Source organism: Camelus dromedarius, chromosome 24, assembly GCF_036321535.1.
Source record: "Camelus dromedarius isolate mCamDro1 chromosome 24, mCamDro1.pat, whole genome shotgun sequence".
In the NCBI taxonomy this organism is placed as follows: Eukaryota; Metazoa; Chordata; class Mammalia; order Artiodactyla; family Camelidae; genus Camelus; species Camelus dromedarius.
This window is the reverse complement of record NC_087459.1, coordinates 15,658,710-15,802,888: the sequence shown is the minus strand read 5'-3', so window position 1 is coordinate 15,802,888 and position 144,179 is coordinate 15,658,710. Positions and strand designations below refer to the sequence as shown.

Below are 144,179 nucleotides of genomic sequence, written 5' to 3'. Positions count from 1 at the left end.
AGATCCATTCCGGTGCCTTTTTTTTTTTTTTTTCTTTTTCACTTTTCATCCTCTCTGATTACATGAGGATCTTTCTTGCAGCTTTGGTTGTATGAGATCTCCTGCCAGCTTTTCAGTTGGTTTTCTATGAGAATTGTTCCACACATAGATGTATTTTTGATGTGTTTGTGGGAGGAGGTGATCTTCACATTTGTCTACTCTGCCATCTTGATCTCCGCCCCCTGCAATTAATTTTTTAAATTAAAATGTGCTTGTCTTTTCTCCCCTGTCCTAGAACCATAAGTTTCTGGAGAAGATTCATACCCCATACTGTCTAGCATATATTTATGCTCAATACATGTAGGTTAAATCAACGACTGCCTCGAATCCTAGAATTTTCAGACTGGGAGACGCTTAAGAAATCAGCTATTCCAACATCTCTCTTTACACTTCTGACTCCATCATATGTTGCCTTTACTCACAAGAATGGAGTAGCTATTTTATTGGGTTGTCACAGAGATTAAATGAGAAAATACCTATGAAGCATTAAGACCAGGGCTGGCACATAATAGCCATCAATAAATATTAGTATTGTTATAAGATAATTGAGACCAGCCCAAGGGCACATAAGGAGCTAGGATGAGCCTGAATCCGGAGCTGTGTGCACCTCCCAGTCTACCAGTTTCCCCAACACACCCCACTGCTTACCCTAGTCCCTGACTTCACACGTGGTGTGGAATTCACATGGTGTTCCCATGTCTCAACAGGGGACAGGTTGACCCCAAATTCCTGGAAAGGACTTCCCAGGCAATCTGGTCATCAGCCAACCCCAGGTCTTGGCCATGTTGGGGCCCTGTCATTTCTAAGTGCTTTCCCTGCTGGCAACATCCCAAACATGCTGAACTACTTCCTCTTCAATTTTATAGATCAGTTTGTCTCAAGCAGGGCAGATTTAGACCCCAGAGGACATTTGACAATATCTGGAGACACTTTCAGTTGTCAAAATTGGGGTGAAGGGTGCTACTAGCATCCAGTGGGCAGATGCCAGAGATGCTATTAAACATCCTACAGTGCACAAGACAGCCCCCCGCAACAAAGAATTATTCAGTCCAGAATGCCACTGAGCTGCTGTTGAAAGACCCTAATGTGATGCATGTGCATTCAGATGCAAATGTGGGTCTGTTTCACATCTGTTTTATAGCTACACAATCTGCAGGTTGGGGAGAAACCAGTAGCTTAGGCATTAAAGAGACCAGTGTCTAAATTTTAGCTTTGCCACTTACTAGCTATGTGGCCTTGGACATGATACTTAAATTCTCTGAGCCTCAGTTTCCTCATCTGAAAGCTGGAGATAGTTATGCTATAGTGAAGCCTTATGATGATTCACAGAAAGTGCCGAGTAGGTGCCTAAGAGATAACAGGTAAGTAGCAGGCAACATCCATTATTATTCATCTCCTCATTTTTGTAAAGTATGTGAATATGGATATTTGAAAATGTTGGTTGAGGTTGAGCCAGAAGTTGGCTGACAGAACAGATTAACGGATGGGGACAGATTGCTTAGGGCCAAGGAAGGTTTCAGGGCAAGAGATGAGAACCTGGCCAGGGTGAATAAGAGGGAGTGGAGGCAGAGGGGGTGGAGGAAAGAATCCATACAGGTATAGGACATTATCATTCATTCATTTATTTTAAAATGTTATAGGCCAGGCTCTATGCTAGACTTATAGATGTGATTCATTAATTCATTCAAGAAAAACTTAGTGAGCATCTACTTTGTACTAAGCTCTATGTACTTAGCACTGTACTAACACATCATCCGTTCATTCATATTTTTATTTATTCTGTACTCATTCACTGAGCAGCACTCTGTACCAGGCATTGTGTTACCATTTCACATGCATTGCTCCCTCCTTCACTCATTCATCCACTCCCTCATTAATTCATTATTTAATTAGCTCACTCAACAATTGTTTGTAAGAACCTATGCTGTACCAGACTCTAGGTTGACTCCTGATAAAATGTTAAAAGCTCAAAAAAGGAAAGAGACAGGTCATTGATGGAACTTCGTCTAAGATGGGGAACCATAAAGGAAGCAAAAAATTCTGGGCTTTCGGCAGTCATGCTGCAATCTGTTTAGTGGTCAAAACTTCATGGAGAGAAGACCCTGTAGCATAGATGTCATTTTCCTAAGGCCCCCAAGTTGTCAATGATACAGACGTGGAATAAAGTCTGAGATCTGAATTAGAATGTTTAGGTCATTTTCTAGAGTTTGGTTGCAGAGAACATAATCCAGCTATTAAAGCATAAATCTCTTGGGTTTGGAGCTTTTTAATTGCTTTGTGCAGTGATGGATTTTAAAGTCATCAGGAGAAGTAAAGAAACAGACACTAGACTGAGCTTCTTGGAGTGACTCCCAAAGCCACACCAAGAATTGAGCCCCTAAGGAACTTCCACTTCCACCATACTAATCCGCAGCTGTAGATTCAAGGTGCTTCTGCTGTGCACTGAACCAGCAAGAGTGCCTCGTACTTTGTCCCCACCTAACTCAGTTCTGAATCTGAGCTTCAAGCAAGAGTCTCTGATTTTCAGAAACCCTCCCTGGGAGATGTAGTTTCTATTTTTCCAGTAAGAAAAGCATCTTGGAGGGAAGCTGGAATGAGAGTGGATTGAATCAACTCATAGTCTTCTTCGCAGGAGATTAATTTAATTGTAAATCAGTGATAAAATAGATTTCCGTGACTGAGTCTAACCCTGTAAATTACCATCAGAATACACTGTTCTACGGGTGTTAAAAGGCTGGCTGAGTAAAAGTGTGCCAATGACCCATTCATTCTGGAGTCCAACTGAATCAGACTTTTTTGTGGATAGGACAGAGGAATCTATGTTTAAAACAAAACAAAACAAAACTCCTTTGATAACCCTTATAGTCAGCCTGCTTTGGGACCAACGAGAAAAACTAATTCAAACAAACGACTTGACAAATCCTCCCAGGAATGTTTACATCTCAACAGAAGACAAGTTCCTATAACTCAAAAGATGAAAAAATAAGACAGTTAAAAGAGAAATTTCTAAGTTTCATCAAACTAAACCAAGTGAGCACCATGCATTTCACATAAGTGTAGGCAAATCTTTCTTATGGGGTTTTTGGAACTTTGCTCTGCATTTAAATGAAAAACGCCAACACTGTCAATAACTGGTTAGTTGCAAAGTCGCATCTCAAAAACTGAAATCAGACACACGTCAAATACAAGAAATAGAGTTTGTGCCTAATGCTAACCACCTAACAGAGCAGGCTAACAGGAAACCAGGCAATCATGGTTACCATTTAGGGATGATAATAAGTAAATGCCGTGACTGGGGGTCTGGTGTGGACACAGAGTGATAAGGAAACAAGAGTGTGGCTCTCTGCTCAGCCTGCCAGCATCAGAAGGTCTTCCTGAGGGAAGTGCTGTCTTAGCTGAGACCTGGAGGGCGAGTTAGCCAGGACAGAGGTGGGGGAGAGGGAAGAGTGTTCCGGGGAGAGGGACCCACACGTGCAAGGACCTGGAGCCCAAGACAACCGGCACATTCGGAGGACCGAAATGTGTCCAGCGTGGCTGGAGCACAGAAAATGAAACCATTGATTCTGAAGTGGTGGTCCTGTACAAAAGGAAAATGAGGGGAGCAACATCAACCGAAATCTTGGAAGGGCAGAAGATCTGGCACAGACTGTCTGAAGGATGGAACAGAGACCATCCTGTGCCCAGAACTGGGCAAGCAGCTTCCATGTCAGCTAATTGGCTGTAACTGAGCTGAACAGGTGAGAGTAAACAGGAAATCCAACAGGGCTGGACTGAAATCACTATCCCAGCTTCACAGCAGCAGAGCAGCTAAAGAAGGAACAGCTTTCAGGGGGCTTGTGAGAGGAGCCCGAGCATAATCTTCCTTACCACAGGGGTCTCAATTTAGAAGCACAAGCACAGAGTGCGTCCTTAAACCAAGCACATTGGGAACACAGTTGATCATCCAGTCCATCAACACTGTATGATCCCTTCTAGTCTCCATTCCCATTCTTGCATCTGATCTAGGCAAAGGGGACACCAGAAAGGCAGGTGCGGGGATGCATGTGCACAGACAGACAGACACACAGACACACCACAGACACACACACACAGACACACAGACACACAGACACACACACACACGCTTGTTCTCACTCATTTCTTCCACTGAGCTCCACCTGCACTCAGCCCTCCAGGCTTCTAGGTCTCCTGTTTTCAGCTCACCTGACCATCCAAGCTCAGCACCACCTCCCCAGCTATGCCTTGACTGCCCCTCTTCAGTCATGATTTGACTTCTTCCTCCAACTAGGCTGCCTTAAAAGCTCCTCTGATAGACACTCTTCTCAGTTTAACCTGGGGAGTGTTTTCTTCCAAGCTATATGATGCTGAGCAAGTGATGTAAACTCTCTGAGCCTCAGTTCCCTCATCTGTGAAATGGGAACAGCAATACCTACCTCAGCACTGCAGGGATGATCAAATGGGAAATACATTTACTACAACATCTGGCATATAAAAAATGCTAGAGAAGTAAAATGTCCCTTCATTTTCTTTCCCCTCACCAAAAGGAGTGATTTTCTCATGGCCACTAGTCTGAAATTAGGTAATTATTATGATCACATTTTCGTTTTTCAGTTTCCCAGATTTTGCTGCACAAAAACCAGATGAGTAGCACCTATTTAGAATGTCTTACATTTTTAACGTTCTAAGAATAACCATTGCAGCCCTAATAATAATGCATATTTGATTTCTCCCCTGCTTGCTCTAGAGAGTTTGATGTTTTTATGCAATGAGTTGTTTTATGGATTGTTTCTTTGTTCTACATACTTTCTTGCTGACCAGAATTTATCTTTAAATGATCACAATGGCCATGATAAATGAAACGTTAGCCCAGAGAGTTTCAACACCACTCAGCAATGCCGTGGCTGCAGCCCATTTGCCTAGTGTTTCTCTACCAAAGGTAGCACCTCCCTGACAGGGGCCATTTGGAAATGTGGGGTTCATTTAGGGTTGACAAAGTGATCAAGCAGAAGCACCTGACTGCAAGACAATCTGTTATGTGCAGGATTTGTCCCACCCCGAATGCCTATAGTGGCCCATTGAGAAATACCAGGTACATAAAGCCAGCCTAGTGAAGCCACACAGAAATTCTGGGGGAAGTGGGGCTAGGCTCAAGGATTACTTCCATCCAAAGCAGCTTTTCCAGTTAAAAAAGAAAAAAAATTCTTTAACATACACAACAGACATGCAACGGTTATAAATTTAGCTCTTATTCTGTAAATTAAGTGGACAAAAGGTGTCACAGTATTTTATTTTCTCTAAATCAAATTTGAATCCCAGCCTCATTCAATTGGCCGGGTAGGAAATTTAGTTCCAGTCATGATCAGGGCTTCTTCTCACTTTTCAGGACTAGGGAAAGGGCCTCAAAGCTCTTAGAAAGAGTGGAATATTCTAGAAGCCATTTCACTCTTTGGAGTCAGGCAGCTCTACTCTGATGGGTGTTGCTTGGCCATGAGGCTGCGGAGGATGCTGGAAGCCCAGAGTCTAAGCACATCCCCCTGGGTGCACCTAAAGCCATCAAGGTGAGGAGATAAGTCACAGTTTTCAGCCTCTCACAGAACCTGCGCACCCTCCTAGACTTGGGGTTCATGCTTCTCTCTGCCCATCTCACTTCTGCCTCATCTCCTAAAAAACTTGCCTCCCCATCCTCACCTTTCCAGGGCCACCTAGTATTATCTCCCCCAATAAACTCCAAAATAAAGCTAAGAAGGGGATTCCCCTTCCCAGCAAAGACAAGCAAAGGAGTGGCTGCCTTCTTGGAAAACAATTCATTTCATCTATTCTAAGATGTACGTCTTTTCCTGTCTTTTAACACCTCTGGCATTCTGAGGCATCTCACGATTGATGGCATTTACCATAACCACTGGTCAGTGGCAGTCAAGACATGGGTACTATTCCCTGTGAATGCCCAGATCGGGTTGTTACTCCAGGCGGCACGGTTAGACACCTACAACCCCTTGATCTTTCAGTCAATGAACCATTGAGGACCATCTAAGAAAGGGACATGAGTCTTGCTTTTTATCTGAATACCTTTCATTGAAAGGACATGATAAGATCAAGAAAATGTCAACATCAAACCTTGCAGAATGAGTGTCAGAGGTTTTAAAAGAAAATCCCAGAGTCAACAATGGAGCATTCTTCCAGGAAATGCCACGTCACCAACACTGGAAGCAACACAGAGCCTGGTACTGTGTGGAAAAACACCGACACTGTTGACCATGGATGACCTAAGTTGAAAAGTGATTCACAAGAGTTGTGCATTGAATTTGAAGAGGTTTTAGAACCTCCTGAACCATTTTTGCTTAAATTTTCTTTTTTATATATCCATAAGAGTGATATCTGTTCAAATCTATGTCTCAAAAAGGCTCTAGCAGGCTCTTTTCATAGATATAAATTTAAATTCTTAATGATAAGCAAATGTCATAGCTTAATTAGTTGTGTGGTTTTTTTTCTTAGTGAAATATAAAATAGTGATGCATCTTAAAATCAACAATATCTTAAATTCCAAGAGATAAGCTACCAAGAAAAGAAGACCCACATAGACATAGAATAGAAACTTGTGGTTGCCAAGGGGTGGGGTGGGAAGGGATAGACTGGGAGTTCAAAATCTGTAGATACTGACAGGCATATGCAGAATAGATAAACAAGGTTATACTGTATAGCACAGGGAAATATATACAAGATCGTGTGGTAGCTCACAGTGAAAAAAATGTGACAATGAATATGTGTATGTTCATGTATAACTGAAAAATTGTGCTCTACACTAGAATTTGACACAACATTGTAAAATGACTATAACTCAATTAAAAAATGTTTAAAAAAATAAAAATTAATTTTAAAAAAAGAAAACCCAAATCAAGACTTTAAATCCAGCTGCACACTGCCCACCAGGACTCTAGCCAGCTGAGAGAGAGCAGCTAATGGCTGGGAAAATAAGATGTCAGGGAAGGAGGAATTCCAGGCTTTGCCTGTGGTCTGCAACTTTTAGATCTGGACCCTAAGCGCCAGAGCCCCTGCCTGAGCTTCTGAGGTACTGCCAAATGAAGAGCAAAGATGTGAGCTCCAGCAAAGCAAGTCCTTGGCAAGGAATGCCGTGGAGGAAGGACCTGTCCACCAAGTGGCCTCCGAGACCCTAGATGGATGTCAAGTGGACTAGCTCTCAAGTTGATGGATATCCTTTCTGAGCATCACTTAATGGCTCATGCCATCCTTGATGATTTGTCCATTTGGAACCTGGATGATTGGCTCTGCCTGACATCCTGAAACCCATCTCCTGTCCTTGCCTTTCTCCTAAGCCTTGTTGAGCAGAAGGGGCACAGCCTTTGCAGAGGACCCAGACAGACCTGCTTTCATGTCCCCACTTCTGCACATATTAGTCATGTGTTATGAACAAGTGACTTCATCTTGTTGGGGCTGGCTACCTCCTTTCCTTCCTTCCTTCCTTCCTTTCTTACTTCCTTCCTTCCTGCCTGCCTGCCTTCTTTCCTTCCTTCCTCCATTTTCTCTCTCTCTCCCTCCTTTCATTCTTTCTTAAACAAACACTTACCAGATAAACACTGTCTTAAGCACTTCATGAAATTAACTAATTTAATCCTCAGAAAAACCTATAAAGCAGATATTACTATTTTCTTCATTCTTCTTTATAGACTGGGAAACTGAGGCACAGGGCGTTTAAGTAACTCACCTGTGTTCGTATAACCAGTAAGTGGCTGAGCGAGGATTCAGACCCAGGCAACCTTGGCCTCATAATCTACGTACTTCACTCCTATACTCTGCTACACAGCCCCTCTTATCAGCAAAAAAAATAATAGTCATCTCTGGCTTATTGTGGTACTTAAATAATAGAAATAAAAGTCCCTGGCACATAATAAGGCTTTAATAAATGACAGTCATCAATTTCATTCTCTGGGCTGCCGATTTTTTAATTCACCCAGAGAATAATAATAAATTCTACTTGTATTGTTTTACAAGTTTAGAAAATGCTTTCACCTAAAAATCACTTTCATTTGGTCCCTAGGACAGTCCTACAATCCACTCTTTTGATTATAATAATGTTAACATTTAGTGCTTTATGTCCCAGGCATTGTTCTATGTGGTTTATGTATTTAATCCTAAACCCACTTAGTTCTACAGGTCTGTGAAGTAAGCACTATTATCCTCGTATCACTGGCCCAGAGACGTTAAGTAATGTGCCCAAGGTTGCACTGCTAGTAAGTAGTTCGTGGTGCTGGGATGAAACCCAAAGAGTCTGGTTTCAGACTCTGAGCTCTGAACCTCTACCGTGGGGTAGGGGTAAGGGGGTCCAGGTATACAGCAATTCAGGCTCATAGACCCCGTGATGAGTAACAGTCAGTAAGTGATAGAACCAGAACTCAAACCCAAGTCTCTTTGTCTCTAGTGTCCCCAACAGGTGATTTTTTTCTGACCCTGCCGTCTTGCACACACAAGTGGCCTAATGGAAATAGCCTTGAGTAATGGTCAGGAGACACAGGTCCTAGTCCTTCCAACACAATGACTGGTCAACACCTGCATCCCACTGTTCACAGCAGCACTCTTTACAGTAGCCAAGACAAGGAAACAACCCAATGTCCATCAACAGATGAGTGTATAAAGGAGATGTGGTATACATACACAATGGAATACTACTCTGCCATAAAAAGAATGAAATAATGCCATTTGCAGCAGCATGGATGGACCTAGAGATTATCATACTGAGTGAAGTAAGTCAGACAGAGAAAGACAAATATCATATTATATCATTCATATGTGGAATTTTTCTAAAAAGATACAAATTCTATTTACAAACCAAAAACAGACCCATGGACATAGAAAACAAACTATGGTTACCAAAGGGGAAAGGGCAGGCAGTGATGAATTAGGGATTTGAGATTAACAGACACACATTACTACATATAAAATAGATAAACTACAAGGACCTTTTGTATAGCACAGGGAACTATATTCAATTTCTTATAATGGCATATAATGGAACAGAATCTGAAAGAAAATATATATGTTGTATATATATAAATATATATATATGAATATATATAAATATATATATATGAATCACTTTGCTATACACCCAAGGAAACTAATATTGTAACTCAACTATACTTCAATAAAAAAAATTTTTTTAAAAAGAAGCCCACTGAAAAACCACTAGAATGAATAAATGAGCTTAGCAAGGTTGCAGGATATAAGATTGATACACAAAAATCTGTTGTACTTCTCTATACTAGCAACAAACAATCCAAAATGAAATTAAGAAAACAATTCCATTTATGATAGCACCTATAAAACATTTAGGAATAAATTTCACAAAAGAAGTACAACATTTTACAAAACACTGGTGAAAGAAATGAAAAACCTAAGTAAATGGAAAGACATCTCATGTTCCCGGATTAGAAGACCGAGTATTGTTAGGATGGGAACAGATCCCAAGTTGAACCACATAGTCAATGCAATCCCTATGAGACAACGTAGAATGCCAAAGGCAGACAAGCATAAGATGAAAAATAAGAGAAGGAAAGTCCTGGATGGACTGGATAGAAACCACTTTCTTAGTCACACATCACAAAAGATAAGGAACAATTTAGAAACTGGATTAACATTCATAATCCTACATATTTTATGCTACCTGAACAGTAAACTGTGTATAAGGCTCCCTTCAAAATCTAGACTCATTTTTCTCAACTAATCTTTTTGTCATATTCAAAAATTCAGAATTATCTTTTTGGAGATATGATTGGCATCACTATCAGGACTGAGTAGACCATCCCTGCCAATTATAGTCACTATTGTGTTGCCAAAGTGGGAAGATGGATCCAATGGTGCCTTAGCTCATTTCTATCCAGGAAGGCTATCTATTCAAGTAGGGGTGGTCACCTGAGTAATTAGTATCATTATTATCTACATGATTCTTTGGTGCTAAAGAAGTCATCTAGCTGGAAGGAACTATATATTTCTTCTCATTTGTTCAGTTTGTATTGAATGCTTGCTATGATGCCACACTGAGTGAGGTGCCAGGTATGGCAGAGAACCAGCCCCACCTCAATGCTTCAATCCTAGAACTTGTAATCTGCTTGGATATCATCTAATTCAGTGGTTCTCAACTGGGGGCAATTTTACATCCTGGGGGACATTTGGCTATGTCTGGGGACTTTGTCACAATTAGGGGAATCCTACTGGCATCTATTGAGTAGAGGCCAAGGATGCAGCTAAACACTCTTAAAATGTAGATGACCACCCCCACGACAAAGAATTATCCAGCCCATATAATGTCAATCATGCACGTATGAGAAACATGATCTAACTCAATCTCCCCCATTTTACAGAAGAAGAAACTGAGACCCATGTAATGATGCACTCAAGATCATCAGCTCTACAGAAGTAGAGCTGAGATGTTCTGGTTCTGTTCTTCATTCAATAGATTTTCAGTTTCCCTTCTTTGAACTGATAGAGGATTTGTTTTGATATGTCTTCCCTTTCTGAAAAGTAATGAGTTCTGCAGAGGCACCCTGATGGAGAGCTGTTTTAGTCCGTAATGGAAAGCACTCACCTTTGTTCTGCATGATTGCTGCAGGAGATGGCCTCTAGACTTGAACAACAGAGCTGCCTTGGCATGGTTGGATACGACCTCTGGACTTTGTTTGAAAGTGAGAATGCCGTGAAGAAAAGCATGGACTCAGAAGTTTCATTTATGCATCCTTTCCTTTTTCTGCTGTTCTTTCATGGGTTCAGCAAAGCATACTGAGCCCCTACTGTGTGTCAAGCACAGGCCAGAAACCGGGAGTATAACAATGAATAATAAAGAGCTCAAGAACTCATGGTATACAAGAGGCACATAGATGAACCAGGCTTTACAATATATTGAGATAGAAACACTGATGGAGGCAAGCACAGGGTGGAATGGGATGTGCCAGTCAGTCTGAGTTATTGATTGCAAGTAACAGAAACCAATTTTGGCTTATTTGAGCAGGAAGGAAATGTACTGGAAAGATACCAGGGAGCCCACAGAAGCACCAGAGAACCTAAAGAACAAGGCTCAGGAAACAGGCAGGAAAAAGGAGGTTCAACTGTAGCTAGTATCTCAGTCTCAAAATGACCACAATGAGGGCTCAAAATGACCTGCAGTCAGTGAACACTGGCCATGACAGTTTAACAGCGCTGCTCCAGCACTGGACACTATAAGTTGCACTGGACTCCACCTGCCCTGTGCCCCTGGAGCCAGCACAGTGCTGTCACAGCTGTGTCAGGATGGCTTCCCTGCTGGCCCGGAATTTTTAGGTTTCCAAATCCCAAGGCAAAGTCTTTGGCTGTCTCCAGCTGCAAGGCATGCTGGGAAAGTGAGCATCTCACCTGTTGAGTTTCGACGGATAGAGGCCAACTCTCTCCTGCTACCAAAACTCTTGGGTAAGAGGAAGCCTTCTGGACTTTGCTCATATGTCACCTTCTCAATGAGACCAAAGCTCATCAAATCAACCCACTGTACACCTTGAACTTACACAACGTTATATGTCAATTATATCTCAATACAGCTGTGGAAAAAAGGGGAAAAAAACCCTTGAGTACCCCCTTCCCTCAGCACTTGCTATTACCCTTCCATGCTCTATTTTCCCCCATGGCTCTTATCACTATCTCATATTTTTTATGTCTGTCTGTTTATTTATATACTTGTCTATATCTCCTTTCTCAAATGGAAGCTTTAGAAGGAAGGAATTTGTGTCCAGGTGATTCACTGCTGTGTCCCCAGTGCCAAGAACAGTGTCTGGAATATAGTAGAGTTTCAATAAATATTGTTAAACAAATGACTGAATGGATGAATGAATTCTTCAAGCACAAGGAGATCAAAGATCTCAAGGATCCAAATTCCAACAAATGCTCACTGTGAACACAGAGTCTATGGGAAATGCAGATAACATAACCTGGCCTGGGGATAAATCACAGAGGGCTTCCTGGAGGAAGTGCTACCTGAGCTAAGTCTTCGGAAGAGGCAAAGCAGACAAATCAGGATCAGGAAAGCAACATGGAAGCAGGTACGTGGGATTCCAAGAATGTGCTGTTTTATGGTTTGTCATAATTCTGGGATGTTCCTTAGCCAAACTCCCTGCATCTTTTCTGTATAAAGGAGACACTGGGTTGAGCCAGTGCAGCACCTGTCTTAACCACAAAAAGCCAAGATTCAAAGCCTGGAGGTGGAAACAATCTGACCAAAAGCATCCAAGAGTGAGTTCCTTATAGAATAGAATGGAGAATGGTAGATTCCAAGAACACCTGGAGCCTTAAACAAAACGGTATTATTCTGAACATGATTTTGGAGAAAGGCAATCAGAGCAGCGAGAACATAAGTAATGATCAAACCCAAAAGGCGAATGAGTTTTTCTCCAGTTTAAAGGTGCCTGTATTATTACCTGGATAGCTTTTTATTCAAGTGATTAGGTTGCCATAAGAACTTTTTGTAATTCATCAGAATTCATAGGACGTGGAAGGCCAGAAAAGAAAAAAAAAAATGAGTAGGTGGCAGGGTTATTACTTGAAGTTCAATTCAATAAATATAATTTATTTTTCTATAGAGTCCTTTATATGAAGTATTGCCAGTGGCTTTACAGTCCAACAAGACCGCGTTTGAATGACTTAAGTTATTTGCTTTCAGATCAAATGGATTTTTATGAACATTTTGACTTCCCTCTGTACTAAATGAAGTGATATACAGCTATTCTCAACATAATTTCTGTCACCACCATTATCTTTCCTCGCTTCAGCTCCCTCACAGAGCTGCAGGATGACATAAAGTGATCATGGCTGCGGCATCTCCCAGGGGCAGGGCAACCTGTCAGTTGATCACTTCTGAAGGGCCTTTCACAAGGTGCCACATGGTGTCGGGGGAGGAAGCCCGCTGATAAGGACACAATCCCAATGATGAAGCGCAGGACTCACCCCTGTGTCAGATCCATCCGACCCAGTCCCCACGGTAGCCAGTTTCCTAGGTCCTCAGGATGCAAATGTGACCCAGATGCAGCCTTGTCACCTTGGGCCTTATCGCCTCTCCCTATGACATTCAAATAAATAGTAATTGAAAGGCAATTTACATAGCTGCTGCAGTTTTTGCTAAAAATGCCAAGGGAAAAAGACCTTCACAGTGCACGGCAGAACTCAAAAATCCTTTCTCCTGCTGGTCGCGCTTCTCTCCTGCCATGCTCCCTAAAATGCCCTCATAAGTCAACTCCTGGCAGCCTTTCCGCCTTTCCTCCTCCCCTTTTCAGGCTGAGCTCTCTGGCTGCTTCCAGCTTCCTTTTCCACCCTCACGCAGATACTGTACGAGGAAAGAAAGCAAGCAAGGGGGGCCTGGGGCAGAAGCAGACTGCAAACATTTCTAACTTAATAGATTTTCTTCTATAACCTGTCACAGATTCTCCCTTCAAGGAGTGCCCATTCTGAGCACGGCTGTGTTTTAGCTAAAACTAGAGTGTGAAATATTACGTTATCACCAGGACTTCCTGTCTATTTATAAATAACACTTAGAATTGGGCCAAAAAAAGAAAAGAACTGTATATAATTTAATGTGAGCCAAAGAAGATTTAATTACCTCAAGTGTGATCCAGGAACAACTCCTTCTTTGTTATAGTGGAGAAAAACCCAAAGAAAATGGACCTGCTTTTTCCTAATTCCCTTTAGCCGATGACCAGTTTTTTTCAAATGAACCTAAGAGTCAAGGCAGTTTTTTAAATTGTGGTAAAATACCCATAACATAAAATTTACCATTTTCAAGTGCACAGTTAAATGGCTTTAAGTTCATTGATGTTGTTGTGTGACCATCACCACCATCTACCTCCAGAATTTTTTTATCCCCCCAAACTGGTCCTCTGTAGCCATTAAGCCACGCCCTATTTCTCCCTCCACCCCAAGCCCCTGGCAACCACCGTTATACCCCCTCTCCCTTTGATTGAATACTCTAGTAGAGATCTCATAAGTGGAATCATACAGTATTTGTCCTTTTGGCTGGCTTATCTCAAGGTTCACAAGGTTCATCCATGCTGTAGCACGTGGCAGAATTTCCTTCCTTTTTAAGACTGAATAATATTCCCTTGTATGCAGTTAGCACATTTGTTTATCGACTCATCCATCAGTAAGACATTTGGGTTGCTTCCACCTTTTGGCTATTGAGGATAAGGCTGCTATGAACATGAGTGTATTCAAGCTGCCATTTTTGTCCAACACAAAGGTCTGGGGTCTGTTTTATTCCTGCTTGATTTTTACCGGGTAGAAAGTGAGCAGCTTTGAACACTTAGGGCTCCAGTTCCTGACTCATCATCGAAGCAGATGCTTTGTGGGCATTCACCAACCTACATCCCTGTTCTCTAAGAACTGCCTCCTCACCCATTGGTTGGGATGCTGGAACTCTTTCCATCGTGAGTGACTCCGCCTCTCCCTGCACCAGCTGACTGGTTAAGGGGAGAACCCCGACCAGGGGAAGACAAGGCATTGGCTGAGATGAGCCAATCAAATTCGCCCTTTCACAAATTTGGAATTGGCACTCGTGAAGAGGCTGGGTCAGGTAGCGCAAGTCCACAAGTACTGCACTTGGGCAGTAGGTAAATTCAGAGCTGCCGGGGCATGCTTGGGCCAGTCAGCCTGCTCTCTGAGATGGAGAATGGAGAAAGCCAGTCCCTGGCAGAAAAGAGTAAGGTCTTAGCACAGAGAGAAAGACAAGAGACGTCCTGCAGCAGAGAAAGTTACACTCTAAGAGAAGGGAACAGAGACCAAAATGGAAAGAATCTGCCTTTGGTGCCACTGGCTTTTCTGTTCCTGAAATGCTGCATTTTCCATTCCTGGGTTCTGTGAGATGTGGTGTATCCTTCCAAAAGAGTTCCCATTTTGCTTAAGTTATTCTGAGTGACTTCTGTTCTCTGTAACCCAACGTGTCAAGATAATCTATTGAGATATTAATTTCTGTCTTGTTTCTCTGCTCTAGAAAAGAAAGATTGAAAAGATAATTTTCTCTTTCTCCCCACCTCCTGAAAGAACAACCACATTTCTGGTTTTGCTTGATTGTTCTAAGATTCCATGTATTGTTCTAAGTTAGCCACTAGCCACATGTGGCTGTTGTGTATTCACTGTGTGGTTAGTCCAAACTGAGACATGCTGTAAGCATAAAATACACTCTATGTTTCAATAGTGTAGTCTAAACACGGATGTCAAATAGCCCATTAATAATTTAATATTGGTTACATGTTCAAACAGATGTATTAGGTTAAATAAAAATATATGATTAAAATAAGTTTTATCCATTTTGTTTTATTATTTTAATGTGGCTACTAGAAAATTTTAAGTTACGTATGTGGCTCAAATTATATTTCTCTGGGACAGCATCAGTTGAAGGTCTAGGCCAGTCTTGGGGGGGAAAGGTAGTGGCCAGAGTTTCTTTGAATTCCAGGAGTCCTTCTGAAGAGAGCCCCACTCACGTCTTTAAGTGGGCAGGTCAGATTGACCATGGAATTAAGCTGGGGTTGCCACAGAGGAGTAAGAGAAGAAAGGTGGTATGAATGGAGGAAGGAAAAGTGTCAACCTGGGGAGAACTGGAGTTCCTCGGACGAAGAGAGGGGACAGAGACAGATGCTATGAGTGCTGGAGACCTGCAGTGCCCTAAATGAGGCAAACCTCCGATAGGGTGGCTCCTGCATCCTGGGGGTGACGACCAGGAACCATGACTTTGAAGGTACAGGGAGATCTCTGTATCTGAGACGCTAATCAACAGAGCCCTCTACGGGGACCGTCTTCCAAAACAGACCGCTGAGTACAAGCCCCTGCTGGCACCGAAGTAAGTCTCCAGGATTTGATCAAGTCCCGTGGGGTGGGGGAGGCAGCCCAGCAAGGAGATACGACACATCTCATCAGTCATGTGGGTGGGGGCTCAGAGTTAGCTTTTATTTGACTTAGAAAAGTGAAGAAATGTGACGTTTTCTGTACCCTAGCGCTGTGGAGCAAATTTATGCCTGTTTTGCAAATAATCTTCAGCTAAGGCAGCCATGCATCTGCAAGTCTTCCAACATTTATTCAGAGCATCTGAAGCCAAAGGTCCAAGGGCCTCTGGGCATATGGCTGGCTGCAGGGCTTCTCTCCCACAGCCTCCATCCTGATGCATTAAGACCCACATGCTTTCTTGTTGGGTACATCTTCTTAGAAATATACTGAGAACTACCAGGAACCAGAAGCCAAGAGAATTCCTAATAGTGTCAAAGCCACCAACATGAAACCGCTGAGCTGGGAAGGATCATTCTATGGATAACCTAGTCCAATTCCTTCTTTCTAGTGGGAAGAAACCATAACCTGGTTGGGAGGGAAGTAGGACTTGTTTGAGGTCATACAGGCAGTGGTCAGATCTCTAATTAGAAGGCTTCCCTTTTTTACTCTTCTGAACATCTCAAATGGCCCTACACTGAGTCCTCAACCTCACGGTTTCCCCTTTCCTAAAAAGCCAAACAATTTGCAAGATTCCAGGCAGAGACTTCTAAGCAGGTAACACGCAGCGATCTAATTTGAGACATTCAAACTCTACGGGGAAGAAATTACCTTCACTAGAACTGCGCACATATATGTACATTGTGTTAAGATATAACCTAGCACAGTGTCTGCAGCTGCTAGAACCGAGACCCAAAAGAAGGTGGCTTGAATAAGAAGTTCATCATCGTCTCCTGAAACAGTCTGGACATAAGCAGTTCAGGGCCAGAAGGAAGGCTCCAGAGTGCCTGAGGCCCAGGATCTCCCATCGTGTTGCTGTTGTTCCACACACTGGGGGCTGTGTGGTCTGAGAGAGCTCGTCTCCATACCTGCACCCCAACCAGTGAGAATGGGGACACGAGACGAATGGGGAGAGGCCTGATGAGAAGTTGCTCACATCACTTGTGCTCACACCCTATTGATCAGAACTTAGTCAATGGCCACAATGCAGGGGAGGCTGAAAAGCAACCTTTATTCAGAGAAGCCACATTTTTAGCAAAAAGTCTGTTACGATAGAGGAATAAAGTGATGGATGTGGAGAACAACTGGCAGTCTCTTTTTCGTACTCATGGATGCAGCTGCTCATTTACCCATACTCGCACATAAACATGCTAGCTCGGAGAGAAACACTTGTATAGCAATGCACGCACAGGATCATGATACATGCATGATATATATACACTCACACACACCCAAATGTGCATGGACTGCAGTCCTGTGCACGCTTGCCTATCCATTTGTACATACATCTGCACACAAAGCACACATACCGATGTGGCTATGTCCCTAACATACATATACACATGGAGAGAGAGACAACAGAGAGAGGAGAGCCTGCAAAACCTGTCATTCTGTCGTCCTACTGTGTGATGCAGTGGGCACCACATCCCAGTCTTCATACATCCCCACTCATCAGAGATGCCCCTTGTTCTGTGTTTAGGACAGATTCTTTTTTCCTATATTCAAAAGGACATTTAGAATGAGACCAGGGATTATGCAGTACAACAAAATGTAAAACAAAATAAAATACCATGGAAGTGCCTACGATGAGGTCCATACCATACTCCACATCCACTAGGGTAGCAGACCTCTCGCCCTCTCTATTGGCAGCCTGTCCACTGCATGTCTGGGGCTACCCAGCACACTCGGAGGGCGTATAAGGTGCTAACGCCAAGGCTGAGAAGACCAGTAAGGTCAGCTGGGATGGGAAAGGATGAAGACTTAAAAGCAAGCCCAAGATATGGTGAAAAACCCAAGCAGTTACCTGCATGTTGCCTGACACATGGTACTTAGTGACTAGCTGTTGGATGGATGGATGGATGGATGAATGGATGGATGGAAGGATAGATGGATGGATGGATGGATGTACAGACAAGTGGGCAGGTGGATAAATGGATGAACAGGTCTATGGGCCAACAGCATAGACCATTCTGCACCCTGCCCCCACTTCACTCTTATGACTCAACCCCTGGCAGAGTAGTAGGCACAGAGTAGGTGTTCAAACTATAGTTAAGCCAGGTGGATGGCCGATTGGATGGATGAATAAATGATTCAGAATCTTTTCCATCCTTTTTGGAAAATGAGTGTTTGCCCAAAGCAACATTTTGGATTAAGTAGAATGAGGCGTGGGGAGGAGAGAAACTAGCATTTATTGGTATTTACCATGTTCCAGGCTGAACAGTTCCACGTGCCATCACATTTAATTCTCAGAAGAAGCCTATAAAACGGGTTCTGTTATTATCTTCTCCATTTTATAGTTGATAAACCTGAGACACAGAGAGATTAAGTGCCCTGCCCAAGGTCACTTGCTCAGGCTAGTGCGTGGAGAGCAAGAACTTGGACCAGGGCTGTCTGACGCTTGCTTTCGACCGTGCTGTACTCTGGGACACCTTCCCCAACTGCAGTGGGGCGTTGACATGGCAGATGAGGGAGCAGCAGCTTTGGCTGTTTTGACTTAGGATCCCAGAGCTCTGCTACCCTTGTCCCCCTCTCCTTGCCACCTGGGACACCTCTCTGGACCCCTGGAGCCCCATGAAGCCTGGTGTGAAAGGTAGGTCCTCTGGGGCTCTTCCTGGCCCTGTGCTAAGAGGCCTCCGAGACAACCATGAGCAGAGATAAAATTACATCCCCCAAAGCTTCCAACCAACAGGGCATAAAGCAGTTCAGGGCGTGACATGATGAAAAGAACCCAGATGGACCCGGCTTTGTTGCCTCACCAACAGGAGCCTCATTTTCCTTCTATGTGAAGTGCGCGTAACGCTGCCAGCCTCCCAGGGCGAGGTGTGGATGGAATGAACTGATGGATGCTCTGCACACAGCACATGTAACAAGTGCCCACTAAAGGTCAGATGGCGGTCGTGGCCGTGGAGGAAGCCTCAGAACATCCTACTTACCGGGACTCATCAGGTGGCAACTCCTTTTCTTTGTCTCTCCTGGCAGCGTGAAATGGTAGAAAGAGAATTAGATGTGAATTAGAATGGCAGCCCTCCTCTTTACGAGCTGAGTGACCCTGGGCAGGTCACTTAACCTCTCTAGCTTCCATTTCTACTTACTTAAGTGTGGAAAATATGCCCTAACACATGTTGTGAGAATCAGATTAAGCGAAGGATGTCACACAGGAAGGGGTACATGAGCATCCTTCCTCTTTTCCTATTTCCCAGGGACTTGGGATGTCACGGTGGGAGCTGACAGCTGCCAACCCACCCCCAAAATCCACAGGTGCTTCCGTAAAACAGAGGTTTCCCAGTCACTTCTCACCCCGGGTTTAGCATTGTCTCCGTCCCACCAGGCTCCAAGACCTGCTGGCTTCGGCTCCTCTGCTGTGTGGCGACTTCCTCCTTGTCATTTATTTATCTCCAAACAGCCAAGGAGAAAGGGTAGGCTGGCTCCTGCTTTAGGAAGACTATCCTCAGGGATAGAAATTGCTTCTCTAGCCAGCACAGAGGAGGAAAGATCTGGGGCCCTGGATGAGTTATCTGGGCCCAGGAGAAGTGGGGATCACCCAGCTCTATCATCCAGCGGGCATCCCGGAGACATATGAGTCGCTGGGATTCCTGAAAAACGACACACAAGAGGAGGCTTTTCAGGGCCAGTAAGACAACTTACTCGTCCGCTGTGCCATCTAAATGATGCCCAGATGTCCTCATGATGCCTCGTCACCTTGTGAAAGGAGTTTTGAGGGAGGCAGCCGGGTAGAATCCACAACGGTGAAAGATAACTAACTGTCACATCTGCCTTTGCCATGGCCTCGGGGATTGAGTCTCTCTCGTCCTCCTTGGGCCCCCACTCCGGTGTGTGCATCTGTGCTGGGCCTGGCACCGAGCAGGGTGGCGTGTTGCTGGAGCAGGTCAGGATCCTGCTCAGGACGAGCATTCCGAGGGAGTAGACATGTACACAAACTGTCACGGGTGGTGATCACTGTGCTGGACTCGGTGCATTAACTCACTTAGTCTACACCACTGCCCTGTGGAGTAGGTGCAATTATTATCCCCACTTCACAAATGGGGAACGTGAGATACAAAATTTCAGTGACTTGCCCAGGATCACAGTCAGCAAGGGGCAGAGGCAGAAAGAGGAACCAGGCATTGTAGCTGCAGAGCACGACCCCCCTCACCAAGCCCTCCACCCCAAACCTGATAGGACAGAAGGCAGGAAGGCCACACAAGCTTTGAGATGAAGTGCTCAAGGCAGTCCACAGAGGGAACCTGGGAAGGCTTCCCAGATCCAGTGCTGTCGGGACAGTTAGGGATGCGGGACGGTGGGCATTCGGGCAGATGAAGCAGCAAGAGTGAACGGACAAAGGGAACCACGTGGGTTCGGAAAGTGGACAGGTGGCAGCCCCACCTCACTGGCCAGCGGGAGAGTCCTGGAGGGGGAGGTAGGTGGGACAGGGCGCAAACACCAGGGTAAGAGCAGGTCTGGGGTCACTGGGGTTTTTGAGCAGGAGAGAGCCCTGCTCTGACGTGTGATTTGAGGGCTGGGAGGTGGGTAATGTGTGCAGAGGAGGGGTGGAGAGGAAGTTGCAGGCACTTCTAGGTGATCCTGTGAAATTTGAGGAAGAAAGGGAAGAGGGAGGGGAAAGATGAAACCCAAGGAAAAGAAAAGAAGAGAGAGATAAAGAAAAGCAAGGAGAAGGAAGAAGGAGGGAAAGGAAAGAGGGAAGGAAAGTCAGGACTCTCGCCAGGGCACCAGGCAGACGTGTCCTCTCAAGTTTTCCCTCAGTGTAGGGCTCACCCGTCTGGTGACGGGCACACACGGAGGTGACAGGAAGGTGCTCCTGGCTATGGAATTAAGTAGCGCCCTCTGGAGCAGGCAGTGAGAAGGGTGTCCTCTTTTAAATTGTCTTGGTTCTCGATTACATCAAAGGAGAGCATAAGTTTGGTGCCCTCTGACATTTGCTCATCTCCCTCTCTAACCAAGTTAGCCCTGGACTCACAGACTTTGGAGAGCAATGGCAAATAGCTAAAATTTGGGAACAGCATTTTGTTTTTGCTTTTTTTGGGGATTCAGATGTGACAAAAACCACAAAAATGGTGCCTGAAGGACCAAAGTGCTGGTTTTCTGCACTGGCTACACTTTAGAATCGTCTGGAAGTTTAAAAATATGGATCCATGCTGCACCACCACAGATTCTGGTTTGATGGGCCTGAGATGGAGCTAAAGCATCCATATATATATATTACGTTCTTGAGGTGATTCTAAAAAGACCCACAGCTGAGAACCATTGGCTAAAGTCTTGGAAATATCCCATTATCTCATTTAAATCATCACCTGTACACCATTACTCTGAGGATGGAGACAAAAGTCCCTACCTCACACCATTGCTGAGGACCAGGGATCTGACCAATACTTGCAGTTCAGGTTAATTTCCTCTATAATCACGCCCCCTCCCCAGCCTTCATTCCAACACCCAGGAGGCTGGGCCCAGGCCCAGGGCATAGCAGTGGAAAGTCTTCCAGCATCCTCTGCTTCCACTGAGATGACCCCAGAGCTACCCCATGGGAAGGCATGTCCACTTTAAAGCATTCCTTTCTAAGATGTGCAGCTTTCCAAGTGCCCGTGTGTAGCCCCAGCCCTGGAAACATTCCAGTTCAACCAGCCTTGCAAAGGAGACTGGGGAATCCCATGTCCTCTTCCCAGCCCAGGCCAGCTCATCCATCCTCAGTGGAGGGAAGCCGGCATGCGGTGTTCTTTTAATTCAGCCCCACATCAGTGTCAAATGCTTCCAAGACAGCATGTGGGAGGAGTCTCCGAAGTATGAGGCAAGTTGACAAGGTGGGGGTCATGATAGATCTTTCCACACTAGACTCAATTTGCCTCTAACGACTTGTGATCCAGCCAGCATCCATCCAGACGAGCAGGGTCCCTTGATGCATGTGTTTTCTCTGCAAACCAGAACCAAGTTTTCACTCAGAGGAATTCCTAAGAATGCCATTGCCCTAGACACATTAATCTGCAAAACAGGAACTGCGTCTTTAAATGCCTTCAGGGGCCATACGAGAAACATACGTGAATGAAGCACACCAGGATGGGTGTAGCAGGGAGTAGCAGAGACTGGCAAACAGGAGGGAAAATGCTAAAGAAAAAGCTGATACTGACCTCCAGTTGCAGGGGCCCTGCAGGAACTGGGCCCAGTGTCGTGCAGACTTCTAATTTTTTTAGAAGAGCAGGCTTCCCATTTCACCCAGAGTAAAAGCTAAAGTCCAGATAAAAGCTTATAAGACCCTCATGATCTACCCCTCCTCCCTGACTCATTTCCGTGGTCTCATTTCCCACCACCCCTAACCCACTTACTCTGTTCCAGCCACTCTGGCATCTCTGCTGATCCTCAAGCACACCAACCACACTTGTATCTCAGGGCCTTTGCACATGCTGCCTGGCAAATCTTGCCCTAGACATCTCCATGGCTCATTCCCGTACCACCTTCAGATCTTGGCTCTAACCTACACTCTCTCGATGAGATCCGCTCTAACTAACTACCCTCTGGCCATCTGCCTTTCCCACAGCCCAGCCCTCCGGGGCCATCTTCCTTGCTTTACTTTCTGTTTTTAACTAAAGCATTTATTACCCATCACCTATATCACCCACAAGGGCAGGTTTTATTTTATTTACTACCATATTCTAAGTATCTGGAACCATGCCTGGTATGTAATAAGTGCTCAATAAACATTTGTTCAATGGATAACTGAAATCTGGCGTTATGAACTGAAATTAGGGTGAAATTCGTAGGTTGAAGCCCTAACTCTCAGCATGACTGTATTTGGAGCTAGAGCTGTTTAAGGAAGTAATTAAGGTTAAATGAAGTCATAAGGGCGAGCCCCTCATCCAGGAGAACTGGTGTCATGAGAAGAGGAAGAGACACCAGGAAAGATCTATGCACAGAGAAAAGGCCATGCGAGGACACAGCAAGGAAGCAGCCTTCTGCAAGCAGCGGAGGAGAAACCTCACCAGAGACCAACCCTGCTGGCACCTTGATCTTGGACTTCCAGCCACTAGAACAGCCTGAAAATAAATTTCTGTTGTTTAAGCCACCTAGTCTGTGGCATTTTGTTATGGCAGCCCAGGCAAACTAAGATATCTGGACATCTGGATGTTTAGGTGAAATCTCCTAATTCATAAACGCTGTCGACTGTTTCAAAATTTAAAAATACACTTAAAAGATCTTTCAGTGGGTCGAACAGGACACGTCTGTGAACCAGATACTAGACACGTGCCTCTAGTTAGTGAGGTCAAGCTTACTAAAAGTGATGCATTCAAAGGAGGGCTTGTGTCCCACTTTAGATCTACACTCATCCAGCATTACTCAGCTAAGACAAGCGAAGGTGAGAGTCTTGTCAGCTTCCTACCACCCTGCGCCTGTGAAACTCACTGGAGCCGAAGGGTTCTTTCTGAATTGCAAATCTGAGCGTGCCACTGCATTCCTGAATTCTCCTGTGGCCCCCTATTGCTCTTGCAGTAAAGCCCCATCTCCTTAAAGGATCTTCTTAGCCCTCATGATCTGCCCTCTGGTCATCTCTCTAATCCTTCCCAACTCTGTATACCAGCCACGAAGCACCAAACATGTTCCCTGCAGGGAAGGGAAATGTTTTCTCCCTTGTCTGGGCTTCTTGCCTGCTATTCACTCCCTCTGGGATGGCTGCTTCTGTTCCTTCCTCTTCACTTAGCTACTGCCTATTATTGAAGCTTAAGCACCACCTCCACCAGGAAACCCTCCTAGATTCCCTTATCTTGTTTATGCCTACCTAGCATTCCTATGCTTTGGGTAGCAAAGCCATGATTTCTTTTTGCAAAAGAACTCCCCCATTGTGCACATTGCTGGTGGGTGCGGCAGAAAATGGCTGGATATTTCCCCTATCCATTTCCTCTTTCTTGGCACAAAAGGAGACTACATTTCCCAGCTGCCTTTGCTGTGAGGTTGAAATCATATGACAATGTTCTGTCAATGGAAAGTATATAGTGGTGATGGATGCTACCTCCAGGTATAGTCCCCCAGACCCCAAGTGGCCACCCACATTCTCTTTTCCCCCCTCTGTGACAACCATAACGGCTCCGTGTTGAAGACGGCAGGGTCACATGATGGAGGAGGCCAGAAGCCCTGAGTCCTGAGTAGGAAATAAGCCATTAAGGATTAAGCCACTAAGATTTGGGGGCGGGAGCAGTATTAAGGGGGTTGTCACTGTAGCATAGCTGGCCTTTCCTGATTATTACAGTGCAGATGTCAATCAAAGCAGGCTGCCCCTCCCATTTGATCCAAGCCAACTGGACTCTCTCAGGATGGAGAGAAATAAAAAACCATCCTTTCAGATTCATCCAGAGGTTCCCTGAAGAGACTGCCCAGTAGTTCCCGCTTTCTGGAACTCCTGCTCTTTGAAAACCTGGGGGACGTGACTCTGAGTTCTTCTTGCCTCCATTCTCCCCACTTTTATCCCACTGTGACTTCTGGGACGTACTCCCGAAACTTTGTCTCCCTGCCATTTACCCGTCTGCCAAACTTAGAGATTCTGCGCGCTGTGTGACCTTAGGTAGAAAGCCCCTCTTCCCAGTCCTGGGCGCTCAGAGCCCAGTCTTCAGCACTGGCCTTTAAAAGGTGCCCGGCGCCGCCTGCAGCCAGTCCACAATGCAGTGACTCAGTGTGGCCAGAGAGCTCCTTCTTGTTAATTCCCTTCCAAATCCATTTATGAATCTCTAAAGGTGGCAAGACAGGTACGAACTCATAGAACCCAGTGGTTAAGGATTTGGGATCTGGAGCCAGATTGCCTTTATTTAAATCCAGTCTCCACCACTCACTGGCAAATGACCTTGGACTTAACTCTCAGAGCTCCCATCTCCTTATTTGTAAAACGGACCTAATCACGCTGTCAAGATTTTTATGCAGATTTAATGAATTGACACACGTAAATGACTTAGACCAGGCTCTGGTACAGAGCAAGCCCTCAGTGAATGTGAGCAGCTCTCGCCATGTGCCACACACTAACCACATTTTCCCATTTCACCCCACCATCAGTAATATTTACTCTCCTGTTTACAGAGGAGGAAACTGGGGCTCATAGAAATTAGCTGGCCCTGGATTAAACAGCTCGTCAGGGACGTAGCCAAGATTCCAAGCCTTGTCTCCCCTCCCCACTCTGCTACTTGGCTTCTCTAAAACCAGTAGGCAAAGGAAGCCCAGGTTTATTAAGCACCTATTACTATTTCAGGAACCAAGCTCGATGTTTTTGAATATATAGTTTCAAGTATCCTCCAAAAGCACTATAAAGTAGGACATATCATCCCCAGCTAGCACGTGAAGACACTGACTCTCCGGGAGGTTAAATCAGCGCCGAAGGTCAGGGAGCTAATAAGACCAATCAGGCCTTGAATCCAGGTCAGTTTGACTCCAAAAGCCCACACCACTGTGCCTGGCTACCTCTTGCAATAATTAGAGCTATTTATTGAGCTTTCTTTTATGTCCCTGGCGAAGTGCAGCTGTCACAGCATCCTTCATGGCAGGACATGTCATCCTCAGGAAACTGAGGCTCGAGGAGCTAAATTTGTTGCCCGGTGGCACACGGCTCCTAAGTGGCAGAGGTGGGACTGGAACTCACATCTGCAGTCCCCACGGTGTTGGTTTCTTCCCCAGTGACATCAAGCTGCGGAGGCTGAAGTCCCCCCGCAGTGATGAAATTTCTCCCTTCACCTCACCGGCCACATCGTGGCTGGGCCAGAGCGGCTCATTGATTTGGATGCTTTTACTGTAATTCAGAATTCATGACACTTTGACCAAAATTGAAGTTTCCCTGCATGCTGAAAAAAGGATTGGCCCAACAAATGGAGGGTGAAAATAAGATTATAGGCTCCTCTTGACATCGGCAGGGCATGTGTTCTTATGAAAGCTCAGACATCTGAAAATTGCATCTTTTTAAAGAAACAGTTCCCCAGGACTCCTGGGGAAGGACTTCAGGGGTCCGGCTTCATAGCTGATTAATGTCCTATAAGCTGCTGACGTCAGAAGCTGGTGAGACTGGTCCAGCTCTACCCCAAAGATAAGAGATACTTGCAACCTCAAACCCTCTGATTCCCCTTGGAAGGATGGCAAAGCTAACTCCCAGCTTGCCTCTCGCTGCTGCCCTGGGGGAGGTCAGCTTCTCAAAGCATTCCCAGTGAGGGCGTTAAAGGACTTTGGGGGATCCAAGCTTTCCCCCCATAATAGATTACTTAGGACCCTTTCTGCAAAGAGGCAAGAACAAATCACCAATGGTTAATGAAACCAAAGCAAAATTTGAGAGGAATCTTCTCCCAGATGTTCCAGTTACAGGAGCCAGTAGCATCTTGGGATAGACAATAAAAACTCGAGGGTGCAGAAGGGAGGGTGGCCCGTGGCACCGCACTCCCTGGCAATGCCCCTGCATTACAGAAAACTTGATGTTCCACACACGGGTGTGCATTAAAAACAAAGAGCCAAGGAAAAAACTCCCTGCAGTTTCAGAATCACATAAGGCAAACAGGAGTAAACCAAGAAAACCTTGATGTTTGCCTTCTTAAGGAGACCTACTGTTTTAATTCGTGTTAGCATATTAATTGCCCTTATACAGCTGGGTGCTGCTAATTACAAATGAATGGTGTTTATTCATTATAGAAGACCCAGCAGGAAAGACTCTCTACTTAGCAACACTATGTTAATTTGGGTTTGGCTTGCAAAGGTCATAAAACTGCTTTGAATTAAAATGTTTTTTTTTTTTTTTAAGAGAGAGTTGTTTCCCCTTCTCTCCTCCACCCTTTGCCAGGAAATTCTGGGTAGAGAGCTTCATGTCCATTCTGTTCCTTTACTTGTTCCTTGGCTCAGGGAGAGCCTGTTTACCTAGTGGGCAGGTACCCTTGTTAACAGCCACGGCTAACGCATAATGCCCAGCACACCCACCTTGCCGCTTTATTTGCTTTTCTCAGATACCAGCACTTCATCGCTGCAGACCCACCTCTCCTCTTCTATCTGCAAGTAGGAAGCATCACTCCCCAACAGCCAGGATGTCTGTTTGTGTTTCCTTTCCCTTATGCATGAGCCCGGGTTGTAAGTCATACCCACCTTGCATCGACCAACTAGCTGCCTTCAGGTTGGGGATAAAGGAACTAGGAACCCCCAGTTTGTGTTCTCATTCCAGTTTTTATTTGAGAGCCCTGTATCTGGGGAGAGGGGATGGGCAGAGCGCATTCATGTAATCAAAACATCATTTCTCACTTCTAGTGATGCGTGTGTACACTGTCTGCTGGACAGGGCAAGCAAGAGATAGTGGAAGTGTGGCTCCCTGAACCTCTCTTGAAGTCTGTAATTTAGAGATTTCAAATTTATCTTTATCAAGATTAGTCTGAAGTATTAAAGCCTGAGTCTGTATGTTTATCTCCCCCTTGGAAAGACTTGAATTCATTGTTGTCCAATTCTGCAATAAAAACAGTTGGTATTTATTTAAGTACCAGCCCTCATCCTAATTTTTTTATATCTCATTTTCCTTCTACAACAATCTTAAAAGGCGGTGCGACTAGTCCCTCTTTTTAGATGAGGAAACTGAACCTCAGAGAGGTCAAACAGCTTGCCCAGGTCACACAGCTAGGACACTATGAAAGCGGAAACAGATTGTATCTGACTCCAGAGCTCTGAATCACTGCTTTACAGTGACCTATCAAAAACGTGGGGCTTTTCAACGTAGAAAAAGACACGTGCTGGAAAGACGGAAAGAGTCCAAACTTGAAACTGGATAACCGGACAGCAAAGGTCCCCCATGCCTTCCGGGTCACTGGCTGCAAGCTGAAAGATGGCATCACCCCAGACCCAGGAATCTTAGAAGGTCAGTTTTTAAAAGCCAGTAAAATGTAATCCATTGAGCTACTGAGGAGCTGCGGTTGCTAATAAGCCTAGAATTGCTTGGAACCATCTTGCCACATGAGGGGAGAGCTTGTCAGAAAATGCAGGCTACACTGAAGAGAGAAGATCTGAGATTAGAAGAGAGAGAGAAACTATGCTGATTTCACCATTCAAGCCCCTAGATCCAGTCATACCTGTATGTTTCCCGCTTTTCTAAAATTACTTGAATGAACTGCTGTCCAATCCTTCTACATCCTGGTACTTACAAAAATCAATTGTGAACTGTGAAAGCTTCTCGTAAACTTTTTCAATTACATGAGCCAATTACGTCTTCCTTTTCTTATTAAATTATGAGTTGGATTCTTCTCTCATTTGCACCTACAAGAGTCCTCAGCAGCTATTAGTTTTTGTCATCGTCATCATTGTCATCATCCTGCCTCTTCTCTTTGGAAATCTTTTTTCTGACACTGACATGGTGAACTCCTACCCATCCTTTAAAACCCCAAATAAATATTACCCACTCAGAGCCTTCCCTCACTTCCCCCGAACAGTTAGACTCTCCCTCCTCTCTGTTCCCACAGCACTCTGTACATCCCTCTGTTTCAGCAAGGAGCCCATTTATTTGCAGATCTGTCTCCCTTGCTAGACAGTCACTTCCCCAAGGTCAAGCCTTGCTCCCCTTCCCATCCTTCAGCTGCCTTTGGGGACAGGAGATCACTATTTACCAGGTGCCTGCTATGCACCAGAAATTATGATGAGCACTTAATCTTCACAACCGCCCTGGGGAAGCATTTCTCTTACCCTGCTTTACAAAAGGTTGATTCTGAATTCCAGAGAGGGGAAGTCACTTGTCTCACAACCAGCAAGCCAGAATTCATACTCAGCCCTCCGCCACCCGTCTACCAAAGCCCCCACATCTTCTCACCCCAGGCAGCCAGAAGGGCTTCCTGCCAAAAGACGGCTGCGGGTTTAGTGGGCCGGCCCCTGGGACTAGCCCTGGCCTCTCTGTATATTGAAGGGGTTGGACTCGCCGACGTTTAGCTCTTTTCCTGTACTGACATTTTATTCTAGGAGGTTTCTTATCTCTCCTTTTGACACCGTCTGAACTATTCGAGACAAGTCCCTGCTTTAAAAATAATGATAAAACTGCCTGTCAGTGGAAATAAGCCTCACACACTATCTCACTAACAGAAGCGGGAGAATTTCTGAGATACCTCTGCGAGTTCGTTAGGCATGCAAGATTAAACTCGAATTCATCTCGGCTCCGTCATAGGCGCCCTGAAACTGAATTGCAGGGGCTGGAATTTTCAGCTGCTTAGCTGGTTCAAGACAAAGGTGACGGAGACCGAGACAAAAAGGCAGAAACCTACCCGTTGGAAGACAGGGGCTTCTAACTGCCAACAGCCTGGTAGCACCCTGACCAATTCAGGAACACAGCATGAGGGGGAGGCATGCAGACTCTGGAGTTAGAATCTCTAGGCTCAAACCCAGCTCCACCACTTGCTAGATGAGTAGCCTTGAGCAAGTTTTTTAATCTCATTGTTCCTCAGTTTCCTCACCTGTAAAATGGGATGAATGATAGAACCTACACTCTTAGCTGTTGGAGGAATAGATAAATCAATGCATGTAGTTAGTGCCATCCCTGGTGTATAGGAAATTCTTAGTAACAGAGGTCAGAATTATTAGATAGGACCTTTCCAGAGGTGTCTAGGGGTTGCTCACAGGACACAGCTTAGACCCGGGATCATACACTGGGCCCTGCACACACTGGTCTCTGGTTATCCGTCCAGCCTCGCCTCTTGCTTCTGGCCCCATTCCCTCCCCATCTCTGTTCAACTACTCGCTGATCCCAGATGTCCCCACTCAACCTTCCCTTCCCCACCACTGCTGTCATGGATAAATTTCTGCCCACCTTTCAGAAATCACTCTCTCTAGAAACCTCCCCGTCAGGCAGGAAGAGTGGATTAGGGTCTACAGAAGGGCTCTGCATGGCAGCATGAGGCTTGGTCCTGCTGGGAAATGACACTCTTGGGAAGCTGCCCTTCAATTCTCCTGGTCCTACTGCAAACACACAGGAATGTGCTGGGTGTCACCAGGGACTCACCCTTGGTGGGTAGGCAGGCAGGCAAAGGGGCAGCGCCTCCCAAACTGTCAGGAGGGAACAGGACGCCCAGGATGACGGCCCAAGAAGTTTCTCTGAGGACCAGACGGGACCTCTCCTCTGTCAGCGAGTTTTATTGGTAGCGGGGTGCCTTCACGAGGACTTGGAAGCTACATGTCACGCGCAGTATTTTTGTCTTTCAGTAAGGTCTTGTATCCTTTCCTCGTGACTCCTGGCATTCTCCTCCAAACACATCACTGTCACCTCCATTACAGCACACGGCACCTCTCTTCTAAGTCCCATGCCGCCCCCGTGTTTCTCCTCTCCTGGCCCTTCTCGGCTGTATCTGGTTCGTATTGAAGGGTATGGATTCAAGAACAGGCTGCCTGAGTTCCGAACTGTGTCACGCCAGGCAAGTTGCTTGACCTCTCTGCATTTCCCTCTCGCCACCTGTGCAGTAGACAACACTAACACCGTCCTCAGAGCGTTGTCGTGAGGGCTGAATGAATCTGCTCAGCAAACACTAGCAATGATTAGTATGACCACTAATCTGAATCTCCCTCCCCCTGCCCCTCCGGGTGGTAAGGAGCAAGAGACTAGTGGTTACCTGCGTTGTTTATCCTTTGGGTCCACCCCCCACCCCAGCACAAGATATAACACAAAGTATGGACTCAGTCTGCGGAAGGAAGAGAGAGAAAAATAGGGGAAGAGAAAGAGAGGAGGGGAGGGGAAAGGAGAGGAAGGGAGAGGAGGGGCTTGAAAGCTGTTTAATTGCAACAAGTAAAACTGTAAGCAGAAAATTATCCAGAATTGATGAAAGCCAGATAAATCTATCTCCACCCAAGTGGAACCGAAGCACACTTTTTTAGTTTGCCAAAACCATTAAATATTTCGTAATTCCTTCTACTGAGTTCATTGTTATTTTGGAGAGGGGGACTAGAACACACTAGCAGTTACCTGAAAGAATTGAATAGCACAGAATGACTGCCTACGTTGGACCAGGATCCAGCTGCTCCTTCAGAGAGTCGTGGCTACATCTCCGTCCCAGCCAGTGCCCCGGGGGAAAGCCGGTCCTTGCCTCAGTGCTCATTCTGCAGTCCCACGCAGAAGCCTCAGCTTTGCAGATCGAATCCCCAACTCTGCCCGCCTGTGAACAATAGATCCATTTTCAGCTGCACATTCACGTAACCCAAGTTCTCAAGATTGATGTTTAAAATCAAACACTTCATCGAACAGTTTTCAGTGGAAAATCATTATCACACACATTGGATTCCTCTAACTCCATGTGACCAGCATTTTCTCTCCCTGTCAACAGCCAAGTAATAGTCAAAGGTCATCTGATGATTACATACTCGGAGCTAGCTGAGTTGGATGGATCAGAAGTTCACCAGCATCAAGATAAAGATGGACTGATACATTCACCTCACGGTAACAGATAGCCTTGCCTCATATTTCTCAAACTTCAGTCATTCTGGTACCACCCACACGACTTTCCACTATGTCTACTAGTATTATTATTACCTGCTCTTTATTTTTTATTTTTTTTTCTTTGAGAGGGGTAGACAAAGTTTATTCTAGGAAGAGTAACTCATTGAGAGATTAAAACCCTTTTAAAATTTACGTATATGTACTGCTGTTCATTGTTTCTAAGAACAGTTTAGAGCTTTAGCTTTTTAAACTTACATAGTTATCGAAGGAATAAAGCCAAGCACAAAATAAGAATCAACAGAATGCAGTAATCCAATCATAAAGGGCAGTCAAATATGCTTACACATATTCAAGAAATCATTCATCTAAGTTATAAATAATAAGTGGCTCATTTGTGTCCTTTTTTTCAGATTCCCCATCGAAGTGATGTCATATGGTATTTTTCTTTCTCTTTCTGGCTTACTTCACTTAAAATGATGATCTCCAGTTCCATCCATGTTGCTGCAAATGGCATTATTTTATTCTTTCTTATGGCTGGGATGTGTGTGTGTGTGTGTGTATAATCTCACAACTTCTTTATCCAGTCACCTGTGGATGGACATTTGGGTTGTTTCCATGTCTTGGCTATTGTAAATAGTGCTGCTATGAACATTGGGGTGCAGGTGTCTTTCTGAATTAGAGTTTTCTCCAGTTATATGCCCAGAAGGAGGATTGCTGAATCATATGGCAAGTCTATTTTTAGTTTTTTAAGGAACTGCCATACTGTCCTCCATAGTGGTTGCACTAATTTACATTCCCACCAGCAGTGTAGAGGGTTCCTTTTTCTCCACACCTTCTCCAGCATTTATCATTTGTAGACTTTTTAATGATGACCATTCTAGTACTATTACCTACTCTCTTGATAAGGGGCTCCTGGACAATTCTTTCGTGGGATGGGGTTGGGAACCCTCAACCAAATTAGTTCGGGTTACTTAATTATTTATTTTTAGAGGAGATACTGGGGATTGAACCCAGGACCTTGTGTATGCTAAGCATGGGCTCTACCACTTGAGCTATACCCTCTCCCCCTGCAACAAACACCTCTTTATATCAAGAGTTTTTCTCTTTTGTCATCAGATATTTCCTAATGTAAAGTCTACAGGTCTTCCTTGAATGTAAAAATGCTTTTGTAATTTTTTTTTAATTGAGAGGAAATACTAGTTGCATGTTGAAATGTAAGAATGTGCTTGCTTTTCAGAATTACGGAATTTTAAAGACTAGTGTTTTTATGTGCCCAGGCAGCCCTACTCTGGAAACCTTGCCACCACTAATAAGGTTAGGTATGCTCAGATGGCCAGCACTCCAGGGAAGTCAGAAACGATGGGATTCCCACCCAGCCCATTCCACTACTATTGCCCTGCTGAGAGTTACTGACAGAAATTCTGATCTTCAGCGACTGGATGCAGATAAAACACAAGTTTCCTTAGGAACTCACAAGTTGTTGGAGTGATCAGTCTGAAGATTAAAAATTTATAAATCTTTACTGTATTCTTTGACTGAGGACCCCAAACACTTTCTTCCTCCCTGGGTTTAAGGAAGTCAAGATATCACTGAAGTTCACATCTATTAAATCTTCTCCTTACACATCTGCATTCTCCATACAAAGCACCATTCATTTGGTAGGAAAAGAATCAACTTCTTCTAGCTCCTCCTTTGGTACTAGAAACTTGGTCCTTAATTAAACTGACACGTTTATACAAACTTTCAAAGGTCAATTCTCTTGTATATTACTTAAATACACTTATTTTTAAAATAAAACTTTAGATCTCTACTCTATCATTATTTTACAGATATAAACAAGTAGAAAATCTGTATCATTTGTCAGAAATTGAAGGCAAAATAAATACAAATAAAATAAGACAATACCATTAAAATTGAAATAGATACTGTGGTTTGCTAAAGGTACCATCACTGGAATCTGTTCTCTCTTCATTTAAAAAAAAAATTAGTGTTACAGCAGTGTTAAAGATATAGTAGCACCAGACTGAGACTTTCTCGTTGATGTAATCAGAGAACTGAAAATGAATTTTGTGTAAGAAATAAAGTCCTGCCAGTGGGAAAGTGGGACTCCATGTTACTTAGCATTGCTATAATGTGCCCATAGAATCATCACATACTATCAGTGGACATGCTCCACCCTTTAGGAGATGTATTGTGCCAAAGGAAACAAAATATTCAAACAGCGCTGGCTGTAACTCTCTTCATGCAACCTGGTGTTAGAGATGGTATTGCCAATACAAAATCCATTGGTCACCTCAGCATGATCAAAGCCGTATATGAAATGCCAATGACTAACATAATACTCAATGATGAAAGACTGAAAGCTTTTTCCCTAAGATCAGGAGCAAGACAAAGAGCCCATTTTACCACTTCTGTTCAACATAATATTGGAAATTCTAGCCAAAGCAATTAGGCAAGAAAAAAATTAGAAAGGAAGAAGAAAAATTATCTGTTTGCATATGACATGATTGTATATGTAGAATGCCCTAAAGATTTTACACACACACACACACACACACACACAATTGTTAGAGCTAAAACTTCAGCAAAGTTGCAGGATAAAAAATCTACACACAGAAATCAGTGGCATTTCTACACACTAGCAATGAACAATCTGAAAAGGAAATTCAGAAAACAATTCCATTGACATAGCATCAAAAAAGAATAAAATATTAAGGAATAAACTTAACCAAGAAGGTGAAAAACCCATACACTGAAAACTACAAAAAATTGCTCAATGAGATTAATAATGAAAATAAGTGTAAAGACATTTAAATGAAGGTCTTAAAATGAAAATTACAAGTGTTGGCAAGGATGTGAAGAAATTGAAACCCTTGTGCATTGCTAGTGAGAATGCAAAATAGTACAAGCACTATGGAAAATAATATGACAGTTCTTCAGAAAGTAAACACTGAGTTATTACCACATGATTTAGCAGTTCCATTTCTGGGATATATGCAAAAGAGCTTAAAGCATGGACTCGGGTATTTGTATACCAATTTTCATAGCAACATATTCATAATAACCCAAAAGTAGAGACAACCCAAGAATTCAATCAACAGATGAATGGATAAATAAAATACAGCATATACATATGATGGAATATTATGTAACCTTAAAAAGGAAGGAAATTCTGACTCATGCTACAACCTGGATGAATCTTGAGGACATTATGCTAAATGAAATAAGCCAGTCACAAAAGGACAAATAATATTTGATTCCACTTATATGAGGTACCTAGAGTAGTCAAATTCATAGAGATATAAAGCAGAGTAGAAGTTACCAGAGGCTGGGAGGAGGGGAGATTTGGGGAGTTATTGTTTAAGGGTACAAAGTGTCTGAAATGATAAAAAGTTCTGGAAATGGATAGTAGTAATGGTTGCATGCAATGTGAATGTGCTTAATGTCACTGAATTGTATACTAGAAATTGGTTAAAATGATAAATGTTACATTGTATATATTTTACTACAAAAAAAATCCACTGGGCAATCATAAGCATTGTAGTTGAAAAACAATGGAATACTATTACGCAATATAAAGAAGATATTGATATGCCCAACAGCATGGATGAATCTCAAAGACATTATGTGTAGTGAGAGAAGCCTTACATAAAGGATCTACACCTGAGGGTTTCATCTACACGGAGCTCCAGCACAGGCTGAATTATTCCAAAGTGAAAAATACCGGCAAGAGGTTGCCTAGAAGGGAAGAGGGTATTGATTGGAAAGAAATTTGAGGAAATTTTCTGCTATGAAGGAAGGGTAGTATGTCTTGTTTTTGGTGGTTGTGTACAATTGTCAAAATTCATTTCATTGAACACTGAACTTTTTAGCACATGTAAATTACACCTCAAAGAAAAAGAAAAATTCTATTGGTTAAAATTCCCTTCTAGCTGGGCAGTGCTGAGCAGAGTATGACAATAGTTTCTCTTCTTTCTCCTGTCTCCTTGGTTGTGCAATCTCCTGCCCATTTCTTTTGACTGATACTTTATTTGGCTCTGTTAGTACATTTACTCAGGTTACATTAACATTCTACAGTCCTGATACCTGTTCAGTCTTTTAAAGGTGATTTATCACATCACTTTTTTTGACCCTTTATGAGGTTATATGTCTTCCCTACAATAGCCTGCAAAAGGCAACCCTACCCTAATGTTCAAGTTTTAAAGATATGCTTCACCAGTAGCTTCAGAACAAGACTATGATATTATTTCCAGTATATAATCCCTAGGATTAAACAAGAAAGTCCAGTATTTTAGTTTATAGTTAGATAAAATTATTAAACAGAACCATATGAAATTGCCAACATTCATTTCTTTTTACCAACAGAATAGCAATTACATAGAGTAAAATTGGATAATCTCACATTTTCCTCAGCATTCTGTACAATTACTATGAAATAAGATGACTATTTTTTTAAAACAAAATCAGAAAAACTTAATAAGCACAAATCATTAGTTAAGTAATTAAATAAGTAATTAAATTATTAAATTAATTATATGCATTAAAATTAGTTAAATAGTAATTGGTTAAAATGATTAGACAAGTATGCAAAAGATTTTAACTAAATATGGTTTGCATACACACAGGCTCAAAATGGCCCGATATTTTGCTGAAGGTCATTTTTCAGAGACATCTTGCAAGACACAGACACATGGGTACATTTTCAATAGCTGGTATAGAAATATAGTAAGTGCTCAGGAAATCTGCTAAAGTAAGCAAATGATCAGGACTTTTGGCAAAGAGATCACCCCACTTCCAAAACATACATCTCCGAATTCTTTTGCTTGTCAAAGAAGCTTCCAGATTATTTTCATTGCATTTTTCCATGTTTACATCACACCCAAATCAACTTTCCCATCTAGTACCAAGAAATACAAGTGAATGAATCAAAAGGACAAAGGTGAGGGTATCAGTAACCCAAGTTTTTAAAATCATGTCCTCTGTGTGATAGAATAAAAATCAACTCAGAGGAATTTAGGTTTGTCAATAAGAGGAACTTCCATAAAAGATGGTAGAATGCAACCAGGGTATGTCTCCTACCGGGGAGTATTTAATTGGATGGAGGTAACATGAAAATCTGTTAAGAGCATGAAGCTTATGAACTGGACAAATCTGACTTCGAAGCTCAGCTTTTCCCTTTTCTGGATGTGTGACCTTGAGCAAATTTTTTAACCTCCTTGAGCTTCAATAACTTATTTGTAAAAGGAGATGATAAAGAATTATTCATTCATTTATTCATCAAGTATGAATTGAACATCAGCTCTACTCCGGACCTTGGACAGGGGCTCTGGGATACAACAGTGAACAAAGCAGACCAAAATTCCAGAACTCATAGAGTTTGAATTCAAGAGAGAACAAGAGGCATAGATTAGGGAAACACACTGCAGAGTGTGTTTGAATCTGAGGAGAATTTCGAAAGACAGAAATTCTGCATGAGCAGGTAGGGCAAAACCAATGGGCTTTGAGTGATTATTGGCAATAGGATGAATTACATGCATCAATGGGCTGCTTAGAGCAGTCACTTAAATAGATTTAAGAGAGTGTGAGCACTAGCCAGATGGGTGGACGCTTGGAAAGATTAATATGACAGATAGACAAATAGAGTGACAGATGGATGAATCAGAGAGGCAGGCGGACAGACAGACCTAAACAGACTGGCACAAGTGGTATCTCGAGGTGCTCTGACACTCACATCTGCCACTGGAATAACTGACTGCTGATCTTGCACATCTGGCTAGCGAGGCAGGCACCCTCATCTCCTTCCCACGCTTGGCCACAGGCATCTTTTTGAAATCCTCTCCATCCTTGAGGGTGATTTGGAAGAGGCTGCTCCTCTCTCCAGAGAGGACCTACATAAATCCACACCAGGCCTTCATAACTTCCCGTTGCAGAGGAAGGAATGTGGGCGGAGTATCGAAAGCCTTTGGAGAAGTATTGTTGTCCTCCTGGGTGTGCCAACAGCTCTGTAGCGCAATCGAGAAAGAAAGGTCTTTGTCTTTGATGGTTGCAGTAGAATGAGATCATATCTGGGATTTACTTGGGCAAATCCCAGCCAGGAAAATTAAAAAGGAATTTGCAGATTTAGATGAAACAAGCTGGTCAATGTGCTCAAAGGTGTTGGGACGGGGTGTTGGGTGCGCAGGACGTCCTTAGATGGTTCTCTACACTGTTGAGTGTGCTGGAAAGTTCTCACTGAAAAAAAGGTTAAAATTAAATCTTTCCATTTACTTTCAGAAGGAAGAAAGCGCACACAAGCACACATATATGCACTTGGAATATTTTTCCAGCTTTGAGGATTAATTCTGTTTGGCAGATGAAAGCTATTCTGTTAAATGATTTATGGTATTTAAAGAGCAATTTGGTTCCGTTTAATGGCTACCTTAAATTAACTGCTGCCTGAGCCTAGAGAGATGATTGTTGGGGCCAAAGTGGAGGAAGAGGCGACACTGGGCTTCAAGTGGTTTCATATGTGACCCGCTTAAGGCAAATCACCCATCCCCGGGAAGGACACAGAATTCCCAGGTGGAAGGCAAAACTCTCCAAAAACCAGTGATGCCAGTGGTGTGTTTTCACTGCTCTCAACAATCTCACCACCTAAGTGTGAAGATTATTTGAATTCCTTCCCAACTGTTTCCAAACAGGGCATTTTAGCAATGGAGGGGAATTTTAAATAATGGAGCCTAACCTTACATACCATCAACATTCGTTCACTACCTATGAATGTACAATATTCAGTATGTACTCTTTCGCAGGCACTGTGCCAGGCGCCAGGGATACGGGTGGTGGGTAACCCAGAGAAAGGCACCGTCCTTACGAGGCCTGTGGTCTAGCTGGGAGGTCAGAAATCCTTGACAGCAGTCAGCACCGCACAGCATGATACAGCAGGGCCAGTGCTGTGACGGGGGAGCACAGAATCTGAGGAGGGTGTCTTAATGCTTTTGGGTTTGTTATAACAAAATACCGCAGACTGGGCAGTTTAGCAACAACAGAAATTCATGTCTCACAGTCCTGGAGACCAGATATCCAAGACCAGGATGTCATCGCTGTTAGATAAGGGCCATCTTCAGGGTCGTAGACCTCTCGTTGTATCCGCACATGATGGACAGGGTGAGAGAGCTCTGCGGGGTCCCTTTTATGAGGGCACTAGTCCCATTTATGAGGGCTGCACGCATATAACTTAATCACTTCCAAAGGCCCCACCTCCAAACACCATGATACTGGGGATTATGACTCCAACATGTGAATTGGAGGCAAGGGCAGAACACAAAATTTCAGACCATAGAGGGGGGCTTATAAAAGAAAGAACCTGGGGAGTCTCCTTGAAGAGATGGCAGGGATAAGTAGGGGTCAGATAAAGAGGCAGAGGAATGGTGTCAGAAGCAGAGGAACCTGTGCTACACGCTTCCCGAGGAGGGAGACGCAGAGGGCATGTGAGAAACTGGAAGGCTGGCGGAGCTGGAGCTTCAGGAGTAGAAGGAGAGAGGGGTGTGAGATGAGGCAGGAGCCGATCACACAAGACATTTTTAGCCATTTCAAGGATGCTGATACAGGTAAGTAAACTACAGCACAGAGAGGTTAAACTGACTTTCCCCAACTCACACACCAATGGTAAGACTGGAATTCAAAAATAATAAAAAGTAAACATTGAGAATGTGCAGTAAGAATGTGCCGGACACTGATCTAAACGTTCCACAAGTAGTAACTCATTTAATCTTCCCAAGAACTCTCTGGGGTATTAACATACCCTTTCTACAGATGAAGAAACTGAGGCACAAAGAGGTTAAATAACTTGTCCAAGCTCACCAGATATTAACAGCAGAGCTATGATTACTACATCGGGAAATTTGCTGCAGAGCCTCACCACCTAACCACTCTGCCGTCCTACTTCTTAAATCAAGGTGCTTATTACATCTTTACTGAGGATCCACCATGTGGGATAAAGCAGAGAATAAAAAAAGTCCCTGCTCTCATGGGGTTTTCTTGGGGGAAAGGGACAATGACAAACACCAAAATAGATGATGTGTTAGAAGGTTATGAGGGTCAGGTAGGGAAATAGACCATGGAAGGGGGTAGAAAGTGATGAGGGCTTTGGGATAAGGTAACATGTGAGCTGAGATGTAATGAAGCCTTGAGAGCAGGCGGGAGAAGATTATTCCAGGAAGAGGCGAGCGCATCTGGGCCTTCAGGTGGGAAAGTCCTTAGGAAGTTCACGGTCCTTCCCGGAAGGTGTTGACATTGGAGGAGTGAGGGGGACGTGGTGGCAGCCGCAGTCTGAAGGTGCCAGGAGTCAGACGATGCACAGCCTTGTGAATCAAGGTGGGGACGCGGGATTGTCCTTTGCATAGATGGGGAGCCCTGGGGGCAGAGGGCAGAGGAGTGATGGGATCTGCCACTTTTAAAAAAAAGGCTCACTCTGCCTTTGGGGAGTGAGTGTGGGAACCCTTTAGAAGGCTATTGGGACAATCCAGAGGTTCACAGTGGCTTGGGACGGGGGATGACAGGGAGGATGAGAAGTGGTCAGATTCTGGCTGTATTTGAAAAGGAAGCCAATGGGACTTGCTAACAGACTGAATGTGAGTTAAGAGGAGAGCATGGAGGCATTTGGTCTAAACATCCACCCACGGGGAGGGAGCTGCCTTTAACCAAGAGGGTGGGGAGAGAGCTGTCTGAGGGCGAGGTCTCCCTCCTGAAGCCCGGAGAGGTGTTTGGAGGGTGGAGAAAGGAGAATGAACGAGTGTCTTCACCCCCTGGAGGTACACAGACTGAGTCAGGTTAAGGCTGGAAATGGGGCCAAGAACAAGGGATTAGGACTGGTCAGACAGGATGAGCAAAAGGAGGTCTGGAGGAATCGTGAGGCCAAAGGGCCTGCAGGGTGTTTCACCTGGGGCTATTTAAAGAGGCAGGAGTACTGAACACCTGGCTTGCGCACTGAAGGATGGGGGAGGCACAGAGAAGCAGAGCTAACGTCCCGGCCACCATGTCGGAAGAGGTGCAGAGCGAGGAATGGCCTTGACGTGCGGATGGGGCTGTCAGTGTCCCCAGCAACCATTGGATGAGGTTTCCAGGGCCCGACTTCCAGCTCTGCCCAGAGACTGGGCAGGGGGACAGGTAACACGAAGTCCTTCTTGAGTTTCCCAGGGAGACACATGTAAGCTTAACAGAGAAAACCAGATGGTGCAGCAGTGGCAACCAGCCACCCCCTTCACGGCCCCGCTGCTTGGCTTGTAAAGTTGTTGATGGAGGCTGAGCAAGTGGAATCTGGGGAGGCACAGTTCAGTTTAGTGACGTCTCAGTACCTACTTTAGACCCGGTGATTCTGAGAAGAAGATGGAGACAGCCCCCCTTTTGCCGTGGCTCCCCACACTCCTCGCTTCTCAGCCCGACCACCCAAGCTGCTGCCCCGGGCGAGACCACAGGCTCTGGCAGACCTGGGAGGGGACAGCAGGGACCTGTGGGAAAAACTGCTCTCCCTGCTAGCCATGTAACTGTGCCTCATACCCTGGGGTGACACTGTAGTGGCTCCTTACAGGATGCTTGTGACATTGAGTTAAGCCACATAAAGCATGAGAGCAGTGCTTGGCATGTACTAAAGACTCAGTAAAAATTAACTGTGATTATTATTCAATTCTGCAACCACCGAGCTGAGTGTGCAGCCCAGCACATGACTGGAGTTCAATAAATAGTTGTTTAATATGATATGATGTCATTGTCATTGTCATCATCATCATCGAGTCTTTACGGTGTCCACTTCTTTGCAAAAGAGTTTATAGACCCTTGAGTCTCTTGAGTTGTGATGGAAGAAAAATTCAAGGATCTAAAGGCATGTGTCAGGGACCAGTTTTGCTCAGAAACTCAGGGATCACTTTTAGAAGCAGATTTTGGTCTTGCAGTTGGATATGGAGGATGGCAAAGCAAAAGAGAAAGAAGGAATGAACAGAGAGAGAAGGTTTTTCTGAGCACAGGAACTGAGATTTTTGATGTGTCAGGGAATTCGATGTGTTCACACTGCACCCTTTTCTTTTTAAATTGGAGCTAGGCATTTGTCAATAAATCTCTTAATTAATCTTACCTCAGGACTGATGGTCCTTCCTTCCTTCCTACCTTCCTTCCTTCTTTCCTTCTTTCCCTTCTTCCTTCCATCTATCCTTCCTTCCTTTCTTCATTTCATTCTCTCTCTCTCTCTCTTTCTATTTCTCTCTTTCCTTCTTTCCAAGGAAGAAAGACCAAGGATTAATGGACTATAAGACATGGATCAAGCCAGTACACAGACAAACCAGTACACCAAACACCAATTCCACAAGAACCAATTCCCTGAATGCCAGGTTATGAAATTTCTCACTCAGCAATTGATTTTCCCTGAATTGACCTGAATCTCTGGAACACAGCTGAAGATGGAAAACTAGAGACAAGTGCAGACAATGGTGCTCTTGGAGAACACGGGGCATCAAATATTGCTTAGAGAGTTGTTCAGTATGAGGTACTGAGAGGTGACCGAGAGGAGGCGGGGGGATTTGCCCTCAACAGACCCAGAGAGAAATGGGTATCAAAGCCTTTATATATTTAGGAAGGATTCTCAAGGAGGGAAGAAATCCTCCAGTGAAACCTGGAGACTGGATGCCATCTCAGAAAGCATCCAAATGAGGAAGGAAGACCAGCGTGAATTACTTAGACAAGTCCCACTCTGTGAAAGAGGAGGTGCGTTACAACAAAGCAGTGGCTTCTTCTCCAGAATAAGAAGCAGAGAGGGTCATGACCTGTCCATGGGAGATTTTTGCCAACTGAGTTTAAATTCATGGTTCTTAAATTCCACACAACTGGTATGCAATGTCTAGCATCCCAATAAAGCATTCGCTGTCAAGATTGTTCTTTTTTCCCCTCTGTTTCCTGTATCTTTACCTTCCCTGAGAAAACACTGAACCTTTAAATGACCCCCAAAGGTGCAGAGACAAATAACTGAGTGGTTAATAGTATGGATTTGGGAGACACCTGCCACGTGACCTTGGCTAAATCACTTCACCCCGCTGTACCTCAATTTCCTCATCTATAAAATGGGAATAAGGCAATAAGACCACCAACCTCACAGTGTGGTTGTGAGCACTAAATAAATTTGTGTTAAAAGTGCTTCGAACAGTTCTTGAGCCACAGTAAGTGATCAACACAAGACAGCGATGATCGCCACTCCCACGTCTAGTACTACCTTTTCCGCTGTTATTAGTCACACAGTTGAATGAAGCTACTCAGACTAAGACAAAGCAAGGTTTAAAATTGAGAAGGGGAGAACTGAAGACTTTAACTTCTTGAACTCTATAAGGTGAAGGGGAGTTAACTAGAGAGGAGCTGTATGATTTCCATTTGGGACAAGCTATGATCACCAGGAAACTATGTTGGACCACATCGCTGGGGATAGTCTGATGGTCATTGGAACAGAGAGAATTTTCATCCTTTGTAGCGCAAGGAGGCTTCACTTAACAGATGAGTTGTCATGATCCATGTCAAAGAATTCTGGTGGGTAAGGGCTGAACCATCCATCCCCCTGGTTCCAGGCAAACACCCAAAATTGTGTTAGGAGGAACTCTAGAAAGTAGAAGCAGAATTGCCTGCTTCATACTTCTGCTCCTGCCCCAAGGACAAGAACTCTACTCTGGTTGACCACTGGCCAAGCCTTTTAACCCAACCATAGAGAAGACCAAACCTAGACAATGCTTCAAAGAGGGGGTGTTTCTTCCTCTCTGCTCACATGTCTGGACTCTTCCTCCAGGGAGAAGGGAATTCCTGTCCTTCTGTATCCCATGATCTGCATGTCACCCATCTCAGGGCTGGAGAAATTGCAAATCTAATATTCGCTGGGCCAAGCTTTGCTGCAGATCACAATATGGAAAGGAAAACCTGCTTTCTTCTGCTGTGTGTGAGGGAGGAGGCAGGCCTCGGAACCGGATGTTGAGTGATGGGCACAATAATGCCAACCAGATCGCCAGGTGCTCTGGGGTCGAGTTTTTCTCAATTAACGAATTAATGCTGTAACACAGGGACAGTGTGTGCGCATTGGTGCCTGGTGAGAGAGCAGGGGTAGAACTCTTCTCTCATTAATCCTGGAAGGATTTTTCTCATCTTCTGGTCATGAGGGCAGGGGCTAGGGGGGTGGGGGTGGGTATCAGGGCTGGAGGCAAAGCAGCACCAGCTCTGGAAACAGACACCTGGACTCTAATCCCAAATTCGTTCACATATGAGCTACAAGACCTTGGGCGAATCACCCGGTTATCCTGGGATGCACCTTTCTCATCCTCATCTGTATACAAATATGTAAAGAATAGAAATAAATATGCAAACCCAGAACATATGACATAGTATACTACGTGTAATATTTACATTGTATATACACTTTATATTTACATGTACATACACTCGACCCTCCATATCCTCGAAGCGCTGACTAAGAGACTTGAGTATCCATGGATTTGAGTGCCTGCAGGGGTTCTGGAACCAATCACCCGTGGATACTGAGGGACAACTGTGTATGCCTATCTATGTATATACATACATAAGATATAAAAAGCCATATGTCTCTATCATATGTATGTATGTACTCCTCACATCAGAAGGTTGATGCGAGGACAAAATGAGACTAACTCTGTTAAGATGTGGCATCGCTGAAGAAGTGGTACCTGTTTCCCCTCCATAGCGCCTAGGATAATTGTAATTTTAGGAAATATTCATCCTATTTTAGGTCTTATGTCTGTCTCCCCTCCCAGATTTTGGGATGGATGAGAGCAGGAACTCTCTCTGCCTGTTCATCACTTGCCCCAAGTCCCCATGCGGGTGGGCACTCAGTAAATGGTATGGCTTGAGCAAATGACTAAAACGAAGGCGTTAGCCCTCCCTCCAGGAAGCGCCGTGGAAATAAGCAGGTGGCACACAGCAGAGTGCATTAGGAGCCATTAAACGCTATGAAAACAGGAAAAGTAGTTATTGCTACTTAGTCTGTGAGGTGCAGAGGGAAGTCACAGACCACTGGGTGGGACAGGGATGAGAAAGAGAATTAGAACTCGGGCAAAGAGACAGAGGAGATGCTGGGAGGACTCTTTAGGAGGTGGCCTGAAGGAATGGAAAGGTGAGGGACAGAGAGTGGCATCATGGTTGGTCCAAGCCCCTGATTCCCAGATGAGATTTCTCTAAGCTTGCACAGGCACAAACCCTGAGCGTGAACCCTGAGTTCAACACTCTTCCACATCGTGGCTCCTTTTTGGTCATTGTCATTATCCCTTCGGTCTCTGTGGCTTTGGAGAAACAGATCCACAAAGAGCTAGTGCACTTTAGAGGGCAGGGTAAAATTAAGAACAACTTGCTTTTCATTTATAATTTATGCATTATACACCACCTACTTCCCAAAAGGATTTGAGACAGCTTTACAATAACAATCATCTTTAAACTATCTGCACAGCCACAAAAAAAAAAAAAAAAAAAAACATGTTTTCAGAGAATCCTTAATGGCACAAGGAAATTCTCAAAATGTAATGCTAAATGAAAAAGACAAGATATGATACTTTATTTACTATAATGTTGTTACATAATATAAAGATGGAGAGGGAGAGAGGGGAGGGAAGAAAGACCTGGAGAGGGAGAGAAGGAGAGAGGAGGGGAAAGGAGGGGAAAATATAGTGGAAGGAAATATAGCAGTGGTTGTTTTCCTCCTTAAAACTGTATGGAGAGACCTCATTGCTGACAGCACGCTTTCCCCCAAGATGCTGTAAATAAGATGATTTCCAAGGGTACTAATGTCTTTTTAGTGTTTAATAGTTACGCATTCGTAGATCAAATGTGTACTTTTTTAAAATATAACTAGCACATTAAAATTCCTGTGTGCTGGTTTAATTTTATTTGCCCAGATCCATTCTCTTCCAGCCTCTGCCCTGCTCTGTGTAGAGGAGGCTCCTTTGCCCTCTGGCTTTTGGTTGGTGGGAGCCAACAGGGACTTCAGTTAAAATATAGAGGGCAGAGGAGAAAGGGGTGAGGATATTTGTTGCCTTCCCTCTACCCCTTCTTGCCTTGTGCCAGCTCTGGACCAGCTGTGTCCCTCTCTTCCACGTCTCCAGGACTCCTGAGGTCCCATTAATACTGTTGGGTTTCCCTTCTACTAGTCCCTGATGATTCCCTGTCCTTTGCTGCTTCTCCTAAACCTGCCCTCAACTCTATAGTATATCCCTTTATTCAACTCTTTTTAGTGCTTATTAAACTTGTATAAGAGTCATCTGCAGGGCTTGTCAAAACACAGATTTCTGCCCACCCTGCCCACACCTACCCCCACCCTGCGATTCTGATTCTGGAGGTCTGGAGCAGAGTCTGAGAACTTTCTTTTCTAACAAGCTCTCAGGGGATGCTCACCGCACTTTGAGTGGCGGTCTCTCGGTTTAACCTTTTGGGAATGCCCCCCACGGCCTGAAAGCTCCCTACTAGTACTTGGTGAAGGCAGTTCAACAGAAAGTTAAACTGCTCCAGGATATCCTGCACTCTCCAAGGGGGTGGCCGCATGTGAGCACTTGAAATGTACCTAGTGCAACCGGGGAACTGGATTTTTAATTTTGATTGAATTTTAATTAATAAAGATAATTAGCTCCGAGCTAATCAAAATCAGTTGGCACTTTCAACACTCTGGAAATTTCCTTAACCAGATTGACAGGTTCATTAGGTACCATTTCCATCTCCAGGTCAGTGCAGGCGACACTTGGCTAATTGTTCCGGCCGTTCATTATTCAAGTCCCATTTTCTCCTGCCTCCAATAGCAGTTTCCTCACTGTCCTTCCAACCTCCGTTAAGAGTCTCCTGGAGGTGCTTCAAGCCTCCACCTGCTGCCTGGTTTCAAGTCCACTGCCACACATTTTAGGTTTATGTTACAGCAGGGCCCTGCTTCTGGGTACCAGTTTCTCTTTCAGCTATGTATCACTGCATAACAAACCACCTGAGATTGAGTGGCACAAATCAACAACTTTTTATTATCTCTCCTGATCCTGTGGCTTGACTAGGTTCCTCTGGGTGAGCCTTCTGCTCTGTGGGGAGTTGGTTGCCTCAGGGCTCAACTGGGATGGAGGATCCAAGATGGTTTGCTCATGGGGCTGGCAGCTGGGGTCAGCTGGATGCTCAGATGAAGTCTACCAGCCAGAACCCCAATTCTTACCCATGTGTCTTCATGTAGCTTGAGCAAGGCAGCTGGGTTCCAACAGGCAAGAAATGGAAACTGCTCGGAAAGCCAAGAACAACATTTCTGGTACATTCTAGTGGCTAAAGCCAGTCATAAGATCAGTGCATGATCAAGGAAAACTAGTTCCACCCCTCGATGGAAAGAGTGTCATGTGCAGGGAGGGAGGGGATGGGTCGTTGGGGACATCTTTGGAGACTTGCTGTCACAGTGCCTCTTCCCTTAGTGAGTGTCTTTCCACAGCGAAGATGGACTGCGCAGACCATGGCTTCTCAAATCTCAGGGTTCCCACAACCCCCTGGAGATTGTGTGCAAATGCAGGCTCTGATTCAGTAAATCTAACTGGGTCCTAAGAGGCCACCTTTTTAACAAGTGTCGGGCGATGGCTGATGCTGCTGGTTCACGGATCACACTTTGAGTAGCAAGGCCATAGATCACACAGTGGAAGTAGCTTAGGGCTTAGGATCATAGACCTAAAATTCAAAACCCATTTCTACCACATTTTTGCTGTGGGTCCTTGAGTGAATTATCCAATGCTGTCTAGCCTCAGTTTCCCCATCTGCTAAAATGGAATCGCAGAACAACTGTGACAACCAAAAGGAAGAAGTACAATATAGCACCATTTGAATCTCTCACTAACTGTGTGTTTTGGGACACTTAACTTCCCCTGTCTGAGCTTTCGTGTATTCACTTAAAATTAAAGTGCGAATGAGAATGATAGTACCTGTGTGGCAGGGCGGTTGGGAACATTTGGTGAATCCTGGAAGTGTCCGATGGTAAACGTGTGAGAGGAGGTGGACAACATGCTGGTTCCTGTCCCCTTTCCTCCTCCTCAGCCCCATCAAACACGGCCCAGTAGGTCAACACTTGCTGCTATTTGGCAGAAGGACAGGGTGGAAGGAAGCAAGGACTGTGCTTCTGAGTCGAGTGAGGTTTGAAGCTAACCTATGATCTGCCTCTAACAATGACCCCTCGGTAGAAAGGCAGGAGTTTGCTTCCCTTTCTCCTTCTCCTCCAGTGGGTTGGGACCCAGGAGACAACCAAGAACCATACTTGTCCTAGATGCCTGGCAAATAGCATTAGCCGCGTTGTTTGTGGCATCAGTGCCTGGAGCGATTAATGACCTCTGCTGGGAAATTCAGCAGTGGGCCTCTGATGACGAGAAAGAAGAGTCATGAGGCACTGAGTCCCCAGAGGCTACTGAGCCGGTTCCACATGGGCTGCACCCCCATGGGGGTCCGTGGACTATGCTTGGGAATCAAACGCTCTGGACCCCTGAGGACAAGTTCAGGCCGATGTGGTTATATTCTTGGGCTTTCTCGTAGTTGTTGAGATCTGCGTAGGAAACAAATGGCTTGCAAGACTTTGGGATTATGTCAAGGTGTGAACCAAAGCTGTCATACCTGGGAATAAGGCTGCAAATAATAAGGCAAGAAAGAGTGTATATGCTCATTACAAACTTGCTCCGCACTGTGTTCTGAGATAAATGTATGAATATGCATTACCTCATCCTTACAACAACCTTAGGAAGAAGACAGCATAATAATTCCCATTTTACAGATGAGGAAACTGAGGCACACAGAGATGAACTATCTGCTAAAGGTCACACAGTGCAGTGGCAGAGCTTGGACTTGAATTCACATCTGCCTAAGGACAAAGACTGTGCTGAAATAATTTTTGAGAGCTGATGAAATCTGGCTCGGGTAAGACAAATAAAGACAAGGTTTCTCCTCTGGTTCAGTGACTGTGATGTTGGTCCTCTGTTCAAACACACACAGGCACACACGAACACACATACACACATGCACACACGAACGCACGTACATATTTCTTGGGAAACAGAGAGGAGAAGGAATAAAGCAGGAATTCAGGAAGCTAACACAGGAGGTGTTATTGACCAAGACAGAATTGGAGGAATCTGTTGATCCAATCTGATTCACTGCTCCACGCCTGTGAGACTTGGCACCGGATGCTTGGATACCTGGTGACCAGGTGTTCCAGCTGGATGCTCCATGCAGACGAGGCTTGTACCACACCATCCTGCCTCCTGTGCAGGCCTCCTCTTCCCCACTGGGCTACGTCTTCCTTAGGACCCAGACCTTACCATGTTCTGCTTCCAACCTGCTGCATTGTCTGCCATAGTCTGTGAGACGAGATCTTCCTCAGCTGGACTCCTCCTCCAGCCTACCCTCTGAAATAATCTCAGAAATTCATTAATTTATGCAATTTGTTAATTAGTGCCCATTAGAAGATGTCACTCTCAGCTTAAATATCCCTCAGGGGCTCCCACTGTCTTTCAGTTCGGAGCATCCAAAGTCCTTCCCGAACTCATCTCCGGCCACTCCCTCACCCTTCCCTGGCCCTCCAGCCGTGCCCAGTGACTTGCAGCTGTCACAGGCTCGTCCTCACTTCCTCACTTTTACTCACGCTGTTTCCTAGAATGTCCTTTCCTCAAGTACCAACCTGGTAGCGTGGCCTTCGGCAAGTCACCTCCCCTCTCTGAAACTCAACTGACACTTCATTACAGCGAGCTAATAATGTGCCTCCCTCACGAGTGGCTGGACGATTACAGAAGACAAGACATGCAAATGCCCCGAACGTCCCCACTGTTGCAGGGAGGGGTCTATTCCTGGGCCAAAATCCTCCTTGCCAATGTCCCCTTAGGCAACTATATACTTTTACAAGTGTATACTTTTCATACCATCCTTACCTCTACCTAAGGCTTTTCCCCCTCCAGAAAATCTAGCCTTGATGCTTTATAAGGAACAAAGAAAAGTGGTGATTTTTCTCTCCTGTGGCCAAGGGAGAGAGAGAGGGACACAGAGCCCAAGGAAGCAAGAACTCTAGGCGGGTCCCTGGAGTGACAGTGACTCAGGTTCAAGCTGGGGAATGGGTGACAAGGGGACTGATCACATCCCTTCTCTTGGAGAGTGACTTGAAGGTGTAAGGACAGTCTCATTCAAGACTATGGACAGCACTTTCTTGGCAAACAACTAGCATTTGTCACCCTTTGGGAAAAGCATGAGCAGAAGGGAAAAAAATATTAGAAAAGTATTTTACCCTAAAAGCCCCACAGTCTTTTGGATGAATTGCCTGCCATGACTAGAGCCGCAGGGAGGTTTGAGCAGTTACTCGCTCGGGATTCTCATAAATTGTCAGCTTCGACAGCCGGATGCTAAACGAAACTTGAGGGACAAGAGGAAAAGGCATAAACATTAAATTCATAATCTTTCAATTGTGGCCTTTCATTTCCTGACTATTTCTTCTCTAAAGGGAATCATTTATTTTCTTTTTCTTCCTCTTTTTCTTTCTCATCTGACACTGCAGGAGTCAGAGACACCCAGGTTGATTCCTGACTCAGCGCCCTGATGATGGAGCACTAAGAGAGAAGGAGAGTTCAGGGGAGGCAGAGAGTGGGAGCAGCAGTCGGTGCCCATCCCTGCTCCACCACTCTCCAGCGATATGTCTTCTGGTGAGTTGTTGACCTTTCCAAGCCTCATCTGTAAAATGGGTATAATCATGCTTACCACTCAGCATTGTTGTGAAATGTAAGGGGAGGCACACATATGACAGGCAGTATGTGTAGCCACTCAACAAACGGCTGATAATATTGTTGCTCTTGTTTTCTTATTGTTGTTAGTACGCTTGAATATACTTACAACAGTTCAGCAGCCACCTACAAGAGCCCTAGGACCTCCATTTGTGCCTCAACACTTTCATTACCCTCCCCGGCTTGGTTTTTCTCCATAGCCCTTATCAGCACCTGATTTACAATATATATGTGCTTATTTATAGTTACCATCTTTCCTCATGGGGAATGTAAGCTCCTGAGGGCAAAGATCTTCATCTACTTTGTTTCATCGCCCAAATTCCAGCACTTAGCAAATGCTTGGCACATAGTAGATGCTCAATAAATCTTTGTTGGATGAATGAATAAATGAACCCATGCTACACTCTGATCTCTAGTTCTCACTCTAGCCATTAGGAAAGGGGACAACTCACATCATCTTCTTGTGTACCTTCTGCAAGTTTCATGATTATCAAGTGGACCAAACTAGGATATGGGTTCTGGATATCTTCACTGTGAAGAAAAAACCGCCCACAAGCTTAATGGTCTAAGAAAGCAACCACTTTATTTTGCTCATGACTTTTGGGGCCAGGAATTCTGGTCTCACGGCAGTTGCCATCAGACGTTGGCTGGGCTGCAATCACCTGAAGGCTCAACCGGGGCTGGAGATCCAGTTCCAAGATGACCCACATACATAGCTGGCATTGGATGCTGGCTGTCAGCTGGGAGCTCAGCTGGGCTGTCCCCAGGCATACCTACCACGGCCTTTCCAGCATGGCAGTCTCGGGGTAGTTAGATTTCTTACATGGCAGTTGGCTGTCCCCAGAGCAAGCACCTCAAGATGACATGGCGAAAGCTTTGCCTTTTATTGACCTAACTCCCACTTCTGCCACAGTCTATTAGTCAAAGCAGTCGCCTGCCCACCCAGGTACAAGAGAAGAGCACATGGACCCTACCTCTTGATGGGAGGAGCATTAGAGAATTTGAGACCATGTTTTACAACCTCCACAGACATGATCCCAGACGGCTACAGGTGCTAGCCAGGTGTAAGAAGCAACTGAGGTGGGTGTGAGTGAGCAGTGACAGAAAGCGGTGGGAACCACAGGGGAACAGAGCCTCGTGCTCTGTCTAGAGGGACCATCCAGAACTCAGCTTAAGTGAAATGTGGAATTTTTAACAGAGTTTCCCAATTTTAAAAAAACGCTTATGAGCCAAAGTACGTAAGTCTGAAGACCCACGGATTTTCATTCATTGACTCTAGGATAAATGATCAGAAGCAGTGCTTTGTGATAACAGAGCAAGGGGTCTGGCCCTTGTTCCTTCAGACTGGGCAACCTTGAAGGAACTTTGGAGCACCCCTCCCCAAAACACGAAACCGTGGGAACCAGACAAAAGACCTCTTTGGTAGAAATGAGTTGTTATCAATCCTGAGAGCTAGAAAAAAATAAATAAATGGAATTAAGCAAAACATTTTTTGACACACCTCCCCTCATGTACCAGGGACTCTGTGTGTATTATTGCCTCTAATTCTCACCAACAGCTTCATGGCATAGGCAGAATCACCTCCCACCACCAGTGACTAAACTGCTCCTTAGAGCAATTTGGTGTTGCACCCAAGTTCACACAGGCAGCAGGAGGTCCAAGTCGGCAGGACCCCAGAGCCCACACACAGAAACTTCCCCACCAGACAAGGCCCTTGGGCATTGCCAGGGCTGCATAATTAGTGTGGGGGCCCAAACTGGCTCAGCCAAACATGACATCACTAAGCTGATGAGTAAGTGACATCATGGGAACCATGGGACCTTGGGTGGCCCAGAAGCTTTACCATCTTCTACTTGGAGCATCTCCTGGTTAATGGTCTTTATACCAGTAGAACTTCTCTATGATAATAAAAATGTTTAGTAGTAATAAAAATACCATTTATAAAGTGTTCTTTATGTACCACCTCCTGTTTGTATGTGTCTATATATTTTTTTTCAGTTAATTCTTAAAACAGTCCATTTAACAGATGAGGAAACTGAGGCACAGGAAGGTCAAATAACTTGCCTGAGGTAACACACTAGCAAGTGGCAGAATTAGGGTTATAACCCAAGTCTGTTTGACTCAAAGTTTGTTCTCTGAAAATCTAGCCTACCCTGCCAGTAAATTCTTCCTATATGCCACATTAATCAATGAAGTTTGAATGGGCTGTGTCCATCAGTATACAACTATCTCCAGAACGGGATGGAGCTGCCTCTCAAGGGGCCCTGCTGGATAACCTTGTCTTGGTGGATTCATTCACCCCTTGTGCCTGTGACTCAGCATCCTCGAGGGAGAATGACACAAGCTAGCAAAACTCACAAGAGACAGGCCCATATACCAGAATGAACGTATAGTAAATGTCCTCGTTTACAATGATGATTAGGAGCGCCAAGAGGGCCAGAATGCTTCTTCTGGCATGAACAGCACATTCATTCCTTGTCTGGAGCCAAATTGTAATCATTTATTCATTAAGCAAATATTTCTGGAACAGTTGCCCTGGAGTGAGTGAAATCAGACGTAGTACAAAGGTGGTTCAGTGAGCGTGTGGTCAGCGAGCCGACACGGAGATGCTTTGGGTTGTAGGTGGCAGAAGGCCCCTTGTATTTGCTTAAATGGAAAGAGCAGCTTATTACAAAACAAAAACAAAAACAGGAGTGTCTCCTGGAACTCAGAACTTTGGTCTCAAGAGGGATAGGAATTAAGAACAGGAAAGATAGAAATCGTGGGATCTTTTCCTCAAATGTAACATATATTACATTATATTATATTGGAAATGTAATTATATATATATATATATATATATATATATTTCTCTCTCTCCTGCTCTCTGTCTCTCTGTGTCTCTCCTCCTATGATCTGTCATATCATCTTCTTTCTATGCATCTGCTTCATTCTTTCCTTGTATTAGAAATTTTGGGTTGCACAGAAACTGATTTGGCTGATTTAAACAGAAAGAGAGTTTATTGAAAGGATATCAGAAGACTCATAGAATCTCCAGGAGGCCCAAAGGACAAGACTTAAAAAAAAAAAAAAAAGCAATAACAAGGAGAGACTAGAAAGCCAGACGCAGCCAAAATCATGCTACAGACCAAGCCGGGTGAGGATGCCACTGCTGCCGCTCCGGAAAACCAAATGTCTGAGCTGGCTCCCCTCACCTGCTGGCCCTGGAGCACCGCATGCTGCTGGGGGCACTGCTGCCAGAATGCTGTCTCCACTATGCCTGCATCATATGTGTGAGCTTTTGCTGTGAAAATTTACATACTTATATTATATACACACAGAAACACATGCACAGATATATGATAGACAGACAGTAGATAGATAAATAGATAGTAGATAGATGATAGGTAGATAGATATATAGATAGATAGATAGATAGATAGATAGATAGATAGATAGATAGCAGATAGATAGATAGTAAATAGATTAGATAGATAGTTAGTAGATAGAAGATAGATAGTAGATAGATAGTAAATAGATTAGATAGATGATAGATAGATAGATAGATAGATAGATAGATAGATAGATAGATAGATAGATAGATGATAGATAGTAGATAGATAGTAAATGGTTTAGATAGATAGTAGATAGATAGATAGATAGCAGATAGATAGATAGTAAATAGATTAGATAGATAGTAGATAGAAGATAGATAGTAGATAGATAGTAAATAGATTAGATAGATAGTAGATAGATAGATAGATAGATAGATAGATAGATAGATAGATAATAGATAGTAGATAGTAAATGGATTAGATAGATAGTAGATAGATAGATAGATAGCAGATAGATAGATAGTAAATAGATTAGATAGATAGTTAGTAGATAGAAGATAGATAGTAGATAGATAGTAAATAGATTAGATAGATAGTAGATAGATTAGATAGATAGATAGATAGATAGATAGATAGATAGATAGATAATAGATAGTAGATAGATAGTAAATGGATTAGATAGATAGTAGATAGATAGATAGATAGATAGATAGATAGATAGATAGATAGTAGATAGATAGATAGTAGATAGATAGACAGATGATAGATAGACATACACTTCAGTGGAGAGAATAGTATAATGAATTCCCTGCATCAACTTAAATAATTCTTAACTCATGGCCCATCTTGTTTCATCTGCATTCCCACCCTCTTCTCCCCCACCCCTCCCCCCAATAATATTGAAACAAACAGCTTCACCCTATCATTTGATGTGCAACTGTGTCAACATATATCTCTAGAAGAGTTTCCCAACCTCAGCATTATCGTCATCTTCGACCAGACCGTTCTTCTCTGTGGACGCCATCCTGTGCACAACAGGATGTTCAGCTGCCTTCTTGCCGCTACACACTAGATGCCAGTACCCACCCCGCCCCCAAGCTGTGACAACCAAATATGTCCCCAGACATTGTGAGATGTCCCCTAGGGAGCCAGATTGCCCTTCATTGGAAAATATACATGTATAGCTACAAAACTATGATCACACTTGAAAGTTTCTAAGGAATTCCTCAATATCACTCAATGCCAAGTCCAATTCCAAAGTTGTCTGATTATCTCACAAACATTTTAATGATATTTATTTGTTAAATTCTGGATTGAAATAAGGCCCATAACTTGCAATTGGTTAATATGTCTTACAAGCCTCTCAATAATAGGCTTCCCTTCTCTTTGTTTCTCCTTTGCAATTTATTTATTTAAGACATTAGGTCCTGTAGAGTTTCCCACAGTCTGAATTTTACTGGTTATAGCCCCTGGTTTAACTTACCCTGCTCCTCTCTGCCTCGTGTATATCCTGGAAATTAGCAGTTAGATCTAGAGGCTTGATCTGACTCAGGCTCTATTATTACCCATTTTGGGGTCATGGAGCTCACTTCTCTCAGAAGGCCACGATTCCTGTTTGCCTTTTTTGTTGGCTACCAGCAGCCATCCGCAACCACTTCCTAAATCTTTTATTTCATTTAGTATTAACAGTGGTGAACTGCTATCATTCCTTCTTCATTTATTATTAGCTGGAATATTTACAAAGATAAAGTCATCGTTCATTTGCAAGGTTATCATGACAATTTGTATAGAGAAAGTAGAATGCTTGCTTTGTTTCCTTTATTTATCAGTTTTCAAAATACTGCATTCAGAAACCAGCGTCCTCTAAGGGAAGTCTGTGAGTTTTGTTGGTGGTGGGACCATCTTTAACTCATGAAACAAAACATACTAGAAATGTTTTCAGTCCCCTGCCATTATATTCCTTTTGTTGCTCAGTTATTCCAACTTGGCCAGTGGGAGCCCCTTCAAGCTGGCACCAGAGTCCTCTGGCAGACCCCAGTCTTAGGCAACTTCCTTGCTTCCTGATAGGATAAATATTCCAAATTCATCGATTCATCATTTACATTTCCTGCCCCCGACCAGGAGTCAGTCATTTCTCTAAGGAGCCTTAGTTCCTTCCAGTGTGTCCCCGCATCCTGGCAACTGTGGCTCTGGACTCCAGCCCCAGCTGAGCGGCACATCTGGCTGAGCACCACTTCCCCTGCACCAGCTGCCAGGAGGTCATGGAAACAAGGCTTTGGATTGGGGGGCTTCTTCAGTGAGCTTCTTTGCTCCCACCAGACTGACAGAAAGGAAAATTCCCCAACATGGCAAGGAAGGTGAGACCCCCGACAGCCCCCCCAAATATCCGATGCCCCTGCCTCTCTCTCCCACTTTAGACTTTCTCAGTATCCAGGCTCAGTGTGGTGTCCGACAGCCCCTGAGTTCACACATCCTCCCAGATCAAGTGCCTGGAGAAACCAAGTCCCAATTCTAAATTTCCAGGAGCTTTGGTCTGATTGTTCCAATCCGGGTCAAGTATAATCAGCTCTAGCCGAAGGGCAGGGTCATGCAATACACACCTGCTTACAGGAGCTCCCCGCTGAACACAGAAAACAAGTCTCAAGGAAAGGGAGACCTGCCTGAGCCGATACCCCAAAAAGACACCCTCTGCTCAGAGCCAGAGTTGAGAACTGGAAGATAATTCAGACTTGGAAGCCTTGAGTTCTGGAAACTTAATGGACCCTTTTCTGCAGTTCCCAGTAAGTGGAGCTCCAAGGATCACAGCCTAAGCCCTCTACAGCCCTACCTGGCCTCTCGTCTCAGTGACAGCAGTGACTGACCACTCTGTCCTCAGACGACAGCCACAGCACACTTTCACAGAGTCCTCACTGTGTGCCTGTCACCTTGCTACCCTTGGAACATGCCTTTTCTCTGAATCCCTGAAGCCTCCTGTGGTGGGCGTGATTGTCATCATCCCCATTTTTCTGATGGAGAAACTAAGGTTTGGAGACATTCATATGCCAAGATTTCACCACTACTCAGAAGAGGTGGAGCCAGGATTTGAACCCAGGTGGTCTAAGGCAAGAGCTTGTGCTCTTCAACTGGACACCATCCTGCCTCACTAGCATCTGGGGACATTTCCCCTGTCCTGTAAGCATCATGTCTCACGAAGGTGACTGTTTCTTTAATTTTACCCATGTCTCCCTTCTGCAGGTATCTCTTCGTGAGCCACCTGATTTTAAAGTCAGTGCACACGCACCAGCCACAAAATAGAATTCAAGAACCAGACTGTCTACTGTGGTCCCATGCGAGGAAGCCTAGTTATCGTAACAAAAAAGAAGGAAGCTTCATAATCTACCCATTCGTGTAAATAACGTGGGTTTGTAGGACTATCCAAAAAGAACAAACTCATATGTTGAAACCTAATCCCCAGTGTGCTGATATGAGAGGGGGGGCCACTGAGGGATGATGAGGTCATGAGGGTGTTGTGCTCATGAATGGGATTAGTGCCCTTATAAAAGACCCCAGAGAGCTTGCTCATCCCTTTGTCACGTGAGGCACAGCAAGAAGTCAAGTCTATGAACCAGGAAGTGAGCTCTCACCAGACACTGAAACTGCCAGCGCCTTGATCTTGGACTTTCCAGCCTCCAGAAATGTGAGAAATGAAATCCTGCTGTCTATAAGCCACCTTGTTTACGGTGTTCTCTTACAGAAGCCCAAATGGGCTAAGATGCTCATTTGATCAGGTGAGAAATATTTGTTAAGCATTGTTTTGGGCACAAGAAGGAGTGGAGTTAACAGAACAGTTAGATAAAATGCCAGAGGTGGCGTGGGGGCAATGAGACAGGCAACAAACAAGGAAGACGAGTAAATTATATGATGTGGTAGATAATGATAAACATTTTGCAGCAGGGAGGGGAACTAAAAAGGGAAGATGAATATAAAATGTTGAAGACAAGGAGTTGAAATTTTAGATGGGGCAGGAGGAGGTCCAGGGAAGAATCATTTGAATAAAGGACAAAGGGAAGTAAAGTAGTGTGTTGCTATCTGAGGAAACAACACTCCAGGTAGAAGGAACAGCACATGCAAAGGCCCTGAGGTCGATCCCAGCTGCAGGGTGCTCAAGGCACAGCGAGGAGGCCAGTGTGGTGGAGGGGACTGAAGGAGAGGCAGAGTAGTGGAGGTGAGAGAGAGCACAGAGCCAGTCCTCTAGAGCCTTTATGGTCAAGGTGAAGACTTTGGCCTTTACTCTGGGGGAGGTAGGACTTATGTCTTCATAGCATCACTCTCGCTGTGGTGCAGCAAATAGACACGCAGCTGGGAAGCCAGGAAATCAACTAGGAGGCAGCTGCAATATTCCAATAGGAGCTGCTGTGGTTTGAACCCAGGTGGTGACAGCGGAGGTGGATGTATTTATCTTCCTTCCTCACAAAGGTGGAAGTGACAAGTTTGATGTGAGATGTAAGGGAAAGAGAAGAGCCTGGGTGACTCCCAGGTGTGGCCTGAGCAAGTCCTCCAAACTTCAAAACTTCCAGGTGAGACAGAATGCAACTCAAGTCACCTCTAGGTTGACCATGCCAGCAGCCTGAAAATGAGTTTTTCTTCCCCGTTACATATTTTCTCTTTTCTTTAATAAGGCCAGCTTGAAACCAATTTGTTTATCACTTAAAAAGCCCAAAGGATCTCTGCAAATAATAAAAAAAAATTGCATCTCCCCTACTAAAAGATGCCCACCGTACTTTCAGACCACGGGCCACTAATAAGATCTTCTCTCACTGCCTGTCCAGCTCCTGCCCCAGCCACACAAAGACGTTATTTTTCTAAGAGCCAAGTTCAAGTAAAAATGTATTTTTCTGGCTTACTGTCCCAGGCAAAATTCCAATACACTGCTTAAAGACTGTCAGCCAATTTGTCAAAGATGTGTAAGCTCACACTGATGCTTCAGGCTGGGAGTGTGCCAGGATGTGTGTCTGTGTGGCTTTAATATACACTGCTTTTCAGAGCAGGCTGAAATCAGGAGAACACTGTGGAGTAAGAAGGAAGTAAAAAAGCAAAGCATAGCTGGGAAGGGAAAGGTAAGTCTCATGAATTTAAAGTAGCAAATTAACAAACAGTTGGGTACTGAGAAAAAGGAATTTGAAACAAGAGCATGTATTTTAAATCTGCTAATGTATATGTACACACACACACTGTATTAAACACTTGTCTCCAGGCAAACATCTTTAGACATTAACCCATTAACCATCAAATTGAAATAGATTTCTCTCCCTATGGATTTGCAATGCTGTTTCGCAGTACACTGAATTTATCTCTGAAACGAAAGCATTTTGATAGACACCAGCATGTCCTATCACAGGAAGAAAAATAATGTTTGCTAACCACAGCTGACCAGGAATTCTGAGTTTGATGCATGCGTCATCCATCCTATCAACTGATAGATTTTCTGGCCAAAAGGAAGTTTAGTGGCGTGGTTCAAAGCTCTGAACAGAACTGGGTTCAAATCCCAACTCTGCCCCTGTGGAAATCTTGCACAAATGCCTTAACCTCTCGAAGCCTTGTTTTCCTTATCTGTAAAATGGGAACAATTCTATCTGCCTCCTAGAGCAGTTGTGAAGACCCAATAAGGGAAAGCCAACTATAGCGTGGCCCCGTGCCTGGCACAGAGTAAGACCTCAAGAGACACCGGTTATGGCCATATAGCTATTAATAACAAGGCCCGGAGGTATCAATGGCTCTGGTCTCAGGCTCAGTTCTGAGCTTCCCTTCCAGTCTGTTGTGACAGCCCATCAGCCGGCTGTGAATATTTGATAGAACACAGAAGCCTGTTTCGGCAGCTTGTTTTCCTTCGTCAGGCTGCAATTTCTTAATTGCTCTAAAGCAGATGTACTTGGTTTGCCAGCCAAGTTGCAAGAGATCGGTTTCAGGGTTTGGGTTTCAAAACACGACGTTGGCACCGGGCTGTTTCACGTTTGCAAGATGGTCCCTGGGAACCATCTGAGCAGGGCTGGGGGAGGAGGAGGTGGTGGACGGTATTTTCTGGCTTCATTAGGACAGGCCAAAGAGTGTGACCCTCTGGCTTCCTGCCCACCTAGTGACCCCCTAGACACAGACCTCGGGATGGGGGAGGAAGGGGTTTGATGACTCCAATGATCCCAAGGCCAGAGCTCTGGAAGGGGACCCACGGGCCCTGTCAGGCCTCCCTCACCCTCTCTTTTAATAACATTAATGATCATGGTCAGAGCCAACATTCATTGAAGACTCACACTGTGCCAAGCGCAGTTCTGAGCGCTTTGCACAGACTGAAGCCAAGCACCTAGATACCAACACTAGTCCATTAATCCAGGGCTGGACTCAGCCGCCATTGGCTTCGGAACTGGAATTTTGCAGCTAACCCATCCAAGACTAGTACTTCAGGTATTGGGGAATTTCAGATGGGCTAATTTTGTTTATTAAAGGGCTGATTTAAAAAAAAAAAAAATTCCTTACAAGAGCTCCTAGGGGTGGGTTCAGTTATAAATCTTCTTTCACAGAAAAGGGAACCAAGGCTCGGAGAGGTTAGGTAATGGGTCCGAGGTCACCCAGCTTGTAAGCAGCAAGGTCAGAACTCTGACCCAGGTGGTGTGGGGTCAGGGCTCAGGCCCTCAAACACTCAGTTTTCAACTGTTTTATTTATGCAGGTTACTGTGTGACGTTCCGTTTTGTTGCACGCCTGTGCACACGCGTTCACACATATGCACATGCACACACACACGGGGAGATCACTGATCTAGCCTAGAACAGAGGAAGCTGCTTCGGACAGCGTTCCGGGATTGTTAGGACCCCTTGCTCGCTTAGCTGCTTCCTCCTGGATACTCATTCCCTTCTCTGTTCATTCATTCATTCAACAATTATCACAGAGTGTTTCTCGGGAAAGAAAGCGCAGCCCCGGGGGCTGACAGCATGATGCGTTCTGCAGGACACAGCAAGAGCCTGACAAATGGGGAAGAGGGTCTGACCTGGAGCAGAAAAAAATCAGAGAACCATCAGCACCAAATGCAATGGGAGACTTGCATGGATCTTGATTTGACAAAAAAACCCAAAGACCTGTTCGGGACAATCACAATCGGGGAAATGTGAATACAGATGGGTATTAGAAGATAATAAGGATTATTGTTAATTCTGTGAGAGTGATAATGTCGTGGAGGATACGTAAAATATGGCCTTGATGGCCCATTTTTCTCTAACAAATAAATTGCCAGGGAGAAAAAGAGACAGGGTGTGGGGAGAATCTATAGGTTAAAAGAGACTTTAGAGATTTCTCAACCAACTGCAACATATGGTCCTTGTTTATATGCTGATTCAAACAGACTGTAAAAAGAAAAAGGCAAAAAAAGAGAGGGAGAGAAGGAGGAGGGAAGAGAGGGAGAGAGGAGAAGAAACAATGAAACAGTATGAGACGATCAGAGAAATGTGAGTGTCAACTGAATGTTTGATGACATAAAGGAACATTATAAAGTGTTTAGGTGTGATAGTGATATTCTGGCTATTTTTTTTAAAAGAGTCTTTATCTTTTATACATACAGACATATTTACAAATAAAATGATACAATGCCCGAGATTTTCTTCAAAATAATTGGCAGGGGAGAGAAAGGGGAATATAGATGAGGCTGTAAAGCAACAAGACCAACCAAGAATGAGTAACTGTCAAAGCTGATGATATGGACAAGGGAAGTTATGTCATTGTCTCTGCTTTTGCCTAGGCTTGAAATTTCCACACGAAAACTCTTTTTTTTTATGTTCGCATAAGTCAGAGATACAAACTGACATATTTGTAAGCAAGATAACTTTATGTCTGGGATTCTTTAAAATATTCCAGCGAAAGATTTAGCATGTAGGAAGAAGGATTAAATAATATGGCCATGACTTAATTCCTGGAGTTGAGTGATGGATCCATGGTCGTCCATTTTTCAGTTCTCTCTCATTTTGTTCATGTTTGAAACCTCCTTAATACAGAGATAGGGAGAGGGTATAGCTCAGTGGTACAGTGCACACTTAACGTGCGCCAGGTCCTGGGTTCAACCCCCAGTACTTCCATTAAAAAATAATAAATAAATAAATAAGTCTAATTACCTCCCCCCAATAAATCTAAAAAGAAGACAATTAATAAGTAAATAAATACAGAGATTGGGGGGCAAGAGCTCAGGCTCTAGACTTATGGCACCTCAGTCTGCATATGGCTCTGCCATTTACGAGCTTTGTGGCCTTAAGCAATCCATATACTCCCTGCCTCAGTTTCCTCATCTGTAGAATGGGGTAAAATAAAACCTGACCATAGCAGCTTTCTTTGTAATAACGCAAAACCAGAAACAACAAAATGGCCACCAATAGGTGAAGGGATAAATAAATTGTGATGTATCCATTCAGTGGAACACCATTCAGTAATAAAAGGGAATGAACATTTATATACGCAACAAAATGGATGAATCTCAAAATAATTATGCTCTGTAAATTAGCCAGACCAAAAAAGTTCATATTGTATGATTTCACTTACATAACATTTTTAGAAAATGTCTATAGAGGCAGAGAGCACACCAGCATTTGCTTAGGGACAGAGTAGCCAGGAGAGTGGGATGGAAGGATTATTAAGGGGTACAAGGAATGTTTGGGGTTGATGAATATGTTCATTATCTTGATAGCAGTTTTGTTCTCACAGGTGTATACATGTCAAACTGTATCAAAGTGTACACCTTTAATATGCATACTTTATTGTATGTCAGTTATATTTCAATAAAGCCGTTTAAAATAAAATAAAACCTGTCTCAGAAAATTGTGAGGATTAAGCAAGCTGATATATGTAAAGTACATAGAACCACATCGGACTCCTGGCTAGCTCTTAGGCAACCATTACTAAGTGTCAGATTCTGTGCTAGGTGCTAGGGGTACGAGAAAACACAAGACAGACCAGCATCTTGAATCTTGCCCTCAGGACACTTTCAGGCTTCCCAGGAGAGAAAAGAAACAAATTCTAGAATATTACATTAAGAAAAAACCACAGGGAAGGGAGACTATAAGTCAGTGCAGGCTTCTTGGAAGAAGAAATACATCAGCTGAGGCCTGGAAGATGAGTAGGAGTTGGCCAGGAAAGAGCTGAAGTGAAGACTGCTCCGGTCAGAAGGAGAGCATGTGCAAAGGCCCTGAGGTATGAGAAAGCAGGCAGAATTGGGAAGTACAAAACCTCGCAATGGATAGAGTGCAGAGGGTGTGAGAGTCTGGGAGAGGAAGTGGCAGAGAAGAAGCTGAAATGAAGAAGAAGGAAAGGAGGAGGAGGAGAATCACTAGCATTTATGGTTTACTACGAACCAGTCTCCGTACTAAGCATTGTACACTCACGAGCTCATTTACACTCAATAACAAACTTACGAAATGGGTATGTTGCTCTTGTTTTACATTTGAGGAAATTGATACACAGAGTGATTAAGTCTCTTTAGCCAAGATCACACATCTATTAAGGATGGCAGGGGAATTCAAATGCAAGCCTGGATGATTCCAGCTCTCAACTGTGCCCTAACACTCTAGCTTCCAAGAAAAGATCAGAGAGTTCTTGAAAGTACTAAAGAAGTGTTAAAGAAAGCCGAGTACCAAACTGAGTCTTTCTCCTTAGGGTAATGAGAAGGATCAAAAGAGACTTGAAAAGGGAATGACTTTCTCTGGATTACCACTTGTACAAAACATTGCTTTGGCAAATATTGCCATCCTCCATTTAGTGGATAAGGAAACTAAGCATCAGAAAAGTCAAGCCACTTGCTCAAAGTCACAGAGTTAGTAAATGTTGGAATCTGACTCCAAATCCCTGACAACGCCTTGTCTTTAAAGTACTTCTCCTTGAAGGTACCATCTCACCATTCCTCTCTGTCCCTGCCTTCCCAGCCTGTGCCTCTGCAGGGCTCAGGACTTCTGTCTCCCCTTTCTTCACCAATGCCTGGCATCCAGCAAAGCCATCTGAAAAAAGGTCATCATGACCCCCGTGAGCAGAGGAGGACATCAGACTTCTACCTCTTGAAAATAGGTGTCAGAATCCCATGACGCAGCGCTCTCAGTCAGCCCCTCTTTTCTTTTCCTATTGAATTAGCACTGCTTGACACAATCTTTCTTTTGCCATTTTAATGTAATAAGTGGGTAATTTGATTGGGTTCAATGAGATGTAAATGATTGAATTCAATAAAGAGCCAGGGAGTGTTTTCCTCCACCCTGCTGACCTCATTTCTCATTGGAGATAGAGCTTTCTGCCCAGGAACAGTGAGAGAGGATATGGAAGCCCTTGTGTGCACCTTATTGATAAGGAAGACTCCAGGCTTCTCTCTCCTCCAGCTCCAGGGGTCCTACTGGGGACGCAAACCTTGATTCTGTAAAATAGGATCACCAGATACCCAGATCACTACCATGCCTGATCTCTTTGCCTCTAAACTCTTCCTCCATTAGGGGCACTGCCCCCAAAGGGCAGCCCCAGGGTGTTTTGTTCAGGATTCAGTTCCCATCATGTCACTCCCAAGGTACTATCACCCACTTTGCACATGGGTGCAAAGCCATCAGGACATTCCCAAGGGGGTGGGAGTGGCAAGTAACTGATGGAGTGAAGTCCCTGAGGAGAGGGACTGGGAGCTGGTAAATTTGAATTTCAAATAAATAATACATAATTTTTTAGTATAAGTGTGTCCCGAATCTTGCCTGGGACATACTTACGTTAAAAATCAGTCACTGCTTATCTGAAATTCAAATCTAACTTGGCATTCTGTATTTTGATTTGCCAAATCTGACAATCCTAGATCCAAAACAAGTATGGACAGATTAACCTTCAACAGAGGACAGAACATCTCTTCCATTGCAAGAGCAAAGGGTGAATTTTATACTAAATGTAGTGTAACTTGTACAAGTTACTTAACCTCTCTGGGCTTTATTTCCTTGTATATAAAAAGGGAGGTAGTAAGAGTCCCTACCTCCTAGCGTTTTGGTTAAGTTCATGTGTTATAATGTATGAAATACATCAGTGTATGTAAATTGCCTAGAACTGTCCTGGCACATGGTTGGCATTAATATAAGAGATTGTGATGATGATATTGATGATGAAGAGGAGGAGAAGCAAGAGGGTGAAGAGGATGATAAATTTGAAGGTGAATATAACCACAGCTACCTGTTAAAACAGGAAGTAAAGATAGTCTGCACCTGACAGCTTTTACTTTCTTTGTGAAACTTTCAGGGGGCAGGAGCCATGCCCCTCTTGTTTTGTTCACTAGTGACTCTCCAATGCCAGCAAATACAACTGCCACACACTAAAATCAGTATTTGGTGAAAGATAGGAGGGAAAAGGAAAGAAAGGATGGTGGGGAAGGAGGTTTAAGGCAAGTTAAGAAAGTTGGTAATAAGAGAGTCAACTATGGTAACACAGAAGGAATTCTAGGCTGCATTAAGAATGAATCCCTTGAATTATAATGCTGCCGGTATAGAACCTTCTAGGACTTAGTCCAGGAGAGCGCACCAGAACAGACATAAGTGCAAGTCGTCAGAAAGATGGAGAATTCCCCAGGGGTACAAGAGAGGGACCGTGAAGCACAGAAGTGGAAGACATCCCTGAGAAAGTGGCTCAAATGATGGACTGTGGTTCCTAGACTTATTGGGGAGGAAGTGAAGACCAGGAGGGGCTGATGGACATAAAGAAAACTGAAGATGCAAGGGCCAGCTTTAGCGGGAGTAACTGAGTGAAAAAGTGTGGAGGACAGGATGGCATGGCCCGAGTGTGAGGTGTTCACATTGATGATTTTAGTAATGGGACAATTCTGGGTGACCATGTGCATTACAGCCCGAGGGATCTGAGTTTAACACTATTGTTTAAAATGTAACAGCTCAAACCTATCATGGAACACCTGCTTATGTTAAGCTCTGTGACAAGCATGTTCTTTTCATCCACTATCTTTCCCATCATTACTTCATGTAACCTCCATAACACCCCCTTTATCTCTGTTTTAAGGAAGGAGAAATTGACACCTAGAGGGTTAAATATCTTGCACAGAGTCACCTGACCAATCAGGAGTAGAACCAGGAGTTGCACCCAGGTGAGCACCAATGCCGATGGTCTTAGCCTCTTCACTATACTCCTTGGGTAGGACTCAAGGAGAAAAACAGAGCGCCAGAAGGAGCCATGACTCACCCACAGTGAGGACTCAGAACCTAAACCATTATCTTCTGACCTTCAAGGAAAGTACATTTGGTAAATTATCTGGCACACAGTGTCTAGCACATGGCAGGAGTCTAATTCCTGGTGTGGCAGCTAACTCCCAAGATGGTGCCCAATGCTCCCCACCTCCTGGTATTCCCAGGCTTCTGCAGTCCCCTCTGATATTGTACCAGCTTTGGCCTGTGGGACTGTTGGTCTGTGTGACTAATAGAATTTGACAGAAGAGATGGCAATGATGGCTACCTAATCACTTCCAATATTAGGTCTGTAAAAGATACCAGGGCTTTTATCTGGGCTTGCTCTGTCTCTTGGATCACTCACTCTGGTGGGGGAGTCTTGGGGCCATATTGTGAGAACACTTGGGCACGCTATAGAGAGGCCCTGTGGCAAAGGAGTGAGGCCCTCACTCAGCAGCCAGCCAGGAACTGAGGCTGCCAACATACACAGGAGTGACAGGGGACAAGCTTAAGCCATCCAAGCCTTCAGGTGAGTGCAACCCCAGGCACCACTTCAGACTCTGAGCCAGAGCCACTGACTAAGTGATCCCCAATTCCTGATGCACAGAAACTGTGAGATGATAAATGTTTGTTGTTTTAAGCTGCAAAGTTTGTAGGTAACTTGTTACACAGCAGTATATAACTAATACATCTGGTGACTATTCTTAACATTCAATCAAGCCTGTCTCTGAAACTCCCTGATCCTCAGTTTCCTCATGATTTTTTTTCAAGAAGCAGACAATAAAAAGACATATCATTAAAACCCTGAATGCCTCTCAGTTTAGGCCTTTCAGTCAAGAATAGGATCTGGAGCCAGTCTGTCCAGGTCCATAACCCAGTTCTAACTGCATGACTTTGATCATATTACCTAAACTCTCTGAGACTTGGTCTCCTCTTCTTTAAAATGGTGATAAAATTAGTACCCACTTCAAAGAGTTGTACAGACACATAGTAAGTACTTAATGAACACTGGATATTGTGGTGTTAGTCTTATTGTTAAATTAGTACTGTGAGACTATGAACTGAAAAAATAAAAACTATAAGAATTTGTTACCTAAAGTAACTGTTTAGAGACTAAACAGAGGTCTGAAATAAGATTTTAAAAAACTAAAATGTAATGACCTGCAAAGGCACCAGTGAACATTGATTGTGCAAAGCATGGAAAGCCACCCCAAATGGTGCTTCTGGTTATCCCCACCTCAAACACCCACAGGTGTAACCCCAACATCAGGCCCAGGTGCTGGCAGGTGGCTGACTTCCAGGCACTGCACATCTCATCAAAGCTGGACTCCTCAGGCCATAAAAGAAGTGAGTCAATGGCTTAGTCACTGCTTGGCACATAGCAGAGGTTAGATTAGGAGAGGAATTGAACCCAGAAGCAGAGCATTGTCGGGAAAGACCTCAGTTGGCCTATCTCTCTCTGGCCGCTGGAAATCCCTGCTTGCTCCAGAGCTGCTTCCACTTCAGGGGAGGGTAGTCAGGGGATAGGGAGTCCAAGATGAAATCAATCCTGTGATTTAAAGAAATCCTAGCTAAGAGTTTCTTTCCAAACCCCAGTGGAAAGAATTAGAACTCCAGAGTCAAAACAGAGCTCATTTCCAGCCCCAGTTTAGCCCCATACTAGCTGTGTACCCTAGGGCAAGTCACATGTAGCCCTCACTTTTCTCACCATAAAATGATGCAAATTGATGCCTACCTGGCTGGGTTTGAGGAGGCTAAACAAGACCACACATGTAAAGCAAGATACCTAGCACACAGTAGGACCTCAATAAATAGTAGCTAGGCATTTATCAGGGTTTGCTCCATGACTGCCTTCAAGTCATTGCTACAAGGATTAAACAAAGTAACAGAAATACAGAATCAGGCACACTGCACACAGTAGGTCCTCAACAAGATGAATTCCATTCTTTCTGGTAGTTCCTAAAATCTCTTCTCCAGAGTGTCTTCCCAGACCAATCAGAAGAGCAATGGTAAATTCTTTTAGGGCTTCTTGACAAAATTTGAAGACTCCTTGACATGATCACCGAGGCAGAGACTGGCTAGTTGGTCACGACATCTGTTTCCTCTTCTTGGGTGCATGATTGGACCACAGTTCCCAACCTCTCTTAAAGTTGTATGTGGCCATGTGACTGAATTCCAAGCAAAGGATGTGGACGGAAGTGATGCAAGCCACTTCTATGCCTTGCCCTTGAAGACCTCCTTCACTGTTCTTCCATGTTCTCTCCCTCATCCTCTGGGTGGATGCAGAGGAGTCCAAGGCCTGGAGAGGGAGAAGAGCCAAAAGATGGAAAGAACCTGGGCCCAGGGATCATCCAGTGAACAGTCACCCCAGTGACCAGGAATACCTATGTTGAACCAATTTCTGAGCAAGAAATATACTTTTGTAGTGTTAAGCTACTGGATTTAGGGGTTGTATTTCAGCAGCCAGAATTACAGTAAGCATCTGGAGAATCCCTCTCCAAGTCCCCACTACAAAGTGGGCCAAATGAATAAAATGAACTTGGCTGCTCCAGAGATTTGAGAGTCAGATACTCCACCTGCAAATATGAATTACTTTGACTTTAAAACTGCCATAAAAAAAAAAAAGGCTTGTGGGGATAAAGCAAGTACTGCCCATAATAATACCCAGCATTTCTGGGAGATTGTGCTGTGTGCAGGCACTATGTTAAGTCTGCACATGCCTTTATTCCTCATAATAATCATCTGCAATAAATATTATTACGCTCATTTTACCATGGAGGGAACTGAGGGTCAATGAAATTAAGTAACATTTTCTCATTTTCACAGCAGAGAACTGGCTCTATGTCATGAGACACTGATGGTTCTATTTTGTCCAGAGAGAAGGGAGGAATAGGTCTGCCCTGGGGTCCTCTGGGTACAGAGAGAGCAGAAGGCTGCCATTTCCAGATGGTGAGGAAAAACCAATGTCCGGACTGAAACACTTACCCCAGCTCAGCCCTGCCCAGTGTCTCATGCTTGATGTGGACATTTTGTCTATTACCAGTATCCACCAGAGGCATATTCATGTCTGTGGGTTTGGAAGCTTTCCCCTACCTTTTTAGGCCAACCATTAAATAGTTCTCTTTTGAATTCTCACCGCACTTCATTTGTATCTCTCGCTGTGTGAACTCGGGCAAGTTACTTAACCTCTCTGAGCATCAGTGCTCCCATCCACAGTATAGAGATAATGATAGTACCAATCCCCTTGGATTGTTGCAAAGATTAAACATCATAATACATGTATATTGCTTGGCTTGGCGTATAATAAATGCTCAATCAGTTGGGTGTACATATGTATATGTATGCACATATTTTCTGTCTGCCTGCCTAAAATAGAGATAATATTGATTCCTTGGGACCAAGAGAATTGATTAAAATAACACAATTCTTGTTATGACAGCACCGTGCACAAAGACAATATTCAAAGAATCATAGCTGACGTTATTATTTCAAGCCACCCCCCATCATCGGTATTGAACTGAGATGAAATCCCTGCCTTGAGTTCTAGGTCTCCGTGGGTGGCAGCCCTGGCCAGGGGGCCTCCTCTGTTTATGCCTTAGTCTTTCTGTCAACAGCATGGGGATAATGATGATCACTGCAGAGGATTTTTTTGAGCACCCGGTAGTGTAGAAAAATATTCTGTAGAAGGTAATAAACTTTTAAAATATATCTAATTAGAGTTATTTGGGGACATGTCCTTTACACTTCTTGTTGTACTTAGGGACAGCTCCATTAGACCCCCACTACACAATACAATGACTGGCACACAGTAGGTGCTTAATGAATGCTGAACAACTGAGTGAATGAACAAATGTATGAATGAATGGGTTGAATGTCTGGAACTGTCTCAAGCTTCCAGAACTCAGGGTTTTTGTCTCTGATGCAAATTTCTCTTGGAATAATTATCTACATAATCCACCCAGGGCCTCAAGTTTGATTTTCGATAACAGTGATGAAGACTTTCCAAACCCTTTCCGATAAGCATAACAATAACAATAATGGAATGCTTTACTTTCAAAAGGCATTACTTTACACCTATCACTGCATTTTATTCTGTCAGTGCCCTTATAAAAGTAAGAGTTATTATTTTCATTTTGCAAATGGAAAAAGAAATTGAGGCCGAGGGAGGAAATGCAATTTTTCCAACTCTGCAAGTCAGTGACCTGTCTGGAATTTCTAGGAGAAATTTGATTTCAGTTCATCTTTCCTCTCCTCAGAAATCTGGGTGCCTTGATTTAAGGCTATGGAAAAATGCCCTCATTGTTGGTGTCCCTCAGAGTTCATGCCAAGATTGGATGTTTGCTCTACTAGCGAAATGACGTCATCTTCTATACCATTGTCCAGTCTAGAAATTTGGAAGTTATCCTGGGTTCCTCCCTGTCACACACACTTGGCCACACACTTGCCCACTCAGGCATTTTCATTCACAAACCATTCATCAAATTTTGTCCATTCTTCCTCCAAAACATCTCTAGAATCTTCTTACCTATCTCTACTACTCCCGCAGTAGATGGGATCACCATCACTTCTCAACTGGATGACTTCAATTTCCTGATTGACCACTTTGCCTCTACCCCAGCCCCTCCAGCCATTCCCCATAGCCTAAGTGGGCTTTTAAACATATAACCTCTATTTCTTAGCCTTGGGCTAGAACTCAAACTCTTCACCATGACCCACCAGCCCTTCAGGATCTGCCTTCTGCCCTCCTGACTTCCTCTCTGGCCACCTTCCCCCCTCTACTTACACTCCCACCAGAGGGAATTCCTTGAAATTCCTGGAGTGCTCCCTGCTCTTTCTGGCCTCTGGCTCTTCACACGCATTATCCCCTCCTCTGGGAAGACCTGTCTCCCCTCCATACTCTTCTGTTCTCCAAGACTTGATCTGAACATCTCAGATTTAAGAAACTCTTCTTTGTTCTTAAAGTCCCCTGTGGTTTCCTTATTATTCAATACATGTTGTTATGTGCATAGTCCCATTACCCACTGTGAGAGCCAAATAAGATTGTACTGAGCCATCATTTCCCAACGAATTCCACTCCTGCTCAGAGTCCTTCCAAAGACTCTGTGAATACCAGGGCAGCAGAGGAAGTTCACAGGCTTCTCTGGCTGCCCAATAGGCAACTCAAGCTCTTCTCCAGATTACACATTAGAAAACCACTCTCACTAATACAGAGGGGATTATTTGACTTTCCTACAGTGTTTTAAGGTTCCCAGAGAGGTGTCTCAAGATGCTTGGCAGAAGCACATATTCTTATGTCATTTTACCAAAACATTCTCTATTCAGATATCCTTACCACTCTCCCTTCTTTCCTCCTGCAAAACAGTTTAGCAAATCCCTGAACCAACATGGTAGCCAGTAGACACAGGATGATACTGTGATACTGAGCACTTGAAATGTGGCTAGCCCAAATGGAGATTTGGCATAAATGTAAAATACACACTGAATTTCAAAAACTTAGTACAAAAAAAAAGGATGCAAAAATCTCATTAATAATTTTAGTGTGATAATATTTAGATCTATTAAAGTAAATAATTTCATTTGTTTCTTTCATTTTTAATGTGGGTACTAGAAAATTTTTAACTTCATATGTAGCTCACATTATATTTTTATTGGATAGCATTTATCTAAACTATTGAGCCCACCAAAGGTAGCTGTTTCCTCAGGAGAAATTCCAGCACCAGGTTTTAAGATGATGCTTAATATCTATCTCCTCTTCGCATATTATAAGGTGAAGACATTATAGCACTAGAGTTCATCTTCTCTTAGTCTGTTTTCCCAGTGAGAAAATGAGGGATGGGATATTCATTTGATAAAGAGTGCTGGAACTCCACAATACAGCTGGCACTGGGGACCCAGGGGTGAGTGAAATGGCATAGGACCCACCCTCAGGCTGGACCAAGATGAACTTTATGATCCTTTCCATCTCTAAAATGTCCACGTCACCTCAAATTTCCAATTTTCAGTTGCACAGTCGCGGATTCCTCCACTTGGGGTCTGAACATGAGGAAGTCAGGGTCTTGGAACATGAAAGATATTTTTCCATTATAAAACAGGAAATATAAGGCTCCAGACAACCCACACATACATTGATTTAACCGATAATTACAGTAATTGATTATTTATTCTATATAAAACACTGTGCATTTTTAGGAATTGTCTCACTTAATTTTCATATCAACCACGAGAGTTAGACACTAATATATTGGCTTTCCATATGGAAGAACTGAGGTTCAAAGTTTAGCAGTTGCTCAAGTTCACACAGATGGAAAATAGTAAAACTGGTATTTGAAGACAGATTTGTGTAGGGGGGAGTAGAGAGCGGCTGAAAACCATGGCAAGTTTCATTAAGTTCAGGTAGAATTGGAGCCAAAGCTCTTCTTCCTTCCCCTCTACCAGACCCTCCATTAGATTTTCTCTTCTTGAAATTTCATCCAGAGCATGAAAGCTGTAAGGATCCTGAAATAAATGGAACTTTTCCAGTTACAACTTATAACTTAAAGAGAGAAAACCCAACATTCCCAGGTTTAAGCCAAAGATGAGGAAGGAGTCAGAATTATTGGCTCAGCAATTTCCAAGTTGAGGGATATTTGGCTTCCGGCACAGACTGCAGGGGCTCAACCGATGTCATCAGGCCCTGGTATCTATCCATCTCTTTGGCATCTTGTTCTACCAAGTTCTCTCCAGGTTCTTTCCTCTCCTACACTCTAAGCTCCTGCAACCTCTATCCTTCATGGCACCAAGATTCTCTTCCCTGGAGGTGCCACAGAAAACTCCATAATTAGCTCTGATTGGTTTTAAATGAGTCACATGCCCATTTAGGAATCAATCTTTGCAGCCTGGGGAATGGAGTGTTCTGACTGGCCAAACTAGGTCACATGCTCACTCATGGACCTGGGGGATATAGTCAGTCCCACCCAAACCACTGACTTGAGATGAGCAGAGAGTAATTTCCCCAAAAGAAATCTACTGTTATCAGAGGAGGCAAAGGAACAGATAGTGGACAGGCAAAAAAAAAAACCAAAAAAACCCCAGATTCCAACCGTGGTCATTAGGACCAGTGGTGTGCAGGTAACCTGGCTCTCCGGAAAACAAACAACCCTGATTTGTAACATTTGAAGATGTCATTGATGTAAATAATCCCACCATGGCTAATTTCAAACTACCAACAGTTTAACAACTGCTTCCAAAATTCCAAAATAGGTAACAGTGAGTTCTTGTAAGCCAGCTGGAGCTGGCTTCAGCACACCATTGCCTCAGCCAAAGGAAGATGAGAAGAATCCTTGCAGAGAGGAAGTATTTATAAGAGGGAAAGGAATTTTTAATCCCCTTTATATTTGGGACTTTATTAAATAAAAGTCTAAGTCTCATAATTTCAGAAGATGTCCTTCCTCTAATCCCAGAGCTCAGGGAAAGGGAGACAGATCCAGTGACCTTGGGGTAGCCAGCTCTGATGCTTCAGATACTGTGGGAAGCTCCATCACCCATGTACCCAGAATCTCTCAGCAAAAACCCTCATGGCTCAAACTAAATCTCCTCTTTCTACCTTAGAATTTCTGTTTAATGTTATTGTCAAAACAACAATTCAAAGAAAATTCAGCCTTCTGCGAACATCTATTGTCACTGATTAGAAGCCACTTAAAGCCAAGCCATTTTCCATCTTGTCCAATACTAACTGCAAACAGACACCATGGCCAAGTTCTTCTAAACAACTTGTAATAAACTGGGATGTTTCCTTAAATATACATGCAGATGAGGACTCACCATAGCAACTAGGAATGCCAGGAAGTGAAATTCGTATTGCAAACATGGAGGTAGCTGTATTAGTCTGGGTTCTCAGAGAAACAGGACCAATAGGAGGTAGATATGGATATGGATATAGATATAATAGTGATATTTATGATAAAAGATTGGCTCACATGACCATGAAGGCTGAAAAGTTCAAGATAAGCAGTTGGCAAGCTGGAGATCCAGACGATTCAATAATGTAGGTTCTAGTCCAAGTCTTAGGGCTGCTGGTATAAGTTTCAGTCTGACTCTGACATCAAGAGAAGACTGATGTCCCAGCTCAAATACAGTCAGGTAGAGAGAATGGGTTTTTCCTACTCAGCTCCTTATTTAGGCCTTCAGCAGATCAGACGAGGCCCACCCGCATTGGGGAGGGCAATCTGCTTTACTCAGTTTTCTGATTCAAATGCTAATCAAAAAAAATTTTTTAAGAATATTTATAGCACCAACTACATATCTGACATGGAGTAGCTGTTTAATACGTATTTGTTGAATTGATGACTGAATGAACAAAACAGATAACTTCTCAGTGAAGTCCAGTTGAAATAGCAAAACTGGGTAACAATAATAGCTGACACGTGCCAAAACTGTTTTAGAACTAAACTCATCTAATCCCCTTACAACTCTAAGATGTTTTGTCCCCATTTTACAGATGAATAGATCAAGGCCAGAAAGGTTCAGACATTTGCTCCCAGTCACATACCTCGGAAGTGGCAAAGCCAACATTTAAACTGAAGATGACCAGCTCTACCAGCCAAGTTTTTAAGTAGCATACTATCTGGTGTATGAATGGGATGCAGAGTGAAGGAGCAATCCTCGGAATTGACACAACAGGGCCTCCCTTTTTCTTTCTAAGATTGGGAAATTGATAACATGAAGGTTAAGAGCAAGAACTTTGCAGAGAGAGAAACTTAATCTCAAATCCCAGCTCCACCACTTTCTAACTCTGTGATCTCAGGCAAGTGACTTAGCCCTTCTAAGACCTAGTGTGATGGAGGTGACAATAAATTGTGGAGAGAGGCAAATGTCACAGCCCCTATCTCAGTGCTCAGGACCTGAGGGAATGGCAATAAATGATATTAATCACAATAATAACGACAATAACTAGAATGGCGGTTGGATGCTGATGATACCAGTGCTGAAGAAGGTGGAGGTGGAAAGAGAAGAGGAGGAGGAGGAGGCAATTTCCAGGAAGAACGGACCTCTAAAATGGGTTTTGAAAACAGGGAGGACACAAAGTCAGAGCAGAGAATATTCCCCAAATTGGGCAGGGCTTCAGGGAGGATCACATCAAAAGGCACAGACATAAACCTGGAAACCTACCCTTTGCCAAGCACGGGTTAGACCCTGAGGAGAGGAGATGCAAGAGGCAGCACCTGCCAACACAAAGCCCAGCAGCCCTGACCCCTCCAGCCATCTTTCAGCAAGTCTGGGATCACAGCCCAGGTGACTTCACTCCAGGACATCAGATGGCACACGCCTCCCTCAGATCACCACAAGACTGAATTTCCAGCCACATCCTCCACATCCACTTTGGCAGAGATGCTATTATCAGGGACTAATCAGAAATTGCACCTTAAATGCAATTCCCTTAAACTCCTCCCAGTGCCCCGAGTGCCTCGGCACACCCAAACTGCTTGTGTTTGAAAGGTTAGGTTTGCCTGAAGCAGTTGAGCGGAAATCTGAATTTGGAGAGCAATTTGCTGCTCTTAAGGAGCCATCACTCAGAAATGCACCACTGACTGGACTCAAAGAATTAGCCCATCACCCGTGGCTCCCATGTTGCTCAACCTGGATGGGATGTCCTTCAAGATACAGGCTAACAACATTTCTGTTAACTCAACAGAGAACCCATCCACTAGGGCTAAGAACCAGAGAAGCCTGAATGAGAAGCAAAAAGCGAGGAGAACGCAGATTGTCTCCGCGTCTTCCTCCCTTTTCTGTCAGTGGAATCTCCACTTGTACTCCTTGTAGACCTTGGCCGTGCAAAGCCTGGTCTGTGGATCAGCAGTGGCAGGATCACCTGGGAGTCTGTTAGAAATGTAGAATCTCAGACTCCATCCCAGATTTGCTGAGTTTAAATCTTTATTTTAACAAGAACCCAGGTAATTCCTGTGCACCCTGTGGCATAAGAAGCACCATCTGAGGGACCTCTGAACCCCTGTACATAGCTGGAAACCCATCACTCTAAATTTAATTAAAGGTAAAGCAGTCATACCTCCATGAAAGAATCAGGACAGCTACCATTTATCAAAGGCCCCTGGGATGCCAAGGACCTTCCACGCATCTTCACATCTGTCCATGTCCCCACTTCACAGATTCAGCACTGAGATTCAGAGAGATAAAGCAAATCACACTAAAGTCACCCATCTAGAGCGAGTGACAGAGCCGGGACAATTACGGTTCATCCGCAGAAGTGGGGGATATACTTACCCAGAGCACATGGCCACAGGCTTTATTACGGAGGAAGAGGGTAGAAGGATCTTGGGTGGGAGACCAATAGTTTCAGCCACATCTGGACTGGAAGAGCAGAATTCTTCCAAGGAGCCCTGAGGCTCAAGAAATGAAAGACCCTTTTTACAAGAGACAGCAGTCATTGCCAGAGAGAAGGGAGGATCTGAAGCAGGGAACGAGCCCTCTGCTGGTGCCTGGGCACCCGAGCGCTCGCTTCTTAAAGCAGCGCCGGAAGGAAGGGAGCTAACCTTGCTGGGGGCTCGAACCGCATGACCTTACTTCTTCCTCAGACAGGCTCTGTCTTTGTTCTCACTATGTAGACGAGTAAACTGTGCTTTGTAGAAGTGATGTCAATTCCACGAAGAGAGCTGAGACTCAGGTCCCGCTTGGTATGACAGCAGAACCCAACCCATTTTACAAAATGACACACAAGATGATAAAGCCTTGAACTAAGAGAGCAGCGTAAGAAATGAGAAAGGAGATACATGGAGGAGGATCCGCCAGCCTGGGTCCGTCTTTGGATGATGACAATGTTCAAGGTCATTCTGAAATTTAAAGCTGGCCCCTGTTAAGCATGGTTAAGGGAGTCATTGTCCTTATGGACATAAAATACTTAGGGTTTAATTCCCAAGTGTTTAGACAGGGCATCCTCTTCCTCCATGCCTTTCTCCCTAATGCTTGGAATAATTTCCAGAAGGAAAATAAGTGAGATCAGAGGCAAAAACCTCCAAATAAAATATTGTCCATGGGGAAGTAGAGGCCAAGACACCCCCACTGGCGAGGCCTGGGACCCACCCACGCTACCCACCCTGGTCCAGGTGACGCTGTTGCTCATCTGACATCTCTACACACATTTTTCTTTTCTCATCTCAGGATCTCTGCTTCTGTCCCCTCTCATGGAATTGGCCATCCATCTTAAAGCGTCGTAAGCAGATCTTCCCACCTCAACGCCCTGTCTCCTCCAAAGTTAGAGAATCCTTCAAACCAAATATTTAAATATTAAAGGAAGGCTTTTCTCTAAGCACCTAAAACTATTTGCTGAGCCTAATTCCCAGCTGAGAACAAATCCAGAATGAATGCTAACACGTCGTCCTAGGGAGAGGACCCCAATCAAAGCTGATGCATCTACAGAAATGCAGACTCTTGAATGCAAGAAACTAGGGTGACGGCCACTTAATCGCTCCTTCAATCCTCTTTGGAATGAGAATTCACTTCTACTATTGCGTCGTTCCAATCCCTCTTCCACACAACCTTCAGAGTGACATTTTTAAAGAATTCAAATCCGGTTATGTCATTCTTCTGCTTAAAACCTTTCAATGACCTCCCACTGCACTTAGGATAAACTCCAAACTCCTTAACACGGCCTGTGAGGTTCTACGTGATTGGGTCCCTGCCTGCTTCTGGCAAACACCCTCCCTGGTGCCTCTTTCTTCCTTACATCATAAGTACCACCCTTGGATCTGGGAAAAGAGGAGTTCTCATGCTGGGTCCCAACAATGTAGATAGCCCACATACCACAAACACACAGCAAAATAAATTTAGTAAAGAACACTAGGACAACCCTTAAGACCCCTTGAGATCTGGCATTCCATGTCAGTGCGGTGTGGGACCTAGACCCTAAGTATCCACCCTCGTGAGGAACACCATTCAAGCACAAGGGGACCGCTCCTCGGCATCCTTGACTCTTTATCTTTAAAACGAAAGGCGACTGCTTTCCAGTGCCTTGAAGGATGTCTCTGATGCCCCTGCTGATTTTGGAAACAAACACAGCCCTGGAAGGCAGAGATTTCAGCATTGAAAACACTTTAGTAAGAGAAAATACGAACTAATTAACTTGTCACATCCTTCCTCTCAGATAACACAAATGCAATACATTCTTACAAAATGAAGCATTGTTTCCTGGCAATGCGAAGCAACCATTTTCTTGCTTGCCTTCATATTTCAATTCAATGGATTCAGAGGTACTCATAGGTGAGCATGGTATTTGCAATCTGTTGGACGTGGTAGCTGAGAAATAGTTTGCAATATTAAGTGTTTTCTATTACTCTGAAGTATTTATATAATATATATATATATGTCTAGATTCTATTCATGACCAGCATAAAGCAGGATATCTAACTTTCATATCAACAACTAGCTGCACTTTAAGTGCTAAAATTGTGTAATGAGATTGAATTTAAGTTCTTAAAGCATCAATTTCACTTTTATTTAAATCACCTTGATTTGGGTTTTGATATTCATTTTCATTCATAGTGTACTTGTTAAATTTAATGGGTAGTTGAAAATGTTTAGGCATAAGTTATGTAGGCCTCCCTTGGGCCCCAAAAATGTTGGCAACAGGGCTGCTCTACATCTCCCATCTCAATGGAAGTCCAGGAGTTCTTCAAGTGCAGTCTTCTTTCTTACCTCAGGGCCTTTGCACATGCGGCTCCCTCAACTGGATCATACTTTCCCTCGGTGCCCTTCATCTGGATAACTCCCCCTGACAGCTTATATCTCATCTTAAACCTCTCTTCCTTTTGGAAGCCTTCCTTGATTCCCTTGGCCAGTTAGCTTCCCTTACTGTACCTGTTCTTCTCCTCTGTATACACTGGTTCAATATCTGCCTTCCCCAGTAGACTGTAAGCTCCTTGAAGGTAGGGATCGTGTCTCTCTTATTCACACCTTTCTCTCCAGCACCTGGAAGAGAACCTAGCATATATAAGATGCTCATAAATACCAGGTGACTAAACAAATCACTGGACAGAACACCAGCCCCGATCACACTGAAGTGTAATTACATGTTTAGGTCTCTCCAGCAGTACCGTGCGCCTGAGGGCAACAACAGGCAATCCCTGGGCTACATTTGGCCTGTAGTCTGATTTGTTTGGCTGGCATCATACTGCCCACATTATGCCTTTAAATTTTTGAGTTAACTGCCAATGTTTAAGAACTGGGAAATTATACTTAAAAATCCAGATTTTTGGCTTCTCTTGAAAAAGCCAAAGATTTGGCAACATTTCCCACCTGGCAATGATCCTGTGAGCTGAGACGCATCTGCTCCTACAGAGAGCTCCGTCGTCCCGACCACCACAGCCCTGATCTGCCCTGGTGCACTCACTTCTAATGACTCCCATGGCAGAGAACAATATTCCATCACCAAGCCTTTCTCCCCTTCTCCCTGAGCTCAAAGCTATATTACATTTTGCAGCCTGCCTTGCCGTTAGTGACTGAGTTCTAGCCAGTGAATTCGAGGAGACCGGATGAGGAACACCTCCCATCCTGGCCCATTAAAAAGTTTCCAGGCAAGGTCCTCTCTCTCCTCCCTCGTCTGTCAGCTGAATAGTGATGCCCAGGGCAATCCTGGAAGGTACATGTTTAAGATGGAAAAGCCTCCATCAGCCTAGATTCCTGAATGACTGGGGAGAAACTTCCCCACCTCCCTGCCACCCACCAGGAACCCCCACGTGGGACTGTTTCATTAGAGAGTAAAACATTCTTATTGTGTGAAAGCCACTGAAATGTTGGAAACAGCGGGTTTGATTTTTAACAGCAGCTGACGGTACCCTAACACAGCCTTCATAAGGCATTTGAACTTGGGATCCCTGTATAAGTGGTTGGAAAACAGAGAGGATGTCTTGCTCACTCCTTTATCTGCAGTGCATAGCACAGGGCTTGGCCCATGGTGGATGCTCAAAACATGTTTGCTGATGAATGAATTACAGGGACAGAAAGCATCCATGTAAGCTACAAGCAGAGCCGAGACAGGCTAACGCTACACCATTACCATCATTAGTGTCAACACCATCCTTCCCTTCACGAACCCCTAGCCTGTGCAGCCGAGCTTTCTCCTCTGAAGACCCTCTCCAGGTGGCTTCAGATGTCTCTTATCTCCTGCACAGTCATGGCCCACACCTGTGCAGAGGATGGCAGGAAGTGGCCTGTGGAATGGATAGAAAGAGATAGGCATGAAGTTGAAGAAGATGTTTGGAAAATAAATTGCATGCAATCACCTGTTCTTCTAATTCCAATCTCATCTGGAACCCGCTTTCCCAGTCTCTGCTTCAGTGCCCTTCTTTTGGCTAAAGAAAGCCCTGGAAACAGAGCTCCATCAGAAAAGAGGAACAACATCACCAAATATTTATTACATGCCCAGTTTAGATAATAGTGATGCTGAGCAACTTCTATGTATGCTGCCTTCTCCAGGAACTTACAATGGTAACGACTAATATTTCATATCACATCTTGAAAATCCCATTCACTTATATGACTTCATTTAAAATCCAAACATCCTTGTGATATATGCAGGCAGGATGGGGATTAATGCATTATACAGATGCAAAAATTTCTCAAACTTTTGCTTGATATGTGCCAGGCACATTGCTAAGGACTTGATATTGACATATCGTGTTACTGCTTTAAAAGATTAAAGCAGCTCTATGCGGCCTTTTCTATTATCATAGAACCTGTCCATTTTACTAATCACTGTGTTCATTTTATGAATGAGGATTCTGAGGCCTAAAAAAGATGACGTGACTTGCTCAGAGCCAAAAATTGAACCCCTGTCTGTCTGACTCCAAGGTGCTCTATACCCCCAGCTCTCAGGTTATATACATGAATTATTTTTGTTATGCGTATGTCTGTCTCCTTTACTAGATTTTCAGCTCCTCCAGGTGTAACCGTCTCCCCAGCTAGCACCGTGCCTGACACTTGCAACAGTACGTATGTGATGAATGCCACACAGAAAGGAAGAGTGACTGAGAGTTTTCAAAGACCTGTCCACAGCCACATACCTAGTAGCTCCCTCACTTGAGACTCAGAGGCAGTTCTGAATCCAAGAATTTTTCAATAATAATAATAATAATAATAAATAGCTATCATTTATTGAGAACTCATATCAGGCATTTTTAATGCTTATACTATTTCACTTAATTCTTGAAATAATCTTGTAAAATGGGTGTAATAATACCCTTATTTTGAAACAGGAGATCAGTGAGATCAAATAACCTGCCTAAGGTCACCCAGCTGATTCATCTTGAAGACTCAGTTCGTCATATTTGCGTTACTTCACCCTTCCCACCTTCCTCTCCTGAGAACTGGACCCGCTCTCTGTGTCTGTTCTAGGATGATTGAATCCTCCCCGCCCCAAACCCCAAACTGTGACCCCTGCCCATCTGACTATAAGAACTCCATTGCTCAGACATCCTGCAATGGAGTCCCCCCTCCAAGGAGGCCCTTGGATACGGAGGACACTCTCCAGAATTATACCAGAGGGGCCAGGAGCTTGAGCTTCTGCATCCGGCAGACCAGTTTCCAACGCTCTGCTGCTTTCTAGCTGCATAAACCATTGGAAGAAAGGAAGACAGGACTTACTGCAGACTATTATTTCTCTATTAGTGTAGCCTGGGATCATCTTATGACCTCAGTACGTATTTCAAGATGTTCCATCCGTCCGTCTCTCTATGCACTCATTCGTTTTTTAATCTATCAATCAACCCATCAACCTTACATCCTTTCCTTTCTTTTATTCATCCTTTTATCCATCCTTTAATCTACTCTTCCATCATCTTTCTTTCTTCCTCCCTTCATCCTTTCATTTCTTCCTTCAACTCATCCATTCAGCAAACATTATTAATCAATTACCCTGTTCCCAACATCATATAGGGCTCTGGATTTACAAAGCTAGTACAGAGGATGTGACATAGTATAGTGGTCAAGAATGGGGTCGACAAGCAGAGAGAACTAAGTTAACTTCTGGGCTCTGTCACTGGCAAGCTGAATGCCCTTAGACAAGTCCCGGAGCCTCTCTGAACCTCAGTTCCCTCCTGTATAAAATTGAGGGGAAGGTACAGTACATAACTCACAGAGTTGTTTGTGAGATGACAAGATGAAGTACTTGGTGAGTGCGCAAAACACCCTCAGCTGGCTCTGTTGTTATACAGCCAGTTCCTGCCTGGAGGAACTCACTGTGCATTTGGAAGGCACATTTGTAAATAAGTTAAGACTTGTGATAAGAGACCAAGTGGTGGGAGGTAACTAAAGTCAGCCTGAGGCACCAAGGCAAGTCTCAAGAAAGGGGAAGATCCCAGCTTCTTTTCTAATGAAAAGGCTTATCTTCCAAGAGAAGATTCATCCTGCATTACTTGATGACCCTGAGGCATTTAAAATGACTTTATGGATAATCACCTCTTTCCTCCCCTTGACCAAGTTCTTTGCCAAAGTATTTTCAGCACTCTGGTTCCGCGCTGATGTTCTGTGTCTGTTTCTGAGTTTAATAGATCTTCATTCTCCCATGTGTTGCATCTAGAATGTCCTTGGAACTTAATATACCTTAGATTCATCATTAAAATTATAGCAGTGAAAAAGTACCGTAGGTACCATGGAACCTATACTTTTGCATTCCCTAGACAGAAAGGCACAGAGAAGTTAAGAGTTGTGGGAGATCACACAACTAACCTGGTGACCCAGTTGGGACCAGATCCAAGGTCTTGTGATGCCCACTCCAAGGTTACTTCCAGCCTCCCATACTGTCTCCTCCTCTCATTCGTCATGCCACCCAACACCAAGCTGCCACCCATAGTCTTCTTTCTGTGTATTTCTTTATTTCTTCTGCATCCATGGTGGGGTGGCAAGTTGAGGGTCAAATTATCTTGAGAAAATGACTTTGCCTTACCTCACTGAGCCTTTTCCCATCTGTAAAATTATGTTGATAAGACCAACTGCATGGATTTGGTGCTAAGATTTATATTCAAGAAATGCTGGTATATTCTCTTTGATTCTCAGAACAGCCTCTAAGTGGTGGAATTGGGACTCAGACTTCACTGAACCTGACTGAAATGTATATGCACTTTGCACTGCATTTCAGGCACTTGGTCAATGCTCAACAAATAAAAGAAATTAGCTTCCAAGAAGGTCAAGTAGATGTACTTTTTTCTTCCCGCCTGCTAAGTGCAACTAAAATCCCTAGATAGGATATAGAAAACAAACATGAGTATAACTTCTACTTCCACCTGAGAGTAGCAGGGTAGCCTACTCACTTCCCCTGCCAAAGCAGCGTCAAGAGGAAAACCAGCCAAAACAAAAGGCTTTCGTAAGATCCAGAGTCTCAGAACATAATGCAAAAACATACAGACTTCAACTAAACAACACTCATCAGACCAAGAACCAGGACTATCTCAACCTGAATGAAAGAATACAATAAATCGATGCCAAGATGCCAGAGCGGTTAAAATAATCTGACAAGGAATTTAAAGCAGCCACTGCTGTAAAATTGCTTTTATGAGTAATTACAAACACACTGAGGCAGATGAAAAAATAGAAAACCTCCGTAAATAAGTAGAAAGTGTCAGAAAACAAGCAGAAGATAAGAAAAAAGAACCAAATGAAACTTAAAAACTTAAAAAAGACAATAAGCAAAATTTTAAGACTCACTGAATAGGCTCAACAGCAGAAAGGATGGGAGAGAGGAAATACTCCATGATCTGGTAGATAGAAAAATGGCAATTACCCAGCCCAGAAAACAGAGAGGAAACAGACCGGAAAAAAAAAAAAGAGAGAAATGAAAAGGGGCCTCAGGGACCTGTGAGGTTGTAGAAGATCTAACATTCATGTCATCAGAGTCCCAGAAGGAAAGGAGGAAGAGGGTGAGTTTGAAAAAGTCCTCAAAGAAATGATGGTAGAAAACTTCCTAAATTTGGCAAGAGCCATAAACCCACAGATTCAAGAAGATGAACAACTCCCAAACCCAAAGAGAGTCACACATCATAAACAAACTTCTGGAAACTAGAGACAAATTTTAAAACTCTTAAAAACAGCCATTTAAGAAAACCCAATATGACACCTTAGCAAGAAGGGAAGAAAAACCAATCCAAGTGATGTCAGATTTATTTTCAGAAACCATGGAAGTTAGAAGGAAAAGGCACAATATTTTTAGGGGCCAAAAGAAAAAAAAACTGTCAATCCAGCTTCGTGTACCCAGTGAAAACATCCTTCAGGAATAAAGAGGAAATCAACACACTGTTAGGTGAAGACGTCCCCAGAAGCCTGAAGAATGTCTAGGGGAAAAAAAAAATCTCTCTAGACAGAAAGGAAATAATTTTTTAAAAGGAACCTTGGAACATCAAGAAGGAAGAAGGGACATAGTAAACAAAAATCTGGGTAACTACAATAGGCTTTCCTTTTCCTCTTCAGTTTTCTAAACTATGTTTGGTGGTTGGAGAAAAATAGATTAGTCATCATTATAAGAAGAGAAAGCTATATGGAACTTAATTTACAAAAATGTGGAACTTTCTTTATAAAAATGTCTCTTCTAAATATGTGAATTATTTATAATTTCCGAAAACTTCGTTATTTCATTTGTCATTTGCCCTCTAAGAAGGTCCACATCCCGAGACGATCTGCCTGCCACACATCACTTCTCCCTAGTTAAACCCCTCCAGTTGCAGCACAGTGCGCCCAGCACCCAGAAATCCTGTGTCTCTCTAAAAACTTTCCTTAAACATGGCTGGGTTAGAACTCTTTGATGGCAAATGACAGGCTCGTGTTTGAACTTGTTTAAGCCAAACAACAGGGAGGTCAGGGCTGGAGCTAAGAAACGGCTAGGCTCAGTGACCCCAATGCCATCCGCTTACAGTCTGTCTCTGCCTCATGTCAGCTGTCTCCTTCTGCTACCAATTCCGTGATCTCCTATCCTACGTTTCTCTGAGTTCACATCCTAACAGGTCTGGGCCCAGAGTGAAAAAAATTTTTTTTCTCTTCTGCCTCCCATTTGAAGGAAAAAAAAAAAAAAAACCCAGAGAAGAACTCTGATTGGTCACTCCCGAATCTTTTCTCCCCTTTTGACCAACCTCCTAAACCTATGCCTAGGAGATGGGACCTGTTAGCAAAACGGAGTCTTGGAGCTAGGCAAACACTTTCAAAACATGAAATCAAGGGTGGTGGTGGCAGCAGGAGGAATAGCTCAGTGGCAGAGTGCATGCTTAGCAGGCAGGTCCTGGGTTCCATCCCCAGTATCTCCATTAAAAAAAATTAAATTAAATTAAAAAATAAAAAACATGCAATTCAAACAACACTTGACTATTCCCCTCCCACTGACTTCATCTTCCTTAGCTAAGAATCCTTAAGGAATCTGATCATGGCCGAGCTGGGTTTCTCAACCTCAGCCCTACTGACGTTAGGAGCCAGATAATTCTTTGCTGTAGGGGCCTGTCCTGTGTACTGCAGGACATTGAACAGCATCTCTGGCCTCTCTACCCACCTGGTTCCAGTAGCAGGGCTCCATGTCCCATTGGTAACACACCAAACATATCAGTGGACATGGTCAAGCATCCCCTGGGGAATAAAACCACCCTCAGTGTAGAGCCACTGCAGCAGAGGAGTGAGAGGTGGGAGCACAGAGGGCATTTTCCCAGAAGCTGTTACCAAAGTGAACATTTGGAGGGGTAAGGGAAGATAAGGAGAAAGCCATGCAGGAAGCAGGGCAGGAGGGAGACGGCAGTGCTCCTAGCACCTCCTATATCATTTTCCCATTAGCCCCTTGGCACCAATTAATTTATCATATTATCTAGTTGTCACCTTGGAAGAAGAGCTAGGATCCCAGGGCATATGAAACAGAATGAAGCACATAAATACTTCAGCCTGGGGGGTGTGGGGAGGGAAGGATGCACTAAGGATTCAGACTCCTTAAAGGAGCAGGTAGATGGTAACAATTCAGCATCAGTGACCATCGCCTGCAGGTCCTGGACTGTGTCTCCTATGTCTGCTCCCAGTCGTTAGCCATACTGACAGAAGTGATCTCTTGTCATTCAGAGTTTTACATGGACTTTCTCGGCTCCAATCGTATTTGATTCTCCCCTAAACCCTATGAAGTGGGCAAGGGAATATATTGTTATGCCCATTTACATATGAGGAAAGCGAAATCCATTATATTGGAAGTAGAGGCATTAAAAATGTGGGGCTTTTAGTACAGACAAACCAGAATTCACTTCTTAGCACGACCACTTAATACTTATGTAATCTTGTCATGTTCCTTAATCCCTTACCTATAAAGTGAAGTCCATGCCTAGGTAATGTAGATTGTCATAAGCATGAAGTTGGCTAATGCAGGGTGCCTGGCACCCAGCAAACACGTGGCAAGTATTATTCTCATAGTTACCACCATCATCCCTGAAATTCCAAGAAAAATTAAAATCAAGCAATTTAGCCAGAGCCCCACAACCTGTAAATGATGAGTCATATCCTGAAAATTAACTTTGGAATATTTGGTGTCACTTTACCATTTTGTGATGACTGAGATTGAGTAAGGGGATGAAGGTTGATAAGTCACTCTGTTTTCTGGTACTTTACATTAGCTTAAATCTCACTACAATACTGAGAATCAGTCAATGGTGTCTCCGTTTCACAGGTGAAAAAATCGGAGACTTAGAGAAGTAAGTTGCCCACTGTCACTCAGGTTGGGAGGGGGGTCGGATTATCAGTTTTGTGTTGTGAAGCCCTACCTACCACTCATTCTTTTACAATTCTGGTGGCTGGTGGAAGTACGGGATGGCGACACAGCTCTGGCCATGACGATCTGAAAAGTCTCAGGGAGTAGAGGAGGTTTTAAAAAAGGTTTTCCTTGCTGAAAAAAATAAATAAATAAGGATGCACAAGGGAAGAAACGGCTCCTCTTTTGCGTGATATGCACAGAATAGCTGCCACCATCTTGCAAGCATGAGAGGAACAAACTGGAGAGGAAAGCGGAAACATCAAAGACAGCAGAGCCGAAGACAAGGAAATCTGGTCCCTTGATGGTGTCACTCAACCAGCCATGGATTGAACAGCCCTGGATCCATCTGTCTCAGGACTTGCTTCCATGGAGGAAAATACATCTCCTTTTCGTTTCATCCACTTGAATCCTGTTTTCTGTTATTTGCAGCCGAATGCATCCTGATGAAATCAACCACAGTAATACCCCCACCACTCATAAGAATAGGAATCATTGTACACGGACTCACACTTGGTCCGTTTCAAATACTGTACTAAGCGTTTCAGATTTGATATTTCCTTTGAGATATTTCATATATCATCCCTACAACAAACTCATAAAGTAGATTCTATTATTAATTCCTCTTCATAAGCATGTAATAAAGTCGAAGAAAGAAAACTAACAATTTAGGGTAATGACACCTAACCTCTTGGGACATTGGGAAGCTGGCTCAGAGCGTGGACTCCTGATTCGGACCGTCTATGCTCAAACCCAGTTTTATCACTTACTGGCTGTGTGATCTGGGGCAAGTACTTACAAAATACTCTCTTTGAGCCTCCGTTTCCTCAGCCTTAAAATGGACGTGATAATTGCATCCATCTCAAAGTGTTAAGATGAAATGAGATTCGTTTGCTCAACAAATATTGTGTGCATGCTTTAATGTTCCTCGTAATTTTGCAAGGTTGGAAAATATTGCCTCCATTTATGTAAATGAGAAAACTGAGGTTTAAAGAGGTAAAATTGCTTGCCAAACCGCGCTGCCAGTAAATAGGGTGCTGGGATCCAAATCAAACTAAGTTTCATTTAGTTTCAAAGAATTGGGCATAGTAACATGACAAAGGCTGTTTGGGTCAGAGGCTGGGACAGAGAAGTGGAGGGATGAATTAAGTGCAGGTTATGAAGAGCTCTCTGTGCTTTGTCAAGGAACATGGGGGACACGTTGGAGGCACACGCTGGCTGCGGGTCTATGGGAAGCAGGCACCAGGGTCTAGAGTAGGCAGTAGAGAACAGGGAAACGTGAGCACAGCCGGATGGGTGATCGGTCTACAGAAATGCCGCCAGTCTCTGGGGATACACTCTCCAAGGATGGCTACTGGAGCCCGCCTTTAATTATTAGATTTGCCTTGTGCACTGTGATATTGTGATTTTAAATAAGAATTATGTATTCAGTCTTTGTCCTGCTCCTGGCACAGAGCTCCAAAAAACCCTTCAAATTCCCTAAGCATTGGGGGAGATGAAGGTATCTTTTGTTATGTTAGTGAGGTGAGTTTTGGACCACATCTAGATAAGGGCTTGGAGGGTTGGAACTTTCAGTCTCACCCTTCTGACCTCCAGGGAGAGGAGAGGAGCTGGAGGTTGAATCAACAGCCAATGGCCAATGACTTAACCAATCATGCCTATGAAATGAAGCCTCCATAAAAACCTAAAAGTCATGCGTTCAGAGTGCTTCCAGGTCGGTGAACTCCAAACTCCCCTCCCCCTACTTTGCCCAGGGCATCTCTTCCAACAGGCTATTCCTGAGTTACATCATTTTATGGTAAACCAGTAACCTAATAAGTAAAATGTTTCTCTGATCTCTGTAAGACACTCTAGCAAATTAATCAAACCCAAGGAGCGGGTAGTTGGAACCTCCAATCTATAGTCGGTTGGTTGGAAGCACTGGTACAACCTGGACTAGCAGATGGATATCTGGAGTAGGACAGGGTTGGGGAAGGGTGGGGCAACCTTGTATGAGCCCATAGCCGATGGACCTGACATTACCTCCAGGTAGATAGCGTCAGAATTGAGTTGAATTATAGGACACCTAGCCAGCACTGGAGAATTGCTTGGTGTAGGGGGAAAAAAACACATATTGAAATTGGAATCAGAATATTTTTGTTTGCAAAAATCAATAAGATGTCATTGGTGGTTACAGTTCAGTCATCTCTCCATCGACCAATATGGGTGCAAATTGACCTCAAGCATTTGGGTAATCAGGGCTCTGAAGCTTCAAATTCTTGTATTTCAAAAAGCAACATGATCTAGTGGCTACAGTAGGAAATCTGGGGTCAGACAGAGCTGGCCTGGAATCCTTTGTATCTAGGTGATCTTAAGCACAACGTTTAACTCTTGGGACCTCAGTGTAATCATTCTGGAGTCAAGTTTATCTGGTTTCAAATCTTGGGTCTGCCATCTACTGGCTGTGTAACCTCAGATAAATTCCTTTTAAGCTCTTTGGGGTTGTTTCCTCATCTGTAAAACGGGGGAGGAAATTTTACCAAACCATTAGAGGGGTGGAGATGAAATCATAGAAGTCATACATTTAAAGAATAGTTGCTGATCACCTTTTCCATGCTGTGGTGGAGACAAGACAGACAAGATCCCCGTCCTCATGAAGCTCGCACTGAAGTGGGAGGGAAGAGGTGATACACAGATAATTAAAATAAGAAAATAATATCGAGCAGTGATCGAACTAGAGCTGCTCTGGACACAGAAGGGGAGACCTGAACAGAGCTGGATAATGGTTGACCACAGGCAACAGAAAGCACGAAGGCCCAGAGGCAAAACAGAGTTTGGTGTAATCATGGAGGAAGGTAAAAGAGCAGTGTGTCTGGACTGAGCAGGAGGAAGGGTATACTCAGAGGTCCCTAGAAACAGGAGGCAGAGCCACACAGTGAAGCGCCAGGGTTGGTCAGGAGGCAGAGGTGGGACAGGGCAGAGTGTGGCCTATGTGTTGAGTGTATCCTACAGGCCAGGCATTGTGTTAAGATGTACATAATGTTTTCCCAAATAGAGTCACAAAAGATGCTGTGGTCTGAATGTTGTACCCACACAACCCATCCATGTGTTGAAATCCTAACCCCAAAAGATGATGGAGTTAGAAGATGGGGGCCTTTGGGCTGATTAGACCATGAGGGTGGGACCCTCATGAATAGGATTAGTGCCCTTATAAAAAAAAAAAAAAAAAGAGGCCTTACAGAGCTCCCTAGCCCCCTTCCATCAAATAAAGACACAGCAAGAATGCTCCGGCCATGAACCAAGAAGTAAGCCCTCGCCAGCCTCTATGTCGAATCTGCTGGTGCCATGACCTCCAAGGTCTATTTATCCTCCAGAATAAATTTCTGTGGTTTATAAGCTACCAACTCTGTGGTGTTCTGTTATAGCATGCTGAACAGGCTAAGACAAGAGACCATGGAGAAGATAATGTTAGGGGTTCCTAGACCCAGTATTAACTGACACTGAATCACATGGTGAGAGTTTACCCCTTTCCCATCATTCTGATGACAGCACAGTGGGTGCCAGCATATCTTTAACGCCTCTCTAGCAGTTGCTAATCTCCGCTTTCAACAAAGAATGAGTAGGCCTCAGACTCAGAGCCTTGGCAGGCTACAATTCTAGCTAAAATTCTCATGACGCTGGTTTTCCCCTCCATGATTTCTTCAGTGATTTCCTTCTTTATAGAACAAGAGAGAGTAATTAGACTACACATGATAAAAATGAATTTTTAAATGAATTTTAAATATCTAATTTCTACATAGAGGTATTTCTAAGTGAATCAACTTAAAGAGAAATACTATGTTAATAATAGTACCAGAGGTAAAAATCATGCACATGGTACTCAAATGGTGAGATCTGAGGACATGCTAAGTCATTCTCTTTGATCCTAATAACAACCCTGTGAGGCAGACGTCTTTTTCGTCTCTGGTTTACATGTTAGAAACTGGGACACAGAGAGAAGTGACTCAGCCAAGGTCACAAAGATCTCTTCAACCCAATTCTACCCGGATCCAAAGTTTGAAATCTCGCCATAGATCATGACAGATCATGGCATTTATTTTCCAGAATCAGAAGTCACCAATTTGGGAAAGCCTCATATGAATCTCTCTCTCTCTCTGTTTTTTTTTTTTTTTTTGTAATTGAAGTATAGTCAGTTACAAGGTGTCAATTTCTGGTGTACAGAATAATGTGCCAGTCATGTATGTATATACATATATTTATTTTCATATTCTTTTTCATTAAAAGTTATTAAAAGATATTAAACCTAGTTGCCTGTGCTATACAGAAATTTGTTTTTTGTCTATTTTTATATATAGTGGTTAACATTTGCAAATCTCAAACTCCCAGATTTATCCCTTACCACCCCCTTTCCCTGATAACCATAAGATTGCTTATTATGTCTCAGAGTCTGCTACTACTTTGTAGATGAGTTCATTAGTGTCTTCTTTTCTCTCTCTTTTTTTTTTCTTTAGATTCCACACATGAGTGATATGTGATATTTTTCTTTCTCTTTCTGGCTTACTACACCGAGAATGAGGATAAAAACATGGAATGCTTCACGGGTTTGCATGCCACCCTTGCGCAGGGGCCAGGCCTATCTTCCCTGTATCACTCCAATCTTAGCACATGTGTTGCTGAAGTGAGTACCTCACATGGATCTCTTAAGGAGGCCCCAGGGACCTGCCAGCTTTAGAAGCTAGCAGTCAGGTGCATGGGTAACCCTCACCTGGGCAAAGCACTACATTCTCTCTCCAAATCTTCTGTAGCTTCTCCTCCCACAGGGCAGCTACAGAGAAAGGCAGAGCAGTAGTGGAACCAGACATTAGATTGTAAATTGTTCACTTAGATCAGTAATAGAGTCCCTGGGATGACAGTGCTGTTCCAGAGAAGACAGCCCTCAGTGCTCAGGCATTCAGGACATTCTGAAACTTTCCTGAGCAGGACAGCTCATTCTTCTGCCCCCACCGAGCCTGGTCCAGCCATTAGATTGCCTACCTGCTGGCCTTTCTAGCCGCTCTGCTTCTGTCACCATTGGTGCTGGGCAGAACCGGCCTTATCTGTACATTGATGAGTCATGCTTTCTGAACATTTCAATGTTTTATCCCTGCGGGGAAGATTCTGGTAAGTACCTTCACTCTCACTGCTCTTAATATCCCATGCCTCCCTCTTAGGACTATTTCTAAGGCTCTTAAAGAAAATTGAACTTTTTGGCAGTTGTAGTGCAGTGGTTGGAGAGAAAAAAAAAAAACTGCAGGGTTGGGGAATGTTTTCATGATGAGCTAGCTGGAAAGAACATTCATACTTTCTGTCCTCCTCTAGTTTGATGGCTTGAGTACCTGGAATGTTCTAGGCGTTATATGACATGTGAGAATTCTTGGCGTCCTGAAACTATACAAATCCGAGGAAAATGACATTTGGTAAGTTTTTATTCACATAACACACACACATGATGGTAACTCTCAGTTACTGTTATTGTCTCTTTTGGAGCCAATTCTCAATGATGCAGTGAATGGCATCCGCTTTGAGTTATAAAAGCTGCCTTTGTGTTCCAGCTCTGACACTAATGTGATGTGCGGACACCTCATTCTGGACCTCAATTCTCTCATCTGTAAAGTGGGAGAATTGGACAGAATTTATCTCTGCAGGTCCCACAATTCTCAAGCACTAGGTCATCATGGGGACACTGCTGTCTCTCTCTGAGCCATGGATTTCTCGTGGACAAAATGAGCTAATTAAGCCTTGGCCACTTCACATAGTAATGATGAGAATTAAAATTAAATGGTTTATGCGGCTACCTCTGTGATAGAGGCATACCTCAGTGATATTGTGATAAACATAGTGACAAAGCAAATATTGCAAGAAAAAGTGAGTCACACAAATGTTTTTGTTTCCCAGTGCACTGTATTGTGGTCTCGTAATACCACTGCATCTGAAAAAAGAACAATGTATATATCTTACTTAAAAAATACTTTAGCTGAAAAATTCCAACCATCACCCATGCCCTCAGCTAATCATAATCTTTTGCTGGTGAAGGGTTTGAAATATATCAAAAATTACCAAAATGTAACACAGAGACACGAAGTGAGCAAATAGTGTTGCAAAAATGGTGTATGATAGACTTGCTCAACGACACAGGGCTGCCCAAACCTTCAGTTTGTAAAAAGTGCATGATCTGTGAAGCACAATAAAACAAGGTATGCCTGTATTTTGTTACAAGTGAAGTTCTACCAATTGTGATGTGTTACTGTGATGAGAACAAAGATAATCAACTGATCGATGCACGTCCTTGAGATGCTAGTAACAGGCTCCTTCAGTGACTAACATAAATGAAGGGGACGTTTGGTTTCATTTTGTTCGTTTTTTGAGAAATATTTGTCACACATTTACAGAGCCTTATTTAGACCATCTTTATATTTGGGGGATTTTTAAAAATTGTAGTAAGTACATTTAAACATCAGATCTGCCCTTTTAACACATGTTTAAGTGTATAATACAATATTACTAACTATAGGCAGGATGTTAAAGGTCTCTAGAACTTAATCATCTTGTGTAACTGAAACTTTACACCTGTGAGTAGCAAGTCTGCATTTCCTCCCCACCAGCCCCTGCCCCTGGCAGCCACAATTCTACTTCTGCTTCCATGACTTTGCTCATTTAGATACTTCATGTGAGTGGAATTATGCAGTGTTTGTATTTTTCTCTCTGGGACTGTTGTCACAAATGGCAGGATCTCCTTTTTTAAGGCTGAATGGTACTCCATTGTCTGTCTGTACTGTTTTCTTTATCCATTTATTCATCAACGAACATTTAGGTTGTGGCCGCATCTTGGTGTTTGTGAGCAATGCTGCCGTGAGCATGGGAGTGAGGAGATGCTAGAGGGCTCTCAGGGAATCAGGAAACCATAGATCTGGGAATGGCAGAAAACGTGAACCACAGAAATGGCCCCAGAGCAGATGAGTCCTGGGGGGCCGTCCCCACGGACATGAATGAAATTCATCTCTCCTGCCCTCGTTTCACTCACTCAAGATCCTAAGCCCCAGAACCGGAATCTAACTGACCAAGTTTAGGATACCTGCCTGCCCACCCCTCACTCCTGACTCAAGGATCTGGCCCCTTCTGCTTCCATAAAGGGGCGGCGGGAGCCTGAATTCACTCTCCTTCTGAGAATACGTCTGGCGGAGAGGATCACGCTCCGAGGGGAAATCAGGGTCTGTTAGGAAGGGGAACATAATTCTGCACAACCCGTAAGTGTGAGATTATTACTGCCTGGAGATTTACTTAAATGCTTAAATAATCACAATGTGTCACCCTCAGATGTAATTTTTTTCAACTTTTTGAGATCACGCATTTCCCCACCTGGTACAAACAGGTAACTTGGTTTCTTTCTTCCTTCCTTCCTTCCTTCCTTCCTTCCTTCCTTCCTTCCTTCCTTCCTTCCTTCCTTCCCTCCTTCTTTCCTTCCTTTCTTTCTTCCTTTCTTCCTTCCTTCCTTTCTTTCTTTCTTTCTTCCTTTCTTTCATTCTCTCTTTCCTCCATCTCCTCTCTCCTTCCTTCTCTCCTCCTTCCCATCCTCCCACCCCCTTTTCTCATCTCTTCCCTACCCTCCCCCCTCTCTTCCTGTTCTCCCCCTCTCCTTTCTCTCTCCCCCAACTCACTTCTGTCAGGGAAGGTGACAGGGGCAAAGGGAGAGGCAAAGGCTATTCAGTCTCATGGGTCCCTCTGAACCAGAGAGAAAGGACTGTCTCCTCCTGCTTCAGCATCCTGGTCAATTAGACCCTCCCTCAATCTACCCCAAACACACACACACACAGTAAACAACCATACACTCATGTGTGTATGCATACAGACAGATAGACATGTACACACATACATGTGTATAGGTACATACACACAGGCATATGCACACATGCACGCATGTACAAATCTATGTGCACATGTACAAATACACACACATGAGCACCAACACACATGCATACACACACACACACACACACTCTCCTAACCCTCACCTCCCTCCTCTCAGGCAAAAGCCCTGTTTCCTTCAGCTCATGCACAGTCACTCTTCACCTCCTGATGAAATTTAGCCAACTATGACTTGGACCCTGGCTTTTTCCCCTCAGTTGGTAGGGGAGAGAGAGACATGCAATTGTGGAAATCTTCTCTTCCTGCTCTGTGGCAGCCCCTGACCACCTTGAAATGTCAATGACAAGCAACAAAAGACTTTATCCAAATTCCACGTGAATCGGACTTGCACATCAAAGAACTTAGGGCATTCTTCGAATGTACTACATTTTTTTTTATCTATTCATCCATCAACGAACATGGAAGCACTGGAATGCGTCCTCAGCAGCTCACCAAGACGTCCTCGACCACAAGCCAAGCCTGCAGAATAAAACCAACACAGCAGAGAGACACAGTGCTTCAGTTCTTACTGGAAAGCAAACAAGAGCCTGCAGACATAGACAAACCGATAAGAGCACTAGCAGAGCTGTCCAAGGTCAGCGGAGACCTGGGAGCATCGGGGGAAATGCGAGGTACCATTCTGCCAGCCTAACTGCAGGGAAGGAATGGTCTTCTGCACCAACTCCGAGAGCGAATGTCTAAAGAACTACAACCCCCTCAGGAGCTGTTGGTTTCAAAAGTAGCTTGTAATAACTCGCTTGGCCAAGAGACACTACACAAGATATTTTGTCCTATATTTTACTGTAAGAATTTTCAAGGATACATAAAAACTGGGAGAGTTTTACAGTGAAAACTCATGTACTCGTGACCTAGACTCAACTACTAACATCTCCTTGCTTTCACACATGTCTCTCCATTCTCCTTTCTAGCCAGCACTCCGTTTCATTTCTGGACGCATTTCATTCACGGTTAGTGGCATGAAGCAGTACACTTCATTCCAGAATTTCAGCACATGTGTCACTAACTAGCGTTCAGTGTTTGTTTGTGGTTCATACACAAGATACTTTTGACATTAAAAAAATAAATAAGACATAGGGGTAAAGGGAAGGGAGGAATGAATAAGGGGAACACAGAGAATTTTTAGGGCAATGAAAACACTCTGTATGCTGCTACAATGGTGGGTACATGTCATTATACATTTGTCCAAAGCCACAGAGTGTACAACACCAAGAGTGACCCCTTAATGTAAACTAGGAAAATTGGGTGACAATAACCGTCATATTCATTGATTGTAACAAATGTACCACTCTGGTGGGGGATGTTTATGGGGGGTGGGGGTGCTCCTCAGGTGAAGGGTGGAGGGGATATGGGAAATCTCTCTACCTTCTGCTCAATTTTGCTCTGAACCTAAAAGTGCTGAGAAAACAGTCTGGTTTTTTTAATTAAATAAATAATGAAAAATGAACTAAAACCTATGACTTAGGTCTAACAGGGAACTGGCACACGGGCATCCCATGGGCTGAATTCCACTTGCAGACATGTTGGTTTTACCTCCCCAGTGTCTATTCCAATCCCTCCAGACAGAGAATGCCACGTTTCCTTTGGATAAATGGTCTACCCTTTCTCACAATCCATGTGATTTATAAAGAACTGACCCCTTCTCTTGGCTCCATTGCTGGACCCATGAGCCCTGCCTGGCTGATCAGCTGGCTTCAGAAATCTAACTCCAGCTGGTGGGTTTGGTAGAGATGGGCACATGAGTCAGGTGGGTCCAGCGAGAGCCAGAATTCTCCTCTAGCCCAGGTTACTAAGCTGTTAGGTTACATCCAGGGATGCTGGTACCCATTTTTTATGAGGCTGTATGAGCCTGCATGAGAATGAAGTTAATCCAGAGCAAAGCCTATTGGTGGAAAGGAACAGGAAATTTTTCCTCCTGGATCCCGTCAGGCCTAAAGTTTGGCCAACTTCTATACTTTTCGGTTACAAGAGCCAGTACATTCCTTTTTAAAAATTAAGCTAGTTTGAGCTTTTTTCTATTTATTTCAATAAAAAAGAGAGAAATACACAGTAGGGAGCTGAGCTGGGATTCACACTCAGGTCCGGGTTGAAGGACTCACTGCATGCCCTGTAATGAGGTCCTGCATTAAGGATTCAAAGAGGAAGGACATTTACCCTGCCCATGGGGTGATCTGAATCCAGGAACTGCAGGTCCTTGAGCGGCAACGCCATGTGGTAATTGAAGGAGAGAAGGGGTGTCAGGGAGTTGCAGGGGGCGTGCTGGCTAGGAAAGGCTTTGAGGATGAGGAGTCTGGAAAAGCGAGGAGAAACCAGAGGACAAGTTAACATTCTTAACCGAAGTGCAGGGACAGGGCAGGTCAGCAGGGTGGGAATAGGGTGCTCCAAGCCCCCTTTTACCAGCCCTCCCATCCAGAACTCAGTCCTAATCACTGTGTGTCTCCCTCCACATCTCCATCTCTCCCTCTCTGTCTCTCTTTTTCTTTTCCTCTCAGCCTCTCTCTACACGACCCCCACCAACCCTCTCCCTCTCCCCCACCTCTCTGTCTACTCTCTCCTCCCTCCCTTGTTCTCATGGACTCATTCTCCTGGGACACAGTCCACTCCATCATCAAAACCACCAAGCTCAAGCCAACATCATTTCTCACATGTCCAACTTGACAGCCTCATAACTTGTCTTCCCGCCTCCATTCTTGCCTCCCTTCTATCAATCCTCCACCTCCCTGACAAAGCAAATGTTTTAAAATGCAAATCATGGCATGCCTTTGCTTTAAACCAGGGATACACAGCCTACAAGGTCCTTCGCATTCTCCAATCACTCATTGGTCTTCTGGTTCATCAAAGAGTCCTTCTCACTCCCACCCTAGGACCTTGGCACTTGCTCTTTTTTTCTCCCTAAGATGCTCTCCTCACTACTAGCCCCACATCCCTTCTCTGGTTAACTATTATTCATCCTTCATATCTCATCTCAGATCCAAATATTACTTCCTCAGAGAAGCCTTCCCTGATTGCCAGACCACATCAGATATCACTGGTATATGTTCTTTCATTCCTTTGACTTTTTCTTTAAAGCACTTCTCCAAGTTTATAATTATGAGTGTGTATGTGTGTGTGTGTGTGTGTTTGTGTGTGTGTTTATGGTATCAGATGGATTGATTCATGTCTATCTCTTGCTTAAAGATCCAGGAAAGCAGAGACCAACTTTTTAAAACAACTGTATATCCAGAACTCAGTACAGTGGCCAGCAAACACTTCTAGGTTATTACAGTTCCCACCACTCCCAATTGCCTTCCCAACACTGAGTAAAGTGTTAGTTGCAATTTATGTAATATTTGCACTACTGATTTTCTTAAAGAATTATTACTTCAGACTACTGTCTCCATCAAAGGATGGAGAAATGGAAGCTAGACCAAGAGGGCAAGGTGTTTCCAGGAAAACAGGAAATAGCCTACCTCTTTGCGGAAGTGAAGAATGTACAATAGCTTTGCCTCACTCATGTTTATTACCTGTCCGGGCTTATAAGCATCTGAGTTTGCAACCCATTCCCCTAACACTGTCTGTATATTTCTATTATATTTATTTATTCATTCATTTAATATTTATTAACCTGGCACTATTCTTGGTACTGGAAATACAGCAGAGGACAAGATAGATGGAGTCCTTGCCCTAGTGTTACCTGGAAGCCCACATTATATTATGTGACAGTTTTCTGTTAATACCTGTCTTTCCACTAAACTAAGCTCCTCCAGTGGTTACAACACAGGCTCTGAAGCCAGACTGCCTTGGACAGGTGGCCCAGGCAAATCCTAGCCAAGTGGCCTTGCACAAATTACTAAACTTCTCTAGGCCTTGATTTTCTCACCTGTGAAATGGGGTTAATAACTGTACCTTCCTTCCTGTGTTACAATGAAGATTAAATGAGTTAAGAATAACTGTCTCGTCATAAACCACCAAGAAATGTTGACTCTTATTACCCACTTCTATGGCCTAAGCAGAAGCAGCTTCATGGGTGTAGGACTTGCGCTGTCACACAGGCCCCTCGCTCAGAAGGGCTCCGGGTTTACTGCCCTGCTGTTGCCATCCTGAAATTCTTAATTTTTGGACAAGGGGCCTCCTGTTTTCATTTTTCATCAGGTTCTGCAATTATGCAGCCTATCCTGATTAACACACATTAAATGTCCAGTAAAAGTCTGTTAAAGAACTAAAAAGTGCATGAATTTCGCCAACCACTGTTGTCAGCTCGCACATGCCACTGCCTTACAGAACCAGTCAGGTGGGTCGGCGCCTGAGCAAAATTAAACAGCCTTTTTCGTTGACTCATCCAGTTCCTCCCCTGAGACCAAGAACACCCAAGACCTGACTTACGACCTTAAAGTTCCTCTCATCCAACCCATCCATTTCCCGGGAAACTTGGACCTCAACAAGGTGCCAGTGTTCTCGACAGAGCAGCAAAGAACCCAGTCCAATTCCCCATTCTCCAGAATTGCAGTCTGCACTATTTTCACTGCTCCACACCCTCTCTCCCTACCCAGCATCCCTGGAATGAGACATACCTGGTTTTCTTTATACCCATTTTACAGATGGGGAAATGGAGACTCAGAAATAAGATCCATCAAGATTCCCCATACGGCCCAGTTCCTCTGCTCAGTAGTATTTCTACTTTTATAAAGAGTCTCTAACTAGAGCCCCAGGATCAAACCACACAAATCATTTTAGAGGAGCAGTCATGTATCATGATTATATGCTAAATCAGAGATTGTGCCCTTTCCCAACCTTATGGGCATCCCATGTTCTGACTCTGTAGCTCACAAAGACAAAGATAAACTCAAATCCCCATGCACTGCATGCTCTAGGTCAGTGGGTGCTGGGACCCTTCATCCTTTCAATGTTTGTTGAGAATCTGCAAAATGCAAGCAGGGTGTAGACGCTGATCATGGAACTATGAAAAAAGATAAAAGGCCTCGCCCCTCTAAGAGGGGAAACACACAAGAAACAAACTATCTAAACAAATTGTATATGGTGTGTTGATGGTGCTAAGTCTATGAAGAAAAATTAAAGGGGTGGGGAGCAGAGGAAGTGAGCATTTTGAATAGGAATTGGTGAGGATTTTACTTCTAAATAGGGTTGTCAGGGAAAGCATCAATCAAGAGGAGACACAGAAGCAAAAATCTGAAGAAGATGAAGAAGCAGGTTAATGCGGTTTTCTGGAGAAAGAGCACTTCAGGTAGAGGAAGTAGCCAGTGCAAATGCCCTGAGGCATTATCTGTAGCTCACAATGTAAAAAGACCTCTGAATAGACTGGGAGCTTTGTCAAATGGCATATACCTGCCTGTCCCCAGCCCCTGTTTCTCATCTCAGTCAAGTTGCCTGCAGACAAATCCAATCTATAGGTTCTTTAAAAATTATTTTTCAATCCTCTATGATGGCTCTGTTTTTTGTTTTGTTTTTGTTTGGGATAGTCACATTTAAAATGAAAGCGTTCACAGCAAAATTTCAGTCTGTAACTTGGCTTGAGATATCACGGGCCCGGGCTTGAGTGCACGGGCCCACGTGACTCAGTAATAATCTGTCCCTTTAGGGGCCATATGCCTCCCTGTTCATCACCGACCCAGCCAGGCCCAGCGGATCCCTCCCTCATGCAGACTTTCTGGTCCTGAGTGCGATGGAGTTTACCCCGCCCCACCCCTATCTCTGCCTGGGGGAGCCCCTAACAATGATGGGAACTGGACGTAGGCCCCTTGCTGTGCATGAGGGGCAGGGGTCCCCTCTATCTTGGGAGACCTGGAAGAGGCTGGGGAAAGCCCACCAGTCCCCTTTCCCCTAAAGTGGATGTTACGGGGGGGGGGGGCTGCTGGAGAGCAGGGGGACGTGGGGTCTTAGGCCTCTCTGAGCTCATCAGTCGCCCCTGCGTTGGCAGCTGCTACAGCCCCACCTCTCCTCGGGGTTTCTGCAGAATCCTTCACTCTCACACGCACTGTCTTGAGCCTCAGACAGACTTATTTTCCTTCCCAGTTTGGCCGTGGCTCCCAGAAAAGCTGCGTGGGGAACTCTACATCTGCCGACCCTGAGAAGAAGGGGGTGCCCATTCACCCCAACTCTCCAAGACCGCCAAACCCCACCTGCTTAATCTCTCTTATCCTTCACACAACCTCCAAATTCTAGACCACCCCTCAGTTGACTCACATGTGCGTTTGTGTGTGTGTGTTTGGTGCATCCTGTGAGCACATGAGTGTGGTCTCTGTGCATGTTGATGGGGTGCCCCTGAGCTTTCACGTGTCTGGGCATGGGAAGAGAGGGCCTCCGCGTGCCCGCTTGAGTTTAGGTGTGCCCTCATGACTGCGTATTGTGTCTGCGTATTGTGTCTGCGTGAGTGTGGGTGAGTGTGTCGGTGGCCGCAACAACCCTATCCCTGGCAGAAAGTCTCCCTGTGGAGGGCTTCTGTTATCCTGCCTGCATCCCATTCAAAGGCACTCAGCTCAGGGATAGCCCACCTCGGGCCTCCCGCAGAGTCGGCACAGGCATTCAGAGGCACGCACACTTCCTTTCAGGCTCAGCTCCTCGGGTCCAGGAGAGCTGATGACCCTACAGCATCCTTGCTCCTCCAGCCTCCTCCTCCCGCCCCCTGCCCTGGGTGGAGAATCCTCTATATGGAGATGGACTCTCGAAGCACTGGCGAGGGGAAAAGAGAGGTGGCTGGGAGAAAAGTCGAGCAAGGCAAACTGAGGACACGCTGGAGGAGTACGGAGCCTTTGCGGGAGAAGCAGGTCCCACCCACACCACGCCCCTCCGGCGGCGGGTGGAGACGGGGGTAGTCTGTTCCCACTGTCTCCCTCTGGGGTTCCCAGGTCTAACTCCCATCTCCTCCAGAAACTGGAGCGGAGAGAGGCAGCCGGGACCCCCTCCTCCCGAGCATCTCCCCACCCTCTGCCCTCCACCGCGATCAGGCAGTAGCTGATTGGCTGAGGGGAGCGGCGTCCCAGCCCCCCGGCTCCGAGGCGGGAGCAGAGCCTGCCCCGGGTGGGAGGCGCACAGACGGGCTCCGGGAGCCCCTCCCGAGTCCCAGCGCCCTGCGCCCTGCGCCCTGCGCCCTGCGCCCAGCGGGAGGGCTGAGCCGGGACTCCAGGCGGGCAGGTGCGGAGGGAACAGAGGGGACCACGGCCAAGGGTAGAAGCAAGTCCTGTGGGGAGAGAGGCGCTGCTGCTCCAGCTGCTGCCTCGGCTGCCGCCGCCACCAAGCCGGCGTCCAGAGCGGGGCTGGCAGGCCGGGCGCCGCGACAAGGGGAGCGAGGGGCGCGCTCATGGAGCACACGCACGCCCACCTCGTAGCCAACAGCTCGCTGTCCTGGTCCGCCGGCGCGGCCTGCGGTCTGGGCTTCGTGCCCGTGGTCTACTACAGCCTCTTGCTGTGCCTCGGTTTACCAGGTGAGGGGCGTGGGGGAGAGGGAGGGAAGCCAAGAGCCCCCAGCGCGGGGCGAGCCTGCCCAGGCCCCCCCCCACACAACCCCGGGCCTAGCCACCTTCTCCGAGAGATCCCTGGCGCCCCCTCTGAAAAAGTTTATGCCTTAAGGGCAACTGCGGACATTTCCCGACTGGGGGGCAAGGAAGTTGCGGTGGCCTGGCAGGGACCGTGCTTGTGTGCGGCTCACGAGTGCGCGCGGCAGGCGATGGGCAGGATGTGAGAGGGGTTGGTGTGCGGGCGCGGGGATTCGACTGTGTCCGTGTGTATTTGGGCGTGTGCGCGTCTGAAGTCAGCGGCGTCCCCGAGCCGGTCCAGGGAGGGCTGTGTGTGTGACTTGACTGCAGGTGCGGAGACATGATTTCGTGGGGGCCTCCCCTCTTCGGTCGCCCCCTACGTCCACTCAGACTGGGGGCACCTCTGACCCTCAGCTTGTCGCTGCCTGACTTGAGATGAAGCCCGAGACCCTGATGCTGGCTGCACTCTCTTGCTCCGGGTCCCTTGGGCTGGAGCAAGGGATGACAGCCCCCCACCCCCACCCCTGCTGCCACTCATCGAGGAACGCGTCTCCAGGCCGGCTAAGAAGAGTCAGGATGACTCTGGGACCATGCCTTGGGACCATGCCCTGGACAGGGCAAGGGTAAAAAGACACTCGCGGGCTGCTGAAGCCACCACCTCAGGGGGTCACAGTCTCCTTGAGGACATGTCTCACCCCTTGGCTTTGCCTCCTGTCCCGCTCACCCTCGGCAGCTAACAGCGCTGCAGATGTCTGGCTGGTCCCACATCCTAGCCTTCTGTTCAAAGTGTGGCTGAGACTTGTACTGAATTCCTGAAGAGAGCTGAGCTGCTGGGAGGGGGTTGGAGGTGCTTACCAGGGTCGCCTGTGAGAGAGGGGGAGGGGTTTCTTGAGGCTCCAGCTTGATATGGACCTTTCTTCCAGACAGTTCCTGAGACAGACTCTGTAGCAGAAAGATTCCTAAAGATCACTTGCAGGCAGATGAAAGAGAGGGACAGGAAGAAACAGGGAAAAAAAAAAATCCAGCGTACAGCCTAGAATCGTAACATCATCTACCCCGCTGTACTCAGCATCCTGGGATGCTGGGAACTTGGGAGCTGGATTTCTGACAGCGTTGCTGAGATTTCCTTTCCAAAACACTCAAGTTGGTAGCCAGGACCCTTGATAAGTTTGTTTAAATATATCCCCCCTCCCAAATTTGACAGGTACGAGAAAGCAGAAGTTTGCCAAGGCTGAGCCTCTCCCCCAGCAAGCGATGAGGCTTTTATTACTAACTAATCGCTCTGGCTGCCCTGGGAGAGAAGCTAGCCTGATTCGTCCTTCTGGGGCAGCAGCACGTGCCCTGTAATTACCTCGAGCTGGAATTGATTTTGGTCCAGTTCCCACCTCCTCCCGTTGGCCCTCCTGAGCCTCTCCAGAGCTCTCCTTTGGGGAGTGTTTTTGAGAAGGTCGGTGATTGGTGACACTTGCTGAGCCAGAGAAGTGATGGGGCCCCTTCTTCAGCCATCATATCAGAGTGTATCAGACTCCGACCCTTCACCCTCCCATCTCCTCTGCGGACTGAAGTAGCCAATCTCTCAGGTTTTTCTTCTGACCTTAAGGGACAGAAACATAAAGACAGAGGGAGGCTTCAAGGGTCCACAGCAGGGACATGAGGTCGCGGAGAATGAGGGAAAGCTTAGAACTTCAAACACCTCAGTGTGAGAGTCAAGTACCTCACACTTTTACAGCCTAACTCCTATGCCAGCTAGGACCTTCCTGACCCATAGTATTGGCACCTACTGTATGCCAGGCACAGGCACTTCAAGTCTGAGCCCAGGGCTTGGAGATTTAAAAGCATGAGGGACTGGGATTAGAACTTGGAGGCCATTGATGTGTTCACACATTCCGAGTTATGGCCACCTACTGTGCGCCGAGGGCTAAGGAGGTGTCAAAGGGACTCACGGAGACCCCTAAGGTGCAGTCCCTGAGATCAAGGAGCTCATAAATAGGGCTTGTGATGGATGGAGAAGGACCAAACATTCTGGAGAATGATTGGAGAGGCCAGGCTTGCAGGAAGATCACAGGCTATAACAACTTTGTTAATGGTTTGCAAGGCCGTACACTGTGAAATCCTTAAGTCATTCTCTTAAAACCACAAGTTTAGTCAAGTACGTCCTAGTGACTAAGAATGCAGACTGCAGAACGAAGCAGAGCTGGGTGTTAATCTGTGGATGTTTCATGTCTCTGTGCCTCAGTTTCCACATCTGTTAAAAGGGGCATTATGAGAGTAGCTACCCCTGGAGCTACCCCTGGTAAAGATGTTGATGGAGATGATGGTGCAGGTTAAGCGCTCCGCTCCGTGCCTGACACGCCGCGCATCGATTGCTGCTGTGCCGCAGCGGTTGTGGTTCTCATGAAGCTGATTCAGTTGTAAGGAGGAGGGGGGCTGCTCTGCCCTGCCAGCGAGCCGGAGAAGGGACTGCGAGTCGCACTGAGAAGAGCACTTAGCTCAGTGCGGGGCTGCTCCCAATGAGCTCACCAGCCTTCCCCGCCCCACCCCCAGCGCCCAGCAATTAGCAAACCCTCGCCACCTACCCTGCCTCCGGTGGACTGGGAGGCGCAGCTATGCTGGGTGTGAAGTAACAGACCGCAGGGCTCGGTAATATTGCTGAAAACTGAGATTTTAATTGAATCCCTTTTCCTGGCAGTGGACCCACCCCCCATTCCAAATTCTCACTGGGGTGGTGGGAGACTGAAGGAAGGATGGGGAGGGAGTGGCTGAGTGTTTGGCAACAGGGGAGCCAGTAACTAGAGGAAAGCAAGGATGTTTCTTAGAACCTTCAGCCTCTCTGAGAGGAAGAGCTTGGGAAGGGCTAGGTGGCCCTGCCTCTAGGAACCGCCCCAAGGAGTCTCATTTAACCGGTCCTGTGTGAGATCCAGGGGTTCTAATGTCATGTATAGGCAGAGCTCTGTTATTGAAGAATTCTCACTCTCTGTATCATAGTTTTCCCACCTATAAAGTGGGGGTAACCCTGGTACCTACCCCCCACACAGGCGGGGTATATTAAGTAGGATAATGTATGTTAAAGTGATGTAGGGCAGTGCCAGGACTGAGGAAAGCACTTCTGCTCAGCACCTCCCCCGCATTGCATCTATTCTTATATTAAATGTCTATATTATTGTGCTTACTGCCTACACATCCCTCTGACCTGCACACGCCCTGAACGCATTTCACAGAGGAGCAAACCGGGATTCAGAGACATGGAGCATCTCGTCTACAGTCACACAGCCGAACCAGCATGCAAACACCTGCTCTTCCCATTGCATCCAGTGCCCTCAGTACTGCTGGGAAGTTCTTTTAACCAACCTCAATCCTTCGCGTTGCGTGCTCAGTGGAGAAAATTGGTGTCCCAGCTGTTCCTAAAACTCCATCTCTTCCCCCACTCCTTTTTAAAGTAAGCAAGATGTTTCTCACTTTTCAAAACACAGACAGTAAGTCGGTAGAGCCAACAAGGTAGATGTTGGGGACACTGATTGGGCCAGCTGGGACAAGGCAGTGCAACGCAAAGGCAGTGAAAGAGAAAGAGAGGAGCCTGAATGCCTGGGGGAGGAGAGCAGGGGGGAGGACGGGAGAGCCTGCCTGATGAGGAAGCAGCAGCACAGAACTACACCGAGATTTGAAAGATATTTTTTAAAATTTTACCTTCTACAAGGCACTGTGGATGTTAAGGGAGACAAAGTGAGGAAGATGAAGCCTGAAATCACATGGCACCCAGCAGAAGGGAGCATTTCCACAACTGCCAAGTGAGGATGATAATGCCTGCCTCTGAGGGTTGGTGCAAGATGAAAGGTGATGAGCGTGTACCCTCGCAGGCAGTAAGTAAGTGCTTTGACACGTGGTAGCTACGGCTGTCGTTAACCACAGGTGGAAACACGGTGATGGGTAACCTGGGCTGAGCCTTCCAGATGTGTTGTCTTTCACCTGTGAATATCTTTAGGGGAACTGTAGTAAATAGATTAAGAGTACAAAGCCTGGAGCTGAACTGCTAGAGTCTGAGTCTTGGCTTTGCTACTTAGAAGCTGCATGTCTTTAGGCTTTAACTCCTCTGTGCCTCAGTTTCCCCATCTGTAAAGTGGGGACTAGTACTAATAATGGTATGTTCCTCATAGGGTTACTGTAAGGATTATTTAAATTATTATTATTATTATATAATTATTATTACAGTTAAGCACTTACCACAAGTCCTGGTGCAAAGTAAGCACTCTGTAAATCATTTTATCATCATCTAAAAATTAGGGAAATCAGCTCCCAACTTGTTTTATGACATCAGCTCTTCCCTAATATCAAAACCAGACAATGACATTACAAGAAAACTGTCAACCAATAGTCCTCATGAACATAGACACAAAAATCCTCAACAAAATAGTAGCAAATCTAATCCAGCGATGTATAGGAAGGATAATACATCAAGACTAAGTTGGGTTCATCTCAAGAATGCAAGACTGGTTCAACACTTGAAAATCATTCACCATATTAACAATGTGATTCACCCACCATATTAACAAACTAAAAAAGAAAATCTGTGCAATCATCTCGACAGATGCAGAAAAAGTATTTGACAAAATTCAACATCTACCCATTTGATAAAAATGTATCCAGCAAGGCTCAGAGATGGAACTTCTTTAACCTGATAAAGGGCACCTGTAAATAACCTACAGCTATCATGACATCTAATGATGAAAAATGGACTGCTTTCCCCCTAAGATCTGGAACAAGGCAAGCATGCTCTCACCACTCCTAGTCCCCATTGTACTGGAAGTTCTACCCAGTGCAATAAGGCAAGAAAAAGAAATGAGATGTATACAGGAAGGAAGAAATAAAATTGTTTCTATTCACAGATGGTATAATCGCCTTCATAGAAAATCACAAAAACTCCACACACACAAAAAAAAAAACTCCTAAGAACAAAATAAGTGAGTTCAGCATGTTTGCACACTGTTAATATGCAAAAAAACTACTGTATTTCTACATATTAGCAATGAATAATTTGAAATTAAAAATTGGGATTAAAAAAAATAGATTTCCAAGTTCCCTTAAAAAACCAGAACTGACCACATTGGGCTCACATTCCCAGAAGGAAGCAATTAGCCAGAGCTGAGGAATAGGCTGTTTTTCCTATGCAGCTGTATGTGTGTGTTTGTGTGTGTGCACGTGTGTATACATGCATGCATATTAAATAGGTAGTGACATTCATATTATTCAAAAATGTAAAAATAAAAAAAGGCACACGTTTCAAAGTCTCCCTCCCATTCCTTTTTCCTGTTCACCAACTCCCAAAGCCATCCCATCATCACTACCACCACGCAAGTAACCACTGCGTTAGTATCTTAGTTTCCTATTTACTCTTTCAGGGTTTTTTAGTGTATATATACATGCAAACATGAATAGAGGATTTCAACTCTCCCTTTTTGAACTTTCTCCAAGATGCACACATTATACACAGTCCTACATGTTGCTGTTTTTCACTTAATATATTAATCACCTATAAAAGCATATCTGGAGCTTTTTCACTCTTTTATGGAGCTGCATACTATTCCATTGTATATTTGTACCATAATTTACTTAATGGCTGCCCTTAATGGCTGCTCGAAAGCACACATGCACCCCAATTTGAAAAAATCCTTGCGTGGTACACCTAACTCTCCTGTGTAACCTGTCTGGCCCTTTTTCCTGCACATTCGGCTTTAGGATCCTTGTTATAACAGTGGGAGAAAAAGCAATGCATAAGGAGTCTTGAATTCCAGGCTTGGTTCTGTTAATAACTCAGTGTGTGACCTTGGACAAGTCATTCTTGATGGGTCTGTCAAAGGCCCAGGAAAGCCAGGCTCTGCTTGTATGGCTCCGTTGGAGACATGGCCCATAGATGGGACATAAGTACAGACCAATGACATAGCCATGCTGGAGGCCGCCTGGGCTGGCCTTGGGCTGGGGTCCAGAACAGTAGCTTTGTAATCCTTGCCTCTGAGTATGAGTTCAATAAACGTTATTAACCTTCTGTGCCCTGCACTGTTGTTGCAGCAATTCGACATAAAACATGCAAAGGCTGCTCACAGTCCCTCGAACACTGTAGAAACTCAGTAAATAGTAGCTCACGTTGGCTTTGCTGTCTAGCATGTCAGTGTGTTCAAGCCTTGTCAATTCTCTGGAGCCACCCCACTTCATTCATAGGCCTTTTCCATAGATGCACCATTCCACTCAATGTGGACCCACCAGATACGAAGCTCCATGTCCTTGCAAACGAGGAGAGGATGATCCAATGGATTAAGCAATCAGTGCGATCATAAGCTTAGGGAATTTGTACCCCTAGGAGAGTTGCCTGTGCTTCAGTAAAACCTCCAGAAATAATAATCCAGTACTTGAAACGGTCTTTAGCTAAGCTAGGGAAGGGGAGAAACACCACCAGCAAGATCGCCCTGCCTGCTGCAGCCAGGATCATGAATGGAAGGGAGGCAGAGAGGTGAACACAGATCCTGCCGCTGACCCCCCATCTGGATCTGAACTATGCGGGCAGCGTTTATAGCAGATGCAGCCCAGAAATGCTGGGAGCTGGGGAAGGCAGGTGTCTGGAATTCAGATCCCCGCGTGGGGCAGTCAGATGGTATAAATGAACAAAGTGGGCCAGTTTTAAGAACTGCTTCCCTTACCCAAAGAATCATGCATCCCTGCTGTTTTTCTGAAAACACATGGCACTTTTGGACTCCCTCATTCTCTCTCTCAGCGTTAGAGGCATACGTACTAAAAACACTGCACTTTCCTCTTAATAATTGCTAACACTTATACAGCACTTGCTACGTGTTAGAGGTTCTTCACAGCACTCTACAAACATTAACCCACTTAATTCTCACGATGACATGAGGCATGTATAGGGACAGGTACCTCACGACATGACGCAGGTCTCTTTGCGGCATGTATAATCATCATGCCCATTTTTCAGGTGGGAACACTGAGACACTTACCCAAGGTCACACAGCTAGAAAATGACAGAGCAATATTCAGTACTCCTGTCCAATTTTATTATTTTTTTAAAAAATGACAGCACACCTGCAGTGACAGCTGACAACTGACACTGCGGGGGGTGGTTGAGAGCTGGGAGGTGGGGGGCCTGGGGGAGTTAGAAAGTGCCGCCACCACTCAGCTTTCCAGCCAATGGTCCAGTATAGCCAAATGGTTCCCCAAAATCTAAAAATCCAGATTTTTATATGAAATCTCCCAGTGTTTCAATGTTGGCAACTAGTTCAAGAATTTTAAAAGCACCATGTGCGCCAGCCCAGCGTGAGCCAAATCAAACACGTCTGCAGGCTTGGTACGGCCCACCAGGCTACCAATTCACAAACTCCAGGGTGGGGGAGAGCTTCAAGAAGCACCAGGAAACACCAAGGGGGTCACACTGAGTGGAGAATAAAAACAAGAAGCTAGAGGAAGGAGCAAGAAATAACAGAGATGGAGACCCAAAGAAACGTGGCTAAATAGGACCAGTGTGCCAACTCGGGAAACCAGGGATTTGGCATAAACTGGAAGGAAACCCTCCAAGAAATAACCGCAAATTTCATGTTGACAATGTCTTGCAACATAAACCCACCATCTAAGGGATGGAAATTGCCCTGAGAACCTGACAGCGTGGTGGATTAGGATGTGGGCTCAGTGGTCTCCAGACCTGGATTCAAGTTCCAGCTTCGTGGCTCCCCATCGGTGGCGCTCTGGCAGGTTGCTTGAAGCTCTCTGAGCCTCCACATTTCCTCTCTGCAGAATGAGTAGAGCAGTGCCTTTGCCACAGGGTTTGTGGGGTAGACAAAATGAGACAATTCATGGCCAGCACAGGGCTGCCGGTTTTGGATGAGTTCAAACACTGCCAATTCACAAAATGAGAAAGCTGAGATTTTTACCCCAAGTCACAGGGCTAGGAACGGCAGAGTCTGAACCAGGACTTAGCGTTTCCAAGTCTTACTTAGTTCGCTTTTCACAAGACCACATGCTAGTGGTCTCTGACAGGAAGCAAAGTGGTAAGAACACAGGAGCAAAAGGCTGCAGAATTTTAGTGCTGAGTGACCTTCCAGATTGGGGCGGCGGCTGGGGGGGGGGGGGTCTGTTGTTTTATGTAGGATTATTTTAGGTGGTAGGAGGCTGCAGCATTAAATCCCTTTTCAATTTTCTTAATCCTTCTGATGCCATCAAAGGGAAAGTCTCAGCTAGGTGCCAGTGTGTCTTTAACACCTTTCATATGTGCTAAATCTCCCTTTTTAACAAACACAGAGCAGACCTAGGGCTGGGGACCTCGGCATTCAGCAGTATCTAGCTAGAATTCAATGTCACTCTTGTTTTGTCATATTATTTATTTTTAAGGCTACCTTCTGTTTACAACAGGGAGGTGGGTTTGTTATCCAGGACTGCGATGTGTCCAGTGTAGTCCCCACCAGCCACAGGTGGCTGTTAAGCACTTGACATCTGACTGGTGCCACTTGTAGAACTGGTTCTTTTTGTTTCATTTCTATTAATTTACAATCAAAATCTGATACCCGAGTCAGTTATTTGAAAATAGCTGTATGCTGGAACAACCTGGGTATGTGAGTCTGCTCTCTCCCCCTGTTTCATCTAAACAGAGATCAAGGATTTCCAGTGAAAATTTAGCATCCATAGAGAGGTGTGCTGGACATGTAAAATACACATCAGATTTTGGACATCTAGTATAAAAAAGTTAAATATCTCCATAATTTATATTGATCACATTTTGGCTGAACGTGGTTAAATAAAATATATTGTTGAAATTAATTTCACCTGTTTCTTTTTTTTTTTTTTAATGTGGCTGCTAGAAAAATTGAGATTGCGTATGTGGTTCACATGACATTTATATTGGAGAGCGGTATTATATAAAATATAAATTCAAGAGAAAAAGGCAAATCACTTTAAAACAAGATGTTAAGTACAGAACCAGTCTCAACATTGGTCACCCAGTTACTAAATCTGGGGAACACAGATCTAATACAATGCTATTGACGAAAAAACTAAGGCCCAGAGAGGACAAGGAAGTTCCCCACAGCTAATAAAAGGTGACCTTGACCCCAGATCTTCCAGACTCCAGATCAAGTGAGCTGTGGTCATTCCAGCAGGGCTAACACTGCCATCTCCACCCCCACCAAGGGAAGTGTAAGGAAGGTAGGGGCAGAGGGTGGGGAGGAAGTGGTTACCCTGGACCCCAGTGGAATTCAAAGGAAGGGAACCTCTCTGTCTACTTAACTCAGGATCTTTGCTTTCCTATCAAGTAGAAGTAGTATGACTTGGGCTTCTCTCAAGTAAAGACAAGACCAACTGAACTACCATGAGGGGAAAGCTAGGTGTGTTTTTATTTTGCCCCCTGGCACAGAAGGGTGAGATGAGAAACCAGAGAGCACCTGCATTCACTGATTCACTCATCTATCCATCCATCCATCCGTCCATCTGTCCCTGTGCCTGGCGGTGCCAAGTAACCAGGCACATGGCAAACAAAAAAGACCCCTGCCCCCAACAACCACAAACACACACACACACACACACACACACAACCACAGATGGGAAGGCCAGCATGATCAGAAACTCAAGCACATGTACCAACAGTCAGCTGTGGAAGGACCATGAAGGAGAGAGGGGCATGCAGGGGAGCTCCTCAGGGGGCACCCGCCAGATGAGGAGCCCAAGGAAACTTCCTCCTGAGGAACAGCTGGAACCTGAGGCTGAGGAAGGGAAGGACAGAAGGCAGAGCACGAGGGGGACACGCTGTGTTGTGACCCTGAGGCAACAGGGGGCCTGGGGCCCACGTATCAGGACAGAAGGCCCAGAGTCCAGGGGACCTAAAGGTGGGCTGGGGTTGGGGACAAGGACAGTGTGAAATGCCAGCCGAGGGGAACAGGAAGCCAGAGCTTCATCAAAACCCTGCACATTGACCCTGAGCTGGGAGAACACATTCTGCAGTGTGAGGACTGACATGTCCACCGGCCAGGCCACTTCCTTCCTTCCCTGTCGTGTGCCAGGGTGTTTGGCCATCGACAGAGCTCAGGGAATTGCTTTTCTGCCACAGAAATTCCTTATCATTTTCAGCTAAGTGCAGAGCCAGCTATCAGCCACATCACTTCAACTGAGGGACTCTATGCACACCCCCTCACACACACATACACACTCCACGGTCTGGGGCACAGAATGGCCAACGATCCTGTTCTAGCTGCTCCCTTGATTTCAGCATCCCTGGCCTCACCCCATGGTTCAGCTCCACAGAACAGTCATCTGCCTCTTGAAAGAAAAGCAGCTTCTCTGGAAGGCGGTAGAACGGGGCGGTGATTGCAGAGACTGGAGGGGGCCCGCGCTGTGAGGAGGCTGGGGCTGGGCATCCCTTAAAGGGATCACAGGGCCCAAACTCTTGACCTGCGTAGAGCGTGGTACCCAAGCAAGTCTGCTCTCCACACCCAGGACCCTTCCAGAACTCCACATCTCCTGGCTAGAAGGGCCAGGGAAGTAACCCTGGTTTAGGAATTCAGTTCAAGTCCCAGCATGGCAACTTTGCTAGCTGTGGGGTCTTGCACAGGTAATTCCTTCCTTCCTGGGGCCTCAGTTTCCCCATCTGGGAATGGGGGTGATAATAACTTTCTTCACCGAGCACATGTATGTGGAGCCCCCTTCACCGTCAGGCACCCTCGTGGGCACTGGGGGAAAAGCGAGGAGGACCGCAAAGCGACCCCAGCACAGGGGCACGCTCCACTGCGGGGTGAGCTGTAAGCAAGTGAACAGTGCATCAGCACAATCAGGTTAGACACTGATCCTCGCTAAGGGGAGAATCAACCACGGCGAAGTGACAGAGGGCAGGAAAGGGCTCTCCGGATCGCTGATGTCCGCGCGGAGACTGGAATGATGAGAAGGCGCCGGCAGCATGGGAAAGCAGAGAAGGAAGGGCCTGCCAGGCGGAGGGACCAGCGACCGGCCAGGGTGAAAGCGAGCACCTGGGGGCGGCGGATGCGCGACCCTCCGGGCTGGATGTGATGAGCAGGAGAGGAGGGATGGAGGACTCAGGCTGGATGGTGTGGGCCTTTAGGGCCAGTGAGGAATTTGGATTGTACTCTAAGTCTTGCAAGACACAGGAGGCTTTTAAGCAGGTGACATGACCTAATTTGAGTTTTTCAGAGGTCTCTGTGACTATGTGAACAGAGTAGAGGGAAGGTGGTGAGAGGGGAGCGGCTGAGGTGGGAGGGGCCCCTGCGCACCGGCCCTGGACTATGAGGCCCCGCACAGAGCCTGGCACACGGGAGGAGTGCGGCTCAAGGGCCATGTTCACAGCCCTTCCCAGCCCACTCCTACCCGGTCCACTGTCTCCTTGGTCTTCCAGTCAAACGGAGGCAGCCCAGGGAAGCGAGCAAACTAATGATGCTCTCTCCCTGTGCCCACTCCCAGGGGTCCTGGGACAGCATCAACAGCTGGGGGAGAGCTGCAGTCTTGGCCGTGGCTGTGGGCGAGGCCCACTAGTGAGCCAGCTGTCAGCAGCAAGGGTCCTGATCAGAGAGGAAGGAAGTGCGGGGGAGAGAAGAAAAGGGTCACCTTCAGCTCTGTCACTTGACAAATGAACAGGAGCGAGTTGTGGCCGGCGTGGCAGAGGGATGTTGTCACCATGACTGCATTCAGTTCTGATGACCAGAGTCCAGCAGGAGGAAGGGAGTAACATGCCCAAGGTTAAGGTGGAGACACCAAGGACATCTTGACAACAGGCAGAGAGATCCCCTGGAAGAGGGAAGGAAAGGCTGGCGGCCTCTTGGATCTTCTCAGAATAGACCTTCTGGCCAGAAGAGCTTGGCTCTGAGAACTAAGGGGACTTTTTTTTTCTCTCTTAATCACTGTCAGCGCTAAGCGCTTCCCTCAAAATGCTGGTCAGACGTGTGCTGGTTAACAACCTTCTCCATCAGCCTCATTTCACTCCCTGAAGAGGCCTGGACTTGAAAGGGGAGGGGGCAGGTCATAGCCTCCAACAGCTGACTGGAAACTCAGACCTTTCCGAATGTGAGAAAAGCCTGTTCAAGATTTTCTTAAAAAGCAGCACCTTGCCTATTAACATTCAGAGGCAAGCTCATAAAGATTCAGATTTGTCATGACTCTTGAGAAATTTTAAAGTCTGGCAAAGCTGAGCTCCCCTTCTGTCCTCAAGTGCCCAGAACCGGAGGGCCAGGGCCTCCTTCAGATGGAGCTTGTGCGACCCCCGCAATCCCCGCCTCTCCCTACTCATGCCCAGCACAAAGATTTTCTTCTACCTGCCTGCGTCTCTCACGCGTGTGCCCTGCCTGGCCCCTGCGGGAATTTGAATTTTCTGTGTTAATGCTTTTCCTCAGATGTGACTATGTATGTGACACACATACACAGACCATATCCACTTACACCATCACACTCTTGGCCTCACATCCACTTTCCAACCACTCTAAATGCTTTACTGCAAGGAAGAAAGTTGGTAAGAGCTGGATTTGAGATCCACTGGACTTTCTAGCCATGTGCGGTTAACGTCTCTGAACCTCTGTTTCCATATCTGTAAAGTGAGGGTGAGAACTCACTTTACTGAGAATACACAGGACAGTGGAGAGAAAGTGCCTGGCTTATAGCAGGTGCTTAACAAGTAGAAATTCCTTTTCTTAAGACTGATGAGGATTTCCTCATACACACTTGGGTTCTTTAGGCTACAATAAAGGACCAGGGTCCATTTCAGGAGGCCCTATTTTGTGCCGGAGCTATAGCGGGTAATGATGGGGGAAAAGGCAAAGAAAGGGTCCTGCCCTTAAAGAACTCGCACTCTAGTTAGGTAGAAAGGCAACGCAAAAATCATAATAAAATGTCACACGTTCTGTAACAGAAGTGAGGGTGAGGCATTTAAATTCCTTGGGGAACTCAAACTCATCTCTGCGTGGGAGCAGCAGAAAGATGCCGAGCTAGGCGATGTGCCCTTGACAGTCGGCACAGAGTCTCTCTTTGACTCCAGTACCCTCTGATATGGGCACATGGTGCATGGAAAGGAGCTGGGTAAGTACTGGATGGACGCATGCATGTGTGCGTGAATAAACATGCTTAGTACGATAAGTGTAATTTCCATACTAACCTTGAAGAGACTGATCATAACTATCTTCACCCTTGTCATCATCCTCATCGCCACCACTACCATTTATTGAACACTTAGTCTGAGCCAAACACCAGCTCAAACACCTTGCCTCATTTAATCCTCACAGCAGTGGCTCTGAGGCTGGTATTTCTATCCTCATTTGGCAGATGGGGAAACTGAGGCTCTGAGATGTAAAGTGACCTGCCCAAGATAACTCAGCCGTCGAGCAGCAGAGCAGAGATGTGAGGGGCGGGGCACCCCAGCTTGGGCCTGTGCCTGCCACTGGGCGTGCTGCCCACATCGGTATTCAGAGCATCAGAAAAGACAAACGCTGTGTCTACCGACCTCTGCCTTGGTTCACCCTCCCAGCCTGGTCTCTGCAGACATTTAGGAACTATGTCTTCCTTCCTGATTGAGGACTCTCCCCACGTCCCCATCGCCCTTTCCCCAAGCAGATGGTTTAATTACTTGAAATTGTTTTTAAGCAAGGACAGGAAGGTGAATTCCCTCTCCACCCTACACCTAACCCACAAAATGGAAATTCAGTTGCTTCCTTTTTTTTTTTTTTTTTTTTTTGTAAGTAGCATACTGTGATGCAACAACTCCTGGGAAAACTCTGCCATCTTCCAGAGCCTTCCAAGGTTTCTTTTATCAGCCAGAAGTAGACTCAGTTCAGTCAAGTGCTCGGAATTCCAAATCCACGTCATGTGGTGGATGTTTATTGACCACCTATTATGTGCCAGGCTCTGCTTCTAATGTTTAAAAAAAGTCATCAATTATAGCCATTAATGTTAATATAGTGTTGGCCAATATGCAAAGTGAATTAAAATTTACAAAGGGCTTTCTCATCCATTATGAAACTGAAGCTCAGAAGAGTCAAATAGCTTTCCCAAGGTACCACTACTGGACAGGACTGAAAACCAAAGCTGCATCCTTGGACCTCAAACCCAGGGTTGATTGTTCTGCTAAATGTACAAAGCTGTTAAAGACAGGAATGACCCCCAAAATGGAGCCACCACCCCTCTGAACCCTGCTAGGACTTTCTGTTATTTATTCATTTGAGAATTGTATGCTTGCTCCTGGTGCCACAAATAGATCTGGGTTCCTGCCCTTGAGGAGAGCACAGTCTAGCTGGAGAGATGAAAAAGTAAACTATATTAATGCAAAGATTGATGTGTGATGTGCGAGAAGGAAGCCTGTACGCCACGGGACAAATAGGAAGGTGTCAACCCCAGGCTTGGGTTGGGGGACGGTGCTGGGGGTGGGGCTGGGGGGCTATCAGGGAAGACTGTTTGCCCCTACTATCTGGAACTCACCCTCCTCCTTTCTGGGACCTGTCATGCTACGTGTGTTCTGACCACTGAGTGTGTCCTTCAGCATCTGCACCATTGCCAGGGACTGGGGACCAGAAAAATGAATGAACTTTGGCCATACTTTCAAGACATGCACTGTCCAGTGCACAAAACAACTAAATTGAAAGTTATTTGGCTGTACTATGTGAAATTGTCAGTATTTGACCACTTTTTACCTTTTAAAAAATGTCTATTTTATATGGTTCAACCTATTACCCTACAATGTAGTAACCTGCTGTTCGAAGAAAAACTCAAGGCGATGTGAGAGCCTCAAACCCACAGTCAAATACTGGAAACTCTTCCACCACCCCACCCTTGTGACAGCATCCAGGGCTGAGACTTGGAGACCTCGACCACTGAAGCCTTGATGGTAGAAACTAAACCAACAGCCATTCACCATAATGACAGCAAACATTAAATGAGTGCTGCTACCAATCTGGGCACTGTTCCAAGCACTTTCTATGAATTAACTCGTTTAATCGTAATTACCCCATGGAGTAGATGCTATTATCACCCCATTCTACAGACGGGGAAACTGAGGCACATGATAAGTTGTTAAGTGGCTCAAGGTCATGCAGTTAATGCTGCGGTAAAGACAGGCTTCTGACCCAGACAGCGGGACCGAGAGCCTGTGCGCCCATCTGTTTACTGCAGCCGTGGGTGGAGATTTCCATTGTGCCTTCTGTCGGCTTTGTGAGAGACTTAGGGAGATTTCAAGCACGAGCAGGGCAGCTTGGGGACCCAAGAGACTTACAAGCCAGAGTTGGAAAGGCCATTCTCCCTGGCTGTGCTCCGAGTATAGCCCTCTTAGCATCTTGTGGATGCTCAGAACGTTGTGAATGGAACCTTCTTCTCATTCCATTTTCTGATCAACCATGGTTGTTACATCTGAGCTTTGATCTTCTCGAAGATTCACTTGCCGGTTCCAATAATGTTTCGGCTAATCGTCTTGAGTTCTCTAAGCATGCTATTATAATATCTGCAAATAATAGCAACTATCATGCCTTCTTGAATAGTTCCACCTCTTATATCAGTTCCCTACCTTAGCATTTTGGTTAAAGTCGTAGATTTGGATTCTTTATTGGTTGCATTAGTATTTAGTGTTCGCTGAGTTAGTTTCAGCAGCAGTATTTTATTTGGCTGAGGGAAATGGATTGGGATTTTGAGCAAACACAGACAAATGACTTCTGGAACAGAGGGGCAGAGGCCAAGGCAGAGTTAAGAAGCCCCTGCATAGCTCAGGAATAATGTGATGACATCTAGACTCGGAAGCTGCACTAAACAAATATTTATCGAATGCCTGCCATCTGTCAGATACTGTGCTGGGGACTGAGAATATGGCCCCAAACGAGGCAGACGCAGACCTGGGTTCCCAGTGCTCCCAGTGTCAGGCCGACCAAGGAAAGAGACAAGGTGCACCTAACAGGTATTTGGATGAAGAATTAGCTGGATGTGGTCTTATGGGTGGGCAACGAAACGTTACTGCAAGTCTCAAAACCTAGTAGTATAATTGATAATGATCAGAAAATTGACTGAATTTTTATTAGCTTCCCAAATCTATTATAATCTCTTCACCTGAAAAAAAGATGAGAGCAATGAAATGAGAATGCTTCATTTATGAATGCTTTCGAGAATGTGGATTCGAGAGAAATTAGCAGATATTTCAATTTTCTGCTATCTCGCCCCTGATACCAATCAGGTTCCTCTGACATAGCTCGTGATAATTAACATTTGCCTAGCGCTTTTCCAGTTTGCAAAGCTGCTTCCCGAGCAGCGTCTCCTTCGGTCCCCACAACAACCTTGGGAGTTTGCAAAGCAATTTCATGGAGGTTATCGCAGTGGAGTCCTGAATTCTCAGACCTCATTTCCCCGCGGTCCACACGCCAGCCAAGCCTGTCATTTTACAGTTCTGCAAACACAGCATGGTTTCACACTTGCTTGATTTTGTACTTGTGGTTCCCAAGAAAGGGAGCCCATCCCTTCCCTGTTCAACCGAGGAGTGCCCTCTTCATTCTGGGAAACCCTGGGCAGGCAGGGAGAGGCCTTTTTCCCCTGGGCAGTGAGGAAGGTCCAACACCCTGGTGTAGGGAGCACCCAGTGATGGTGCCCGTGTCAGATGTAGACCAGCAGCCCAGTGGGCACAGGCTCTCTCCTGCAGCGATTTGAGTGTCAGTGGCAATAATGCATCCAAGGCCTTCTGACTTCTTAAAGACTGTGGCAGTTAACACTTTGCAGTTGGACAGACCTGAGTTCCGATTCTGGCTTTGTGACTTACTAGCTGTGCAAACGGGCAAGTCTCTAAACCTGATCCTAAATTCCCTCTCTGTAGAAAAGATTTAATAATATCCACCTTTACAGTGAGGGGAGTAGCAGTGACTATTATGTGTAAAACACTTATCACAGGTTTTAGCATAAAGGAGAATTGCTAAACAGAAGCTATTACTTTTATTGTGAAGACTAGTTCCCTCGCGGCAGGAAAAGGCGTGGACTCACCTGACATCATCCCTAAAGCTACTCCTGCTGCTATTGTTATTTACATTTTCTCATATTTCCAAACGGAAAAAAAAAAAAGAAACCCACTTGCTTTTCTACTGGCGCTTTCCCTGTCCTCTCTTGGAAAGGATATTTCTGCTCAGAGAAGCAGACAGACAAGGGTGCAGCAAAATGTAGGGGTGGGCATCCGTCTGGGGGTCTGGACCAGCTGGCTCATGACGGGCCAAGGACAAGGGGCATCCAGAACAAGTGGAAGAGGAGTGTTATAGGAAGAGGGACCCGCACAGGCAGAGGCCCAGAGCTGGAGACAGTGAGGTTTGTTTGCGGATGCTGGGGTTCCTCTCGGCTGGGACACAGGGTAGGCGGGAGTGGCGAGTGAGGTGGGGTGGAGAGGGGAGCCGAGGCCACACTTCCCCACAGGGGTGTCTGCTATATGCAGCGCACACTCTTCGAAACACTTTCTCCGCATGAGCTGATTTAGTCCTCACCATCAGCTCCATTTCACAGATGAGCAAATGGAGGCACAGAGAAGTTAGATAACTTGCCCGAGGTCTCACAGCAAGTACTTGTCAGGTTTGGATCCAGCGCCCATACTCATAACGCCAGCACTAGGAAGGCATTGCTTCTTTTTCTCTGTGACATTCAGGCAAGTGTCCCAAAGTCAGAAAAGAAACAGACCCCTTCAGAATCACGAGGAAGCTAGCCGTCCTTCACCTGCTAAACCCAGCCTGGGCAGAATGGAAGCTGCTGTCTGTTTCTGCCGCCTCCCAGTGCACAGGGGTGGGTTTTTAGAACTTCCCAAACGTAAATCCATTTTCATATAATTATGCCTCCTTGACCTACATGTCATTCGGCTGTGTGCACGGGCTGGAGGCACAAAAACCAATTTCTCCAACCGGAGAAAATTGCTTCCTGAGGCCCCCAGGTAATTAGACGTTGTCTCCTGGGCATGGCATGTTCCCTGTCTGGCCACGTCCATGGCACAGGGTACAGCCACTTCAACCCCTCATCTGCTGGGAGAATGCATGTCCCACAGTGGAACAGAATGTCCACCAGGACGGTGGCCTTGGAGGGCGTGCCACCGGGAGGTGTGCATCAGAGAATTTTCCAGTGTTCTTGAACATCCAGATCTCGAGGAACCTTTCCCGGCTTGCCCAAGGAGGGAAGGGGGATGCATGATGCAGGAAGATGGTACCTCTCAGAACCTCTGCTGCTCCTGTCAAAGGCTATACAGGAGAAGCTACAGTGCCCACATGTGTTTGGAAGTTTCAGTGAGGTATACAAAGGACCCTCTGTCCTTCATCACCCCAGATGCCCAGATGTTGGATGTCTGTGGTTCGGTAGAGAAATAACAAACATCTTAGTAAAACCCTTTAGTGCTTTAAGCGCTTCCATGACTCTCCATTGCCTCAGGACAAATTCAACTCAAACCCTCTTCTCCCACCAGGCCGCCCTCCAGCTCCCTCTCCAGGCAGGGGCAGGCAGGTGACAGAAATGAGGGAGGCCTGGTGGGGACTGGTTGAGCTGGAGGGCAGCCTCAAGTGGAAATGTGGGCCCAGCGTGGCCTTCCCTTCTGATTTTCCAAAGAAGCTCAAATCCTCAATTGGATGTGAAATACTCCAATTTGCAAACATGGCAACTGAGTCAAAAATGTTAAAGACACATCTGCAGCCTGGACTTTGCCCCTCAAGCCTCCAGTTTGTGGCCCGCATTCCACACTGAACTTGCAGCTGCTCCAACGGCCATCCTCTCTCTTGTCTCTTGGCCTTTGCACGTTCTGTTCCCTCTTGTTGACACACTTTGCTTCCCAGTCACTCCATGATTGGCTCCCACTCCTCCATGTCACTGCACACATGCCACTTCCTCCAGGAAGCCTTCTCTAATCCTCCAGGTTAGACTTGTTACCCCTTCCTGAGTGCTCCCATAGCTGGCCATCTCTCTCTGTCATGGAACTTCTCTCTGGGGACCTATCTGGCATCCGCCAGGCTAGAACCCCAGAAAGGAAGAAACCATTTCCTCTGGTTTACTATGACATCCAAAGCTGTAGCAAGCTGCTTGAACCCAGTAGGGAGTCAATATCTGTGACAGAAGGAAGGAGGTAGAAATTAGCCTGACTAATCTTGGTGAAAATGCAAAATCCTCTTCACCCCCAGAATCTCTTGGGTTGGACTGGTGAGCAACAAAAGTAACATTTACTGAGCACTCACTATGTGCCAAGTACTCTTCTAAACACTTGATTTAATTCCCACAGGAACCCAAGGAGATGGGTATTATTATCCCCATTTTACAGATGGGGAACATTAAGGCACAGAGTATTTAATTAACTTAGGCAGGATCACAAAGCTAGGAATTGATGCTCTTAACCTCTCCACTTTTCAGCAAGGAAAGGATCAGTGCTTTAAGAAAGAAACTGACTATCATACTCAGTAGAGAAATGAATAATACTTTTGAGTACCTACTACGTACTAGGTATGGTACTAATGCTTTTACATGTGAAATTACTCAGTCTTCTTAATAAGCTCTAGGGGGAAATGGCACTGTCTCATTGCACAGATGAGGAAACTGAGTTAAGATCATATCTGGCCAAGTAAATGGGGAATCTGAACTCAGATCCATCAACCACCATAGGAGGTAACAGGAAGAAGTTCCCGAGAGGCTACCCAGAGAGACTGGGTTTAGAGAAAAATGAGAGGGAAAGGATAAGATCAAGTCATCATGAATATAATGAAGTGCCACCAAAGTGACAGCAAGCAGATGAATGCTCCACAGAGAGTGCCTTGGGGAATCCATCCATCCATCCATCCATCCATCCATCCATCTGTCACTCCTTTATTCCACTAACACTGATGGAGTGCCTACTCTTAGACTGCCCTGTGATAGGCCCTCAAGGTTCAGGGGGAAAAGATCCAGTCTCTGCCTTCCAGGGGCTCCCAGCAAATGGGGTGATAAGGATTTTGAAGGAGATCATTACGAAAATGTGTTAAGTGCTCTATCCAGTGAGGTGCTTACCTCAGCGCACTGAGATCATCAGGGAAGGCTTTAAAAGTAAAAAGTTTTCCAAGCAAAGTGTTGTAGCAGGGAAGGCATCCCCAACAGAAGAAATAGCCATGCAGTGCTATGAAGATAAGAAAGAGCACTCACATTCTGGCAACAACACTTGCAGGGAGGCAGAAGGTTGCTGAGGGTGTGGGAGGTATCTGGTTGGCTGCGCAAAGACACTGGATTTTGCTATAAAGCAGAGATCTCAAACCAGGGACCCACAGGTCACACCATATGCGTGTGTGTGTGGGTGTTGTTTGCAAGCCTCTTCTGAAACATTGGAAGACCCGGCCACAGTTGGCTGTCATCCCCTCCTGGGAAACCAGCAGGTGGAACTGAACAGTGGCTGCCCTCCTGAAAGGGGGCGTGAGCTGTGCAATTCACTAAAGGCCCCCTTGTGCCCACCTCACACGTTGATGTTACCAGCCTGGTCCCTTTTGCCGTTTGAGTTTATAAGCCCTGGCACAGAGCCACTGAAGGGAGCAGAAAGCTTGAAATGACTCCTCATGTTGCCTTGGGATGACTTACTCAGTAAGATCTGAGCACCTTGAGCCCAAAGCCTTCTACTCCTAAAAGCCTTGATCCAGGCTTGGTACACGGTTAGGCATCACTAAATTTATGTTGAACGGAAATCAGATTCACGTGGAAGATTCTGGCACAAAATCTTTTCTGGAGAAGCTGATAGTCTCCAAAAATCTCTCTCACATACTGAATGCTAAATTAATTTCCAATTAATTTCCAGTTACCCTTGATCACATCACCTGACTAATTTTTTTTGCAGCAAACACTTAGTAATCTTCCAGTCTATTCAGAACTATGACAAAGCCCTTCTGCAGGTCTTCAATGCCACGTTAATCTATGTTCACAGTCATTCATTCATTCAATAGACAGATATTAAGCAGCTACTCTATGCTCAAAAAAAGGGTGGCAATATATTAATAGTAATACGCAAAGTCACACACTTCCTGCCCTTCTGGATTTAAAATGTAAAATTATAATGGTAAGATGTGGATAGTTTGCATGGTCCCAGGCACTGTGCTGGACACTTTCCATGTATTAATTCATTTCACGTTCACAAAAGCCTGAGATAGGTGCCGTATCATTATCCTTTACATAGATGAGCAAACTGAGGCACAGAGAGGTTAAGTACATTGTCCAGGGACACACAGCTAGAAAGTGGCAGAAGCAGGTTTGAACCCTAGCAACCTGGCTCCAGAATCTGTGCTTGTTGTCACTTATCTTTCTGGGTTGATGCTGGGAGCCCCTGAAGTGCCTCCCAAGTCACTGAAGTGGTGCTGGGGATAGCTGTGGTCAGCGCCGCTGGTGTCTATGGCAATGGAACCCTGGGTAGCTATATTAACCATGATTATACTCTCTGGAACCTTTGTAGATACTAGTGAGTGGGTTTGTTTTTTTTTTTTTTTTTCCTGACATCACATGGTATTGCTTCTCCCTCTTTTAAGTTGGAGACACTTGATGCAAACTTAACACTAGAAAGCAGGTGGAGGTGCGAAGTCGACAGCTGATTGCTACAGTTGATAGGTGGCCTTGACTGCAAGGCAGCCAGCTGTCCCTGGAAAGTGGTCTCTGTGAAGAGAAGCCTTCAGGCTAGAAAGACAGCTAGGGTCATTGGCTGAAGAATTATTTGTTTTATTTATTTATTATGTTCCTAGGTCTTGACTGTGACGCCCGCGGTCCTGCTCCCTTTGCCCAGGCCGTGCCTGGATCCCAGAGTGCCCATCTTCCAATCTCCTCCTTCACACTTCCGTGTGGCCTTCCCAGGCCCTGACATTGAACTCACTGCCACTTTCTCTCCATGGGCCGGAGAAAATGGCCCAGGCTACCTGGGTCACACTCGCCGCTTGGTCATGCAACCTCTTTCCCTTTCTGCCTCCTTTGCTATGGGAGAGAAGCGGCACACAGCACATGACCAGTATGTGCTTTTTAAATGAAAAAAAAAAAAAAAAAAAAAGTCCAGAGAAATGTGTGACTTACCCAAGGCCACAGAGCTAGTAGGTAACAGAGGACAATTTTACTCATCAAAATAGATGGTAAACTCCGCGTGGACTCACTCCATCTGTAACTTTGCACATCGCTGCATATCTGGCACACTGTCTGGTGCTCGGTGGGCAGCTCAGTAGATGTTTGTTGAATGAACAAGTGAGCACCAACCTCATTTAATTCTTCTGTTTTCCTTGCCTATGTGGAAGAAGGCAGGCAACAGAAATGAAGGCTTTGTGTTGGCTGTGTTTTGTATGCACAATTGATGAGTTATTTGCCTGCAGCTAAAAATACCTACCCCTGGCAGCCATTGGGAGGCAGATGGATGGTGCCTAGGGCAAGATGCTTAATCAAACAGAGAAAACCCGAGCAGAGTGGCAATTAGCCTCTGACATCCCACTCAACTCCAGATGAAGAGCCCGGAAGCCTCTGACTTCCTGTTGGTCCCCCTGACACCCAGTGACCATCACCCTGGGTCCACAAAACAGCAAAATAAAGGAGCAACCTGTGCACATGACAGTCACCAGCTGTAAGTCAGGGACGGCCACGTGCATGGGAACTGAGCACACGGGGCAGATCCTAGGAAGGACTAGCCAGTGGGAGCACCATTCCACGTTGGGAGGTGCAATGGAGAGGGTCTGAGTCATAAACCCTGGACTTCAAGGAAGCGATTAGACCTCAGAGGCAGAGATGAACCCCGAGTTTCTTTACCTCCACTTATTCCCAGGAGCTGGGAGTGGTGGGTATTCTCAAAGGACCCACACCTCCTCTGAAGGGAATTCTTCCCTCAACTACCTCATGCCCCATAAATGACAGCTGATACACACCTTTTAAAAAAAAAAAAAAGGAAGCAAAGAAAGAAAGAACTAGCCCATTTCTACTTAGTAGTCAGTTCCCTCAAGCTAATTATGGAAGCATCTGGACAAGCAGGTGCATCAAGGGGGCTTTAGGATCTAAGAAACTGGTTTTGAATCCTGGGTCCAGCACATGCTTGATGCCTGATCTGGGCCGGTCTCTTAGCCCACTGAACCTCAGTGTTCTCATCTCTAAATCGGGGATATTAACAGTATTGGTCTCCCAGTGTCATGTGAGGATTCAATTTAATAGAAGTAAAATCTGTAGCAAGTGAGCCACATGCAGTCAGTACCTAAAAAAGGGAGGCACTATGAATAAATGCACCAGTTATTGCTACCTGTGCTCAGCCCTTGTGTTACAGGTGTGCGTGAGTGGGAGGGCTGGAAGAGGCATTTGATATTTTTGCGTCCAACCTCAGTCAATTTCTTTACTCTTCCGAGCCTCTGTCTTTCTCATCTACAATAAGGGAGTGAAAACAGTATCCATCAGCAAGGATTAAATACTGGATATTTAATATTAGATATTATAATAGTAGATAACGTTTGGTATCATAGATATAAGATATGCTTCATGTATATGAAGAAATGAGTTCAAGGCTTGACACATAGTAAACACTTGATAGTTAGCTGCCCTGAAATCATCCTCTTCCCTGCCTCTTTGCCTTTGCACATGCTGTTCACTCTCCCTGGGAGCCCTTCCTTGTCTTGTGTGCCTGTTAAACCCCCGCTCACCTTCATCAGATGGGAGCTATGAAACTACCCTTACTATGATTGCTTTATTATTAATTGGCTCACTTGCAGATCTGGAAACTGAGGCTCTGAAAAAGGAAGTGGCTTGTCCAGGGGTCTATGTGAGAACCCAGGCTAACCCCGAGGGGTCTCCTAACAAAACTGGGAAGCCTCAGGATGCTTTCTCTTCCCCAGTTTTATTGAGATATAATTGACATCCATCACTGTGTCAGTTTCCGGTGCACAGCACAATGATTTGACTTACATATATTGTGAAATGATTGCCGCAGTAAGCTTAGTCAGCATCCGTCATCTCAAACAGATACAATAAAAAGAGAAAGCAGAACAGGAAACTTTTTTTCCTTGAGATGAGAAATCTCAGGATTTACTCTCTTAACAACTTTCATATTTCATAAGCAACGTGAAGAACACTTTCATTGGCCCGGTATGAGAAATGAGTCTGAGTTCTTTCTAGAGCCAGTTCCCCCATCCTCCAAGAACTACACCAGGAGAAGCCCCTGCCTAGACTTGCCGGTGCTGCTTCCTCTGCATCAGGCCATCACCTGGTTCAGTTTATCACCTTCACAGGACCAGTCATCACACTCACACACAATAACTGTGACCACTGACTGCACACTCTCCCTGGGCCAGGCTCTGTGCTGAGCTTCGTGTGTGTGGTTCCCTGTAATTCTCACAACAGCTCTCTAAACCGGACACCACTGTTACCCACATTGAACCGGTGAGGAATCCTAAGTTCATTGTGCTTACTTGCCCAAGAGTGCCAGCTAGACATGTGGCAGATCTGAGCGGCTAGGCCAACTCCTCCAGTCTCTCATTTTAAAGAGCCTGTCCTTTCTGATAACTCTTCTGCTCTGTGTTTGCTGGAGAGCTACCTCAAGCCCCGCCCCCGTCTGTCTCTGTGACAAACCCCCAGAGCTGAGAAAACACAGCTGCATCCATCACTTGGCACAAAACCTGACCCAGAATGGCACCGGCAAGTGCTTTCAAACTGCTTCTGCGAATTCCTGGCTGCCGTCTTGGGCAGGTGACTGACCCTCTCTGAATGCCAGTTTTCCCTCATTTGTAAAATGGAGATCAGAGCCTGCACTCTCTTTACACTGTTATTTCCTTATATGTTTCTTTAAACCAACTTACTTTTTTTAATAAAGTTACTTGATAAGCAGGCTTTTATCACCACCCTAAATGGAAAAAAATAATGTTCCTTTAATACCATTTAAATGAAATGCATAACTTTTAAAGTAAAAATGTTCATTGGCAAGTCACATAAAATCATCTCATCTATACAAAGCCACCCAGCACATAGTAGGTGCTCAGTGTATGGTAGTCGTAAGAAGATGAATTTTGGAACTGAGAAGTAAGACTTGGAAACTTCTTAATGTGGTTTCCCAGTTGAGCGTCTAGTAGTTGTCATGGTTACCCAGAGAACCTGCCCCAATCAAAGAGGCAGAACCCATTTTCGTGTCAAGGGAAGGCCAACTGATCGGCAAGGCTGGCTTCAGCCCGGATCCTGGAGCCCGGATCCTGGAGGCTGACTCACTTTTCCCCGTTGCCCTGAATCAGACTACCCTGGGCTGGCTGCCATCTCGGCTTCTGCTGACTACTCATCCACAAGGGCAGCCTTGCTAGGTCTCAGCAAGTTCTGGTCTACACTGGAAACCACCGCTTTGTTAACTTCTAGGGAAAAGGAAGGCTGCACCATGGATCCAGGGCCCAAGACTTCCTCATGGCAAAGCCGCAGTGTCTGTTTCCCCCGTGGCAGGCATCACCAATCCATCACAGCACCGCTAGCCCCGGGCAGGCAGGCCTGGGTTTGGAACTCTTCTCAGCCTGACACCCAGCAGCCCCTACCAATCGATTGAAGAGGAAACATTTTTGTCATCCCGGCCTCAGGTGGTGCTCTCACCCTTGGCCCAAGCTCCTGGAAAGAGAGATTCAAAGAAAGGAGGTAACACGGACCCTAGCTTTGAAAAGAATCCACTCCAGTGCTAAATATGGTGACAAGTAAGGGTCTCCACAGAAAAATAATAGTCAAGCTACAAAGAAAATTTTAAAGAGCTATCAAAATAAAAACTAAAATCTAAGAAGAACAAAGGCTGTTTCAGAAAATGCAAGAGGCAACTGAGTCATCATATAATAATGGTTCTTAAGTGTGTAGTTCCATAGATAACGACCACCATTTTTCTCCACCAAGCAGAGAAACAAGGGTGGGGGATGCAGCTGCAGCTGGGGGGATTAGGTAAGAGGCAACGAAGAATTTCCCGATAAGGTGACGGGACTCCAGTGCCTGCAATGATTGTGGAGATAAACTAGAATCTTCTATGGATACCTTGATAGCTCAGATTCCTACTCATCTATTTCCAGCACAGGATCTGGCCTCTAGCTCAATAACTGAACTGAACTGGCCAGGTGTAAAAAGTAAATTAGCGGACATGTACAGGGTGCTCACTGCGTGCCAGGACCTGTAGTAAGTATTTTGTACATGTTATTTCGTCTGTCTTTGTTAATATCTTTATTATTACTGTTAATAATGATGCCCATTTCACAGATGCAGGAATTGAGGCTCAGCGAGTTAACCACTACACATCACAACCCCTTCCAGCGAGGACAGGTTCTTATGTACCTGGATATTTGTGATGAGGTTCAGCCTGCAAAGAGCAAAAAGATCCTTCAGAGCCTTTCCAGGAACCTGGCAGCCATCCCTCAGGGATTGCCTTTCCCGTGGGGTGGGGTCCCACTGCCTGACCTCCACCTCACTAGTCCACAGTCAGTTTAATGCCCCCTAATCACCAACTTAAGGAAAGACATGCCGCATTTCCTGGTTTCTGCCCTGGAGCAAGCGGACCCATGGGGAAACATAGATGGCACTGGCCAGCGGGCAGGGCCTGGGGTTGGAACTACCTGGAGGGACAGCTGCCCCTAAGAAACCCTTCCCTGCTTCTCTTCTAGAGCCCTCGGGGCACAACTTCCTGAAGACCTCCCGGCACCATCCACAGAGGCCAGAAAGACTGAATTCAAGTCTTGTCAGCAGCATCCTCTGCCCAGTTGGAAACAGGAGAATTAATGCTGCTGATGGGGGTGGGAAAGGCCCCCCAGGAGCCCAGAGGGGAGGGGGGCTGAGTCAGTCAGCAGGTGCATAAGGCCTGGGCACATGGGGGTAGGTTTGGGCACATGGGGGTAGGTTAGGGCACATTCATCTTCTTAGGATTCCATGGCTCCTTCTTTGGGGAAGGGAGAGAGCATCTTGAGAGGGAGCAGTTCAAAGAGCAGTCACAGAGCAGTCAGGGACAGGACAGCTGAGAGCTCCTGACCTGACAGGAGGCACCAGCATCTGTCTGGGATGCTGGGTCAGGGTCAGTAGGGGAAAATGGGGAGGGGGCACTGCGTTGGCTTCTTGGGGAGGGGTCAACCTTGGGTTGGGTGAGCTCTTGTGTTCCCAAGCAGGGTGGGGCCGCCTGGCCCAAAGCCCCTTTCCCTGTGGGCCTCCGTTCCCCAGGGGTGCTGGAATTCATCCTGTCGGCGCAGCTCGGGGCAGACAAAGCACCAACGCACAAATGCATGACTGGTTGTGGGTGGGGGACCGGGGCAGCCTCGAAGCTGAGTGGCAGGGTCACAGGAGGATGCAGGACCACCCACACCCACGCTTGCTTGATCCGTGTGGAGTTGAGGACCACCAAGACAGCCTCAGCAAACACTTCTTTGACTTCATGCCCTGCAGGGCTGAGCACTAGAGGTGGGACACAGTGGGCATGGCTTGGCCAGCGCCTGGCCTCGCTCCTTGAGGTACGCTGGGTGTCATACTGGGCTCTGAGCTCCTCCTTGGTGCCCGTCGGAGGATGGGCAGGTTGGGGCAGCAGTGGCACACCTCTGGATGCCACTTGTGCCATACACTCTCTGGCAATAGAGAAACAGATGACAAAGACGTTGGTCTGAGGGTGGAAGAGTGTTCCAGTCGGTCGTACTCCTCCCAGCCCGCTCTGTCCCACAGATTCAGGCTAACCGTGCGCCCGTCTACTGCTCCCAGAGCGCTGTAATCTTGGAACATTGTGGGGATGTGCTCCTTAGGGGAGGCATTAGTTGTGCAGCAGATGGCCCGATTGCCCACCACCACACACCTGATGCTCTGCATCGTGGGTGCAGCTATTGCCCTGGAGGAGATGCCTCCTTCCCCTTCAGGCCCTTCCGTATACAACAACCTGGTACCCTCCCCGCTGTGGGGAACTGGGGGGCCGCGGCAGTGGCTTGGGGCTCCAGAGCCAGCATCATGTTTTTATTTCCCCTTCCTCCCCTTCGAGATCCGGAGTGGAGCAGGGAGAGTAAGGGAGGTGACAGCCCATAGGAGGCAAGGCCCCATCACACAATTCAGTCCCCACTCCCCAGCTGATCTAAACAAGGGCAGTGCTGACTTCTTGCCTGGGAGGCTTAGAAATTGCTTTTCCTAGAAACCTGTCCTTGAAGCACCTTCCAGCAACAGCATAAATAACACCACTGCAATTGCGCACAATGTCAGGGGTCCTCGTGTCTGTAGGACACGAGGGTTGACTTTTATAGTGCAAAAGATAGGCACCTTGAAGGGGAAGGGATGCATTTAAGTCACAGGGGATGGTGACTGAAATGGGTGAATGACTCTCATTTTAGAAATTCACAAGAACATAATTGAGGATGCAGAGAAAGCAGATTTGCAGAAGGTAACCCCAGGAATTTAATCAGCCCAGATATATAACTCTGTTCTTTTCTGAAGACCTGCATGAACCAAGCAACTGTGGTGCCAGTGGCCTGCTCTTGCTCATAGAACTGCCATTGCAATCAGAAAGTTCTTCTTGGTGTCTAACCCCAATCCTTTTATAGTTCCAACTTGAGCACTTTTCCTTCTTACAAATCCTTTGAGCTGCCTTTAGGGAGAAAGGAGGGAGGGAAGGAAAAGAGATGGAGGAAGAGAAAAATGCATGTTACCCTTTAAACTAGCCTTTCTACTTTTGGGAACTTACTCTAGATGTATGCAAAGATTTTTAATGAAGCTCTGTGGTGGCCAAAATAATTCCATAAAGCAAAATAAAATAAGTGATTTCCAGCCATTAGTGAATATTTCATGAACATTATTGACAGAGGAAAAAAATCCATGATTTATTTCTAATTTAAAAACGTCAGTGGGCAGAACCGTATTATTGTATGATCTCCTTTTGTGATGATAATTATTGTTGCTAATTATTTATAATTGTAGGCATATAAATATCCTGGAGATATAAACACCAAATGGTTAACAAATCTCTTATGATTATTTATCATGGTTCTTGGGCTGACTAGATTGTTCCTGCTCAGGGTCTCTCATGCAGTTACAGCCAGGAGGCAGGTGGGGTTCCAAGAGGGCCCACTCCCATGGCTGCCAGGTGACGTTGGATGTCAGCTATGAGCTCACCTGGGGCTTTTAACCAGAGTCCCTACACAAGGCCCCTCCACATGGCTTGGCCTTCTCACAGCTGAGTTCCAAGACGGAGCATCCAAAGCAAGTCTTCAAAAGGCCCACTTGAAACCTGGCTATGCAGTGGCACTCCCCAAATAGTCTACTGGTCAAAAGTAAGTCACAAGACCAGCTCAAGGGGAGGAGACTGCACCAGGGCATGAATACCAGAAGATGTGGTTCACTGAAGTCCATCTGAGAGACTAGATACCGCGATATCTGTAGAAAATGTGATTGGGGCAAACTTTCACTTTCCACTGTCTAATATAATAGTTAAATATATAAACTCAAGAGTCAAAAAGCCTGGTTTAATGTCCTGGCTCACCACTCACTTACTGTGTGACCTCAGGCAGGTTACTTAAACTCTCTGAGCCTCAATGCTCTCAGATAATAATTCCAAACCTCATAGGATGGTTGTAAAGAGTAAGTGAGGTATTGTGAATAAAATGCTTGGAAGTAAACGCTCAATAAAAGTGAGCTGCTAATGACATTATTATACACTGATATGTTTAATTTTCACAAGTATATTAATTTTTGTAATTAAAAATAATTTTCAAAGACAAAAAAAAAGAAATGTACTAGAAGTAAGAAATATAAATTCAGAACTCCCAGTCAAGACTCTTCCAAGGAATCCGCGGGGACCTTTTTGTCCTCACAGGCACAGAAGTACCTCTGGAAGGCCTTGATCCTTTCCCTCTGCGCCAGTAGGCCGTTCAGTGCTGGGCTCTGCCAGCCCAACCTGTCGTGTTCATTCACCCACTCCCCAGACGCTCTCAAGTTTGAGCACAGAAAGCTGCAAAGCAGAGAAAATGAATTTCCCCCAAGAATATAACCAAGAAGCTTTGCCATCACAGAACACGGGCTTCGTATTACCACCCAGGGGCTCAAACCTGTCCAACGACACCACTGACAGAAAGGACTTGCTTTTTAGAAGCGATGACATTTTGACCGTGAAGTTCATGGGGACTTGCTTGGACGGGATTGGTTGGGTTTCCACAACAACAGATGCGTGGGGCAGTTAGTTTGAGAAAAAAAAAAAAAAAAGCTGAGAAATGGAATTTCAGACAGTGATGACTCGGGTTCCTTTGCTTATTAACCTTTTATAAATACACATGGACCCTGTCAACACCACTCCTTTTCTTCAGGGGAAAAAACTGCCACGGTGGAAATGAAAGGATTTTTCCATGTGGGGAATTACAGCAAATGTCAAACCTTAAGAGTCACAAATTCTACATTCCCATTTCTTTCTCAGAAAATCAATACACAGGCATTGTTCTGTTCCCCTCTGGGTCTCTGTGGCTCACACATCTCTCTCATCCAAAGGATGTCCTAAGTGTTCTTGATTTTGCCTTGGGGGCAAATCTACCTGCAAGCAAGAAATGGGAAGCTCAGTGTCTGCGGGTTAGTTTCTCAAGAGAGGCAATTACTCGAAACTTAAAGAAATGTCAAATATGATTACCTGGCAGTTTCATTTGGAGTTGATGATTTGCCTGATAAACAGTTTGGATATGGAAAAATTTTAGCACCACATGAAAAACAGGGTTCAATGAGGAAGTAAGAGATGGTGGCGAAGAGTCATTGTCTGCAGAGTATATACAGTCAGCCCTCTGTATCCATGGATGTGGAACCCATGGGGGCAGAGGGTCGTCTTCACTCCATCATTTCATGTAAGGGACTTGAACATCCTTGGATTTTGGTATCACAGGTCGGTCCTGGAACCAATACCCTATGAATACTGAGGGATGGCTGTATATCTTATGTTTCTGGGGAGATCCTAGCATTTATTCATTCCTGCCCCCTTATAGGCTTGGAAGCAGAGCACGGACATGAGACAGTGTGGGCATTGTTTAATGAATGGGAAAAAAAAAAAAAGAGGTTCTGAGAAATGATGGCACTTCTGTAAGTCAAGGGCAACCTAGGAACAGGAATCACTTTCTTCCAGCTGAAGAGCCTTCTCTATGCCCCAAAACAAAGAAAGCAGAACTTGACATGCCATAAAGTCAGACAGAGCTAGAGTCACTTCAGCTTGCCACTTACTCAGTTTGTGACTCTGGGCAGATAACCTAAAAACCCAAGCCTCAGTCTCCTCACCTGTAAAATAAGGACGATAATAGGACTGAAAAGAGGCCTTCTTTCACTTCCACGAATTCCAAGCTCATTCCCACCTCAGGGCCTTTGCACTTGCCATTCCCCCTGCCTAGAATTCTTTCATCATGGATCTTTTTATGGCAGATCCCCTCTCTTCATTATTAACTGAATTCAAATCTCCAGTCTGAAAAAACAACCCCCTCCATCAATTTGTCTCATCCCTTGGTTTTTTTCCGTATCGCATCATTTTCTGAAATTCTTTTGTACAGTTTTGTATCTTCAAAATGTTATTTCAACGTCCTTTGAGTAAGAACAAGGACACCATCAACTTAAAAAACTGATAGTTCCAAGCACTGAGACGTTACGGAGCAACTAGAGTTCTCATCCTCTGCTGCTGATACTGAAGATTAATAAAACCACTTTTCAGGGTAATTCAGCAATATCTGGGAAAGGTGAAGAAGCACAGACTGTAAAACATAGTAAACACCTTTCTACACATGTGCTACCTGAGAGAAACTCTCACGTGTAGCTGCTTCTCATAAAGAGTCATATCAAGGTATTAACTGTAGCAGCTTACAACAGCAAATCCCTAAAACCAATCCAAGTTTGTTGTATATAGACACATGTATACACATATAGATGTCTATACATATGTTATATAGACATCTATGTGTGTATGTGTCTAAGTATATCTATATAGAGAGAATAAATAAATTACAGTAAGTTTGTTAGGGCTGGAGCAATTCCAAAGAGGACTTCAACTGTGTCTACAGTGTCTTTCTTCTTTCCTAAATAAAAAGGAAAGCAAATGTGGCAAAATATTAAAATTTGTTTAAGCTCAGTGATGAATACACTGGGGTGTGTTGATCACAAGACTACTGCATTACATGTTAAGAAGTGCATAGGCAAAAGAGCATTTGATTCCAGCCCTGCCACCGAGCTTCAGAAAGGGACATGAGTTCCCTGCCACCTTTGTTTGCAAAAGGGGATTGATAATGTCCAAATTTCAGGGTTGATTGTGAGAATTAATGAGAATAAGCGTGCAGAATGAGCCTCCAGATGTTATCCACAGGGCTGTCACCTGAGAGTGAGTTCCTAAATGACTTTCCAGATGTATCTTATTCAAAGAGACATTTGTTTTTCAAACTGATCGGAAATGATACGGATGCATTTCAAAGCAGTTCTGACCCCAAGAAAAATAATATTTGCTACTATTTATGTAAAAACTATATACACACATATTGTACAGACATATATAAGCACAGATTATTTATTAACTATGATTGCCCTGAGGGAGGGGTACTTGGATGTTTGGAGAAGAAAAGTGGAAGGAGATCTTACTTTTCTCTGCTACTAACTTGAATTATGTACCATGTGTGTAGATTACCTATTCTACAAATAAATATAATTTATTTTTAAATTAATCTAAAGGTCACGGTCTTCTCTACTCCTTCAATTCTAAATCCACTTAAAAAGGAAAGGCCTTAAACTCCAAGTTCTAAAGGTTCTTAAGAGGTCGTATAGTTCAGTATTCTGCCTGAGCACATGAAGCAGGAGATGCCGTCCCAGCCCCCTATCCTCCAGGCAGTCAAACTGGGGATTAAGGGATCCGGGTTTGGCCCCTGTCACCATGAATTACTAACTGTGTGGCTCTAAGTGATTTCCTTAAGTTCTCTGAACCCCAGTTTCATTTCTGAAAGTGAGGACAGTAGCAGCCGCCCTGTCCTGACTGTGTGAGGGACAAATGAGCTACAATACGAACATCAAATAGTATGTCAGTTAGTATCCAGGTGTTTGTATGAGGTGCAATTTGTATACAGTGCAGAGACTGGCCCTCAAAAGCACTGGTTCAGTCCCTATGATGCCCATGGGGGTGCCCATTACACCAGGTCTAGGGCCCACTGGTAGACAATGAAGCCATCTTGCTTCAGATATCAACCAGATTCTCTTCTCTCCACAGCAAACATCCTAACAGTGATCATCCTCTCGCAGCTGGTGGCCAGGAGGCAGAAGTCCTCCTACAACTATCTCTTGGCACTTGCTGCTGCTGACATCTTGGTCCTTTTTTTCATTGTGTTCGTGGACTTCCTGTTGGAAGATTTCATCCTGAACACACAGATGCCTCAGGTGCCGGACAAGATCATCGAAGTGCTGGAATTCTCATCCATCCACACTTCCATTTGGATTACTGTTCCATTAACCATTGACCGGTACATCGCAGTCTGCCACCCGCTCAAGTACCACACGGTCTCCTACCCTGCCCGCACCCGGAAAGTCATTGTCAGTGTTTACATCACCTGCTTCCTGACCAGCATCCCGTACTACTGGTGGCCCAACATCTGGACCGAAGACTACATCAGCACCTCCGTGCATCATGTCCTTATCTGGATTCACTGCTTCACTGTGTACTTGGTGCCCTGTTCCATCTTCTTCATCTTGAACTCGATCATCGTGTACAAGCTCAGGCGGAAAAGCAATTTTCGCCTCCGTGGCTACTCCACAGGGAAAACCACCGCCATCTTGTTTACCATTACCTCCATCTTTGCTACACTCTGGGCCCCTCGCATCATCATGATTCTCTACCACCTCTATGGGGCGCCCATCCAGAACCGCTGGCTGGTGCACATTATGTCCGACGTTGCCAACATGCTGGCCCTTCTGAACACGGCCATCAACTTCTTCCTCTATTGCTTCATCAGCAAGCGATTCCGTACCATGGCGGCCGCCACTCTCAAGGCCTTCTTCAAGTGCCAGAAGCAACCTGTGCAGTTCTACACCAACCATAACTTTTCCATAACAAGTAGCCCCTGGATCTCACCAGCCAACTCACACTGTATCAAGATGCTGGTGTACCAGTATGACAAAAATGGAAAACCTATAAAAGTGTCCCCATGACCCCATAGGTTTGGCACCTCGTGCCTCTGTGTAATCCATTTCCAGATGGGAATGTGGCCCATCCCATGGCTGAACAGCTCTCCTTGAAGAGTGCTAACCTGATTTCCTGTCTCTGCATACTGAGCAACCCTCCGACTGGTGGATGAGAGAAGATGGAAGAGAAGAAAGAAAAGCACGAATCTTGTTGTCATTTCTGCATTTATTTTCACCAAGTTACGTTGACAGCAAAAGTTCCAACCAGTCTGAAGATGCCATTGGAGGTTGTGTCATTATCCTGTGGCCTGTAAGGACACATGGTAGAGAAATAGTCTATGACTTAGCCTAGGCACCATCCACAGTCACTGGGAACTGCTCATTTATGTGACACACCAAGCCACAGTAGCACGTAGCTGAGCCCACACTCTTCTTCCAAGAGCTAAGCTCATCCATCGTTTCCCTGTGCCATTCCCAGCAGCTAACAAAGCTGACCAATTAGGGAGTTTTCCAAGGTGCCCTTTGCTCTAGTGAGGATTTTGGTCTTGAAGCTGCCCTGGCACCCCTATCTGCAGAATGACATTGTGGGGACAGGCCAGAGCTTCTGTGGAAAGGCTCCAAACCAACGTAACCATCACCCTCTGACCTGGGGGCTAAGATGCAGTCTTTCTATTCATTATTATGTGTAGATTTTATCTATCTCCTCCAAAACAAAGACCCTGCCTGTGTTGGGGGGAAAGGAGGATTTCTTGAGCCCAGAAAAACAAAAAAATAAGCCAACTCTTGCCATCATTTTGATCATCCCTGTGTCAGCTGTATACGATCTCTTTACTCAAAACAGCTTCTTGTTGTGGTGCCAGCTGGGCTTCCTGGAGAAGCCTTTTACATGTAGAGCTGCCAATCCTTCCTCTTTGCTTGCTGAAGCCCTCACCAAATTGTCTCGTTTGAAGTGACTTCCAGACTGGACTTAATTTTCGAGGGTCAGGAACTGTAGCTCTCCAGTGTGAAAGGAGGCGATCTCAGCTCTGCCCCACGGTCCAGCTTGGCATTGCCATTAAGCCACAAATGCAGACACAGCTGACATGGAAAAGGTGCCCATGTGGTCTGCGTGTCTGCCCTTTGATGCAAATGGCTCCAAAGGGTGATGCCAGTTTCCTGTGATTCTATTTAATCCAGATCCTTTGCAAAAAGATAATATGAATTCATTTATTTATTCTCCCCTTGACTGTCCAAGGCAAGAACAGTTCTAGGATGTAGTTAATAGAGGCTTTCCTGGGAATTACCACTTACGTGCACACACACACATGCATACACAGACTTGATTTTATTATTAGGCTCCTATGTACCAGTGATGTATTTTAAAAGGAAAACCATGCTGGAATTTTTCTCATTTGATCTTGTTTTTAAAAAAAATTAAAAAAAAAAAAACTTCTCTTCTGGATTCCCAGTATTTGAAGTTGTCCCTATTCCGGAAGAAGTCTTCCAAAATGATTTTAGAATGGTATGATATTTTTGGTGATCCAACAAAAAACTGACAGTCTACCTGGAACACTTGGTTCCTTAGGCTGGATTTTTACTGCACTTCTGTCCCTGAATTCGGAAGACATCCACCATTTTTAAGGGAATTTGCAATAAATAATGGGGTAAAAAAAAATGCCCTGATGCCCCACAATCCCTAAACTTCAGCCCAATGCTGTCAGTACTCGTTCAATATAACTTTAGGTCATGTTTGTCCTGATGATCCTAGCTCCTCCTCCTCTTAAATGACTGCAGTAGAGTCTCATCTTACCCAAAGATTAGTCCTAGTCAGTGTAAATGGCGAAAGACTGGCAGAGCCCAGGTGACCTCCACAAAGTTCTCAGGAAGGAGCCATATTGGAGATCATATCATATTCTACCCCTTAAAAAACCTAACTCAGCTAAATTTTCCTCCAGCATTGGAAAAGTTTGCTATTTCTTCAGTGGAGGACAAGACAGAGTTGGCTTGCATTTAGGGACCATATTGTATGACACTAAAGTATCTCAGAACATTAGGATCACACTGGTGCCGCCAAACACTCCCATTAGAGGAGGCTCATGAAAGTTGTCTGACTGAGGGACGAGCAGATTGGTATCTCCCAGGTCACGCTCTCCCCAGGAAGCATGCACATTGAGTGAAATGGTGGGCAGATTTCCCCACGTCCCTTAAATTGCATTTCTCTGTTTCTTTTTTGCCAAGCACGTGTAGTCGATACATGTTCATCAAATGTGTGTATAATGCAATTCCATCACACCCCCTTGTGAATAAACATTAACCAAAGGCTACCTACACCTAATATATATAAATATATATTTATTTTTTTAAACGCATAGCTCTGAAAAAAGGCTAGTTTGAGCTATCCGAGAATGAGTCACAGTGCAATATTTGTGAAGATGAAGCAATTCCTTTTTGAGAATGTACGTAAGATGGAAACTACATACGTCGATCTCAATGCTTTCTGCTCTACATTTTTAGTTGTATGTAAAAATTAATTACTGATGTTTAAAAAGTAAAAACTGGGTGTGCATTTGGAATGTTTTCCTCATACACTCATTTATTACTTCTCTTAACAATAGAGGCTGTACCAAGTAGTATTGCGATCTCTTTTCCTTCTGACTATATTTTGTATTTTGAAAAACGTAATATTTAAAAGAGGTTCAATTCTTGAAGACAATCCAGCAAGGTGTTGTCTTCTGATTAAAACGCATACAAATGCCCTTTGGCTTAGGTTAATACATATCTCCTAAACTTTATTTCAGATAATCTAAGGACTTTTAATTTATTATTATTTATAGTAATCATTGTGGACAAGAATTAGAAGTAAACTTTTAAGCCGTTTCTTTCAGGTCAATTTTGGAAATAAAGCCTTGAATTTTGAAGCCTGTCGTGTAAACAGCTGCTGTTGATGGCACTTAAGCAATTGCCTTATATCAGGTTTTTGTGATGCCTCTCTGAAAGACTGTTAACTAGCATCCCTCTTGTGTATGATTTGTGTCCTTAGTTGGACATGCAGTGATGCCACACATGTACACACTGTGTATTTTTATTGAACAACCAAGAAATGAACTGTCTCATGGGAAGGAGATGAGGGGGATGGCAGACAAACCATAAAAGACCTACCATGAGAAGGCATGAAGTTTCATTTTGCAAACACTCGGCAATTGGAAAAGGTTACTTTGCACAGTTGGTGCCTACTGGTCCAACCTGGGGGGCCTATCTGAAGTGAATAAGAGACTCTAATGTTAGCTATTCCGGTTCAAAGAATGGAATAGAATGTTACCGTAGAAAAATAGTAAATGTTCATATTTTCTTAATTCAATGTTCTATTGTGTTTGGACTTGTTTGTATTATAATAAATTCTAATATGGTGCACACTTGGTGTTTGGTAGTTGCATATATGCTCACACAATGGCAGAACTCTGATTAAAATCTTTAAATGCACATCTTTCTTATGCTTTGTGCTGGTGCTGGAATGAGACCTGAGTCCCACCTACCCCCTGGTGAACCAGGTATATTTCAGAATTTAAGACGCCTAAACTCTGCTTCTTTTAATCCAGTAGCTTACTGGGTATAAATCTGAATTCTCTTCTGACTGCATTCTCTAGACATTCTCTAGACCACCTTCAAGACAGTGGTGGCTGTCATCATAGGCAGAAATCTAGCAAAATGGCTAAAAGCCTAGACTTTGAAGTTAGACAACCCCGGGTTCATGTCCCGGCTCCACCATTTACTAGATAGTGGCTTTGAACGAGCCCTTGAACATCTCTGAAAGACTGTTCTTATGTAGAAAAATACTGTAAAAGTGAACTTTTTCCAGCTGCCTGCAAGGCAAGTAGAAACTCTCATGGTCAGGAAACCAAGGTCTGGAGTGAGTTATTGTCAGCTATAACTTTGCAGGCTCTGCCGCTTTCTGGCTGTGTGGCCTTGGGCAATGTTTTCAATGTCTCTAAGTCTCAATTTCCTCTCCATAAAATAGGGCTAATCGTAATTCCAGTACATACCTCCAGGGTGATTATTAATAGTAGAACTAAAAGGAGCCTCCAGTTGTACCCCATTTTACAGGTGAAGATGCTCGGCCCAAAGACGTTAATGATTTTGTCCAGAGTAGAACCCAAATCACCTGACCCTTCATCCTTTCCACTCTGCCTCATTGCCTTCCCTACAAGATTCTGACCCACCACTCCCCCAACCCCACAAAAGACGACATTATTTTGGTGCCCTTTTTAGAGCCAGGTATATTGCATATTTTTCCAACTCTTCAAACCCAGGTCATTCAAGCATGAGATATATTATAACAGCATCATTATTAAAACACTTGATTTGACCTTTCCCTGTGAGGTAGTTTTTTTTTTTTTTTAAGTTGACTCTATCTGGAATCCTAACCACAGCTTTCAAACTACCTATGCATTTCCCACACAAACCGCCATCAATTCTGACAGCCACCCACAAACTATTGTCATGACCTATCTTTGCATCAATCTGGAGAATGAAAGTAACTTACAAGTTGAGAGGGAAGTACATAAAAGCAAAGAATTCGCTAAGAAGGTCGCAAATAGAAGCTGGCAGGCATGGCCACAGCATCTTCATTAATTTTGTTCACCAACTAAAGGAGGCAGGATAAAAGTGAGTTGATGGAGGTTGAACTGTTAAATAATAATCCTTTTATTAGTGCACTCAGCTAAATGTGACGGCTCAGCCTCTGCGGAGGGCGTGCAATTAATCTGAGTACTTGCCAGACACAATAAGGGGGATGAGAGACTTGTCTCTATGGGATAAATAGACACTGTGAATTTCCTGGGTTTATTGAGAGAATGTGTTGCTGTCATGTCAGAAAGAGAAAAAGAAAACTTTTCTGATTAAAAAGGAGCAAAACAAGGCTACGGGAAAGAAAGATGCCATCTCTTCAACTCTCTGCATGAAGAGTTACCATGTCTATGGAGCTCTGGTACCCAGTGAATGGCAGTAACATGATATTTCTCTCACTAGAGCTAGGGCAAGATGGAATGAGACTTAAACTGCGATGTGAAGGATCCAGATCAAATCAAAGAAGAAATTTTCACAGTGACATCTATTAATTCCACAAGTGGTTTTCCTTGGGAGTTCTTTGAATCTGCTTCTCTGGATATATTTCCAAAAGGATTATATATCAATCAGAGTCTTGTTCGGGGAAAAGCAAATCTCACTCAGATGTTTTCAATTAAAAAAAAAAAAACTTTAACCAAAAGACTATTAAATAAAGGTCTGAGAAAGATTAAAGGAAACAAAAAGAGCTATTGAGACACACCAGAACTAGAAATAATAGGAAGCCTTACCTTCCCAGGAAGCCTGGGGTAATAGGACGAAATAGTGTTACTGTAGCTCATTGGAGGCTGTGCTTTGGAGAAAGGCCTTCCCGCAAACAGTTGCCACACCACTGCCAGAGATGATGCCGGAGAGGAAGGGAGGGATACCTCAACCTCTCTCTTCCTTCTCTCTGATATCAGGCTGATGCCTCCCCTGGCCAAGCTCAAACAGAAGTCAGCCAGGAGGACAGTACAGGTGGTGTGTCCAGATGGGCCAGATCTTGAGGCATAAAGCAGTGAAAAATCAAGGGTGATGTGATAGAGGATGCTATTACAGAATAACCAGCAGAGGTTAGATTCCTGTTTTACTATCATTGGATGCTAGAGAGGATATTAGAGATTATTTTACTCGAAAGAAAGAAAGAAAGAAAGAAAGAAAGAAAGAAAGAAAGAAAGAAAGAAAGAAAGAAGGAAAGAAAGAAAGAAAGAAAGAAAGAAAGAAAGAAAGAAAGAAAGAAAGAAAGAAAGAAAGAAAGAAAAGAAAGAAAGAAGGAAGGAAAGAAAGAAAGGAAGGAAGGAAGGAAGGAAAGAAAGGAAGGAAGGAAGGAAGGAAGGAAGGAAGGAAGGAAGGAAGGAAGGAAGGAAGGAAGAAAGAAAAGGGAAGAAAGAAAGAAAGACAGACAGACTCTTTACCCAAGATTACACAGCCACAACTTAGATGTTGGTAGATCCAATTTCCATGATTTTCTAGCACATTCCCAGAAACATGTATTATAGACCTTCTCAAGCTTGCCTTCTAACCTTCATTATTAGAAATTTCTTTTATTAATCCTAAGCCTCTCCAATGGCCAGACTATCAACTTGAATATGCTTGAGGATAGCAATGAAGATGGTCAAGAGAGTGGGCACTCATTTAATAACCACATATCCCAGACACTCCTATGGTCATTTGCTTATTTGGCTAATATGCATTGAAATACACTATGTGCCAAGATCTATTCTAGGCACAGGGATGCATCAGAGAACAAGGCACACAGGGCCCCTGCCCTTGGGGCACTTACACTCTAGTAGAAGAGAAAATGCATGAGGAAGTCAATGAAATATTTTCAGGTAGTGATAAGTGCTAGGAAATACATAATAGTAAGTAACTAGGGTCAGGCAGAAAGAAGAGCAGGTAAGTTAATCAGGGAAGGTCTTTTTGAGAAGTTAACAACAGAAGTGAAACCCCAATTTAAAAGAAACAGCCATACAAAGAGCATTCCAGTCTAAAGGGCAAAAAAAACAGAGGCCTTAAAATGGGAATAACTTTGAGTGCTCAAGGAACAAAGAAAACTAGTATTGCTGAAGCATAGTGATGCAGGGGAGAACGGTATGGAACAAGGTAGGGAGGGAAAAACAGGAGAAAAATCATGTAGAGTTTTGTGGGTGCTGGTAAGGAATTTGGTGGAAAGTCGATGGAGAATTTTAAGTAAGAAATTGATGTGATCTTCTTACTTCACTTAATCACCATAACTTGGAAAGAAGTGTTATTGCCTCCATTTTTCAGACGAGAAAAATAATGTCTCATGGGGATTAAATTAAACTTGTGCAAGGTCACAATAATTATTAATTTATGAGTTCTTATTTAAGCCCAGTCCTGTCTGGTTCCATGAGCCACTTCATCAGGGCACTTTGGCACATTTTCCTTCACAACCCAACACTCTCCTGAATTGGCAGCTTGTTCTGATTAGCCTTTTCATCACCCGGGGTTGATATTTAGGCTAAAATCATCCTCTAATTCCAGTAATGAAGAGTCAGAAATCATCAGGTCATAGTATCATAGGGTTCTATTTCACGATCCAATTCATGTATCTAATGAAATCTGGCAGAGTTGAGTATCAACCACACAAGTCTGATAGATTAAACAGTACTCTGCTAGCAGGTGAGGCATTAAAAAGGTAAATACTTTCTAAAACTTTCCTGAACAGTTCCAATCACTATTTTGCAAATGTTTCTATATGCAGATTTCAATTCTTGGTCTTTCTCCAGCTTAAGCTCTGGCCCTTCAAAACCACTGCCTGTGCATCTGTCCAAGGTGCTGAAGCCATTTGGCCGCGAATTTGATTTGTGCAAGAAAGGTAATAATATCTGTTGAGAAGATTGCATGTATGAAGATGAAGATTGCCACCTCCTTCATTAAAAATGGAATTAGAACATTGTTATTTACTTTATGGAATTATTTAAGGTAGTATTTCTTATGGAAACAAAATCCACTAGGGCCTTGCTCCTCAAGCCATGGTCCACCTACCAGGGGCATTGCATGGGCATCACCTGAGACTTTGTAGAAAGTGTAGAATCAAAGACCCCACCCAACTTGCTGAACCAAAATCTGAATTTTAATAAGATTCCCAGGTTATTCATACACACATTAAGTTTTGAGAAGCACTGTTCTGCTGCCTTTTAAAACAGTGGTTTTACACCATTTGGAAGCTTTGGGAAATTCCGATACCCAAGATGAAATCCAGACAGCAGTATTTTTCAAAGTTCTTCAGAAGATCCCAGTGTTTGCCAAGTTGGAGATTCTTTTTTTCCTAATTGAAGTATAGTTGATATATAATATTATATAAGTTGCATGTGCACAATATAGTGATTCACAATTTTTAAATGTTATACTCCATTTATAGTTATTATAAAATGTTGACTACATTTCCTGTGTTGTACAATATATCCTTGTAGCTTCTTTTATACATAATAGTTTGTACCTCTTGGTCCTACTTCTATCCTGCCCTTCCCCCTTTCCCTCTCCCTATTGGTAACCACTAGTTTGTTCCCTATATCTGTGAACCTGTTTCTTTTTCATCATATTCACTAATTTGTTTTATTTTTAGATTCCACATAAAGTGATATCATTCAGTATTTGTCTTTCTTCATTTGACTTAATTCATTTAGCATAATACCCTTCAAATACATCCATGTTATTGGAAATGGCAAAATTTTCATTCTTTTT

General features: G+C 44.7%; 1 protein-coding gene, 1 non-coding gene and 1 pseudogene across 2 annotated transcripts; 1 reads left to right on the top strand and 2 right to left on the bottom strand.

The window, feature by feature from the left end:
* Positions 1-91,012: 91,012 nt before the first annotated feature.
* LOC116147272 (U6 spliceosomal RNA) lies at positions 91,013-91,119 on the bottom strand. The gene has a single exon (XR_004130805.1). It is a non-coding gene; the product is annotated as a U6 spliceosomal RNA (small nuclear RNA).
* Positions 91,120-101,311: 10,192 nt separating this feature from the next.
* Positions 101,312-138,706, top strand: GPR139 (G protein-coupled receptor 139). The gene is made up of 2 exons (XM_064478485.1): positions 101,312-101,810; positions 134,986-138,706. Exons 1-2 carry the CDS (start codon positions 101,687-101,689, stop codon positions 135,918-135,920), a joined length of 1,059 nt encoding a protein of 352 aa, XP_064334555.1. The 5' UTR covers positions 101,312-101,686; the 3' UTR covers positions 135,921-138,706.
* Positions 128,761-129,608, bottom strand: LOC116158461 (rho-related GTP-binding protein RhoG-like; annotated as a pseudogene).
* Positions 138,707-144,179: the final 5,473 nt, after the last annotated feature.

What these genes read in the sequence shown, in the direction of transcription:
- GPR139 (XM_064478485.1), top strand. Translation starts at nt 101,687, where the DNA reads ATGGAGCACACGCACGCCCACCTCGTAGCCAACAGCTCGCTGTCCTGG. An exon ending in GCTGTGCCTCGGTTTACCAG is followed by an intron (nt 101,811 to 134,985) that starts GTGAGGGGCGTG and finishes TTCTCTCCACAG; the next exon opens with CAAACATCCTAACAGTGATC.